This window comes from Dendrobates tinctorius, unplaced genomic scaffold, assembly GCF_039654945.1.
Source record: "Dendrobates tinctorius isolate UK_male_01 unplaced genomic scaffold, ASM3965494v1 ptg000224l, whole genome shotgun sequence".
In the NCBI taxonomy this organism is placed as follows: Eukaryota; Metazoa; Chordata; class Amphibia; order Anura; family Dendrobatidae; genus Dendrobates; species Dendrobates tinctorius.
This window is the reverse complement of record NW_027361891.1, coordinates 8,943,144-9,065,039: the sequence shown is the minus strand read 5'-3', so window position 1 is coordinate 9,065,039 and position 121,896 is coordinate 8,943,144. Positions and strand designations below refer to the sequence as shown.

General features: G+C 42.5%; 1 protein-coding gene across 2 annotated transcripts; it reads right to left on the bottom strand.

Annotated features, from left to right (window-relative positions):
- Positions 1-338: 338 nt before the first annotated feature.
- FRS2 (fibroblast growth factor receptor substrate 2) lies at positions 339-78,372 on the bottom strand. 2 transcript variants are annotated; one of them, XM_073555507.1, is made up of 8 exons: positions 78,155-78,372; positions 71,280-71,353; positions 14,071-14,171; positions 13,035-13,126; positions 12,395-12,581; positions 9,057-9,212; positions 4,383-4,546; positions 339-2,738 (listed from the first exon to the last, which is right to left on the bottom strand). In XM_073555507.1, exons 4-8 carry the CDS (start codon positions 13,098-13,100, stop codon positions 1,782-1,784), a joined length of 1,530 nt encoding a protein of 509 aa, XP_073411608.1. In that variant the 5' UTR covers positions 13,101-13,126; positions 14,071-14,171; positions 71,280-71,353; positions 78,155-78,372; the 3' UTR covers positions 339-1,781. The 2 variants fall into 2 exon arrangements, with proteins under 2 accessions (XP_073411608.1, XP_073411607.1); XM_073555506.1 differs by lacking the exon at positions 71,280-71,353.
- Between the last annotated feature and the right edge of the window lie 43,524 nt (positions 78,373-121,896).

Sequence of the window (121,896 nt, the reverse complement as noted above, 5' to 3'; positions counted from 1 at the left end):
GTGGAAGTGATGATAAGTATGGTTTTATCATATATATGAGGAAACTGACCATTTGTTGATTGTAGATCCTTCTATGTGTTCAAGGCCATCACCATGGAAAGCCCCAAACCACTTGAAGATAATTCTCTGGGCACCACTGAACATAAAAGACATCAATGGACAGTTTTTGATAAGCATGGACATTTTAATAAATCACCTAGTATAAAAAAAAGCAATGCCAGCATGTCTAAACTGTGCTGGTATACCAAAGTTGTATGTACGCGAATACATTATTATAAACCTTTTCTTTAAAATGTGAACATTTTCGGTTTTCCAATGAATGAAAGTGACAGGCAAGCTGTGTGTAATCAGTATTTTATTGCCATGCTACAAAATGATGTTGGAACCAATGAAGTGACAATGCTGTCAATATCAAAAAAATATATATTTTAATGAACGTCTGATAAGCAATATCAGTACTTGACACAGTACCTGGTGCACACCAAAATGTAAATTAAAAACTAGAGTTGAGAATGGAGCACAGTTTTACTTAGAAATGATGTTTTCTGCATAGTATCACTTTGCTTGAACCCTTCAGTGCAATAAAAATAAAGAAGAGAACAGCAGCATGTGGCTTTGCACTGTGTTATGCCAGAGGGAGGCCAACCTTCCAGCGAGGAGATGGCTTAGTGTCATGGGACAGGTGCACGTCAGTAAGAGAAGCTGGAACACAGGCTGGCCATTACCATGCTACACACTTCCAAGCATTAGAAGGGGTCACAGTTCAAGACAGTTTCATGGAATGTTTAGTGCAGATATATATCTAAGGTATCATGTAAAAAAAAAAAAACTGCATGAAAAGTTTGGCAATGCACATCTACTTAAATTTTTTATAAAAAAAAAACAAAAACGAAAACAGTCTATACTACCTTTATACAAAGTTACTATTTATATACTTTTAAGTATGAAAAATTGAATTTATAATGCAAATTAGGAACATACAATAATCTTACAATATCATACAATGTGATAAAAAGGGAAATAGTTTTTGGCCTTTATACAAATGTATATATATATATATATATATTTATATATATGTCTGCATTAAATAAATGCAACCCTGACATATTGTAACTTAAAACACCAAACCCCACGCACAGGACTATCTTCCATTTACAACCGATCACCTGCAGTGGAAAGTAAAATGCAGGGGGCTGTTATGGGAAAAATATAGCCTGAATAGTGCTTAATGTGCAAAATGCAACATGCCAGTGTGGGTGTAAGCATGTTGTAAGGCTGTAATCCAGCACACTTTTAACACAGTCATAACTGTCGTACCAAAAGTCTTTAATTTCAAAATGCTGGTGCGACAAAAAATTTGGCAAATATTGGAATCATAAAAAGTTAGTATAAAAATACATACTCGTATATAACTTCACACATTCGTACTGTAAATATCATCCCAAAAATAAAACTCTCTAGCTTCAAATGGCAACAGTCTAGATGCAAAAATGTCAGCAAATATGTAGTATGTCCATAAAAGTAAAACTGGCATGTCACTGCAAACCAATTAAATAAGAGGTAATACAGCTCCGCTACTATACAGTACCTACAACTACTGTAGAGTGATCATTATTTGAGGAGTACCTGCTCTACATCATTTCCCTTTACACAAAAGCACATGGAAAAAAAAAACATTAAAAAGTGTTAGTGTTTAAGATGTGATAACTTGCTTTCTGCATTTTTCTTGTTTTTTTTTTTTAACAGAAATATGCAAAACAAAGGTGCAAATGACTTGAGGCTCACATGGGTAGATCAGTACTGTTGTGCCTAGTCTTTCTAGACGTACCATCGTCGCGTGGCAGTGCTTTCTGCAGGTTAGACATAGCAGCAGTCCTTTCAATGTCTATGACAGCGTACAGCTCTGTGCGTCTGGTAGGAGTTTGAGGGAGTGGAGTGGTTGGGGTCTTAGGTGTCTGAGCATTGTCAGAATCACTACCACCTTCTAAATCAACCTGTATATAATTAAGCTGCCTGTGTTCTAAACTTGGGCGTCTTATATCAAAATTAAAAACAGTTGGTGTGCAGTCCCGACGCCTCGAAAACTCAACTTTGTGAGCACTTAGGGGAACAGTCACATTCTCGGTGTTCACATAGTTATGCATTGGGTCTAGAGTATTATGAAAACCATTAAGAGATGGGGTCTTTGGTCCTAAGGGGTCATCCTCCTCCTTACTGGGCTTTCGGGCTTCCCAAACAGGAGGGAGAGATGGTAAATTTTCATAGTTTATTAATGCTGTCCTCCTCTGGGCAGAGTTGTTGATGTTTTGTACGTCTGTGGAGATAGGTGGTGGAACGCGTCCTCTTCTTGACCCAGATGGAGGAATTGACAAACCATTAACATTTTCATATACCATTTTATTGCTGGAAGGTGTATCTCGGCGTTCATCACTGTCATAACCAGTGTCCCACTCTGTGCTATTAGGACAGCTACTGCTGACACCCTTTTCATCACTTTGTTGCTCCTCAAGTTTCTCCAATTTCTTTTTTTCCATCAACTGTCTTTGAACAGGAGTTGGTCCTAAGACAAACTTCACACCTTCTGGCTCTATGACAACATGCGAGTCTCCGTCAGGAATGGAAATGGTATCGGCTCGGACTGCGCTTGCTTCTGCAGTGGAAAGCTGTTGCTCAAGTGGTGCTGGAGCGCTGGGCCTTGGTTCCTCCTGTACACCAGTTGTGTTGACATATGTGTGCACCTAAAATATTGAAAAGATAGGTATTTAAAGAATAAAAGAAAGTGCTCACATCACAATGCAGTACAGATTTGGCACAGCCGCCATTTGTCACAGATTTCTTGCGCAATAGTGGATTTTATTTCTTATGTGGATTAAATCTGCAACAAAACTTGCATTTCAATACAAGTAGATTTTTTTGTAACCTGACATGAGAAATATTATAACTGTGATCTCAAAATTAGGAATGGATTTGTCTGCGCTGGAGGTGACCAAACTGGACTCTGGGTACAGAATTACACGCCAATACAAACATCTGCTTCATAATTCAGAATGGTCTAGTGTGACTTTCAGTTGAGACTTAGAGAAGGATCCTGGAATATGTGATTGTACTTGAAGGATTTCAAGCTTAACCCCTTCACGACGCAGCCCTTTTTCGTTTTTGCATTTCTTTTTCGCTCCACTTCTTTCCAGAGTCATAACTTTTTTATTTTTCATCAATATGGCCATGTGAGGGCTTGTATTTTGTGGAACAAGTTGTACTTTTGAACGGCACCATTGGTTTTACCATGTCGTACTGGAAAATGGGAAAAAAAAAATTCCAAGTGAGGTGAAATTGTAAAAAAAATTGCAATTCCACAATGGTTTTAGATTTTTATTTTTTTTTTACCGTGTTCACCAAATGCTAAAACTGACCTGCCATTATGATTCTCCAGGTCATTAAAAGTTTGAAGATATCAAAACATGTATAGATTGTTATTTAAATGGGGAAAAAAAATCCAAAATTTATTGAAAAGAAAAATTGCGTAATATTCAGAGACCTGTAGTCTCTCCATTTTTTGTGATCTGGGGCTGGGTGACGGCTTATTTTTTGCAGGTCGAGCTGACGTTTTTAATGATACCACTTTGGTATACGATCTATTGATCTCCCATTATTGCATTTTAATGCAATGTTTCGGCGACCACAAAAACATAATTCTGGCGTTTTTACTTTTTTTCTACCTATGCCATTTACAGATTGGATTCTTTTTAGAGCTTGATAGATCGGACAATTCTGAATGCGGCAATACCAAATGTGTGTATATTTGTGTTTTTGTTTTTTTTTTTAATTGTTTTATTTTGATTGGGGGTTGATTCGAATTTTTATATATAATTTATATTTAAAAAAATTTTTTTTAACTTTTCACTTGCTTCAATAGTCTCCATGGGAGACCAGAATCTGCAATAACCTGATCGCCTCTGCTACACACAGGCGATGATCAGATCGCTGCCTGTGTGTTGCAGAAATGCTCACCGGGCGGCGCTCATAGCAATCTGGCTATGACAACCATAAAGGTCTGCTGGAGACCCCTAGTTGTCATGCCAACCCATCGGTGACCCATGATCACGTGACTGGGTCACTGATGGGGAGGATTAGTGACGGGTCTCCGGCGCGATCACATTAAATGTCAGAGATTAACAGCAGCATTTAACGGGTTAACAGCCACAGGTGGATCAAGATTCCACCAGCAGCTGTTAGGGGCACATGTCAGCTGTTCAAAACTGCTGACATGTGCCAAGAAAGATGTGGGCTCAGCGTCAGAGCCTACATCAAAAAGGAGGGACATGAAATGCGCATTACAATGATTCTGAAATATACAAATATAAGCATAGTGTGGATTCTCTTACGTGGTCTTCAGGAACAAGCAGAGGATGGGTAGACTCCTCTCCTACAGAAGGAAGGCGTGTGCTACCCACTGATGGGTGTCGACTAGAAGGATGGGAAGATGCATCACCAAAGGATGGGTACCGTGGATATCCATTGGGTACACTTGAAGCACTAAAGCCAGGGGCTGAAAGAGGGAGAAATACTATTAGAGGAAGAATCACAACACGCATCTGGGAAAATGGAAAACTGTATAAAGTTTAACAGATATGCATTGAATCTCAACAAAAACAAAATTATACTCTTAAAGAGAACATGTCATGTCAGATAATGCCATTACCCTATAGATATAGGGTTATTCTGTAGATTAATATTATGAAGATGCCCAGCCACTATACTGAAAGTTCGTCACCAGGGATCAGTCGGCTTTCAGTCATGCAGGCGTGCCTTCTTTCACCACTCGGTTTGCGGACGCTGTAAGCACGCCACAACATGGACAGCTCTGCAGTGATTGATGCACTGATGAGCCTGCTGTCGAAGTGCCGGGGCATGTCTACAGTCTTATATCTGCAGGTTAGTAGCGTTACCCAACCGGACAGTTTCTCTTTCAATCTATACACTGAGATATTGGAGAAAAGGTGCTTATTTTAAACAAAAGTTATTAGCAAATTGTTACTTGGCATCTATTGAAATCACTGGGAAACCAAGTAATATAAAATGGCATCAAGTATTTTTGTAGAGCTCATCTTTATAGTTAACCAATTATGCCATGATAGGGCAAAAGAATTGTGATAGCACTACCAAAATTTGAAAAAGGTTTTTTTTTTTTTTTTTTTTTTTTAAACCACTGAGAGATTTACTACTGTTTATGTTAAAGAGAAGCCCTCATCATAGAATGACCTTCTGCTTAACACCTTTACTCCCAAGGGTGGTTTGCATGTTCATGACCGGGCCAATTTTTACAATTCTGACCACTGTCCCTTTATGAGGAACGCTTCCATGGATCCCGGTGATTCTGACACTGTTTTCTCGTGACATATTGTACTTCATGTTAGAGGTAAAATTTCATTCATATAACTTGCGAAACCCCCCACAAGTGACCCCATTTTGGAAACTAGACACCCCAAGGAACTTATCTAGTTGTGTGGTGAGCACTTTAACTCCCAAGGGCTTCACAGAAGTTTATAACGTACAGCCGTACAATTAAAAAAATCTTTTTTTCCACAAAAATGATCTTTTCACCCCCAATTTTTATTTTCCCAAGAGTAACAGGACCCCAAAAGTTTTTGTGCAATTTGTCCTGAGTACGCTGATACCCCATATGTGGGGGTAAACCACTATTTGGGCGCATGGCAGAGCTCGGAAGGGAAGCAGCGCCATTTGACTTTTTTGGCTGGAATTGAGATCAAACGCCATGTCGCGTTTGGAGAGCCCCTGATGTGCCAAAACAGTGGAAACCCCCCAATTCTAACTCCAACCCTAACCCCAACACACCTCTAGCCCTAACCCTAATCCTAGCCCTAAGCCTAATGGGAAAATGGAAATAAATACATTTTTTTAATTTTATTATTCTTCCATAACTAAGGGGGTGATAAAGGGGGGTTTGATTTACTATTTATAGCGGGTTTTTATGATTGGCAGCTGTCACACGCTAAAAGACACTTTCTATTGTAAAAATAGTTTATGCATCACCACATTTTGAGAGCTATAATTTTTCCATATTTTGACCCACCGAGTCATGTGAGGTCTTATTTTTTGCGGGACGAGTTGACGTTTTTATTGGTACCATTTTCGGGCACGTGATATTTTTTTTTTATCGCTTTTTATTCCGATTTTTGCGACGCAGAATGAACAAAAACCAGCGTTTCATGAATTTCTTTTGGGGGGTGCGTTTACACCGTTCCTCGTGTGGTAAAATTGATAAAGCGCTTTTATTCTTCGGGTCAGTACGATTACAACGATACCTCATTTATGTCGTTTTTTTATGTTTTGGCGCTTTTATGCAATGAAAACAATTTTATCTAAAAAAATTATTTTTGAATCGCTTCTGCGAGCTATAACTTTTATATTACTTTGCTGATGACGCTGTGTGGCGGCTCTTTTTTTGTGGGACAAGATGACATTTTCAGCGGTACCATGGATATTTATATCAATCTTTTTGATCGCGTGCTATTGCACTTTTTGTTCGGCGGTATGATAAAGCTTTATTTTTTGCTTCGTTTTTTATTTTTATTTTTTAAGAGGTTCAATAAAGGGGTTAACTAGTGGGACAGTTTTATAGGGCGGGTCGTTAAAGACAGCGATACCAAATATGTCTAATTTTATTGTTTTTTTTATTTTCAAAAGATGAATTTATTAGGGAATATTTTTTTTAAAATTTATTTAGCGATTTTTTTCTAAATTATTTTTACACTTTTTTTTTTTTTTTTTTTACTTTATTACATGGTCCTAGGGGGGACATCACTGTCATGTGACAGATCGCTGATCTGTCACAGGCAGTGCTGGAGGCTTCCTCATGCCGGCGCTTTGCAGGCATGAGGAAGCCGGCTCCCTGCAAGCCCCCGCCGCCATATTGGATCCGGGGACCTGTAGGGAAGGAGGCCCACGCAGCAGTGCCGCACATTGCGCTGCTGCGGGGGTCTCAGGGAAGCACGGAGGGAGCCCCCTCCCTGCCGATGCTTCCCTAATCCCCCGGTACACTGCGATCGTGTTTGATCGTAGTGTGCCAGGGGTTAACGTGTTGGGGCGGTCCGTGACTGCCCCTGACACAGTGTCGGGTGTCAGGCTGTCAGCTGTGATAATCAGCTGACACCCGGCCACGATCAGCTGCGCTCCCCCCTCCGTGAGCGCAGCTGATCGCGCTAGACGTACTATTCCGTCCTTGGGACTTAAGGTACTGTCACACTTAGCGATGCACCAGCGATCCCGACAACGATACGACCCGGTCAGAATCGCTGGTGCATCGCTAAGGGGTTGCTAGTGAGCTGCCAAACAGGCAGATCTCACCAGACGAGGCGATGAAGACGTCCGCCCGCGCCCACGCGTCGCTCGTCGCCACAGCAGGAAGCTGACGACGAGAAACGGCCCAGGCCGTTCTAACGCGATCAGCGATAACCAGCGGGGGAGCCGGTCGGAGGTAAGTATCACACACAGCGATATCGCTAGCAATATCGCTGCTACGTCACAAAACCAGTGACGTTATAGCTATATTGCTAGCGATATCGCTTAGTGTGACGGGCCCTTTAGGTCCCAGGTCACATGGACGGAATAGTACGTCTAATGTAGGAAAGGGGTTAAATCATACTTTTGTGCTACATTTTTTAACCAGATCACAAACTGTATTTAAGAAAAAATAAAAATTGAAATTTTGCAATCTTCACACTGGCCAAAGGGCTTTTTTTAGACTCATACTTTGTGTTTCAGGAAATCTTCATGTACATTAGCCACAACTGTCAGACCTTGACCTCTATCTACTGATCCTGTATAAAGGACATTGTGGAGGGAGGTGGAGTAGAATCTGTTGTGATATCTCCTATTGTGATTGGTGGATGCTGTGTTATCAGCTGCGTACAGAGGTGTCATCATTCATTGTAATCTTGCCTGTGATAATATGAAGTCTTGCAGAAGTCTAAAACAAAACAAACCCTAGTGGCCAGTGTAAAAATTACAAGATCATGATTCGAAGGAGAAAAAAAGTGGCAAAATATTTATAAAAAATATATGTAACACAAAAACCTGATTTAAAAAAGGGTTTTTATTTTTCACATTACAATCTGTTAACAAAAAAGTTGAAATCTTGCAATTTTCATACTGGCAATTTGGGCTATTCTAGACTCAATCTTCTTGTTATTCCAGAAAATGCACATGTACATAAGCAGATATAGACTAACTTTTCTATTGAAGTGTCTAATGAGCATGTGCAATGGTCATTGTGAAGGGAGAAGGTGCAGGAGAGTTGTGACATAATTTACGGTGAATGATGGATTCTGTGGCACGACCTGTGTATAGAGGTGTTAACGGCCACTGCAACGTTCTGCATGAAGATTAGACTAAAGTTGGCCGGACCTGCCAATAACAGTAGGATAAGCCAACGGACTAATATGTATAGGGACCTCCCAAATCTTTCCCCAACATATGATGTTGGTGGAGAGAAGGCTTTCCAATAACCAATCCTCCTGTTCTCCCCCCCGCTACATAAGCAACTGCTCTCTCACAGAGAACAGAGGAGTGCTCAGCCAAGCATGGCGTCACCTCTGGGTGATGTCAGGAAAATTGCTATCAGAATGATCGTTCGGCTGACCGCTATCTAATACGTATGTAAGCAATCCTGTCTGTGAATATATTGAGAATCCTGAGGAGTCTCGTAGAAAGAATAGACCCAGAGGCCAGTGTCATAATAGAAAGGTTTCTAATTTTCGCCTTAACCTTCAGTTAGTTGCACTTGTAGTCAATACTGTATCTCGCTGAGGCGAGTGGGGCGCCCGATCTAGCAAGCTCCCGAATCGGATGGTTACCTACCTTCCATAATTGTGGAAATATGACTAAAAACTCGCTTGGTATCTAATGGTCGCTACTGCACTATTTAAAGGTTAAAAAAACCTGATTTAAACAAGTGGTCATTTTCTGATGACACATTCCATTTAAGGAAAAATGCCCAGGATTGCGTTCAATCAAAACACTGAAGGAAGAAAACCTACTTGTTGGAGTGCGTGGGGTTCTTGGCACGTCCAGATCTGTTTGAGGATTTCTTTCAACCACTGGTTCCTCCACCACACTTATACTATTATTTTGCATGATTTCTTGCAACATATTGAACAGTTCTTCAGCCCGAGCACATTTAAAAGCAAAAATTCCTTTAAAATAAAACAACTCAATCATTAAACACAAAATTCATAAAGTGTTGTGGATTATTCACAACTACTGTTCGTCTTATGTCACAAGAGGAAAAACAAAACCACTAATCCGCATCAGGAAGGCACTAACACAAGGTACAGATTGTCCAATACATGAGGATACAAAAACTACTTGGAGAATTGGGGTCATATGAAGACTGAAGAGCAGTAGCAATTTAGTTATGGCAGTCAAATCAGCATAAAAATAAATACATATTGTATATACACTACTGTGCAAAAGTTTTAGGCACAAGTGGGAAAAAATGCTGCAAAGTGAGAATGTTATAAAAAATAGAAAGTTAATAGTTTTTTTTATCCACTAAAATGCAAAGTGAATGAACAAAAGAGAACCCTATATCCTATCAGTATTTGGTGCGACCACTCTCTGCTTTCAAAACAGCATCAATTCTCCTAGGTACACTTACACAAAGTCAGGGATTTTGTAGGATTATAATCAAGTGTATGAGTAATCCATTATACCAAATAGGTGATAATAATCATCATATTCATATTTAGCTTGAAACAGTCATTGACAAACAGCTGCGTAGGAGGCTTAAACTGGGTGAGGAACAGCCACATTCTGCTACAGAGGTGAGGTTATGGAAGACAGTTTCATGCCACAAGTCAGACACCATGGCAAGACTGAGCACATCAACAAGATACAAGGTAGTTATACTGCAATGTCACTCTCAGGTAAAGATAAAAAAGCAGACTGGGGTTTCTAGATGTGCTGTTCAACTTCTTTTAAATAAGCACCAAGAAATGGACAACATTGTGGACCATACATGCTGTGGTCGGCCAAAGAAACTGTGAAGTATTGAAAGACACATCATGCTTACTTTACTTTAAAATTGGAAACTATGCAGCAGTGCCATCAGCTCAGAAGTGGCAGTAACCACGGGGGGCCCAGCTACCTTTATCTATAATTCGGAGATGTCTGGCCAGAAGTGATTATGGAAAACTTGCAGGCCAAAAAGTCATACCTTGAACATGAAAATGAGACCAGGCAAGAAACTGGGGTGCAGAAAAATGTCAACAGGTGCTCTGGACTGAAGAGCCAAAATGTGAAATATCTGGCTGTAAAGGCAGTATGGCAAAGGGCTGAAGAGTGGTATAATACTGAATATATGCAGGCAACAGTGAAGCTTGGTGGAGGTTCCTTGCAAGTTTGAAAAGAAAGAACACCGTGAGCACAACTCAAGATGGTGCTAAGGTTAGGTTCCCAAACCGTTAAAGCCACAAATATGAACCTAGCACTCAACTTAAAGGTATTTGTAAGGCGGTTTATTGTAGTACACGAAAAAAGACGTTTCGGTCAATGTGACCTTCTTCAGTTACGTGTGGTATATAGTGTAGAGCTTATAGGCATCTATCAGAAAGGACGATGCGGTGGACACCGCATCTGGAGGCATGGTTGCCCCTCTCCTATATACTGACAAGCTCATTACCTTAGAGAGATCATTCTCCTCAATGCCTAAAGCACCATCGTCCTTTCTGATAGATGCCTATAAGCTCTACACAATCTATATACCACACGTAACTGAAGAAGGTCACATTGACCGAAACGTCTTTTTTCGTGTACTACAATAAACCGCCTTACAAATACCTTTAAGTTGAGTGCTAGGTTCATATTTGTTCCTTGCAAGTTTGAGGCTGCATTTCAGCATGTGAAGTTGGGGATTTGGTCATGATTAATTGTGTCCTTAATGCTGAGAAATACAGGTAGATCCCTTATGCAATACACCATCATGGAGGTTGGCTGTATGGGGTTATTGTCCTGCTGCATAATAAATTTGGAGCCAATGTCACTAAGAACTATCTTGAAGATCAAGGAGTCCTCGAACCATTGCTATAGCCCCCACAGGACATTTATCTAAACATCACATTTGTCTGGGATTACATGGACAAAATGATTTGCATAACCCTACATCCACAGAAGATGAGTGGTTCACGTTGAAGTTTGGAACAACCTTCATGTCGAATTCCTTTAAACATTATGTGAAAGGGTACTTAGAAGACTTGATATTTTAATGCTGTTTTGAAGGCAAAGGGTTGTCACACCAAATATTGATGTGATTTGGATTCATCTTTTTGCTCATTCACTTTACATTTTGTTAAGTGATAAAAATAAACTATCAACATTTATATTATTGAAAGCATGCTTACTTTGTAGCATTTTTTCTACACCTGCTTAAAACTTTTGCACAGTATATATATATATATATATATATATATATATATATATATATATATATATATATATATATACACACATTTTCTTTTTTGAATCTTCCAACAGAGGGTAAAAAAAGCAACTGCCCCCTTTGTACAGGCCTCTAGGAATGATGGCAGAGGAAAAGACAGAAGGTACAAAGGAGGCATTGATATTGATGTAGATTCCCTCTTTGGACAGCAGAGGGAGTCCAACTTACCAGTACCAGCAGAGAAAACCATATGAGGTCCCAGCAATGGATTGCTCTTCCTTTCGCAAGCATTAAGTCAAAATTAACATTCATGTTACCAATCATGTTTTGTGGGATAGCAGTGACCTTGACTTTAATGCAGAGCATTAATTAAACCTCAGTACTTTTCTTCATATTCCATATGTTGCAGTATTTCACATGTCATATAATGAGAGAAATCCTAGAAGGGAACTGCGGTGTAGACTAGTTGGACAGGCGGATTCTTGGCGGCATCTCCCCTGACAACTGCCCTGGAGTCACAGGGTCTCTGCCTACATGCACGTATTACCTGAGACCTGTCAGTCACTGGCAGCGGGCGGGGAGAAGCCGTCGGGGACCCACCTGTCTGACTAGTTCACAGAGCGGTCTCCAGCAGCTTTTAAAGTATGCTTGTCACACATACCTGGCTGAGATCATACAGCCAGCATCCGATACATACTGTCTGCAGATTGGGCAGCATGAATAAGCCATTAGGTTCCCTTTAAACAGTGCACATCCGTATGAATGTACGGGATGAAGAATAGATATTTTAATTTACAAAACAAAAAGAGCAGTCTTATTTGTTTACACCTTAACCTAGACAGTCCTGAAATACACCGCATTGTAAAAGAACTGACATAATTAAGGATTTAAAGCAGAAAGTTCATAAAGATTGGAAAAATAACTGAGCCTTTTACAAACCTTGTCCAGTCTGACATCTTCGGCCACTTTCAAAAGAGAAAAGATTGGAATCGTATCCATATCGGCGCAGGCAGAGGTATGGCCATTTAACAGAATCTCGCTTCCGTGTATACAAGATGAGCTCATTTTCTGTTAGCTCCATTACTCCAGTGCCCAGCTCATTACCATCATCATCCACATTAATAACCTGTGGGAACCAAGAAGCAACAAGGAAGCATGAGCCCTGCCTTCATTCACTACATGTCAAACACTGCCTAGGGCCATCTGGCATGGCCAAGCATGCATTGTACCACTTAGGCATTCACCAAGGTAGTGTCCTTAACGTGCCTGGTCAATGTTCCCCTGCTGAATAACCGCTCCGCGACCAATACAGCCTCAAGGCTTCTTTCACAAGCAACATTTTTCTAAAAAGCGCCCTGTTATTCATGGTATTTAGTGGCTGCAGTTTTACTCCAGACTCCACATTAAATAAGCACACGACATACAGTGCACCATGGTTTGTGGCTTTTTTACATTGTCAGTTTCATTCCTTTGGTAAAAGTAATGGTGATAACATCAATTTTGTGTGTTTCTGACATGTCAGAAGTTTACCACCTCCCTCCAAGTGATGTACAATCATTGGGTCGTAGAAAACACTTACCTTAAACCTGTTTTGGTGGTTATCTGGGAAAGTTTCTTTATCTGGACAGCTACAACAGCTACCCATTGCTTCTTTAGAAGACCATGAGATCGCTAGAAAGAAGGTAGTAAGAAATTATTACAGATCATGCATTTATTTTACACTCGTGTGATAAGATAACACAGAAAAATTTGACAGTGGCAGAGATTAAACCAGATGTATATTCTAGCTTTACACTGATATTATAAACAGCTCGAAAACACTGTAGCAGCCGATGTGCTCTATCAAACAGCGGGACATATATAAATACAATATTAAGAAATTGAACAATGGAAGGCCAATAGCAGCGACTAAACTAGGCTGGGGTCACATAGCGGTTTTTCCTGTATTCAGTGAGCGGACTTACAGTATGTCCAAACCCTCCCGCCGGGAAAGGTCAGAGAGGTCCCGATGCCTGCGCACTGCAGTACTCTGCTCTGCCCTCAACAGGGCAGAGAAAGTACGACTGTGCACGAGCCGAGGGAGAAGCAAGGAGGAGGACATCATCGTATGAAGATGGGAGGCGCCCGACGGGACGGCGACACCCATCGGACTGGACTGAACGTCGGGGTGAGTTTACTCTAACTCTTCTTTTATCTTTCAGGTTTCATCGGGGGCTTATCTACAGCATTACAGAATGCTGTAGATAAGCCCCTGATGGCAGTGCCGGCAGCTGATAAGGCTAAAATGGGGTGACAGATCCCGACTAAGGGTCATAGAGCGATTCCCGTGACTACGGCCGGTATACGCTGCTGCAGTGAGTTGTGTGTCACGTTATAGAGAGAAGTCACCGCCCTTGCTAGATTTCTTGGCAACTCTTTGTACGAGGCCAAAGCCCTTAATATGCCCCGGCAAGTGCGTTACGAGAAAATATCTGCTAAGCACTGTACAAATCCAATTACAATCTCATAAATATATGCAAATTAAGACATAGTTAGTTTATAAGAAAAATTTTCTAAATTGCTTCCAAAAAAAACAAGATTAGCAAGCAATTATTTACTAATCACAAGCAACTTACATAGCTCTGGCCATTAATCTCCCTAGCCTCAGATGCAGCATTAGGACGTCAATCTCGTACCATGATAGCATACCGTAGGAACTTCTTAAGCAGCTTTTAACCTTAAAAAAAAAGAGAAAACATAAGTAATTCAGTGCTTTGCAGACCTCGCACTGGCAACATGCTTCACATTAAACCTGATCCAAGGAAGCATTCTAGCATTTGGCATGTTCCAAATATCTCCTGCATGTCACTTCCCCGCCATCTCCCTGCCAACCCACACACAAATTCCCAGGCTCTTCAAGTTCTCACAAACCCTATGTGCAGCCCAGGCCTCCAGAAGAATCATTTCACAGATTTTTGTTTTCTAGTAGCAGCATCTCTTACAGGTGGAAGATATTTGGTTTAGATAAAGAAATAAATGTCATCGTCACAAAAATGGGCCTTTATGACGAAGAGGGAAAAATGTAACAGGAAAAAAAAAAAAGGGAAAAAAAAGTATGGATTAACAAATAAATTAAATCAAAATGAAACCTGGTAGTCCTATGCATGAAATCACTCAGCAAGAAAATATTCATCCACCTACACATGAGTAAACATTCCCTGGGACACAGCCTAGAGACACACACTGGTTTGTCTGTTCACTCGGCTTACAGAGATATTGCACAACACTTGCAGATCAGACAGTGAACGTGGGCAAGTATGGCGACATCCACATATATACAAGCAGACGCTAACCTAGCTGTAACAATCAGGTTGCAATGAAAATCTGCTTTTCAGTCCATTTACTACCAAGATACAGAATATCATATAACATATACTTTGGTGACATATCACATGCAGTGACATAAAATTAGATTTGTAGAGATTTTTTATATACTGTACATACGACTACCACTAACCCAGTGCCAGCATGTCAGAAGAAATAAAAAAAAACAAAAAAACAACAAGATAACCCTCATTCACAGGATAAAATAATGACATACAATGCACAATTTGTTTTTACTATATTTGTTCTATATTATGAAGAGCTGTCCATTTTTTTATTGACATTTGCTTCATTTTTAATAAATATTTTTTTTTTACAATGTTGCAGAAATACAGATAAAAAAAAGCCTGAAAATAGAACCCATTCTAAAATTATGCAAAGGAAGACTTCTATGGGCTATAAACCATACCCATATGGATCCACTGGAATATGCTTTGTACTGAAACTGAAGCGGTTTTTCAATTTAAAAAAAGAAAAGAAAACAACCAGAATATGCCTTTCTAATATGCAGTTTTTGTGCGACGGACATAAATAACTTTTTTAGCCCATAACTGAGCCGTAGAGATTCACTGATCAATAATACACATTGATGTTAAAATCAGATCTGTCTCGGGTCCGCGAGCCTCAGCACACGTCCTATTATCATCTGTTTCGCAGATCAGACTCGCCATTAAAGTCTATGGGATTGCATAGAAAACTGATGAAACGTAGAAGACATTGCTTTGTACTTCAGAATTATATCCAAGTGGCATCCCTTGATCCATAACGGTAGATAAAAGTTCAGACAGTCTACCTTTTCAGTTTGTAAAAGTGGATGAGAAAAAAAACAAAAAAAAAAACAAACAAGCCGGATGTGTTACAGAAGCAATACAGATGACACTGGAGAGAAAAACGTTTTGCATTGCATAGATGCGAAGAACATAAGACAGATATGCCAGCCCAGCACGGTGGCTCAGTGGTTAGCACGGTAACCTTGAAGTGCCAGGGTCCGGGATTAAAATACCACCAACGATACAAACTTCTTGCATAGGTTAGGTCCTCTCCATGTTTGCAGGGTTTCAGTGCACACTTTAAAGACATACTGAATTAATACTGTGAGCCCCGAGGACTGCAATGAAGAGGTCTGTATTCTCTGTGGAAATCAATAGTGCTATATGAGTTAAATAAATCTGTTAATGTAGCTTTAAAAGGGAGTCCGCCAACACAAAAGTGATCAAACCAAGCACAGGAGCTCGGTGCACCCTCGGTGTGACCAAACAGTTTGGAGCTCCTTGCCTTACATTTACCTCTGACTTCCTTTCACTCCTGAAAAACCATAGGTGTCAATCAAGAAAGCGGGACAGAGTAGGAGCTGTCAATCAAGTAGGTGGGAAGAAGCGCTGAACCATCTGACCATAACAAGGCTGCACCTTGCACCGATGCAGATAACCTCCCTTTGAACATTTATGGTGCGCTCGCACGGTGTTTAAACATAATGTACAATTAATAGGTCAGTAAATGTTTCCAGACAACTGTACCTAGATTTGTATCCTGACACAAGCCAAATATCTCACAGTACACAGATTTTTGGAAGACTGCTTATGTACAAAAGTTAACGGGCGCATGGACTGACTTATGGACATCTTCTTTCCATACACACGCATGCTCCAAAGACTCATCTAATGTGTGTGGGCTCCTTTAAGTTTAGTGTAAATACAGGGAATCTGTCACCAGGTTTTTGCCACCTAATCGGAGAAGAATAATGTAGAAACAGAGACCACCCTGATTCTAGCGATGGCACTTACTGGGCTGCTTGCTGCAGTTTTCATAAAATCGCTGCAATATAAGCAGTAGATCATTAGGGGACTAACTAGTAAATCTGCTGCCAGTTAGTCAAGCATATTAATTAGCTCTCTATAACCCCGCTCCCACCAGGGATTGGCAGCTAACTGCGTACACTAAGGGCAGGAACTGCCAATCAGTGATCTGGGAGGCGGGGTTATACTGAGCTCAACATTCAGATAACAGCTAGATCTGCAGCATATGAAACAGTAATTTTATCAAAATAACAGCAAGCAGGTCAGTAAAGTCATACATCCCTGGAATCAGTTTCTCTGCCCCTACATTATGCTGCTATCACATGGGATAGCTAAAATCTGGTGACAGATTCTCTTTAAGACCATCACTGATGACCATATAGACTAATGTGTTGGGCTTGCTAGATCGTCAGGATATCAAACAAGTAGCTAGAAAGAACGAGTCCACTACATATGCCATGAGTGCATTCTTCTGAGCTGGGTAATGCAAAATAATACTTTCCAGAAGAATTAAATAAAGCAAAAAATATGATGCCCGCGACGTGTGTCAAGATATTAAATGTTGTAATACACAGCCCATCAATGAACGGATTACACATCTTCTGTACCTTATATTCCAAGAGCCCACCCGACATTTCCCCCCAACAGCTCAAGTAACCCTGGCAACGCATAGCTTTTTATATGGACAGAATCTGTTTAAGAGGTTCCCTGGCAACGGAAATTTCTCCCTCTCTTTTTAAAGTGGGAAAGGTCTTTCTCTTTAACTCCCACACTACTTATGTCAAACCTCAAGCAACATTTGTGCAGGGTGGAGTGAGAGGGACAGAAGGTTCACATCAAAGACAGATCGCACTTCTCCAAAGAATGAAGGAGCCAGCCTTGCCCTGCAAGAAGAATGAAGGAGCCAGCCTTGTCCTACAAGAGAAAGGAGAGGGGACAGCGACATTCGTAATAAGCCCACTAGCCTGAGACAAGAGAAATGCGGAGAGTGAAGCCAATGCTACGCTGATAACTGAACAAGAGAACAAATGCTTAAGATTTTACTCACTTTTCTATGCAAAACCCCTAACGGAAGGGTGGGACAAAAAAAATTGTGATTTTAGCTCAGATGCTCAACATTTTCAGGACAGAATCTTTCCTTAAAAATAAAAACAATTTGTGTAAAATAGGTATTTAGGATCAATGTGAGAAAGCCATCTGATACTGCAGCCAGTGTCGTGTAGCTTGGGGACCATATTGTTGCAGAGAATCCACTACAAGGTTTGACCCTGTACTCTTCATTAAAGCTGTACCTAGCATTACACAATTACAGGGGTTGTCACGAGAAAAAAAGCTATTGCCTATCCACACGATGATCGGAGGGTGTCGCCGAGTGGTAAATTGAGAACAAGACAGGGAACTGTTACACCGGTTACAAAATGGCAAGGCAAGCTGGACGCCTGACTGCTGTTCCGCCCATTCCCTAAAGGGCTGCCTAAAAAGGACAAATGAAGACCCATAGGGAAGGAATGGAACAGGAGGTCACAAGTGTGTATTGCCACTCCATTCTAATGAGGATAAAACCTCCCCCTATCATATCCAGCAGATAGGTAATAACTTCCTTGTACCTGGCAACCCCTTTAAATCAAAGTAAAACCACTATTCAGACAATATGCTATCTGGGCATGTACACATAATAAAAACTGCATTAAAAATAGATATTTATACATGTATTTATTTTTACTTAAGAGATATATGTACAGGAATTAAAAAAAAATTGTCCTGGAGGATAAGTAATCAATATCAGATCGGCGGGTATTCAACACCCAGCAGTCAGACCGATTAGTGGCCTGACGTACACCGTATTGGGCCATGTTTTCTCCAGCTTTGTACCCTGTAGTGGCTGTTTAAAGGTACTGCTGCTCTGCGCCAATGGGATTTTGATGACCTAGCCTCAGGAAAAGAAATGCCATCCATGTAGAAGTCCTTGATTTTGGTCTGCTTTATACAGCATGGAAACATGGGATATCATACCACAAGACTAACTGCCAAAACAACCCTATAATCAGAGCCAGTCTAAGTTTCAACCTTTGTCTTTTATAAATAAAAACTTGCCAGACGTTCTATGCAAATGGTGGTTAGACATAAAGCATTAGGAAGTGTAATCCTTGATTAGTTATAAACCATAATTCTGACCATTTTCATTATATAATAGTGATAACAAGACTAATTCTGATAAGAGAAAAACAGTTTTGTGCCAAAGAAAACTGCAACCATTTCCTAGAGCTCGGCTGCAGAAAAGTGTATGCCCTTTTGTCATTATCACACCTAAATGTCCCGAGCTGCACATTACATTCACTCAGCGCACACTCCCACAATGATTGGGCCAATTCATGCGTTTACAAGCCGTGTTTTCTGACCACCCACCGCACAAAGACGACCACACAGCTCTTGTGCATGAGGGAAAAGAACTGCTCCTGCAAGCACAAGAAAAGAACTGTCAGGCCTCATTCAGCGCAGCAAGGCCGTACCAACCCCTCTCTGTTCAGTGTCTTCAGAGCCGCCAAGACACTGCACAGAGGTCTGAAATCACAGCGCGGAGCAAGCGCACTTCACCATTTATTCACAGTTCCTAAACAGCACAAGGCTCTAGAGAACAGCTATTTTTATGGTTACAGTATTACCGATGTACGCCAGTCCTTGAGATTTCTTCCTCAATCAAGTAGTTAAAAAAAAAAATCAGTCATTTCCTAGTCATATCTGCTGTGCCTGGGGTAACAATGCTACCTCTACAGCACATGATATGGGGGGGGAGCACATACACAGATCTTTAGTGGTCCTTTATTCTGGAGGTACATGGGCTGGCGCTTGAATATGCACATGAATATGACCCATTTTTCTTTTGGATACTACAGAAAAAAAATATTCTTATGTAGCAGACAGTGTGCACAGCCCATGCTGCCTGTCGCACAGCCCTGGATACAGCGCAGGTATATTTTCCTTACTACTGCACCTTCTGACACTAATAAAAGCTTTCACACACCCACACCAGATATAATTGTTTTCTCTGTGCCAATGTCAGGTTCCTGCCAAGAAGCCTTTACCACACAGCATAGGTACTTAAAGGAGAAGGGAGGGAATGGTGGCAGAGACTAACAAACTCTCATGATGACGTCCAGGTTACAATATAGACATCTATAGAAAGATGAAGTACTAGACAGAAGACACACAGGCTCCTCAGGAAGAGGATCTCAGTATTAGTTTATCAGACCACATTCTCACCTCATGGCAAAGTGACGTTTTAGCTAGGGGTTCATCATTCTCACCAGTTGAGAGGTTTGAAAATTTTACTGTGGTAAAGGATCTTGAATTATTTGCCCATAAATTGAGTTTTAAGAACCACTAAGGCCAAAATGTGGGCTCTCAGCGATAACTGGCTGGAAAACATGAAGAGATCAATATTTCAACAAGCCCTATCCCCTCTTCAGCCTGTACATCTGTATTGGCGTTCACAGGTTTTTCCTCCCTTGTCCGCCTGTCCTCAAGTTGAAATATTTGTTGTTGGTTAAGTATGAGCTCGCCCATATTACAGGCAGGATCGCTTATGAGGCTGTGCGCCCACGTAGCGTTTCTGAAGCAGAATATTCCTGGGCAGAAACGCACACTCTCTTCCCGGGAAAATGCATGTGTTTTATGAAGCGCTTTTGACGCTTTTGTTAAGCGTTTTAGCATGCGTTTTCACAATACAATTGTATGTAAGCGGAAACGCACGCGTTTCCGCAAAATTAATGAGCATGCTGCGTTTTTTTTCTGCTAAGCGTTTCCGCTGCGGAAAAATCACAACATTAGCACAATATGTGCGGATTCCACTATGATTAAATTGGATACTTTTCTTAAGCTTTACCATGGCAGAAACGCACGTCTAAAAGCGCCGTGGAAAAACGCTTAAAAAACGCAACGTGGGCACACAGCCTAATAACCTAACATGCCGACAACGATAGACCATTCAAGAATTATAAAATCTAAAAGATATTGTCATCAAACAGGCAGACAAAGGAGGTAACATTGTACTTTGGCTAACATAGATGTACAAAACGGGCATTTAGACATTTGGGTGTCCCTCAATGCTATAAAAGACGACCTACTAATCCCGTACAGAACTTAAATATGGAACTCATTAATAAATTGGATGAAGGGATTGACAAATCAGTTATCTCCATTAAAATGAGTGAAGCTCTTGTTCCAAAACACCCAGTTGTTCCCATTTTCTATCTTTTACTGCAAGTTCACAAGGACCCCCTTACCCCACCTGGTAGGCCCATCATCTAGGGCAGGAGTCTCAAACTCGGCAGAGTGAATGGGCCACACATAAAAAAAAAAAAAAAAAATTGAGCAGGCGGGCCGCATTCCTTTCAAACTTAATACACCTCGTACACACGCGGCTCCGCTCTGTACACACACGGCTCCTCTCCGTACACCTCGTACACACACGGCTCCTCTCCGTACACCTCGTACACACACGGCTCCGCTCACCTCGTACACCTCGTACACACACGGCTCCTCTCCGTACACCTCGTACACACACGGCTCCTCTCCGTACACCTCGTACACACACGGCTCCTCTCCGTACACCTCGTACACACACGGCTCCGCTCCGTACACACGCGGCTCCTCTCCGTACACCTCGTACACACGCGGCTCCTCTCCGTACACCTCGTACACACACGGCTCCGCTCTGTACACACACGGCTCCTCTCCGTACACCTCGTACACACACGGCTCCTCTCCGTACACCTCGTACACACACGGCTCCTCTCCGTACACACACGGCTCCTCTCCGTACACCTCGTACACACACGGCTCCTCTCCGTACACCTCGTACACACACGGCTCCTCTCCGTACACCTCGTACACACACGGCTCCGCTCCGTACACACGCGGCTCCTCTCCGTACACCTCGTACACACGCGGCTCCTCTCCGTACACCTCGTACACACGCGGCTCCTCTCCGTACACCTCGTACACACGCGGCTCCTCTCCGTACACCTCGTACACACGCGGCTCCTCTCCGTACACCTCGTACACACGCGGCTCCTCTCCGTACACCTCGTACACACGCGGCTCCTCTCCGTACACCTCGTACACACGCGGCTCCTCTCCGTACACCTCGTACACACGCGGCTCCTCTCCGTACACCTCGTACACACGCGGCTCCGTACACACACGGCTCCGTACACACACGGCTCCGTACACACACGGCTCCGTACACACACGGCTCCGTACACACACGGCTCCGCTCCGTACACACACGGCTCCGCTCCGTACACACACGGCTCCGCTCCGTACACCCCGTACACACACGGCTCTGCTACATCCACCCTGTAAAGCCCTCCTGACCCCACACATAACCTTACCTTCATCCAGCACCATAACCAGCACAGACAGCAGCGTCCTGCATACACTGAGGCCCCTGATCATGTGACCCCTGACTTCTCCCTCTCCTGTGACCTCATCCCAGGTCCTGTGCAGTGTGCGCACACAGAACAGCCATCGCCCTTCCACCTGCCTCAGGGAGTGAGACGTGGTGCACCGCAGGCCGCAGATGCGGGGGCCGCATGCGGCCCTCGTGTTTGAGACCTCTGATCTAGGGTATTGGGGGTCTTTATGAACCCATCTGTACAAGCAGCAAAATATTTCTTGAAAAATCTTGTCCCTGTTGCAAAAAAGTTATGTGTAAGCACAAAATGTGTTTGCTTATCGCCCTTTCCTACAGCTCCGGGGCACAGTTATGGGGAGACTTATGGGTCCTCGTGTGCTAATTTATTCCTGGGGCTATGAGAGAGAGAGGGTCTCCTTAGCACACCGGGTCACAACGCCGTAATATTGTAATATTGTGGTCTTGTTATTTACATGAGGTACTTTTCATCTGGCAGGGTTGCACAAAGCTGCTGGACGATTTTCTTAATCATCCTAATGTCAATGATCACAACATAAAATTACTTAGAAATATAGTCAATCACATATAGACTTTCCTGATGTGATGATTACGAAATCAATTTGTACAGATCTTTTCCTTAAGGCTAGAGCGACAAACGCCTTACTACATGCTACCTTCTCACATCTCCCAAAAGTGAAGCGTTCATTTCTATTAGCCAATTTCTGAGAGCTAGAAGGATCTCTTCCAACAACCATACCTTTCTTCAGCAAGCAAATGATCGTACCCTTAGATTTGAAAATAGAAGATATAAATCAGAGGAACATTAGAAAATGATTTATGAGAGCACTACATTCGGACAGACATTTAGACAGGCATTACTTCTGGCAGGTCAACGTAATTCCAAGCAATGTCTGATTTGAAACCCCGATTTATCACTACTAACAATATTAACTGGGTTCCTATGAAAAATCTATCTAAACACTGGTCTGTCCTCCTCACTGATATGAATCTTAAACATCATCTTGATCACACTGTTCTCTCCTGGCTCTCCTCCTATCTCTCTGACAGCTCCTTCACCATCTTTTGCTGGCTCCTCCTCCTCATCTTCCCCTTACTGTTGGTGTTCCTCAAGGATCGGTTCTAGGCCCCCTCCTCTTCTCTTTGTATACTGCCCCATCAATCAAGCATTCAGTAGATTTGAGTTCCAGTACCATCTCTATGCTGATGACACCCAATAATACACTTCTCCTGATATCACGCCTGACTTTTTGGAAAACACAAGTGATTGTCTTAACGCTGTCTCCAACATCATGTCCGCCCTCTACTAACCTACCTTTGCCCGACAATGCCATTTCTGTGTGTGGTTCCACCATTACTTCCCAGCAACATGCCCACTGTCTTGGGGTCATACTTGATTCCGAGCTTACATTCATCCCCCCACATCCAATTACTTGCTCGCTCTTGTTATCTGCACCCCAAAAACATTTCTAGAATTCGACCTTTTCTTAAGGCCCCGTCACACATAGCGATAACGCTAGCGAGATCGCTGCTGAGTCACAATTCTTGTGACACAACAACGATCTCACCAGCGAGATCGCTGTGTGTGACACTGACCAGCAACCGCCCCCCTGCCGGTATCGCTGATTGCTGCAGGAAAGGCCAGGACTTTTTTTGGTTGCTGGTCTCCCGCTGGCCACCACGCATCGCTGCATGTGACAGGCGGGAGACCAGCGATCTGCTGGTAACTAATGTCTAATGTACACATTGGGTATCCAAGGGACGTGCGTCCCTTAGATACCCGATGTGTATGTTAGTTACCAGCGCGCTGATGCAGGGAGCTGATAACTAACGCACATCGGGTATCTAGGGACGCACGTCCCTTGGATACCCAATGTGTACATTAGTTACCAGCAGATCGCTTCCAGCATCAGCGCGCTGGTTACTAACGTGCACAGCGACGCCGGGCACTGTCTGCTTGACAGCTCACCAGCGATCACATAGCGATTCACCAGCGATCCTGACACATTGATATCGTTGTCAGGATCGCTGGTGAGTCATTGTGTGTGACTCCAGCCTTACTTTCGACTCTGCAATAACTTACTGTTTCTCTTATTATTCATTCTCGCTTGGACTATTGTAACTCTCTACAAATCGATCTCCCTCTTACCAAACTCTCTCCTCTCCAATCTGTCTTGAATGCTGTAGCCAGAATCATATTCCTCTACCTTGTGCCAGTCCTTACACTGGTTACCCATCCACTTCAGAATTCAGTGTAAAACTTATTACCCTCACCCACAAAGCACTCCATGACTCAGCAGCACCCTACATCTCCTCCCACGTATCAGCCTACCACCCTACCCGTGCCCTCCTCTCTGCTAATGACCTGAGGTTAACATCCTCAATCAGAACCTCCCACTCCCATCTCCAAAACTTTTTTGTGCTGCGCCAATTCTTTGGAATGCACTACCCAGGTGAATACGATTAATCCCCACAGTTTTAAGTGTGCCCTAAAAAAGCATTTGTTCAGACTGGCCTACCGCCTCAATTAATTAACCTAAATATCCCTGTGTGGCCCATTCAAAATTTTTATGATAACCAGGTTCCTCACATCATGTTCTCACATGCTTTATGCAATTAATAGCCCACTGTGTCTGTACTGTTACCTATTTAGATTGTTAACTGGTTCATGCAGCATCACAGGAACACCCGATTCTTACACTATGGCTGGTCTGAACAATAAAAGCAATTGTTACCATCCACCTTTCGTGTCTCCCCTTTTTCCTTATAGATTGTAAGCTTACGAGCAGGGCCCTCATTCCTCTTGGTATCTGTTTTGATCTATGTGTCTATTGGTATGCTGTAATGTCTATTGTCTGTACAAGTCCCCTCTATAATGTAAAGTGCTGCGGAATATGCTGGCACTATAGAAATAAAATTATTATTATTAGTCTATGCATGCAGTCTATAACATGATATGACAAGGTTTTATTTGAAATTCATTCAATTGTATTCTTCCTATAGTGGATTTATCTGTAGGTGTTGATTATAATCACATGCTTTCTGTTCAGCAATGGAGTCTTAAGCGGCGAGTGTGCATACAGGACATGGAGGTTGAGTGCATTACTTATTGTTTTCTTTTAAACAATAGTACCTGCTGATTCCAGGTCTTTCTGCAGCTCTCCACAGATAGTCCTTGACAACTCTCCTGATACTTATTTCACTCCTCTGTCTAAAATCTTGTGGGGAGCACGTGGTCATGGACAGTTTATGGTGAAATGATGTTCTTTCCACTTCCAGAACATGTTCACTGAAACCTTCAGTAACTTAGAAATTATTCTGTAACCAGTGCCATCAGGATGTTTTACAACAATAAGGTTGTGAAGGTCTTGAGACGGCTCACTGGTTTTACCCATCATGGGATGGGATTGTGTACCACTTTTGTAATGAGTCACCTTTTTATAGGCCATCAGTTGAACCAGCTGATATTTTTCACTAAATGGCAGGATTGCTTTCTAATTACTGATTTCAGCTGGAAAAATATTCAGGATTGAGAGTCCTCAGTAGTTGATACCTTTTAATGGCTAACTGAAAAGATGGTAACACATTGCAAGCTTTCGAGACTACTCAGGTCTCTTCATCAGGCTAGACCAATACAAAATCTGAAGAGTCACATATTTATGCACAATACAGCCTAGAAAAAATGCAATAGATAAGACAAGTGACGTGAAGCAGAACTATCAATATGGGAGAGGGAGAAACAAATATAAACATTGGACCAGTTCATAGATAAGGATAAGGATTATCTATGAACTGGTCCAATGTTTATATTTATGTTTCTCCCTCTCCCATATTGATAGTTCTGCTTCACGTCACTTGTCTTATCTATTGCATTTTTTCTAGGCTGTATTGTGCATAAATATGTGACTTCAGATTTTGTATTAGTCTAGCCTGATGAAGAGACCTGAGTAGTCTCGAAAGCTTGCAATGTGTTACCATCTTTTCAGTTAGCCATTAAAAGGTATCAACTACTGAGGACTCTCAATCCTGAATATTTTTCTATCTACTGGCTAACACGGTACAAAGATATACATCTTCCCTGATTTCAGCTGGTGTCATGACTTTCCATGGCTTTTTGCACCTCCCTTCATATGTGCATTACTTTTTCCGTGTGTCATTTCTCATTATTACATAATTTATGGATATCTATGGTTTTTTTCTCTGCTTGTGTGGATTGGATGGGTTGCTATCGACATCTGGTGAGAATTTCATATCAATAACACCTTTATAAATATATTTACTTAAAAAATTTGTGACATGTTCAATACATCTTTCACCTGCTGTATGTAATGTTTTGATTACTATTCAATACATTTTATATTACTGTGTCATAATATTGGTTATTATCTATTTAATTTCTATTTAGTTTTTGTCATTTTTCTACTAGATAAATTTTACTTTGTTTTGTACTTCGATATTTGCCACAGTAGCTGATGATTTCACCACAAGTAAATGTAAAGAAATACATTGGATTACTGCTACCGTAGAATGACAGACAACTTTGCTATGTGCTTCACTATAAAGCTGGTCATTCACAGGTTAATGTTGCCTTTACACATTGGCTCTCTGATATACATACGCCAAATCATTTTGGGAAGGCACTGCCCCCACCTCACATAGGTATTTGGTAGTAGTTTACTCTTAAACATTCAGAACACAAACATTCAAGTTTGGGGGTATTATTTTAAACCCTTAATGACAGCCGATACGCCTTATAAAGGCGGCAGTTAACTGTACTTAAGCCACAGCGCCGCTTTTTTACGGAGCTGAGGAATAAGGGTATAGCAACCCCTAGAGTCGGAATTTCTCCAGGATCTCGGCTACCGGTGGTAGCCCAGACCCCAGAGAACATGATTTGGGTTGCTTTTTCCCAACCCCGATGTCGCGATTGCCGTTATTAACGGTGACTGCAAAAAAAAGTCTGATTTCCCATTAAATTTCTCTCTCCTCTGATGTGATCGCACATCAGAGAAGAGAGAAATAGGGTTCCCCCAATCACCACCCCAGTAACTCTGTTGTCCCTGCAACCCCCCGACGTTCCCCAGGCCGCCGGTCCCTTCTTCCGGGAGAAAATGGCGGGCGCATGCGCAATACGCGTCCGCCGAGATCTGCCAGCCGGCGCCCATCAACAATAGGAAATTTTTCCTATTGGTTCATTTTGATCACTGTATTAGACCCTATCACAGTGATCAAAATTAAAAAAAAAAGTAAGTCAAACCCCCCCTTTATCACCCCTTAGTTAGCTAAAAATAATACAATTAAAAAAAGTATTTATTTCCATTTTTCATAAGGGTTAGGGTTATGATTGAAATTACAGGTACAGTTGGGATTAGGGTTAGATGAGTTAGGGTTAGGTTTGTGATTAGGGTTAGGGGTATATTGAGGTTAGGGATATGGTTAGGGTTGGGATTAAGGTTGGAGTTAGAATTGGGGGATTTCCAGTGTTTAGGTACATCAGGGGGTCTCCAAAAGCGACTTGGCGCCACCATTGATTCCAGCCAATTTTGCGTTCAAGAAGTCAAACCGTGCTCCCTCCCTTCTGAGCCCTGCCATGCACCCAAACATTGGCTTTTCACCACATATGGGTTATTGGTGTACTCAGGAGAAATTGCACAACAAATTTTGTGGTCCATTTTCACTTGATATCTTAGTGAAAATAAAAAATTGGTTCCAAAGTAAATTGTTTGTTAAAAAAAAAAAAAAAAAAGTAAAATGTTCATTTTTTCCTTCCACATTGCTTTAGTTCTCGTGAAGCATATAAAGGTTTAATAAACATCTTTGTGGCTTTGCGCACTTTGAGGGGTGCAGGTTTTAGAATGGTGTCACTTTTGAGTATGTTATGTTATATTGGCCACCCAAACTCACTTCAAATGTGAGGTGGTCGCTAAAAAAAATGGTTTTGTATATTTTGTTGGAAAAATAAGAAATCACTGGTCAAATTTTAGCCTTTATACTGCCCTAACAAAAAAAAAAAAAAATTATGTTACCAAAACTTTGTTGATGTAAAGTAAACATGTGAGAAATGTTATTTATTAAAGCGAATCTGTCACCACTTTTTTTTGCAGATCATGTAAAAATATCATTCAATTCAGAGTCAACTATGCATTCTAACAGCACTTTTGATACCCCTTGACGCCTCACCTTTGATTAATACAGTTTATATTTCTCCCGTGATGTATGTAAATCTGCTCAGTCCGGTCCGATGGGCGGGTCTTATTCTCTGTCTCTCCTCCCGTCCTGTCTTGCTTTACGCATTTCTTTCTTGTAATTCCTGCATTTGCGTACTATTTGCGTTACCATGTGGGCAATCAAATGGCCTTTCGCGTGTGTGCACAGTATGCTTTGCCCAACAGTGGGCAAAGCATAAAATCAGTATTGCGCATGCGTAGGCATACGCCATTACGTTCTATGGCCCGGAAGTATGGCAATGCAAATTGTGTGTTCCCTCACGCATCACAATACTTCCGGGCCATAGAACATAATGGCGTATACTCGCGCATGCGCAATACTGATTTTATGCTTTGCCTACTGTTGGGCAAAGCATACTGCGAACGCGCGAAAGGCCATTTGATTGCGCATGTGCGGTAACAGTACGCAAACACGGGAATTACAAGAAAGAAATGCGTAAAGCAAGACACGAGGGGTGAGCGAGACTGAGAATAAGCTCTGCCCATCAGACCAAGCAGATTTACATAAACCGCAGGAGGAATATAAATGGTATTTATTGATCAAAGGTGGGGAGTCAAGGGATATCAAAAGTACTGTTATAATGCATAGTTAACACTCAATTGAATGGTATTTTTACATGATATGCAAAAAAAGTGGTGACAGATTCCCTTTAACTATTTTGTGTGACACCAGTCTCTGATTTAAGCGTATAAAAACAAAGTTTGAAAATTGCAAAATTTTCAAAATTTTTGCCAAATTTCCGGGTTTTTTCCATAAATAAACTCAAGTTATATCGAAGAAATGTTACCACTAACATGAAGTACAATATGTCACGAAAAAAACAATCTCACAATCAGTGGGATCTGTTGAAGAGTTCCAGAGCTATAACCTCAAACGGAGAGTGGTCAGAATCGTAAAAATTGGCTTAGTCATCAAGTACCAAATTGACTCTGTCACTAAGGAGTTAAAGGAAACCTATCATATTTCCATTGGTATCTGATCTGCTGCAGATTAAGGCTATGTGCCCACATTGCGTTTCTGAAGCAGAAAATGCCTGAGCGGAAACGCACACTCTCTTCCCATGAAAACGCATGCGTTTTATGAAGCGCTTTTGACGCTTTTGTTAAGCGCTTTAGCATGCGTTTTCCTATGCGTTTTTGCAATACAATTGTATGTATGCGGAAACGCACGCGTGAATGAACATGAATGAACATGCTGCGTTTTTTTCCGCTAAGCGTTTTTAGCAGAACATGAGTGGATTCCACTTTGATTACATTGGATGCTTTTCATAAGCGTCTCCGCGGCAGAAACGCATGTCAAAAAGTGCCGCGGAAACGTTTAAAAAACGCAACGTGGGCACACAGCCTAATATACGTTTTTGTGGGAAAAGTTTCAGTACACCTAGCATTGTCACCAGGTTTTCGCCATCTAATCGGATTGTAGCACAATGTAGGGGCAGAGACCACGATACTAGTGATGTGTCACTTACTGGTTATTGTAGCTTTAGTAAAGTCCTATGCACAGCATACACAGAAAGCTGCCTATACAGAGCTCATTCAGAGAGCAGGAAGATAAAAGTGTTTTTCGCAAAACTGAAGCAAGCAGCCTAGTAAGTGATACGTCGCTGAAGTCAGGGTCTCTGTCCCTACATCATTATACTCTCATAGGACATAGCAAAAACCTGAGACAAGCCCCTTTATAACTGTTCATGAAGCGGTAGCTGTCAATCACTAGTTGGTACGACAACGCACTGGACTCATGTGCAAACGCCAGGGATTTTAATGAAAAAAATACAAGTTACACTGAATATTTTCCAGCAAACCTTTATATCATTCAGCTTAGCGTCTTCTTTATATCACGCTATCCACGGATCAGACTGCATGTACGGCGTGAAAGGTTTCTTTAAAAGATATAAACACCTAAGATTAGCCATCCCGCTCCTGCGCCAAGGCACAGAGTTGCAGGACTTTGTGAAGCACTGGGTAGTGCCAACAGACTAACCATAATAGGGCAGCCTAAATAGGGGATCCTATTGTACCTCCGTACGCCACCAGGTTCAAGAATGAACCACTGCATTCGATTCTGTTTTCTTACGCCGTCTATGTAAAATTCTCCAGTCCCTAAGAAAATCTACAGTATTTAGTCCTATCCTGGAGTATCATGAACTCAGAGTCATTGTAGACTAAGCAAACTACAAGTTAGTTTTAAGTATTAACCAAGAAAAATGAATGCTGTAAATAAGCTTTAGACAAGACGACCCGGGCTAGCAGCCCATCAGTACAGTTAATTACTACTTCACCCCAAGGCTTCTTTAACTCACGTTTATGTTTATTCCTAGAACTCACACCAAAAAGGTCAAGAGAGCCAGCGGCTTCTGGCAGTCACAATCCGTGAATTGTTCCAGCTCCGCGGCACTTGAGAAACACACTTGGCACCGAGCGAGTCTAAGGGCAGAGTGTTTAAATAAGCCCAGAAAATACAGAGTCTCACTTATCCCCCGGCCGTTGGAAGGTTTCACATCACATGCCATATGAAAAGCTCGCATTCTTCGCCGCTCCTGGGATATATCCAAACCCTGACATTTTGAAGGAGTTCTGCGTGTTACAGATGGAAGGGGCAGGTAGGAGGCCCATTTTCACCTATCAGCCCCCCAGATAAACGCTGACCCGCGTGGCTGTGCGCTACATAAATATACAGCTGACAGAACTGAAAGCCTATGAGGTAATGTGAAGACATAGACGCTTGACAAAACGTCACTTTCCTCGGTTTTCGCTTCGTACTTTCTGCCGACATCTAAGATAGCGTGCAAATAAGAGTTTGTGAAATGGCTCCGCTTTATTTTCCTGCAAGGAAAAGAAATGGTGACATTGGTTGGTATTAATGTGAACCGTAAGAACGCACCGGGGGCACACAGCGTTGGTTTCAATTACAAAAAAATATTTTACTTGGAAAAAGATGGAAAGAAACGGGATTTGACAGGGAAATCTAAAAGCAATTCAAGCTGAAGTTATGACTAGCATCCCTCACAAAGAGCTCTGATCCTGGCTCACCATCTGCTAGAATTACAAGAACTGCCGAAGACCACGCCGACTCGCCAAAGAACAATATGTTCACACTGGAATTTTACCTCAGGAAGCATTCACACAGGGCAGATTTTCTGCAACCGGCTTATTCTTCTGAATGAGGCATGCAGAAATCCTGGTACCTGAAGCAGAAATGTCCCCATGCAGATACACAAAACGGATTGAGTCACAGAAATTCGAAGGTACGAATTCTCCATAAGGCCAATTCGCAGCACTGTTTTTCTCCTTCACAAAAAAAAAGAACTTATTTTCTTCAGTGTCCTGGATCTGTGTGCCTTTGTCAATCAGACTTTCATTTTTCTCATATGCAAAAAAAAGAAAACCTCTCAGGTTGCAGCCATATGCTTACAAGTTTTTCTCACTGACTAACCCCATACATCTGAATAGACAACTTTAAAGGGTTTAAGGACCCAAACACATTAACTGCAAGCTGTCTGAACCTACCTATCATCTCATGGGTGCGGGGCAGAGAAGAATCGGGCAGTTGGAAATTCAGTGCCCAATTATTTTGTATTTGGGGCAGATGCAAGCCTCAGCCACAGAAGTCTGGCAGCAGCTTTCTCCTCTCTACCTGTTGAAAACATATGGGTTGTCTGCCAAACCAAGCGCTTATGTATTAGGAGGTGTAGAATCTTTCGGCAGGTATAACATAGTTTGAAATTCTATAATACACTTCAGAACAGTTAGAGGAAGTAGGTGTCTGTAGGTTATTGCTATGTAATCTGAGGACAGCATTATGTAGAAGCTGAAACACTTATTTCAGCGATGTGTCATTTGTTAGGCCGTGTGCTGTTTTCTTACAACGAAAGTTGTATTACTAGGACGTTATCATTGCCTGAAGCACAGTGCAGGTGACCCCCTGGCCTGACCATTCCCCCTTTTCTGATAAGTAGCTAACTGTCAATAGACACAGTTGTGCTGTGGGTGGGCTTAGCTTTTTCTGCAACATGTTAAACCTAAAACCTGTGTTTGTGTCACAACTGCTGCACCCAGTAAACTAAGGGCTTATTCAGATGTCAGTATTTTGCATCAGTGTATACAAAAAACAAGATGGGAACTTATAGAGGAACTCTATATTTGCAAGACAGACATCTTTTCTGTGTTTTGGAGACACTCCTGGTTTTGGCACACAATACTGATTAAATATAACAATGTGTGAATAAAGCATAAGTGATACATCATCGTAAACAGGGTCGCTGCCCCTTCATTATACTGCTCTCAGATGAGGTAGCAAAAACCTGGTGACAGATTCCCTTCACAGGTGGCATGATAAGAAATAAGTACTTAGTCCACCTTGAGAATCAGAAGCTGCAAAATAGTCCTATTCAAGAGTACAAGGAACGTCTTCAACCCCTTCACTACATACACATACAGTGACATATAAAAGTTTGGGCACCTCTTATTGTGAACAACTCTGAAAATTAAAATGGTGGAGGTGCATAAAGCAGAAGGTTATAAGGAGATAGCAAAGCGTTATGAAATTGCCCTTTCCTCAATTCAAAATGTAATTAAAAAATTGCAGTTAACAGGAACAGTGAAGGTCAAGATAAGGTCTGGAAGACCAAGCTAAATTTCAATGAGATCAGCTTGTAGGATTGCTAGAGAGGCAAATCAAAACCCCCGCATGACTGCAAAAGACTTTCAGAAAGATTTAGCAGACTCTGGAGTTGGAACATTGTTCTACTGTTCAGACATCTTCACAAATATGGCCTTTATGGAAGAGTCATCAGAAGAAAACCTATCCTGCATCCTCACCATAAAATTTAGCATCAGAAGTATGCAAAATAACATCTAAACAAGCCTGATGCATTCTGGTAAGTCCTGTGGACCAATGAGGTTAAAATAGCACTCTTTGACCACAATGATCAAAAGGTATGCGTGGAGAAAAAAAGGAATCAAGCCTGCCATGCCAAGGTGAGCAGACTTAAGCCTTGCAATGCTCCTATCGGAAATTAAAAATGCAAATAGTCTCTTCAGAGAGGAAGAAGACTAGAACTCTAGTGCCACCTATTGGAAACAGCATTCCTAAAAGTCAAGGCATCTGACCGGGATCCAAGGGGTAACGTTTCTCCTTACGGAAAGTGACGAGAGTCACTTTTAGCATGGCTACTTCCAATAGGTGGCACTTGAGTTCTAGTTCTTTTTCTCTCTGAAGAGACAATTTAGAGAAAAAAAGGGCACATAATTTCAGGAAAAGAACATCTCACCAACCATTAAGCATGGGGGTGGATCAATCATGCTTTGGGGTTGTGCTGCCAATGGCACAAGGAATATTTCACGGATACAGGGAAGAATGGATTCAATGAAATTTTAACAAATTGTGAATGCAAACATAACACCAAAAGCTGATTATGAAAAGAGGATGACTACTACAAATGGATAATGATCCTAAACAGTTCCCTCATCTGCCCATCACTGAAAATCTGTGGCTAGACCTCAAAATAGCAGTGCATACAAGATGACCCAGGAATCTAACAGAACTCTAAGAATTTTCCAAGGAAGAATGAATGAAAATCTCTCAAACAAGAATTGAACGACTTTTGGCTTTCTACAAAAAGCATTTACAAGCTGTAATACTTGCAAAAGGGGTGCTACTAGGTACTCACCGTGCCCAAACGTTTGCAGTGGCCCATTTTCCTTTTTGTTATTTTTAAAGTGTAAAAAATTACTATATAAAACTTCCTTCTCAAGCCCCAATGGGGGTGATCTTGTTTGTCCTTTCTCATTCTCGGGTCCTCTACCAGATGCCTCGGAGTTTGAGGGTTCTGCGCAGGATCTTAGTTGTTCCCAACATTTGATGAATTTTCAGCCATTCTTCCTTGGAAATTTCTTCAAGTTCTGTGAGATTCCTGGGTCATCTTGCATGCACGGCTATGTTGAGGTCTAGCCACAGATTTTTAGTGATGATCAGATTGGGGAACTGTAAGGGCCATTGTAAAACCTTCAGTCTGCATGTTTTGAGGTAGTCTATTGTGGATTTTGGCTTATGTTTAACCCCTTAATGACCAGGTGTATTTTTTAATTATGCATTTTCATTTTTTGCTCCACTTATTCCCAGAGCCATAACTTTTTTATTTTTTGGCCAAAGTGGCCATGTGAGGGCTTTCTTTTTTTTGCGGGACAAGTTGTACTTTTGAACGACATCATTGGTATCACCATGTCGTGTAATATAAAAAGGGAAAAAAAATTCCAAGTGCGGTGAGATTGCAAAAAAAAAAAAAAAATCAAAACAATCCCACACTTGCTGTTTGTTTGGCTTTTTTACTAGGTTCACTAAATGCTAAAACTGACTTGCCATTATGATTCTCCAGGTGATTACGAATTCATAGACACCAGACATGTCTAGGTTCTTTTTTTATTTAAGTCGTGAAAAAAAGTTCCAAAGTTTGGAAAAAAAAAAAGTAAAAAAAAGTTGCCATTTTCCCAAGACCCGTAGGGACTGGATGAGGGCTTATTTTTCGCATGCCGATTTGATGTTTGTATTGATACCATCTTGGTGCAGATACGCTCTTTTGATCACCCGTTATGGCATTTTATTGCAATGTTGCAGCGACCAAAAAAAAACCTTAATTTTGGCGTTTCGATTTTTTTATCGCTACACCATTTACCGATTAGATTAATCCTTTCTATATATTGACAGATCGGCGATTCTGAACACGGCGATGCCAAATGTGTGTATATTTGATTTTTTTTTTCTTTTATTTTGAATGGGGTGAAAGGGGGGCGATTTCAACTTAGATTTTTTTTTTTTTAATATTTTAAAAAACTTTTTTTTACTTGCTTCAATAGTCTCCATGGGAGACTTGAAGCTGCAGTTGTCCGACCGCCTCCACTACATACAGCAGGGCTGCAGCCCTGCCCTATGTAGCAGATATGCTCACTTGCTATGAGTGCCGACCATCTGGAGGTGCTCTTAGCGGTCCAGCAATGACAACCACAGGGGTCTTCTGCTGACCCCAGGTTCTCATGCCAACCCATCGGCGACCCGCAGTCATGTAACACGGACGTCAATGGGAGGAGGTAATGACGCGCTTCCTGTGTGTGCAATGTTAAATGCCACAGTCGCAATTCCACCCGCAGCTGTTCCGGGCACATCAGCTGTACAGATCAGCTGTCATGTATCGGAAAAGGTGCGGATTCATCGCCGGAGCCCGCACCAAACAGGGGGAGGCGTCCAATGACAGACTCTTAAGATCATTATCCATTTGAAGAAGCCATCTTCTTTTCAACATCAGCTTTTTTTACAGATGCTGGGAGCAACCAAGGTCCTGTGCAGAAGTCTCAAACTCCCAGACCTCTGGTAGAGGACCCGAGAATGAGAAAGGATAAAAAAGATCACCCACATTGGGAGGGGGGGGGGTTGTGAGAAGGAAGTTTAACCCCTTCCTGACATCCGACGTACTATCCCGTCCACGGTACCCGGGCCCGTATGACCGTGGACGGGATAGTACGTCTACCGCGATCAGCGGCACCCACGTGGTGAGCGCCGCTGATCGCGGCCGGGTGTCAGCTGATTATCACAGCTGACACCCGGCACAATGTGTCAGGGGCGGTCACGGACCGCCCCCGACACGTTAACCCCTTGCACACCGTGATCAAACACGATCGCGGTGTACCGGGGGTTAAAGGGAAGCATCGGCAGGGAGGGGGCTCCCTCCGTGCTTCCCTGAGCCCCCCACGGCAGCGCAATGTGCAGCGCTGCTGCGGGGGGGCTCCTTTCCTCCAGGCCCCCGAATCCAAGATGGCGACGGGGGCCTTCGGGGGCCTGAGGAAGCTGGCTTCCTCAGTGCCTGCAAAGCGCAGGCATGAGGAAGCCTACTGCAGTGCCTGTGCCAGATCGCTGATCTGTCACAGTGATCTGTGATGTGACAGATCAGCGATCTGTCACAGGACAGGGATGTCCCACCTGGGACTATTTAATAAAGTAAAAAAAAAAATAAAAAAAAGTAAAAATAATTTAAAAAAAATCGCCAAATATATTAGAAAAAAAAAAAATATTCCCCCAATAAATCCATTTTTTGTAAATAATAAAAAAAAAAAAAAACAATAAAAGTACACATATTAGGTATCGCCGCGTCCGTAACGACCCGCCCTATAAAACTGTCCCATTAATTAACCCCTTTAGCGAACCCCTTAAAAAATAAAAATAAAAAACGAAGCAAAAAATAATGATTTATTATCATACCGCCAAACAAAAAGTGTAATAACGCGCGATCAAAAAGACGCATATAAATATCCATGGTACCGCTGAAAACGTCATCTTGTCCCGCAAAAAACGAGCCGCCACACAGCATCATCAGCGAAAAAATAAAAAAGTTATAGCTCGCTGAATAAAGCGATGCAAAAATAATTATTTTTTCTATAAAATAGTTTTCATTGCATAAAACCGACAAAAACATAAAAAAACGACCTAAATGAGGTATCACTGTAACCGTACTGACGTGAAGAATAAAACCTCTATCAATTTTACCGCACGCGGAACGGTGTAAACGCACCCCCCCCAAAAGAAATTCATGAAACGCTGGTTTTTGTTCATTCTGCGTCCCAAAAATCGGAATAAAAAGCGATCAAAAAATGTCACGTGCCCGAAAATGGTACCAATAAAAACGTCAACTCGTCCCGCAAAAAATAAGCCCTCACATGACTTGGTGGGTCAAAATACGGAAAAATTATAGCTCTCAATATGTGGTGATGCAAAAACTATTTTTACAATAAAAGCGTCTTTTAGCGTGCGACAGCCGCCAAACATAAAAACCGCCATAAATAGTAAATCAAACCCCCCGTTATCACCCCCTTAGTTAGGGAAAAATAATAAAATAAAAAAAATGTATTTATTTCCATTTTTCCATTAGGGCTAGGGTTAGGGCTAGGGTTAGGGCTAGGGTTAGGGGCGTGTTGGGGTTCGGGTTGGAGTTAGAATTGGGGGTTTCCACTGTTTGGGCACATCAGGGGCTCTCCAAATGCAACATGGCGTCTGATCTCAATTCCAGCCAATTCTGAGTTGAAAAAGTCAAATGGTGCTCCTTCCCTTCCAAGCTCTGCTATGCGCCCAAACAGAGTTTTACCCCCACATGTAGGGTATTAGCCTACTCAGGACAAATTGCAAAACAATTTTTGGGGTCCAATTTCTCCTGTTACCCTTAGGAAAATAAAAAATTGGGGGCAAAAATATCATTTTTGTGGAAAAAAATGATTTTTTTATTTTCACGTCCGAGTGTTATAAACTTCTGTGAAGCACTTGGGGGTTCAAAGTGCTCACCACACATCTAGATAAGTTCCGTGGGGGGTCTAGTGTCCAAAATGGGGTCACTTGTGGGGAGTTTCAATAGTTTAGGTACATCAGGGGCTCTCCAAACGCACACAACACCCGCAGACCATTCCATCAAAGTCTGCATTCCAAAACGTCACTGCTTCCCTTCCGAGCCCCGACGTGTGTCCATACAGTAGTTTTCTCCCACATATGGGGTGTCAGCGTACTCAGGACAAATTGGACAACAACTTTTGGGGGTCCAATTTCTCCTGTTACCCTTGGGAAATGAAAAAATTGGGGACTAATTGATCATGTTTGTGGAAAAAAATACGATTTTTTTATTTTCATGCCCGGGCATTATAAACTTCTGTGAAGCCCTTGGGGGTTCAAAGCGCTCACCACACATCTAGATAAGTTCCTTAGGGGGGTCTCGTTTCCAAAATGGGGTCACTTGTGGGGGTTTCCACTGTTTAGGTACATTAGGGGCTCTCCAAAGGCAACATGACACCCGCAGACCATTCCATCAAAGTCTGCATTCCAAAACGTCACTACTTCCCTTCCGAGCCCTGACGTGTGTCCATACAGTAGTTTTATCCCACATATGGGGTGTCAGCGTACTCAGGACAAATGGGACAACAACTTTTGGGGTTCAATTTCTCCTGTTACCCTTGGGAAAATAAAAAAAATTGGGGACTAATTGATCATGTTTGTGGAAAAAATATGATTTTTTTATTTTCATGCCCTGGCATTATAAACTTCTGTGAAGCCCTTGGGGGTTCAAAGTGCTCACCACACATCTAGATAAGTTCCTTGGGGGGTCTAGTTTACAAAATGGTGTCATTTGTGGGGGGTTTCCACTGTTTAGGTACATTAGGGGCTCTCCAAAGGCAACATGACACCCGCAGACCATTCCATCAAAGTCTGCATTCCAAAACGTCACTACTTCCCTTCCGAGCCCCGACGTGTGCCCATACAGTAGTTTTCTCACACGTATGGGGTATCAGCATACTCAGGACAAATTGGACAACAACTTTTGGGGTCCAATTTCTCCTGGTACCCTTGGGAAAATAAAAAAATGGTGACTAAAAGATCATGTTTGTGGAAAAAATACAAATTATTTATTTTCACGCCCGGGCGTTGTAAACTTCTGTGAAGAACTGGGGGGGTCAAAGTGCTCACCACACATCTAGATAAGTTCCTTAGGGGGTCTAGTTTTCAAAATGGTGTCATTTGTGGGGGGGGTTCCACTGTTTTGGTACATCAGGAGTTTTCCAAACGCGACATGGTGTCCGATCTCAATTCCAGCCAAAAACGTCAAATGGCGCTGCTTCCCTTCCGAGCTCTGCCATGCGCCCAAATAGTGGTTTACCCCCACATGTGGGGTATCAGCGTACTCAGGACAAATTGCACAATAACTTTTAGGGTCCTGTTACCCTTGGAAAAATAAGAATTGAGGGTGAAAAGATCATTTTTGTGGAAAAAATATGATTTTTTAATTGTATTGCTTTATGTTATAAACTTCTGTGAAGCCCATGGGGGTTCAAAGTTCTCTCCACACATCTAGATAAGTTCCTTAGGGGGTCTAGTTTCCAAAATGGTGTCATTTGTGGGGGGTTTCCACTGTTTTGGTACATCAGGAGTTTTCCAAACGCGACATGGTGTCCGATCTCAATTCCAGCCAAAAACGTCAAATGGCGCTGCTTCCCTTCCGAGCTCTGCCATGCGCCCAAATAGTGGTTTACCCCCACATGTGGGGTATCAGCGTACTCAGGACAAATTGCACAATAACTTTTAGGGTCCTGTTACCCTTGGGAAAATAAAAATTGGGGTGAAAAGATCATTTTTGTGGAAAAAATGATTTTTTAATTGTACCGCTGTACGTTATAAACTTCTGTAAAGCCCTTGTGGGTTCAAAGTTCTCACCACATATCTAGATAAGTTCCTTGGGGGGTCTAGTTTCCAAAATGGGGTCACTTGTAGGGGGTTTCCACTGTTTAGGTACATCAGGGACTCTCCAAACGTGACATGGCGTCCAATCTGAATTCCAGCCAATTTTGCATTGAAAAAGTCAAACGGCGCTCCTTCCATTCTGAGCTCTGCCATGCGCCGAAACAGTCGTTCCCCTCACATATCAGGTATCTGCGTACTCAGGACAAATTGCACAATAACTTTTGCAGTTCAATTTCTCCTGTTACCCTTGGTAAAATAAAAAAATTGAACCTGAAGTATTTTTTTTATGAAAAAAAGTTAGATGTTCATTTTTTTTTTAAATATTCAAAAAAATTCCTGTGACGCACCTAAAGGGTTAATAAACTTCTTGAATGTGGTTTTGAGCACCTTAAGGGGTGCAGTTTTTAGAATGGTGTCACTTTTGGGTATTTTCTATCATATAGACCCCTCAAAGTGGCTTCAAATGTGATGTGGTCCTAAAAATAAAATGGTGTTGTAAAAATGAGAAATCGCTGGTCAACTTTTAACCCTTATAACTTCCTAACAAAAAAAAATTTTGGTTCCAAAATTGTGCTGATGTAAAGTAAACATGTGGGAAATGTTAGTTATCAAGTTTTTTGTGTGCCATATCTCTGTGATTTAAAGGCAAAAAAATTCAAAGTTGGAAAATTGCGAAATTTTCAAAATTTTCGCCAAATTTCCGTTTTTCTCACAAATAAACGCAAGTTATTTGAATGAAATTTTACCACTAACATGAAGTACAATATGTCACGAGAAAACAATGTCAGAATCACCGGGATCCATGGAAGCGTTCCAGAGTTATGACCTCATAAAGGTACAGTGGTCAGAATTGTAAAAATTGGCCCGGTCATGAACGTGCAAACCACCCTTGGGGGTGAAGGGGTTAATATATACATATATACATACACACACACACACAAACACACACATATATACACACACACACAATGCCGTTCAAAAGTTTAAGGTCACTTAGAAATTTTCTTATTTTTGAAAGAAAAGCAGTTTTTTCCAATGAAGCTAACATTAAATGATTCAGATATACACTCTATACATTGTCAATATGGTAAATGACTATTCTAGCTGCAAACGCCTGGTTTGTAATGCAATATCTTCATAGGTGTACAGAGGCCCATTTCCAACCACCATCACTCCAGTGTTCTTATGGTACTTTGGGTTTGCTAACTGTGTAAGAAGGCTAATGGATGGTTAGAATACCCTTGAAAACCCTTGTGCAAGTATGTTAGCACAGCTGAAAACAGTTTGGCTGATTAGAGAAGCTATAAACCTGACCTTCCTTTGAGCTATTTGAGAATCTGGCGCATTACATTTGTTGGTTCCATTAAACTCTCAAAATGGCCAGAAAAAAAAGAACTTTCATGTGAAACTTGACAGTCTATTTTTTTTTTTTTTTTAATTAGAAATGAAGGCTATTCCATGCGAGAAATTGCCAAGAAACTAAAGATTTCCTACAACGGTGTGTACTACTCCCTTCAGATGAGAGCACAAACAGGCTCTAACCAGAGTAGAAAGAGAAGTGGGAGGCCCCGCTGCACAACTGAGCAACAAGACAAGTAAGTACATTAGAGTCTGTAGTATGAGAAATCGACGCCTCACAGGTCCTCAACTGGCAGCTACATTAAATAGTACAGGCAAAACGCCAGTGTCACGGTCTACAGTGAAGAGGCGACTCCGGGATGCTGGCCTTCAGGGCAGAGTGGCAAAGAAAAAGCCATATCTGAGACTGGCTAATAAAAGGAAAAAAATTAATATGGGCAAAAGAACACAGACATTGGACAGAGGAAGATAGAAAAAAAGTGTTATGGACAGAGTAATCCAAGTTTGAGGTGTTTGGATCACACAGAAGAACATTTGTGAGACACTGAAAAACTAAAAAGATGCTGGAAGAGTGCCTGATGGACTCTACAACCCACACAAGTGGTTCAGGTAGTACAGCTCATCCAGGATGGCACATCAATGTGAGCTGTGGCCAGAAGGTTTTTCTGTGTCTGTCAGCGTAGTGTCCAGAGGCTGGAGGCGCTTCCAGGAGACAGGCCAGTACACCATGAGACATGGAGGGGGCCGTAGGAGGGCAACAACCCAGCAGCAGGACCGCTATCTCCGCCTTTGTGCAAGGAGGAACAGGAGGAGCACTGCCAGAGCCCTGCAAAATGACCTCAAGCAGGTCACAAATGAGCATGTGTCTGCACAAACTGTTAGAAACAATATTACATGAGGATGGTCTGAGGGCCCGACATCCACAGATGGGGGTTGTAGCTCACAGCCCAACACCGTGCAGGACGCTAGGCATTTGCCACAGAACACCAGGATTTGCAAATTCGCCACTGGCGCCCTGTGCTCTTCACAGATGAAACCAGGTTCACACTGAGCACATGTGACAGACGTGACAGAGTCTGGAGACGCCGTGGAGAGCGATCTGCTGCCTGCAACATCCTTCAGCATGACCGGTTTGGCAGTGGGTCAGTAATGGTGTGGGGTAGCATTTCTTTGGAGAGCCGCACAGCCCTCCATGTGCTCGCCAGAGGTAGCCTGACTGCCATTAGGTACCGAGATGAGATCCTCAGACCCCTTGTGAGACCATATGCTGGAGCGGTTGGCCCTGGGTTCCTCCTAATGCAGGACAATGCCAGACCTAATGCGGCTGGAGTGTGTGTCAGCAGTTCCTGTAAGATGAAGGCATTGAAGCTATGGACTGGCCCGCCCTTTCCCCAGACCTGAATCCGATTGAGCACATTATGTCTCGCTCCATCCACCAATGTCACGTTGCACCAAAGACTGTACAGGAGTTGGCGGATGCTTTAGTCCAGGTCTGGGAGGAGATCCCTCAGGAGACCATCTGCTGCCTCATCAGGAGCATGCCCAGGCACGTAGAGGCCACACACTACTGAAAATCTTTTCCTTGTCATGAGACATTTCCACTGGATCACAGGATCAGTCTGTAATTTGATTTTCCACTTTGATTTTGAGTATTATTCCAAATCCAGACCTCCAAGGAATATTCATTTTGATTTACATTGATAATTATGTTTTACTGTTCTGAACACATTCCACTATGCAATGAATAAAAATTTTCAATTGGAATATTTCAGAGATATCTAGGATGTGGTATTTTAGTGTTCCCTTTATTTTTTTGAGCAGTGTACATATAATTGTCATGCTAACCTTTAGGTTTAATTTGCAGTTCAATATGTCAAAAACAATGAAAATGACTAAAATAACTGCAGCTACAACAGTCTCATCAGTGTCCTATAAACTTATGACAACAATTGCCACATTCAAATAATAACACTTTTTTTTATCCATCAATATTAAAAATTAACAGCCTGATGGAAACTCTATATCATTCGTTCACTTTCTTCCTTTACAGACGTGGACAAACTGATGATAGCCCCAGAAATATTGGAAGTAATTTGACAATAGGGACATGTCACTTAGCATCATAGGTATCTAAAAACTTGTAATCAGCGAGTCTGCATAGTTGAACATGGAAAAGTAGTCACTGTGCTATTTGGTATCATTGACGACACCACACTGAAAAAGGACCAAAGAAAGCTATGGTGAGTGTCTCACGAGATTAGAAAGAAAATTATACATAAACATGTTAACAAGTATAGGGTATAAGACCATATTCAAACCTCTTGATGTTCCTGTTTCTACAGTTGCATATTATTCAGCAGTTTAAAAAGTCTATAGGACTGTAGCCAAGCTCCGTGGACGCGACCGCAAGAAGAAAACGGATGATGAACTGAAGAGACGGAAAATACATATCAAAAGTGGCCAGAACAACTTCCAAAGAAATTAGAGGTGAACTCCAAGGTCATGATACATCAGTGTCAGATTACACTATTCATTGCCATCTTTACCAAAGTGGACTTCATCTAAAACGAACAAGGAGGAAACCACTGTTGAAAGCAAATCATAAAAAAAAAAAAAAAATACTAGAATTTGCCACAATGCATATCGACGAGCCACAAAGCTTCTGGGAGAATGTCCTTTGGACAGATGACACAGAACTGGAGGTTTATGGCAAATCACAACAGCTCTATATTCCCAGATGCAAAAATGAAACATACAAAGAAAAGAACATTGTACCTACTGAGAAACATTGAAGGTCAGTTATGCATTTGGCGCTGGTTAGCGAAATCTGTCGCAAGGTGTCTTGAATCTGTGTAGGGTTCAATGAAATCTCAAGACTATCAAGGCATTCTGGAGCAAAATGTGCTGCTCAGTGTCAGAAAGCAGACTCGCAGGTCGTAGGCCTCCAACAGAATTACCCAGAACACACAGCTGAAACCATCCAAGAATGACTGAGAGCAAAGCATTGGACTATTCTGAAGTGGCCTTGTATGAAATCTGATCTATGGTATTTTTCAGATTACAAGATGCACTTTTTTCCCCAAAAACTTGAAATGGGGGGTCTTAATATCCAAATGTAGCTTACCGGGATAGGGGTTGGCGGCTGTGGTACGGTGGAGTCACAGGAGGAGAGGTCGCTGCTGCAGAAAGCTGGTGGCAGGATGATTGGGGCGATGCTATAAGCCTTAGGCTGGGAGGAGGGGGTGTGATGAGTGTGAGGCTGCGGTGGACCCCAAGCTTTTAGAAAATTTGGCGGTGTCCCAGCACTTCCCATTGTTTTTTTCTACAGTGGATTTCAGGAAAATAGCCGCTCAAGGAGACACATGCGCAGATTGAGATCTTGGCTCGAGAACTCAAACTGCGCATGCACCGCCTCTGGCGGCCATTTTCCCCAAAGTCCACCGTAGTGAAAACCAGGGCTGTGGAGTCGGTAAGCCGGAGTTGGAGCCTGATAAAATCCAGGAGTCTGACTCCTGGATTTTATCAGGCTCCAACTCCGGCTCCGACTCCTTCATAAATGGCCAATTCATAACAACAAATTTACTGTTGTAAAATATTAAACATCGTGCTTATTCAGTTTCTCACCATCATATAAGTAATCAGACCACTTAGAGCAAAAGCTACATTTATTAGAATACAATTAGAATATAGCAAATAACTTTTATAAACTTTTCTAAACTGTAAGTAAATATGCAATAAACACTTTTGCAGTTAATAAGAAGAAATCTATAAATTTGTCCTCAGAAAAAGTATTGCCTCTGTCAGATCCTCCTTCATGGATGCTCTCAAATCTGATCTAATTATTTTGAGAGCAGAGAACAACCTCTCTACACTAACTTGTGTTGGTGGCAAAGCAGTAACCACTCGGGCAACATATCTGACAATGTCAGGATACAGAGGAATCGCTTGTTGCACTGTTATTTTTGATGAACGGTCAAATTTCTCAATTTCTTTTAGTGCACATGAAAAATTCTGCTGAAGTGTACTGGCTGTGTTCCTTGATGGGGATGACTCTTCTTCTATGCGGGAACGCTTTGCACGGTCCTTGTGATCCAAATATTTTTCGAAATTAAATTCTTCATCAGTTGATGATGAGGGTGAAGATGTGGCAGGACGACCAAATTCTTCTTGTTCCTCCTGACTGTTCTGCAACCCTTTCATCCTTACTGCTATTTCAAACAGAGCTTCTTTTCCTTTACTTAGCTGTTGATCATCTAGAAGAATCCGATGCATTGGGTCTACATAAACAGCTGCCAAAAGAATGTTATTTTGTAATAGTAGCTCCTCTCTCCGTTTCATTGATGTAGCAATGCCACTTGCAATTAACCCTCCTCTTTGGCACAGGCGAAACATCAGGTTCTTCCACTCCTTTAAGAAAATACCTGGAGTTAAGTCCTCTGCTTGTAATTTTTTAGTCACTGTAAATGGGTGCTCTAGCAATTTTTCCAGCTCAGTCACCTGATTCCACTGACTTTCATTTAGCGTCAGTTGAGGGTTAGCCATGTCTACAAGAAAGGTTTTCAGTTCAACCAAGTGCTGAATCATTAAGTAAGTACTGCCCCATCGTGTGGCTTGATCAATAATTGCCCCTTTTCCAGCACGTCTCTTCAAAATTGAGTCAACTTTAGGGGTTCTGGCAACAGTAGCCAATTTTCTCACCTTGCCAATCAGTGCAGCAGCATGTCCTTCTTGCAGACTGTCTCTTATAGCCAGCTGTAGCGTATGCACAGCACAGCGCATGTGATGAATGAAAGAACATATTGACACAGTTTCAACAAGATCATCTAAACTATCATGTTGCTGTTCATCTGAAGCAACTTCAGTTTGCTCCTCAGTTACAATACTGTGTTCCTCTATTTCAAACATTTCTGTGTCTGTGGACCCAGAATGTTCTTCTAGCTGCTGGTCACCATCATTACTCTCATTCATTAGCTTAATAGTACTTATCATATTTGAAGCATTGTCAGTTACGACAGAAAGAACTTGCTCTTTTTTAAGTTCATAGTCTTGCAGAACCTTTTCCACCAAGACCTGGAGAAACTCACTGGTGTGATGAGCTTTGGTGTCTTTTACTGCCAATGTCTTGGTAACTATTTCATTTTTGTCACAAACAAATCGGACATTGATGGCAAAATAGTTCACTCTGTGACGTGTGCAGGCATCCATTTTAAGAAACAGAAAGCGTCCCTTGAGAGTTTTTTTAAGTTCTTCCTTTTGTTTAAAAGCTTCTTCGATTACTAATTTTCTAATACTCTCTCTCTCTCCAGAGAAACACCAAGCTTGCGGGCCATTTCCCCATTCAGACACATAAAAGCTGGTCGTGAAAATAATGAAATAGGCACACTATCCTTTACAACAAGCTCTATGATCTGTTTTTTAAATGTATCTACTGTCATTGTCACAGTAACTTTGTCACTGACAAAATATCTTGCAACTGATGGCTGCAAAGTTCTCTGCTCCTTTGTTTGGCTGGAAGAGCTGGGCACTGGATCATTGAGTAACATTTATAAAATTCATATGAAAGTTCAATTATGAAATATTAATACATTTTTTTTTTAAAGCTGGAGTCGGAACATTTCTACCGACTCCAACCAAAACTAACTCCGACTCCGACTCCACAGCCCTGGTGAAAACAATGGGAAGTGTGGGGATTCCGCCAACACTTTCTGAAAGCAAGGAGCCTGCCGCAGCCTCACACCCCCCTCCCCCCAGCCTGGGGCAACATCAACTCACTCCCGCCGCAGCCGCCAGCTTCCTGCAGCAGCGACCCTGCCTCTTGTTTTCCCTATTTTACTTCCCAATAATTAAGGCACCCTGGCAGAAGAGGAGTAGGCCAAAATTGCCCTGCACAAGTGGAGAAGTCTCAAAGAGTTACAGAAATTGTTTGCATTGCAGCGACTGCTTAAAGAGGTTGGGAGAATCATTTATTTGATGTGAATACATCTTTAAAGGGGTTGTCTGGTCAAAACCAATAAATCTGCACACTGTGTGCTGTGGGGATTCGTCAGTTTCCGTCCCAGAAAAGAAGGTTATGTATGAGTTACTGCACACTTATTGATTTTAACTGGACAACCCCTTCAGTGTTTAAGCTGGCTTGACCAGCTATTTGTCAAGAACTGTGAAAGGTACCACCCCGTTTTTGGATCAATTGGGTCCCGGAGCTCAGATAATCACTAATCATACTATTATATGGTATACAGGTTATACATCACACTCCTTGCTGTTGTTATGGATTACAGAAGCGGTCTAATAAGCACCAGGTGATTAAATAATTTAATAAATAAATCATTGTGAATGTAGAGGCAGGTCCAGGCAATACATGTTTGTGTAAAACCCAAAATTATATTTACATTGCTAATGTGATATAATAGCAGAGGCATGTTAAATATGTGCTAGCCATTACTCTAAAACACATTAAACATTCCAGGAGATAGAATCCGAATGGTGCAATACCGCTCTAACCACAATGTTTAATATGAGTAAACTGAGTAGTAATATGTGACTATACAAGTCAAAATATCAAGGGACAACGACAAGTATCGTCTTTACAAATGCTCAGCTTTCTGTAATTCCCTTAAAGGTCATATCCAGGACTTAACAAAAACAAAAAAAAAAGTATCTAAGCACCGTTGTGCCCGACACCGTTCTCCCCCAGGCACAGATCGGTCACAGACCGCTCCTGCTGGGGATTTAGAAGCCTCTGCTGACGTCACGTCTACAGAGCGGAGGATTCTTTTCCAGTCCGCTGTCGACGGGGTGGGGCTTCCAAGGTTATTTTGATTGATAGCCGGATTCCTGCTGCCTAAATGGGGGAGGTGGCTGTCAATCAGAATGACCTCGGAAGTCACACCCCGTTGCATCAGCAGAGGCATCAATCCCCAGCAGGAGCAGTCTGTGACCATTCTGTGCTGGGGAAGAACGGCGTTGTGCACAACAGGCAGGCAAGTTAGTTATCCGCTTGTTAGTTTTATTTTCATTTTTTGTAACGCACCGTATACCTTTAAGGTTTAAAGGACAGTCAGCACATAAACTGGTCCATACTGTGGTTGTGCAGAGAATTGGGGTTTTCCATTCTCGAGATCACAATTAATCCAACATATATCACCCTATAGTGGATAGATGTAAATGTCCAGCCAATACAGATAAAATCAAAATGGCACGAATGGGACAAATAATGCCAGTATACTGCGTGTTTTTCACAGATCCATAGAAGAACTGGCACAAGTCATCCGTGCTGCCAGTAAAAAACATGTCTCCCTGAGTTCTGCACCAACACAGTTCATGACATAACATGGACATAAGAAACGAATTATAGACTATAAGGGGTATGTGAAATACACGGATAGAACACGGAGGTCTGAATAAGACCTTAGATACTGCCCAGCCTGTACCTTCTTTCTTTAAAGCAATAGTCCATGTACAAACATAAATTTTCATCACACTTGGGAGATTGGCTCTTTTAAAGGCCCCGTCTCACATAGCGAGATCGCTAATGCGTGACCGATTTTGTGACACAACAGCGATCTCGCCTGCGATCTCACTACATGTGACACGCAGCAGCGACCGGCCCCCCCCTGCTAGATATCGCTGATCGTGCAGGAATGTCCTGGGCCATTTTTTCGTCGTCGGCGTCCCGCTGGCCAGCATGCATCGCTGTGTTTGATTGCTGCTGCGTCGCTGAAGAGATCCACCTGTTTGGCTTCATACTAGCAACGCACCAGCGATCCCTACAAGGTCGTATCGTTGTCGGGATGGCTGGTGTGTCGCCAAGTGAGACGGAACCTTAAGACTAATGGGACATGGGACACATTCCACAAGATAAATATCAGAAAAGAACTTTCCCCTCTTCCTTAAGGTACTGTCACACTTAGCGATGCACCAGCGATCCCGACCAGCGATATGATGCGGTCAGGATCGCTGGTGCATCGCTAAGTGGTAGCTAGTGAGCTGCCACACAGGCAGATCTCACCAGCGACATAGCAGCGGTCGGGGGTCATTACTTACCTGTCAGACGCGGCGATCCTGACGTCCTCCCACCCGTGTCCACGAGTCACTCGTCGGCGCCACAGGAAGCCCAGCAGGAAGCTGACGACGAGAAACGGTTCATGACTTTCTCGCGCAATCAGCGATAACCAGTGGGGGAGCGTTCGGAGGTAAGTGTCAGACATAGCGATATCGCTAGCAATATCGCTGCTACGTCACAAAAACCAGTGAGGTTATAGCGATATTGCTAGCGATATCGCTTAGTGTGACAGGCCCTTTACACTACATTCCATCCCTACTAATCTAAAAGACAGACAAAGGAAATCCCAAATAAGATGTAAACCTAATCATACATGGACAGTCATTCATTTTAATATACGCATCATAACATTCTTCATTGCCTCTTGGGACAATATACTGAGCTAAGTCTGTATGTATCGTCCTCACGTAATTGCCAGACTACAATCCCAAGACATAAATTCTGACCGGTTTTCATGAGTGTGCTAGATCCAATTTCCATCCATTTTTGGTATGGCAGTTTTCACCATTTGTGTGGCATTCGGTTTTCTTGTACGCAAAACAAGAGAAGACAAAAATCTAAGGGTACGTGCCCAAGATCATGTACTGCTGCGGATTTGACACTGCATAGATTTATGCAGCGTCAAACCCGCAGAGGCCAGCTGTGACAGCATAGTGAGTGGGATATCTAGAAATCTCATGTCCACTATGCGTGAGAAATTAAATCAATACAAAGTATTGGATGCTGTGAATCCGCATCGTACAGTGTGCATTTACCTGTGTTCCACAGAACGCAGGGTTTTGGACGCAGCCAACATGCGCTGCTACTTACTGATCGTGGGAATGTACCCTAAGCGTCTCCAAAACATTAAGGGTGTCTGCACACAAGCGTTTTTCTCACGTTTAAGCGTTTTTACCGGCAAAACCGCTTAAAAAATTCTTACAAGAAGCATCCCATTCATTTTAATGAATTCTGCACTTTTTGTGCATATTGATGCGTTTTTTTCTGAAAAAAACGCATCGCGGTAAAAAACGCAGCATGCTCATTAATTTCGCGGAAAAATCCGCATTTCTAACTATTTTCTATGAGACTGGGGACGATCCAGAAAAAAACGCATAAAAAAACGCACGTTTTTTGTGTGGAAAAAAAAGCGCGTTTTCTGGGAAGGAGTCCGGTTTTCAGTCAGGAATTTTCTGCATACATGGGTACATAGCCTAAAAAAAAAAAAAAAAAACATACAGCACTTGGAAGACACACAGTAACCATAAAGGGAGTTGGCCTGCAATTATGACAGTATTTAGGTATTGATGCAAACAACTGAAATATCTATGTGCATGGCACGACCAATGACACCAAGATTTAATCCCCCTTATGTTGCAAAGCTAGTGTCCTAGGGGGCAGTCCCTTCATGTGCAATGTCGCTTTGCAACATCATCTTTACTATTGATTGACAGCCTCACAATTACATGCTACAGCTGTTACTAAAGGGGTAGCAGTTGGAAAGAGTTTGGCGCATAGAGCCCATGACACTGCACATGAAGGGACTGTCCGCTCTCTGGGCACTTGCAATACCAGCATAAGTTGGATTGAGACTTGAATTCCTTGCATTCCAACCAGCATGATCATATTGCTTTCCCCATCACCTATGTAGCCCCGTCAGCAGTTTTGAGGGGTTGAGACTCCCTTGAAGATCCATCACTGTGGACAGCCTATTTGCTCTAGGAACCTTAATACGCCAATTTATTTTTTTGTGTAGCATTGAGAAACAAGTGGGTTGTTCTGCTCTGCCGTGGAGACAAAATGAAGGATGCCAATCCAATTTCAGGTGGTTTTATTAGTCAACGCATTTCGAAGTGTACAACTTCAACAGGACAAACCATGAACCATTGATCATGGTTTGTCCTAATGAAAGTTACAGTATATACTCGTGTATAAGCCGACCCCCTTAATTTTGCCACAAAAAAAAACTGGGAAAACTTATTGACTCGCATATAAGCCTAGGGTGGAAAATGCAGCAGCTACTGGTAAATTTCAAAAATAAAAATAGATACCAATAAAAGTAAAATTAATTGAGACATCAGTAGGTTAAATGTTTTTGAATATCCATATTGAATCAGGAGCCCCATATAATGCTCCATACAGTTCATGATGGCCCCATAAGATGCTCCATACAAAATACGCCACATATAATGCTGCACAAAGGTTAATAATGGCCACATAAGAGGCTCCATAGAATAATATGCCCCATATAGGTTATGGCCCCATAAGATGTTTCATAGATTATGCCCCATTTGCTGCCCCATAAGATGCTCCATTGTCTACAAATATCTAAAGGGCTGTCACATTGTAGAAGGATCAACTTTATTCTCATTTGCACAAGGAAAGACTAGAAGCAATGGGATGAAACTGAATGGGAGGAGACACAGATTAGATATTAGAAAACACTTTTTGACAGTTAGAGTGATCAATGAGTGGAACAAGCTGTCACGAGAAGTGGTGAGTTCTCCTTCAATGGAAGTCTTCAAACAGAGGCTGGACAGACATCTGACTGGGATGATTTAGCGAATCCTGCTTTGAGCAGGGGGTTGGACCAGATGGCCCAGGAGGTCCCTTCCAACTCTTCGATTCTATGATTCTAAAATATGCCCCCATAAGATGCTCCACAGAATATGCCCCCATAAGATGCTCCATATAATATGCCCCCATATGCTGCCCCCATATGATGCTCCATTGAATATGCCCCCATAAGATGCTCCATTGAATATACCCCCATATGCTGCCCCCATAAAATGCCCCATAGATTATGCCCCCATATATTGCTGCTGCCGCTACTGCTGGTATAAAAAAAAAAAAAAGGCATACTCACCTCTTGTCCCTGGGGGCCAGGTGCCGGTGTTCAGAGCAGGCGGAGACACTGGTGCGCTATGGGGGACAGGTGTCGCCGCTCGCTCAGGACCCGGCACCTGAGATATTCACCTGTTCCGGGTTCCAACGCTGCTCGCCGCTGTCTGCCCGCAGGGTCCCTCTGTCAGTGACGTCAGGCAGCAGAGGACGCGCACTAACCACGTCATTGCGCCTTCTGTTGCCTAAACATCAGTGACAAGAGCACCCTGCGGGCAGAGAGCATTGGAACCCGGGACAGGTGAACATAGCACATACTTACCTCCCCCTGGCGGGTCTCTGCAACCCCATTCTCCCACGGTCTCCCTTCCTTCAGCGGTCACGTGGTACCGCTCAAAAAAGTCATAAATAAGCGCATATTCATGACTTTAATGAGCGGTGCCATGTGACCGCTGTAGGAAGGAAAGGAGACCATTGGACAAGCAGGAGGGCTGCAGAGACCACGCCAAGAGGGGTCAGTATGATCTGACACCCCCACTCCCCCACCTACCCCCTGGTTATATGACTCGCGTATAAGCAGAGAGGGGGACTTTCAGCCCAAAAAAAAATGGGCTGAAAATCCCGGCTTATTCGCGAGTATATATGGTACTTCAAAAAACATTGACAAATAAAACCACCTGAAATTGGATTTGTATCCTTCATTTTGTATCCACATCAGAGCAGAACAACCCACTTGTTTCTCCAGTTTTATCCATTCATCTCCTTGTGGGTCTGCAGCAGCCTTATAAGTGGTTGTGCGAACACAACCCACCCAGGTGAGCACAATAGTGCATATCCTATATTGTTACCCAGATAAGATCCTATTTGCACTTTGTCTCCTCTCCAGTTTCCAGGGTGGATAAAAATCAATGTTTTTTTTTTTTAAAAAATCAAAAAAAAATCGGATTTTTTTGATTTAAATCGGATTTTTTTCAATAAACTGCTTTTTGAGGAAAATATTTTACCATCCAAAGTTTCTTCCATCATGAGATAAAGCAGAGTTGTTTAACTCAGTAGAATAAAGGCTGTATATGTGTAACATTCACAATGCCATGCTCTTCCAGAGGTTTCTGTAGGATTAGTGGGCAGTTTCTCTCCTATATTATCACAGACGCTCGCTTTACTTACGCAGTTCTCAAAACTGAATTTGACTCCGCAGAGGTCCCCAGCCTCTTCTTCACAGCAAAAATGTTACAACATGAACAGAGTTGAGAAAAAGACCTTAATCCTATTGTTCTACAAACCTATGAATACAGAATCAACCCCTTCAGTGCCAAGTCCAAGAAGTTAGACAATATGTTTCTGATTGTTTGGAGTGGAATAGATCTGCACAACACAAGAAGAATGTGAATCTAAGTGTGAGGAGGAGGAAGGGCAAGCAGACAAGAAAATGAAAGTGAAACTTTGAGCACAATACTGCAGCATAGCCACAGACAGACAAGTCTGGATCTGTTTGTGTGTACGATCTGAGGTTTATTACATTCTTTCCTTATAATGGCAGCAGGCCGTAAAAGAGACCCAGTTTGGGAATATTTTAATGAAGCTCCTTCGCCTATCGGTAAGGCAGGCATGCGTGCAAAATGCAAACGATGCAACAAAGAGATGCAAGGCCTGGTGGCGCGAATGAGGCAACATCATGAGAAGTGCGGTGATGAAGATGACCAAAGAAACACTTCTGAACAGGCAGGATCTTCAGGTTGGTAAACATTTTTATTGAATCCTATTTCTAAAGGCTGAACTGTCATGTGTGAGAAAAATTATATTTCTTATTATTACTGCATGTTACTGTCATTTGGTACAGTTATGAAGAAAAACAAATATTCCTTTTGGGGCAGGGGCAGTGATGTGTTGTGTACAATAAGCAGAAATTGTATAAACAATAAAATAACAGCATTGACTTTTTTTGTTTAGGGGAATTCATGGATTCTGGAAACTATCCACCTCCAAGATCACCATCATCCTGTTCTACAGTTTCAGAGTTATCCATCCAGGATAGTGCTTCATTAGCAGCAGCATCATCATCAGACACCCACAGCCACATATCACCATCACCCAAAAGGAAGAAAAAACCTTTACCTCCTGAAACCACCATAGATAGGTTTGTGATAAGAACTAGCAGATTAGAAAAAGAGTTGATTGATGAAAAAATTGCCCAGTTTGTTTATGCAACAAACTCTTCTTTCCGTCTGACTGAGAACCCACATTTCATTAATATGGTTCAGTCACTGAGACCAGGATACAGTCCACCCAGCAGAGCTGATGTTGCAGGGAAACTGCTGGATCAAGTGTATGACAGAGAAATGGAGCAATTTGCAACAGCTCTGGAGGGTAAAATTGTTAACCTAAGTATTGATGGGTGGAGTAATGTCCACAATGATCCTATTGTATGTGCTTGTATAACAACAGAAGAAGGTAAAGTCTTCCTTGCACAAACAACTGATACGTCAGGAAATGCACACACAGCAGAATACTTACAAGAAGTGGCAGTAAAAGCTATAACGACATGTGAACAAAAATTCAAATGTCTAGTACGCAGTTTGGTCACTGACAATGCTGCAAACGTATCCAAGATGAGAAGAGATTTAGAAGAGCAGGGAGGTAATACAAAGCTGCTAATAACATATGGTTGCAGTGCTCATTTGCTGCACCTCTTAGCCAAAGACTTAAGTGTTCCAGAAATAAAGGCTAATGTTGAAATTGCTAAATACTTCCATAATAATCATTTTGCTGCAGCAGCTCTGAAAAGGATGGGTGGAACCAAGCTAACGCTCCCACAAGATGTTAGATGGAACTCTGTGGTGGACTGTTTTGAGCAGTATATCAAAAACTGGCCTATTCTGATGACACTTTGTGAAGAAAATCGAGATAAAATAGATGGCACTGTCACGGCCAAAATCCTCAACATTGGGCTTAAGAGAAATGTTGAATATATGCTGAGCTTCCTGAAACCCATCTCTCAAGCTTTAAACAAAATACAGAAAAATAGCTGTTTTATTGCGGATGCTGTTGAAATTTGGAAGGAACTGAGTGAACACTTAAAAACAGAACTACACATGGACAGAATTAAATTACAAGCAGTAAACAAACAAATGGGACAAGCACTGACTCCAGCTCATTTTTTGGCAAATATTGTCAATATCCAATATCAGGGTCAAAACCAAAGTGCTGAGGAAGAGGAGTTAGCTATGACATGGGTATCCAGCAATCATCCATCTTTAATGCCAACTATAATAAACTTCAGCGCTAAGGGGGAACCATTCAAGAAATATATGTTTGCTGAAGATATTTTAAGGAAGGTCACACCAGTAAACTGGTGGAAGTCACTTAAGCGCTTGGATTTAGAGACTGTTCAAGTAATGATTTCACTTTTAACAGCAGTAGCTTCTTCTGCAGGCGTTGAAAGAATATTCTCTTCCTTTGGACTCATTCATTCTAAATTGAGAAATCGGTTGGGACCCAATAAAGCAGGAAAGCTTGCTTTACTTTTCCAGATTATGAATAGGAACAAAGAAGAAGATGATGATGAAGATGACGAGCTACAGAGGACAGCAGGGACAGTAGTATTTAAGTTTTTCATGTGTCGGCTGGGCTGACAGTCTAAGTTTCTTAAAATATATATATTTTGTTTTGCCAAATTAGTTAACAAACATGGATGTTTGTTTAAGCAAATAACTTATGCTGTAATGTTGTTATTGTTTCAGTTGAATAAATCTATTTAAATTGTTATTAAGGTCAGGATTATTTTTCTCCTTCCTAAGTACAACAAAACAGTGGTGTCCAAATATGAATGATTAACCCATTAAACTGGGGAGAAAAAAGTAATATAAAAAGTGATTCTAAAAATCTTCATCTACTTGCATGTTAAAGTAGCAAGAACTAGTTTAGGTAGAAACTTTGATTTAAATCACTGATTTAAATCAAGCCTAAAGGTACTGTCACACTTAGCGATGTACCAGCGATCCCGACCAGCGATATGACGCGGTCAGGATCGCTGGTACATCGCTAAGTGGTCGCTAGTGAGCTGCCACACAGGCAGATCTCACCAGCGACATCGCTGGGGACGGGGGTCGCTACTTAACTGTCAGACGTGGCGATCCTGCGTCCTCCCGCCCGGCTCCACGTGTCGCTCGTCGTCACAGCAGGAAGCGCCACAGGAAGCTGACGACGAGAAACAGTCCTGAACGTTCTCGCGCGATCAGCGATAACCAGCGGGGGAGCCGGTCGGAGGTAAGTATCAGACATAGCGATATCGCTAGCTATATCGCTATAACGTCACTAGTTATAGCGATATTGCTAGCGATATCTCTTAGTGTGACATGCCCTTTACTGACTAGTGATTTAAATCAGTTAGATTTAAATCAAATCCACCCTGCCAGTTTCTCTCTCGAATTTTTGTTACAATACACTTTCTAAAAAGTTTTGTTTTTGTTTTGTTTTTTTAGCTAGAAGCAATGCTTTCCATTTTACCGAACAACTTCTCCTTAACTAACGTGGGAGAATCAGGACTTCAAATACTTCCATCATTTGTAATTTTGATTGGAAAAAAAAAAAAAAAGATATATAGAACCTTTCAGGAAGAAAATACTTAAAAATGACATGCTGCCAGGTTGTGTATGGCTACAGTTCAATTTCAGGAATATGGGACAAAACTGCTGTGGGTTCGCCAGAATTGCCATTTGAAAAGAAGTAATTTTGCATTGAGATGTATTGGCAGTTAATGAGCTCCAGACGAATACATTATGTATGGCTGATTATTGGAGCTATTGATTAAATGCTGGGAAGACCTCTGCACTAGCTATGAAACACTGGGGCCGGACTCACTTTTGATAAACTCCTCTTGAAGCTCATGCTCATTGATGCATTTCACATCTTTACAGAAAAGCACTGTGGCACTCTGCAGGGGAGCCTATTGTCAGGGGGCCGCCTAGCCAGCTTCTATTCATCACATTATGAAAATTCAAAGTCAGTGTGGCCAACTACCATTAGTAGGCTACTAATAGAGAGATCTACACTCCTGTACTGAGCATCACTATGTAATCGCTCATGCTCTGCAGAAAAGAAAAATAATCGGGCACTACCAAAGAGTAGAAGACTTCCATGCTACCAAGATGTCACCATTGTGTCTAGATTTCTATATTTCCAATCTTAACTAGTACATGATAATACATATAATGAAAACATGAAATGTATTTTCAGTTGTAAAAAATGTGTCAGTCGTGTTTGAAATTTTCAGTTTAGACACGATTAACCATTCCACAAAATAAAGTTTTAGGTGAAACATTTTTTATCCCTCTAAATGAACTTTGTCTAGCCTCAAGGACCTTTTTTCAGACAATATGCCACGTGGAATAATCGTTGGTCTACAGATTGTATTGACAGCAGCAGTACAGAATAAAATTTAATTGTATAAATTTTTTTTTTTTTAGACTGTGCAATCCATTAGTTATTCTTTAGCCCCATGAACAAAAAAAAGGGAACAGAATTAACAAAATTTGTCAGGGCTTTAAGTATGGGGCTGTTAGCAGGGCTGTGGAGTTGGTAAGCCAAACCTCAGACTCCTCAATTTCCCCGAGACCCACAGCACTGGTCACTACTGAACATGTACATAAAGTACAGCACAGATACATCTCAATTTAAAGCCGAGAGCCTTAGAAAAGGAACAGGACATTTATATGACATTTCACAACTTTCCCAAATTCTTATGAAAACATTTACAGCACATCGAGCACTGAACTACTGTACCCAATATAATATATATTTTAGGAGTTGGTCCATTTTATACCGACTCCACCTCCACAGCCCTGGCTGTTAGATTGGGTTAGAAAACCGCAGTCCGTCTCGAAGGTAGCAGTCAGTGAAACACGGATGTCTGAACCCAGCATTACATAGGTATACGGTACAGACCAAAAGTTTGGACACACCTTCTCATTCAAAGAGTTTTCTTTATTTTCATGACTATGAAAATTGTAGATTCACTCTGAAGGCATCAAAACTACGAATTAACACATGTGGAATTATATAATTAACAAAAAAGTGTGAAACAACTGAAAATATGTCTTATATTCTAGGTTCTTCAAGGTAGCCACCTTTTGCTTTGATTACTGCTTTGCACACTCTTGGCATTCTCTTGATGAGCTTTAAGAGGTAGTCACCGGAAATGGTCTTCCAACAGTCTCGAAGGAGTTCCCAAAGATGCTTAGCACTTGTTGGCCCTTTTGCCTTCACTCTGCGGTCCAGCTCACCCCAAACCATCTCGATTGGGTTCAGGTCTGGTGACTGTGGAGGCCAGGTCATCTGGCGAAGCACCCCATCACTCTCCTTCTTGGTCAAGTAGCCCTTACACAGCCTGGAGGTGTTTTGGGGGTCATTGTCCTGTTTAAAAATAAATGATGGTCCAACTAAACGCAAACTGGATGGAATAGCATGCCACTGCAAGATGCTGTGGTAGCCATGCTGGTTCAGTATGCCTTCAATTTTGAATAAATCCCCAACAGTGTCACCAGCAAAGCACCCCCACACCATCACACCTCCTCCTCCATGCTTCACGGTGGGAACCAGGCATGTAGAGTCCATCCGTTCACCTTTTCTGCGTCGTACGAAGACACAGTGGTTGGAACCAAAGATCTCAAATTTGGACTCAACAGACCAAAGCACAGATTTCCACTGGTCTAATGTCCATTCCTTGTGTTCTTTGATGGCCACTCGTTTTTCTTTACTTAGCTGCTTTTTTCTTGCCATAATACAAATTCTAACAGTCTATTCAGTAGGACTATCAGCTGTGTATCCACCAGACTTCTGCACAACACAACTGATGGCCCCAACCCCATTTATAAGGCAAGAAATCCCACTTATTAAAGCTGACAGGGCACACCTGTGAAGTGAAAACCATTTTCGGTGACTACCTCTTGTAGCTCATCAAGAGAATGCCAAGAGTGTGCAAAGCAGTAATCAAAGCAAAAGGTGGCTACTTTGAAGAACCTAGAATATAAGACACATTTTCAGTTGTTTCACACTTTTTTGTTAATTATATAATTCCACATGTGTTAATTAATAGTTTTGATACCTTCAGAGTGAATCTACAATTTTCATAGTCATGAAAATAAAGAAAACTCTTTGAATGAGAAGGTGTGTCCAAACTTTTGGTCTATACTGTACGTTGGGGAAACTTTAATCAAATATTCATAATTCCATAAATATCAAATTGTCATAAAAACAAACATTCTGTACGAGTCCCAATCTACTGATTATATTTATGCTGTATACTCTCTTTAGAGCTGGAATGTAGTTAATCTAACAGATTAAGCATTTACAATAGATAGTATAATAATTATTATTTTTATATAGCGCTAACATACTCTCACTGGCCACTTTATTAGGTACACCATGCTAGTAAGGGGTTGGACCCCCTTTTGCCTTCAGAACTGCCTCAATTCTTCGTGGCAGAGATTCAACAAGATGCTGGAAGCCTTGCTCAGAGATTTTGGACCATATTGACATGATGGCATCACACAGTTGGCGCAGATTTGTCGGCTGCACATCCCTGATGCGAATCTCCCGTTCCACCACATCCCAAAGATGCTCTATTGGATTGAGATCTGGTGACTGAGGAGGCCATTTGAGTACAGTGAACTCATTGTCATGTTCAAGAAACCAATCTGAGATGATTCGAGCTTTATGACATGGCGCATTATCCTGCTGAAAGTAGCCATCAGATGTTGGGTACATTGTGGTCATAAAGGGATGGACATGGTCAGCAACAATACTCAGGTAGGCTGTGGCGTTGCAACGATGCTCAATTGGTACCAAGGGGCCCAAAGAGTGCCCAGAAAAAATTCCCCACACCATGACACCACCACCACCAGCCTGAACCGTTGATACAAGGCAGGATGGATCCATGCTTTCATGTTGTTTACGCCAAATTCTGACCCTACCATCCGAATGTCGCAGCAGAAATCGAGACTCATCAGACCAGGCAACGTTTTTCCAATCTTCTACTGTCCAATTTCGATGAGCTTGTGCAAATTGTAGCCTCAGTTTCCTGTTCTTAGCTGAGAGGAGTGGTACCCGGTGTGGTCTTCTGCTGCTGTAGCCCATCTGCCTCAAAGTTCGACGCACTGTGCGTTCAGAGATGCTCTTCTGCCTACCTTGGTTGTAACGGGTGGCAATTTGAGTCACTGTTGCCTTTCTATCAGCTCGAACCAGTCTGCCCATTCTCCTCTGACCTCTGGCATCAACATGGCATTTCCGGCCACAGAACTGCCGCTCACTGGATTTTTTTTCTTTTTCGGACCATTCTCTGTAAACCCTAGAGATGGTTGTGCGTGAAAATCCCAGTAGATCAGCAGTTTCTGAAATTCTCAGACCAGCCCTTCTGGCACCAACAATCATGCCACGTTCAAAGGCACTCAAATCACCTTTCTTCCCCATACTGATGCTCGGTTTGAACTGCAGGAGATTGTCTTGACCATGTCTACATGCCTAAATGCACTGAGTTGCCGCCATGTGATTGGCTGATTAGAAATTAAGTCTTAACACACAGTTGGACAGGTGTACCTAATAAAGTGGCCAGTGAGTGTATTCCGCAGTGCTTTACAGTTTGCACACATCATCATCACTGTCCCCGAAGGGGTTCACAATCTAAATATGTTTCAAAACTACTTTTGTAAATCAAGTGATTAATGCAAGCCCCCATTAAACCAAGATCAAGGGGCCCATGTAACAATGACATTCCGATAAGCACAAAAGGCTATGTATCCTACCATATTAAAGAGGTTATCCACTACGTTATCATTTATGACCTATCCTACTGAAATCAATAGGAGGTGGATGTGCAGTATCCAGCCGCAGCTACTATTAGCAAATGGAGCAGCTCCGCAATTGTGCATTTCCGACTGGCGGCTGCTGACACCGAGAACAGCTGATCAATGGGGGTACCGAGTGTCAGACTCAAACTGATCGGACCTATATGACCTATCCTAAGGTTAGGTCATCAATGATAAAGTAGTGGACAACCTGTCTAAGGAATCTCTAACAGCCTGAAAATACACTTCTGTTTGACATATAAAAAATACAATCCTCCAGCAGTACAAGTCACAGAAATGCATGTAATAGTGTTGTATTATGTAATTGTAAAATAGGCCATGTGACCAAACAATCCAAAGGGATTGATGCTCCAGTCACAAAATATAAGTGCAAAAGTAGCAAAGAAATAGCCCAGGAGAAAGTAGTAATATCAATGCTACATGGAATGCACTAGGCATAACAGTGTTTACATGGAGTGTCTCTTTAATAGTGGGAAAATATACTCTACTTATATTGAGCTGTACGAACATTGATAGTCACTAAGAAAATGAAGATGGATACAAGGACCCTTAGCTACCAGTATATTGTTACTTTTCTTTGTACATTCTGCATGTTCTTGTGTATATTAGTCAAATTATTAAACAAATTACGTCGTCCCTGACAACAACACTATATTCTAACCATAAGATCTATCTTATACCCACTATGGTAAAGCAGTGACAAACACTTGGATAATGGGTCTGCAATGCAGGGCTGTGGAGTAGTTAAGGAAAACCTCCAACTGACTTCACAGCTCAGACACCACAGCACTGGCCTTCTCACTGAGCGTGTACATACCCCGACCTCACAGCACTGCCTCACTACTAAGCATGTACATACCCCGACCCCACAGCACTGCCTCACTACTGAGCATGTACATACCCCAACCCCACAGCACTGCCTCACTACTGAGCGTGTACATACCCCGACCCCACAGCACGGCCTCACTACTGAGCGTGTACATACCCCAACCCCACAGCACGGCCTTACTACTGAGTGTGTACATACCCCGACCCCACAGCACGGCCTCACTACTGAGCGTGTACATACCCCGACCCCACAGCACGGCCTCACTACTGAGCGTGTACATACCCCGACCCCACAGCACGGCCTCACTACTGAGCATGTACATACCCCGACCCCACAGCACTGCCTCACTACTGAGCATGTACAAACCCCAACCCCACAGCACTGCCTCACTACTGAGCGTGTACATACCCCGACCCCACAGCACGGCCTCACTACTGAGCGTGTACATACCCGACCCCACAGCACTGCCTCACTACTGAGCGTGTACATACCCCAACCCCACAGCACTGCCTTACTACTGAGTGTGTACATACCCCGACCCCAGAGCACTGCCTCACTACTGAGTGTGTACATACCCCGACCCCACAGCACGGCCTCACTACTGAGCGTGTACATACCCCAACCCCACAGCACTGCCTTACTACTGAGTGTGTACATACCCCGACCCCAGAGCACTGCCTCACTACTGAGTGTGTACATACCCCGACCCCAGAGCACTGGCCTTCTCACTGAGCGTGTACATACCCTGACCCCACAGCACTGCCTCACTACTGAGTGTGTACATACCCCAACCCCACAGCACTGCCTCACTACTGAGTGTGTACATACCCCGACCCCACAGCACTGCCTCACTACTGAGCTTGTACATGCCCCGACCCCACAGCACTGCCTCACTACTGAGTGTGTACATACCCCGACCCCACAGCACGGCCTCACTACTGAGTGTGTACATACCCAGACCCCACAGCACGGCCTCACTACTGAGTGTGTACATACCCCGACCCCACAGCACGGCCTCACTACTGAGCGTGTACATACCCCGACCCCACAGCACGGCCTCACTACTGAGTGTGTACATACCCCGACCCCACAGCACGGCCTCACTACTGAGTGTGTACATACCCCGACCCCACAACACTGCCTCACTACTGAGCATGTACATACCCCGACCCCAGAGCACTGCCTCACTACTGAGTGTGTACATACCCCGACCCCAGAGCACTGGCCTTCTCACTGAGCGTGTACATACCCTGACCCCACAGCACTGCCTCACTACTGAGTGTGTACATACCCCAACCCCACAGCACTGCCTCACTACTGAGTGTGTACATACCCCGACCGCACAGCAATGCCTCACTACTGAGCGTGTACATACCCCGACCCCACAGCACTGCCTCACTACTGAGCGTGTGCATACCCCGACCGGTCGCCACAGCACTCCCTCACTACCGAGCGTGTGCATACCCCGACCCCACAGCACTGCCTCACTACTGAGCGTGTGCATACCCCGACCCCACAGCACTGCCTCACTACTGAGTGTGTACATACCCCTACCCCACAGCACTGCCTCACTACTGAGCGTGTACATACCCCGACCCCACAGCACTGCCTCACTACTGAGTGTGTACATACCAGGGCTGTGGAGTCGGTAAGCCAAACCTGCGACTCCGACTCCTCAATTTCCCTGACTCCGACTCCACGACTCCGACTCCCACACATATTGCTTATATTTAAGTGAAAAATTTATTGTAGTACAATGTGAACCTCAGACATTTAATCATTTTTATGATCAAATAATCAAGATATTTAGATAGAACAGAATATATATTGGTGTACTACCCGGTTTTCATTCTTTTTGGTACAGATACGATATGGATAGACAGATATGGATAAATGGATAGATAGAGCAGATTTCTAATCTGCTTTTGCTATTGAAAACATTATCTATGAGCTCAAAAACCTTTCAGGTGATGCAGTTTTTTAAAAAGATGATCTGCTTTTGCAGCTGAAAAACGTATCCTCAAAAAACACAGGAAAAACGCTGTGTGTGAATGTAGCCTTAGATCAGGAATAGAACAGCCATTTATAGGACATTTCAGAACTTTCCCAAACTCCTATGAAAAAATATTCAGCACATTCTGCATTGAACTACTGTACCCAATTTATTATATATTTTAGGAGTCGGAGTCGGTCCATTTTATACCGACTCCAACTCCACCAAAACGAGCACCGACTCAGACTCCACAGCCCTGGTACATACCCCGACCCCACAGCACGGCCTCACTACTGAGCGTGTACATACCCCGACCCCACAGCACTGCCTCACTACTGAGTGTGTACATACCCCGACCCCACAGCACGGCCTCACTACTGAGCGTGTACATACCCCAACCCCACACCACGGCCTCACTACTGAGCGTGTACATACCCCGACCCCACAGCACTGCCTCACTACTGAGTGTGTACATACCCCGACCCCACAGCACGGCCTCACTACTGAGCGTGTACATACCCCAACCCCACAGCACTGCCTCACTACTGAGTGCGTACATACCCCGACCCCACAGCACGGCCTCACTACTGAGCGTGTACATAACCCAACCCCACAGCACTGCCTCACTACTGAGTGTGTACATACCCCGACCCCACAGCACTGCCTCACTACTGAGTGTGTACATACCCCGACCCCACAGCACGGCCTCACTACTGAGCGTGTACATACCCCAACCCCACAGCACGGCCTCACTACTGAGTGTGTACATACCCCGACCCCACAGCACGGCCTCACTACTGAGCGTGTACATACCCCAACCCCACAGCACTGCCTCACTACTGAGCATGTACATACCCCGACCCCACAGCACTGCGTCACTCCTGAGCGTGTACATGAAGTGCAGCACAGATACCTCTCACCTAAAAGCCAATGATCCTTAGATCAGGAAGAGAACAGACATTTATAGGACATTTCACAATTTTCACAAATTCTTATGAAAAAATTTACATCACATGTTGCATTGTACTATTGAACCCAATTTATTATATATTTTTGGAGTTGGTTCATTTTATAACTACACCAAAATAGACACCGACTCCACAACCCAGCTGCTAGGACCAGAGATCATCATGTAAATTGTCCTTTAACCCCTTAAGCCCCAAGGGTGGTTTGCACGTTCATGACCGGGCCAATTTTTAGAATTCTGACCACTGTCCCTTTATGAGGTAATAACTCTGGAACTCTTCCATGGATCCCGGTGATTCTGACATTATTTTCTCGTGACATATTGTACTTCATGTTAGTGGTAAAATTTCATTCAAATAACTTGCATTTGTGAAAAAAAAAAGGAAATTTGGCGAACATTTCGCAATTTTCCAACTTTGAATTTGTATGCCCTTAAATCACAGAGATACGGCACACAAAAAACTTGATAAGTAACATTTCCCACATGTTTACTTTACATCAGCACAATTTTGGAACCAACATTTTTTTTTTGTTGGGAAGTTATAAGGGTTAAAAATTTACCAGCGATTTCTCATTTTTGCAACACCATTTTATTTTTAAGGACCACATCACATTTGAAGCCACTTTGAGGGGTTTATATGATAGAAAATACCCAAAAGGGACACCATTGTAAAAACTGCACCCCTTAAGGTGCTCAAAACCACATTCAAGAAGTTTATTAATCCTTTAGGTGCGTCACAGGAATTTTTTGAATATTTTTAAAAAAAACTAACATTTAACTTTTTTTCACAAAAAAAAAATAATGCAGGTTCAATTTTTTTATTTTAACAAGGGTAACAAGAGAAATTGGACTGCAAAATATATTGTGCAATTTGTCCTGAGTACGCTGATACCTGGTATGTTGGGGGGAACCACTGTTTCGGCGCATGGCTGAGCTCAGAAGGGAAGAAGCGCCGTTTGACTTTTTCAATGCAAAATTGGCTGGAATTCAGATCGGATGCCATGTCACATTTGGAGAGCCCCTGATGTACCTAAACAGTGGAAACCCCCCACAAGTAACTCCATTTTGGAAACTAGACCCCCCCCAAGGAACTTATCTAGATATGTGGTGAGAACTTTGAACCCACAAGGGCTTCACAGAAGTTTATAACGTACCGCGGTACAATTAAAAAATCATATTTTTTTCCACAAAAATGATCTTTCCACCCCCAATTTTTATTTTCCCAAGGGTAACAGGACCCTAAAAGATATTGTGCAATTTGTCCTGAGTACGCCGATACCCCACATGTGGGGATAAACCACTATTTGGGCACATGGCATAGCTCGGAAGGGAAGCAGCGCCATTTGACGTTTTTGGCTGGAATTGAGATCGGACACCATGTCGCGATTGGAAAACCCCTGATGTACCAAAACAGTGGAAACCCCCCCACAAATGACACCATTTTGGAAACTAGACCCCCCCAAGGAACTTATCTAGCTGTGTGGTGAGCACTTTGACCCCTCCAGTGCTTCACAGAAGTTTATAACGCCCGGGCGTGAAAATTAAAAGATCATGTTTGTGGAAAAAATACGATTTTTTTGTCACCAATTTTTTTTTTATTTCCAAGGGTACCAGGAAAAATTGGACCCCAAAAGTTGTTGTCCAATTTGTCCTGAGTACGCTGATACCCCATATGTGGGAGAAAACTACTGTATGGGCACACGTCGGGTCTCAGAAGGGAAGTAGTGACATTTTGGAATGCAGACTTTGATGGAATGGCCAGCGGGTGTCATGTTGCTTTTGGAGAGCCCCTGATGTACCTAAACAGTGGAAACCCCCCACAAGTGACCCCATTTTGGAAACTAGACCCCCTAAGGAACTTATCTAGTTGTGTGGTGAGCACTTTGAACCCCCCAGCGCTTCACAGAAGTTTATAACGCCCGGGCGTGAAAATTAAAAAATCGTATTTTTTCCACAAACACGATATTTTTGCCCCCAATTTTTTATTTTCCTAAGGGTAACAGGAGAAATTGGACCCCAAAAGTTGTTTTGCAATTTGTCCTGAGTAGGCTGATACCCCATATGTGGGGGTAAAACACTGTTTGGGCGCATGGCAGAGCTTGGAAGGGAAGGGCCACCATTTGACTTTTTCAACTCAGAATTGGCTGGACTTGAGATCAGACGCCATGTTGCATTTGGAGAGTACCTTATGTGCCCAAACAGTGGAAACCCCCAATTCTAACTCCAACCCTAACCCCAACACACCCCTAACCCTAGCCCTAATGGGAAAATGGAAATAAATACATTTTCTTTTAATTTTATTATTTTTCCCTAACTAAGGGGGTGATAACGGGAGGCTTGATTTACTATTTATGGCGGTTTTTATGTTTGGCAGCTGTCACACGCTAAAAGACGCTTTTTATTGTAAAAATAGTTTTTGCATCACCACATATTGAGAGCTATAATTTTTCCATATTTTGACCCACCGAGTCATGTGAGGTCTTATTTTTTGCGGGACGAGTTGACGTTTCTATTGGTACCATTTTTGGGCACGTGACATTTTTTGATCACTTTTTATTCCGATTTTTGGAACGCAGAATGAACAAAAACCAGCGTTTCATGAATTTCTTTTGGGGGGTTGCGTTTACACCGTTCCGCGTGCGATAAAATTGATAAAGCGGTTTTATTCTTCGGGTCAGTACGGTTACAGCGATACCTCATTTAGGTCTTTTTTTATGTTTTGTCGGTTTTATGCAATGAAAACTATTTTATATAAAAAATTATTTTTGCATCGCTTTATTCTGCGAGCTATAACTTTTTTATTTTTTCGCTGATGATGCTGTGTGTGGCGGCTCGTTTTTTGCGGGACAAGATGACGCTTTCAGTGGTACCAGGGATATTTATATGCGTCTTTTTGATCGCGCGTTATTGCACTTTTTGTTCGGCGGTATGATAAATCATTATTTTTTGCTTCGTTTTTTATATTTTAAGGGGTTCGCTAAAGGGGTTAACTAATGGGACAGTTTTATAAGGCAGGTCATTACGGACGCGGCGATACCAAATATGTGTACTTTTGTTTTTTTTTTATTTCCAAAAAATGAATTTATTGGGGGAATATTTTTTTTTTTTCTAATTTATTTGGCGATTTTTTTTTTTAATTAAACACTTTTTTTTTTTTTTTAACTTTATTACATTGTCCCAGGTGGGACATCACTGTCCTGTGACAGATCGCTGATCTGTCACATCACAGATCACTGTGACAGATCAGCGATCTGTCACAGGCAGTGCAGCAGGCTTCCTCGTGCCTGCGCTTTGCAGGCACTGAGGAAGCCGACTCCATGCAGGCCCCCGAAGGTCCCCGTCGCCATCTTGGATTCGGACAGCCTGCAGGGAAGGATCCCCCCGCAGCAGCGCTGCACATTGCGCTGCCATGGGGGGCTCAGGGAAGCACGGAGGGAGTCCCCTCCCTGCCGATGCTTCCCTTTAACCCCCGGTACACCGCGATCGTGTTTGATCGCGGTGTGCAAGGGGTTAACGTGTCGGGGCGGTCCGTGAGCGCCCCTGACACATTGTGTCGGGTGTCAGCTGTGATAATCAGCTGACACCTGGCCGCGATCAGCGGCGCTCACCACGTGGGCGCCGCTGATCGCTATGATGTACTATCCCGTCCCTGGGAATTAAGTCCCAGGGCACATGGACGGGATAGTACGTCATATGGGATTAAGGGGTTAAACAAATATTCTTTATACTAATACTACTATTAAAGGGATTGTCCACTACTTGGACAACCCCTTCTTAAATAATATATCATGCAGAATTAAAAATAACACCGATGCTGTTCCGGTGATGACGACACTGGGTCTTTCAGGGCTCACGGGCCATACCAATCAGCGCTCGCTAATGGATTGCGGTTCTCACACTTTATTTGGTCGTCCAAGGATTGCACAATATAAGTGTGAGCAAAGCAGCCCATTAGTAGCCACTGACTGGCTGCAATATTCACATGGCATGTCACACAAACCCCGAGGTCAGGTGTAGAGAACGCCCAGACACAAGACAGGGGCGTGATGGAGGGCTGGGAGGCAGCGCCCATACGCAAGACAGGGGCATGATGGACGGCTGGGAGGCGGCTGATACAGGGGGACACACCATACCTATGGGATGCAATACAGGTATGGGGACCTAGTTATAAAAGTCAATATTTTCGGCGTTACTAGGGGTCAGAAACAGAAGAGCCACCTTCACAGAATGCAGCCTTAGTGCTGCTGAAGGTGGCTCTTTTACTTAAAAACGCCCTGAGGGGGGTGACAGGTTCCATTTAAGAATTTGATGGTATAAATGAGAATTCATTGTTCCGTCCATACTTTGATAAATCCCTGTTCTTTAAATAAAACAGTTCACCACTCACACCCAAATGTTATCCTATTGATTTAAAACACCAAACCCTAAATTCACCTTTAGATTATCTTCAAATCTTAAAGCTAGAACTAAACGGCGATTTTGGTCATGACAGCCAAAGTTTACTTGGTGCAACTGCTACATCACAATTCTATAGAAGTGAAGGGGATCCAACTGCAACATCTACATTACTTCCAAAAGCAAGTTGCTAAAACTAATTTCGACTAGAGTTAGATTTTTTACAACTCCCTTGTCATGATAGTGTGGCACAGTGGGAGCCTATTCACTTCTATAGCGCTGCAATGTAACAGCATTTCTGAACTTTGTGTGACAGCTGTCGCAGCCAAAATTGTCATATAGCTCTAGCCTAAAGGTTCACACACTTTTGCCACTGAGATTTGTGATTATTGATTATTTTCAGAATTTCAAATATAAAAAAGTCTAATATTTTTTACATAGTCACTGGATTTATTAAGTTCTCTACTTTTAGAACTTTTGTGAAATTCTAATGTATTTGATGGTTTTTTTCTGTTTTTGCAGCTTAAGAATGGCTTGTTTCACCTGCATGAAGAGCTCCTTTGACCGCATGTTTCCTTCACAGCAAAACCTTCCAAATGCAACCACCACACCTCAAATCAACTCCAGGCCTTTTATCTGCTAAATTGAGAATGACATAACGAAGGGATTGCACACACCTGTCCATGAAATAGCCTTGGAGTCAATTGTCCAATTACTTTTGGTCCCTTTAAAAACAGGGTGGCACATGTTAAGGAGCTGAAACTCCTAAACCCTTCATCCAATTTTAATGTGAATACCCTCAAATGAAAGCTGAAAGTCTGAACTTCAACTGCATCTGAATTGTTTTGTTTAAAATTCATTGTGGTAATGTCTAGAACTAAAATTAGAAAAATGTTGTCTCTGTCCAAATATATATGGGCCTAACTGTAGATTAAAGTGCAAGCCCCCACAAGCTATTAACCATTTATTTTATGTAGTCACTTTTGACAGCAGCAACTAAGGGGTTAAACAGATATGGATGGTGCCAACACCGATCATTTGTGATATAGCAAGTTGTCAGATATAGTGGACAGCCGACAGCTGCTGGATTGTCACCTGTATGGGGATGATATTCCCTTATATCTCAGGTCAGTAAATATACGTATTGGATGTCACGAGGGGGTTAAAAACATGCAGGAAAGACGTATATATTTGTACCGTGTTAGCCAGTAGATGGAAAAAATATAAAGGCAGTTCTGCTTGACGTCACTTGTCTCATCTATTGCATTATTCTGTGCTGTGTATAAATATGTGATTCTTCCGATTTTGTATTAATCAATGCCTAATGAAGAGACCTGAGTATTCTCGAAAGCTTGCAATTTGTTATCAGCTTTTCAGTTAGCCAATAAAAGGTATCAACCACTGAGGTCTCTCAATTCTGAATATTTTTAAAAACATGCATAATGTGAGCATTTGCTTACCCGTACCTAATTTACAATAATGTTAGAATCTCTGAAATGATCAGACAGTAAGAGTATCCCTTATCTCAATAATTAAGGCTTCATTTCAGAGCAGCCTATAATTATCTAGGGTCCATCTGATTATAGACTGAGCTAGAAGATCAGATCCAACGTCTAGTGACGTCACAAACGTGGTGCAGTATAGTACTGGTATTGTATGTTCCATTTCAGGTGGGAGAGATGTGCACAGTACATTTCTGTGTGTGATTACTCCTTTAATAACCTCCCTTTATGAGCTGTCCAGAAAAGTTAACGTACACGTTTGACTGAATTTTGCAGCTCCTCTTGAACCTTTATTTTTACAGACATATTTTAAACTCCTTATAGGACTGGTCTCTGTGACCCTGCATGGAAAATGTAGCATTATAGGAAAGTCATTCACAAATGGCAAGTAGTACAAGAATGGCTGAAGTCCACCAGAATATGAACCACTTCTCCATAGATATATTGACGGAGTATATGACATTTTAAATGGGCTGTCCAGCCCAAGAAGAAAAGTCTGCAAACATTGCAGCGTGACTTCAGACTACTGAATTCTGACACTGTGCAACGCACACATACTGTCACGCATTCCCTGTTGTAAGACAGTGCTTACTGCATGTGTTGGGGGACACTCGTTTGGCAACGGGATGAAGGCATACAGGCACGTTGTTACGCCGGGAATGGCAAGTACCAAGATTGGACCCACTGGATCATGATACCGAAAACCCCCCGAGCGAGCGCACCACATTTGGCCAACCCCTATACAGGGATCGTTAGGGAGCAAGCTCAGGGACCTCTAGCACCACGGATGTCAGGACCAGGGGTCGACTCAGGGAAAAAACAAAAAACGGAGATGAGGCTGGGTGGTAGAGCCGGTATGAACTGAGCAGGAAAGGAACAGGTAAGGTAAGGAGGAGGTAAAACACGAGATGATGAGGTTACAGGGCAGAGGGGAGCGGAGGTGGAGACGGTACCTGACTGAGGAGAGTGGAGGTTGAGCTGGTAACCAGGCTGAGGAGAGCGGAGGTGGAGATGGTAGGAGCGGACTCTGGAAGAGAAGGAGGGTAAACAAAAGGTTAAAGGGAATCAGATTCCCTTTAAGATGCTGGCTGTGCAGGTGCGAAGCTGGCGGCACCAAGACGGCCTAACTATGGCTGCTGAACATGAAAATCAGGTGCCTCCACTAGGGGAAGGCGGCCTGAAATACCTGGTGCCTGTCCTCCATTGGGCAGGCAGTGCTGCCGGGTAAGGTCACACAGGGGCATAAGACTGGCGGGTGCACACGCAGTCGGGCCCTAAGGCGCATGTGTGGGCAGCTGGAGCGCCCACGCAGGTGCCCGGCGGGGAGCAGGACACGGGGACGGCCGAGGCAGCGTGGAAGCAGCTGCAGACCCGGGCCCAGCGGCGGTGAGATAAGAGAGCAAGGAAGTAACACACGTTTTCTCACTTAAACAGTCTTATTTGGTTTATTTAGACAACATAAACCGCACCGTAGGCCATGTTACACTTCATAGACCTAACACATAGTCCATTACTTTACATCCACGGAACACGACATTAAGTTGCAGTCTCTAAACACGCCAGACCATACTCCATCCAGTTACCGTGGGTGACCGTACAGTTCATTAACTGACCTTCATCAGTGCACACAGTCCCCCATACTCTGCGTTACTTTCCAGGAGCTCCTGCTCCACACGCTGACTCCTCGTCAGTCCTAGGTCCCCAAGGAAGCTGCCTAACTGGGGTCACTGTCTTGGAGCTCCACTCCACACGCTGACTTGTTCCACAGGCCAAACACAACAGTTCCAAACCCTCAGAAGGACGGTAGCTTCCCTAACACAGTAGCCGTAACAGGCTCTGCAGGTCCATGGCGTCAACATGTGCTCTCAGGAATCCAGTCCATACACACAGGATCTTTCACACCGAGACATTCAGAACCTTACATTCTCGAACATGTGACCATGGTTTGTGGTTAGCCAGTCCCGCCCAGCTCACTGACTAACCCTGTAAGCCCCCCTTAAAACTAAAACAAACACTTGTGGGACTACAGGTCCCAGAACAACATTTCGGGCTTACAGCGCAGAGGACATCCTCCATCTCTGCAACACATACCAGCCATTCACAATTACGCCAGTCACTGCCTCACCATCACAGTTACTCCTGCAACTGCCACGCACTCCCATGGCCTCAGTGCGCCTCTGTGCGTATCCTGAAGAGAACATACAGCGCCCCCTAGCTGTAACAGGGGTCACTGCCTCACACCGTATTTCCCATGTGGGTGTGCGGCTAGAATCTCCTCCGTTTGAACATTGAGAAGGCTAGTCGACATTGACGCAACTAAGTATGCAAATCTCAAATATGCAGTTACAGTAACAGTCACCTGAATGGAGAATACAGGGAAATCATGACAGTGCGCAGATCACACTGTGACTGCACACTTTTCTTCTTACCCTGAACACCCCCTATAAGTGTCAGCTTTGATGGTGGCCAAAAAGTGCTCCTTTGGCAATTTCACCTTTCTACGTTTCATATCCGATTTAGCATTTCTACAACAGAGAAATAAGTTCAAAAAACATAAAGACCACTACAAATCAAGTTACCAAACAGTGCAGTTTTTATCGAAAAGGTTACTATCTGGATTGCAAAGTTTCAGTCTGTAGCTGTACTTGTAGCATAAACTGACACCCTGCAAATTCAAACCTGAATTGATGGCCAATTTATGCTGTAGACTTTCCCCTCAGTAAATAAGAGTTTGAGACATTTCATTCACAATGCTGCCACGGAAATCCACAGCAGAAAATCTGTCCCTTGGGGGCGAACCCTTAAGAGCCGGTAGAATTTGCCCCATTCAGATGTATGAACATATACTTTAGGGTATGTACCCACGATCCGGAACATCAGCGTTTTGGACGAAGCACACCTGCACTGCACCCAAAATGCTGTGTTCTAGGTTACAAGCAGAGTGGATGAGATTCGTAGAAATCCCAAGTCCACCGTGCTTCTATTTGACACTGGGTAAGCTCACCGGCGGTGCGGGTTTAAGAGAAGCAGCATGTCAATTATCTGCAGCGGAGACGCTAGTTCCACCTATAGCCATTCTTTAAATGCGGCAAATCCGCATAGTTCACTGAACACATGCGGGTTTACTTGTGTCATTAGAACGCAGTGCTTTTGATGCAGCAAAAGTACACTGCAAACAAAATGCTGCCATTTCCTAATTGTGGACAAACAGCCTCAGATATTTGTGGCATGGGTGAGAACACTTTTAGGCCAGTGTAACAGAATGTAAAATAGCTAGAAAACCTGCATTCAGACAGCAGTAGTATGGCAGAATTTGGTCAGGATTTGGCATCAATATTTGCTACCAAAAGTAGGAAAAAAATAAAGGAAAAGAATAATGGTAACACATGCACGTCTGTGTCTTGGCTTACAAATAGTGACCAAAATACATCAATGTAAAGACTTGTTTAGACGAGCATATAATGGGTCCGCGTACTGTCCATATATTCCTCAGACCTCATGCAGCATAATTATAACGTCAATTTACATAGTTGATTTCCTACAAGGTACAACTTTTAGCGGAGCAGCCTGCCGATGAGCACACAGAGTTAATCCCCCGTTACACACTGCAATATCGCTAGCATGTGATACTTACCTCCGACTGGCTCTCCCGCTGATTATTGCTGATCGCTTGAGAAGGTCCTGGATCATTTCTCGTCGGGCGCTTCCTGTGGCGCCGACGAGCGACGCGTGGATGCGGCCGGGAGGACGTCAGGATCGCCGCGTCTGACAGGTAAGTAGCGACCCCCGACCCCAGCGATGTCGCTGGTGAGATCTGCCTGTGTGGCAGCTCACTAGCGACCACTTAGCGATGCACCAGCGATCCATATCGTTGTCGGGATCGTTGGTGCATTGTTAAGTGTAACGGTACCCTTAGTCACATTCAAAATCTGCAGACACGCTTAGTCTGATTTCCAATAATGAATCCAGCCTAATGCTTAGCCATAGTAAAGCAGGTTCTTGGTCACAGGTCTTTATGGACGTCACAAAGAAACTAACATGTGTAGCTCAATCAATGCATAAAAATCTAGTATAAGGCCGGGCTCAGCTTGATGCAGACACTACAATTCCTAAACTGCACATCACTAATGCGACATGTGAACTTTAGCGCTGCCACCCAACTTACTCCGTCTCAAAGTCACAGCGGATCCCAGAGCCCCATCATCTCCCAAAAGAGTAAAAAAGTATTTCCCACATTTCAGCTGCTTGTCTTCCACTTTACACATCACCTTATTGATGTACCTATACATCTATGAGCATTGTATAAAAATGACTGAGTATAATGCATTGTGCTTGCCCTGTACCATTATGCTGTTATTGAAGTAAGAGGTAGGGGCGCTACATGTGTGAAATCGCTGGAATAAAACTGAGAAATTGACTCAAGGAAGCCGCTCAACTTGGTAAGGTTGTGCAAATTGCAAGCGCAACACTGCATAGGGATGAGTAATGGTAGGATGTGGCTGCTGCTCCACCCGTCAAACATTATGAGGCAGTTAGAAAAAATACGAAAACGCGTTATCAATAAAATTCCCCTCTTTCCAATCCCCGGGTTACCCAGCTTCTCTAGACCCAGCAGTGTCCGCAAAACAGCATTTTCCATTTTTATTCCCTCTACTATGCTATTATAACCAGGGGTGTGGAGTCGGTGTCTGAGAAGGAGGCATTTTCACTTATGTAGACACAATAGTGAATTCACAAGTAAGAAGCAACACGATGAACTGGGGGCAGAACTTTAATTCTGGACAAGACTTTTAAGCCTGAATGGTTGTGACTACACGGACATCGAGAAATTAACTGTACATTATTAAATTCAGCACACGAAAATAAGTGCACAATGAAATAAAATGGTCACACAGTGCTAACGATGCCAGTACCGCAGGCAAAAGACAATTGAGGAGTATTTGGCATTCTCATCCATAGGAAATTGTTTAGGAGTGTGCAGCTTTTCTAACCTGCTGAACATGAGCTCAGCTGTGATCATACAAAGAAAACAGCAAAACCTCAGCTCTATGTACAAGCCTGAGACAGTTCTATTACTTACATAGCACCATCACACTGCCGCAAACTGTAGTAATATGGAACAATCAATATATCAGGAGATTCTCCTTTAATGCAGGCCCTGACAGTGTGAACAAAGCCTTAGATGTATTACTACTCATAGCACTTCAACGTACATCTCATCAGTAGAAACAGACCTAATAACTACAGGAAATATGGGTAGTATTTTATTTAATCAAAGGGGTCATCTGATATAGATTTTTTTCCAGGCATGTATGGGATTAAAATAAGAAATGGTGGCAAGCGTCCCCTATGGATCCAGTGCAGGCTGCTCCGGTAGAGATGTTTGGAAGTTAGAGGAGCGCAATATCCAATGGACCATTGAAGTCAGGCAACTAGAAGAGCATGTCACCAGATGTCTGTCTCTCTGATGATGTGCTCTTCTAGTCACCTAAACATTGCAGCCAATCACAGGCTGCAGCGGTCCTCTGACTTTCCAACCGAGCAGGCATCCAAAACCAATACAGCCCTCTGAGCGCTGGAAGACGAGTATGCAACTTTTATTTTAAACCCATCCTTGAGAAAGCGCCTCCTGAGCGCGAAACGTACGTCGGAGGTTTGTTCCACGGCTGGGAGTAACTGTGCACCACCTGGTAAGCTTTTTCCATATGACGGTCGCTGATATATGATGTAACTTAAGATGAATGTTATGGATTCTGCTTGCCGTCATTAGCCCTATTGCCTGATTACACATCGGCTGGTTGCCCTGAGGATATTTTGTCCAGCCTATATGGCGATTATTTGGCATTAGTAACAGCCCTTGTGTCGGCATATTTTACAAACTATCCTGGCTAATGTTGTATACAGGTGCAGTCATTTTTTTTTTTCCACCCCCACCTGCCTTCTTAATATTGGTGTCTATTTGTCATCTGCAACTTTGCTGGTTATTTATGTATATTGTCTGTGCCCGCATTTAATAAAGGATTTTGATATTTTTATACTACTTGGATTCGTTTGCTCCATTTTTTCTCCTGAATTTGTATGTTTATGGAGCGGAACATAATATTATTATGGCGGCTTATTTCCATGGATTGCCGCATTGTGTTTTGTTGAAAGTATTGGGCTCATGTTTATTTCTAACTTTTATTTTAAACCCATCCAAGCCTTCACACCATTTCCCTATATCAGGACAACCCCTAAAGTACTACACCAGCCAGACAGCACAGTAAAACATGAACTGTCAAGCCACATCATGTGTTGGCCCTACTTTGCTGTTTTAGGTCCCAAGGTCACCCATAAACACTACCCATGTTTGTATTGTGTGGCTTTACCCACCGGTATAAATCAGACAAATAAGACTAGGACATGAAAATGCAAGCAGGACGATGAATTATGAACTGAATGACCCTGCCTGAACCCAGCTTTATAGGTGATCAATGAAAAGTAAAGCAGGAGAACCATGCCAAAGACGACAACGCAAAGGGACAACATTGACCAGGTGTGTACCACAGGCGTGGAGCGAACTCTGCGGACTGCCAGAAACAGTGGGCGACAGGCAAGTCTCATTTAGAGGAACAATAAGAACTGTCCATGTAGATGTCAGCAGAAGTAAATCAAAAGAACAGGCACAGAGGGCTCCCGGGCACACAACACTTTTACTTCAGGTGAGCAACCAAATAGGGCAATGGAAGCCAATTGTGTCATGTTAGAAAACGTATAAAATAAAAAAGATAAAGGGAGTATTTAAATTTAAATAACAAATAAAGCTTATAGTTAAAATACCAGAAAGAGGGTGAAATTAGGAAACCGCACTTCATTGAGTCAGGACCATGATTTCTAGACGAGCCGAGGGTGTCCTGACTCAAATTTAACCACCTCATATATGTTACATTCAGATGAGGATTCCTGCAGCCAGTGTGAGATGCCGCAGAGTGTACTCGGACACCTAAGCAGCTGTTAAAGCCCAGTGCTGTCTCTACCCAACATTGTTTCCAGGGCTGCGGCAGTAATGTGCCATCTGCAACACATGACCGCTGCAGCCAATCACTGGACTAATCAGTGAGGAGGTAGGCAGCACAGTCCCCATTAGGCCCGTCTTTGAACTAAACTGAACAAACCCCTTTAACTACAAAGCTGACATGACTTCATAAAGTCTCCTGCCCACTGTGCCTTCCCCCTCCCATATAAAACTGCTGTGGAGGGCCCGAAAAATACACGGAATATGGCAACTGTATTTAGTGCAGTACTGCAGCATTTGTGCACAAAAACGGTCATAAAACCTATGGAATATCAGCACCTAAAATGTTAAAAATAAATCCTTAGTGAGCTAAACACATCAAAGTAGATCTCCTGTCATAATATTTAGTTTCAGGTAAACACTACAACTACTGCTCTAAACAAGTCAGTGTGCAGTGAAAATAAGCCACCAGTGGGCACAGCCCACCCAAAACTCTACACCTATCCCCCTGTGACAGTGATGACTGAGGGCACCCGCCGACCGCAGGCATGGGGGCACCCTCCTATACACTCCTGTAGTGTGAGTGCACACAGCTAGTGATCTTCCACTAACCGCACAGGAGACCCTCACTGCAAACACCAGTGACGCAACAGTAACAGATGACGTCACGCTGGACCATATAAGCCTGGATGCTGGCTGGCAGCAGAGTACGCCATTCCCCTGCCAGCACTGCTCCAGGCAGGAGTGCAGAGAGCAGCCATGTTCCCCTCCCCGCGGCTGCAGAACATGAGGAGTAATCCCGGCCGCCCGTTCCTTCCACCTCGCATTACTTACAGGCTCTCCATAGGGGACCGGGGAGGCTCCGCTCACAGCCAGGACTCGCTCCCCGGGCTCCAGGCCGCCAGCTGGACAGACGCTGCTCGCTGTGCGCAGATTCCGCACGCTACTGCTTCCGGGTCACACGAACACCGGCCGCGGGGACGCGCATGCTCCAGCTGAGAAGGACGCGGGAGCGCGCGTCTACATTGTGACGTCACCTGAAAGGGGGGTTGAGGAAAGGCGCGTCTACTGAGCGCCCGCTACAAGTAGCACACGGTGGTCGGGCACCGCGAGGAGTACGGGCTGCGCCATGTCCTCCGCCGCCACACCGGATACCGACGTGTTATAGCTCTACACGCTTCTCCGAACCTTTTTAGTTTTGTTCAGCTCCTTCAGCAAATTGATGACTACTGCCATATTGGGTGTCATTTACCCGCCATAGTCTTCTCTATGACAAGGCAGCCTTCACACGAATATGTAGCAGGGTTGCCAACCAACCAGTAATCCCAGGACAGTCTGTAAAAATAGGTGTTTGCAAAAAAAATGTAAGGCGTTTCTTGAGGCTGAAGATTCTTGTACAGATAATTTTGGCTGTAATTACCAGTGAGTGCAGGCGACGTCTCCTCAGAATTACCGGCTGCCGGTCACTGATAATCGGAGTGATGTATTATGGTTTTACAACGTGTCCGTAAAAAATATTGTCTGTCTGTGATTTTTTTGATGTGTGGTCCAGAAGACAAAAAACAGGTTGGCAACCCTGACAGGATGCCTATGTGCACGTCAGTCCCACTCTTTTGGGTCTGCTAGGCTAAAACCAGAATAAAAGTCTGTATAAAAATCCTCATGAAACGCGCACGGCAGATTTTGCATCATAATGAATGAAACCCACAGTGAAATTTTTATTTTATTTTTTTCCGGCAATAACTAGGGCAGCTTTGGCTTTGAAAATCCTCAGTATGCCTCAAATCCGCTGCAGATATTTTATGTCCGTAAACTGGTTGGTCACAACCCTTTGGCCGGGATCACACATGTGAGAAACTCGGACGAGTCTCGCATCTTAATACCCGGCGCTGCCGCCAGCACTCAGGAGCACAGTGTGCGGCTGCATTGAAATACATGCAGCTGCACGCTCTGCTCCCGAGTGCCGGCGGCAGCGCCGGGTATTAAGATGCGAGACTCGTCCGAGATTCTCACATGTGTGATCCCGGCCTTTTACTAACATTATACTATATTGGTGTGAATTCTGCAACAAATATGCAATTTGTGAATTCAGTCTCGGAGGTAAGAAGTGAGAGCGCCCGGCTGTTTCAGCAGAATCTACGAGGGCTGTTGATAAGTCTTTGGCTTTGTGATCTTTTATTGTTTCTGTGGTAATGAATATTACTTCACATAAAAGCCGTATGTGTGTAATATATGTTTTCAAAGTTTTGTGTTTTTAGCTTATGGCAACAGTGTTCTACACACGCGGGAAAACAAAATGGCGGAGGAAGCTATCTGTAAAGTGGGTCCCCAAAAGTTGGACAACAGATCAGAAAAGCATGCGAGTGAAAACTTCACGGTCCATTTGTCAGCATTTCCTGACTGATACAAACTTCCTGGATCAACTGGTCACTATGGATGAGACCTGGATTTATTTGTATGACCCTGAAACCAAGGAGCAGTCAAAAGACTGGAGGCACAGTGGTTCTCCTCATCTAAAGAAGCTCAGGGTGCAAAAATCAGCCACTAAGGTGATGGCGTCTGTGTTCTGGTATAATGAGGGTGTGCTGCTAGTGGACTACCTTCAAAAGGGTTCCACCATCAATGCAAGGTATTACATTGAACTTGTTTTGGACCAATTGAAGGCTGCTCTGAAGGCCAAAAGGCGCGGCAAGCTGTCCAAAGGAATCTTGTTCCTGCAACGCCTCCACTCACACTGCACAAGCGACCAAGGCAAAACTGGCAGAGCTGGGCTTCCAACTGGTTGACCACCCACCTTATTCACCAGATCTAACTCCCTCTGACTATCATCTGTTTCCAAACCTGAAGAAACACCTCAAGGGTACCAAATTTCACACCATTTCTGATGCCATGGCTGTTCCGGATGCCTGGTTTGAGTCGCAACTGAAATCCTTCTTTTTGCAAGGCTTATAGAACTTGGAATACTGATGTAAGAAGTGTGTTGACATCAGTGGAGAATATGTGGAATAAATGTAAAGTTTCATCTTCCTATCTCGCTTCTTTCTGGGTAAATCCAAAGACATATCAGCAGTCTCTCATATACCAGTTGGGAGCAGCCTGACACTTCTCATCATACCTGAAACATTAGGATATGTTACCACATTGCACGTTTCACCTGTATAAACCACCTTGTAAAACCACGTGCTGTATTAGTTTCTAATACATTAAATTATTAGTACATGTTAAAATACGTAAGCAACTTTGTAATATATCTTATCAGAGAAATATGCTTGTTTCTCCTGTACTGATCTTTCTAAATTTATGAATAAACTCTGTTCAGTGATGATAGATTGTCCCATTGCTGACATAGGAGATAACAGTTGATGCTTTTAAAATTGTAAAAAGGCGGTGCTCTCCATAAAACTCTATTCTCCATAGAATTTCATGAGCATCAAGTGTCATCTATCTCAGTAGTGGAAAAGTCTGTATTCACTGAAGACATGTGAACTGACAGTGAATAATCAGGAGGACAAAGAAACACATTTCTCCATCGGCTCATGCACACGAACGTAAAAATCGTATTAGTACTATCTGTTGTTTATGACTAGTTGAGCGAATTTGTTCGGGTTCCCTCTTCTTTGGCAAGCTATAACGCTTACCTAATAAGCTGCAGAGGGAACCCGGCTTCCTGGATCACATCGGCTGAACGGCACCGCCGCTGCAAGTGTCACAGTCAAGACACATGCATGGAGAGCCCAACAAACAGGCTCTCCATGCATGTGCTGTGACACAGCCGCGACATATGCAGCTGCGGTGCTGATCAGCCGGCGCAATCCAGGAAGTCATATGTTAAAGTTTGGGCACCTCTATTAATGTTAACCTTTTTTCTTTCTTTTTTTCTTTCGTGCTTCAGGAAGTCAGTAAAAAGTAGTTAGGGGTCTTCAAATCAAGAAAATGATAAGGGTGCCCATACTTTTGCACCGGTCAAATTTTGTTAAAATGCAGATTGCACATTTTCTGTTAGTACAATAAACCTCATTTGAATCCAGAAATATAATTGAGTCCATCAGTTATTAGATATATGAAACTGAAATCGCTGTTGCAAAAACCAAAATTGTTATAAAGAAAAAAGTTAACATTAATAGGGGTGCCCAAACTTTAACATATGACTGTAAGTGCTATAGCCTGTCGAAGAAGAGGGAACCCGCACAAATGTGCTCAACTCTAGTTATGACGATAGCGCTCTTTCCCATGTTATTCTATGGGGCTTTGTATACGTCCAATTTTTTTCTCGGTTTGAGTAAAAAGTCACAGCATGGATAATTTGCCTCCAACAATCAGATGGCCTCAACCATTCAACTTTATGGGTCAGTGGAAAACAATCTGACCACACTCGGATGACATCCGAATGTTCTGATTTTCATGGACTGATAGCATGGAGAGGGTGGATAAACTTTTTTTTTTCTCCACCTCTGAGAAAATCAGATCAAACTCTGATCAAAGTGTGATCAAAATAATCCAACCGATTTTCTTGGAAAAGAGAAAAGTGTCCATGTGACCCTAGCCTAAAGAGTATGAACTGGTAGAAATTTATTTGAATGCTACACTTCATCAAGACAGTGTGGCTGGAAGAGGGAGTACTACCACGCACCTGATGGCGTCCATAGCTCCTGCAAAGGCGTACTTCTCTGCCCTGATGAGGGCCGGCGGGAAAGGTCACAGAGACCCAGCGCATGTGCACTGCAGTACTTTACTCTTTCCTATTCAAGGCAGAGAAGTACACCTGCACAGGAGCGTGATGCTGGGACCCTGTGTGGATGACGTAGGGACATGTAATCCACACAAAGCAAAAGGGAGGACAGCATCACAAGAAGAAGGGAGGTGCCAGACCAAGACGAGATACACTCCTCGAACTGGACTGCCCCCGCAGGTCAGCTTAGGGGCAGATATACAGTTAGGTCCATATATATTTGGACAGAGACAACATTTTTCTAATTTTGGTTCTAGACATTACCACTATGAATTTTAACCAAAACAATTCAGATGCATTTGAAGTTCAGACTTTCAGCTTTCATTTGAGGGTATCCACATTAAAATTGGATGAAGGGTTTAGGAGTTTCAGCTCCTTAACATGTGCCACCCTGTTTTTAAAGGGACCAAAAGTAATTGGACAGATTAATTGTAAATAAAATGTTCATTTCTAGTACTTGGTTGAAAACCCTTTGTTGGTAATGACTGCCTGAAGTCTTGAACTCATGGACATCACCAGACGCTGTGTTTCCTCCTTTTTGATGCTCTGCCAGGCTTTCACTGCGGTGGTTTTCAGTTGCTGTTTGTTTGTTGGCCTTTCTGTCTGAAGTTTAGTCTTTAACAAGTGAAATGCATGCTCAATTGGGCTGAGATCAGGTGACTGACTTGGCCATTCAAGAATATTCCACTTCTTTGCTTTAATAAACTCCTGGGTTGCTATGGCTTTATGTTTTGGGTCATTGGTCATTGTCCATCTGCAGTATGAAACGATCAGTTTGGCTGCATTTGGCTGGATCTGAGCACACAGTATGGCTCTGAATACCTCAGAATTCACTCTGCTGCTTCTGTCCTGTGTCACATCATCAATAAACACCAGTGCCACTGGCAGCCATGCATGCCCAAGCCATCACACTGCATCCATCGTGTTTTATAGATGATGTGGTATGCTTTGGATCATGAGCTGTACCACGACTTCGCCATACTTTTCTCTTTCCATCATTCTGGTAGAGGTTGATCTTGGTTTCATCTGTCCAAAGAATGTTCTTCCAGAACTGTGCTGGCTTTTTTAGATGTTTTTTTAGCAAAGTCCAGTCTAGCCTTTTTATTCTTGATGCTTATGAGTGGCTTGCACCGTGCAGTGAACCCTCTGTATTTACTTTCATGCAGTCTTCTCTTTATGGTAGATTTGGATATTGATACGCCTACCTCCTGGAGAGTGTTGTTCACTTGGTTGGCTGTTGTGAAGGGGTTTCTCTTCACCATGGAGATTATTCTGCGGTCATCCACCACTGTTGTCTTCCGTGGGCGCCCAGGTCTTTTTGCATTGATGAGTTCACCAGTGCTTTCTTTCTCTCTCAGGATGTACCAAACTGTAGATTTTGCCACTCCTAATGTTGTAGCAATTTCTCGGATGGGTTTTTTATGTTTTTGCAGCTTAAGGATGGCTTGTTTCACCTGCATGGAGAGCTTTGTTTCCTTCACAGCAAAACCTTCCACATGCAAGCACCACACCTCAAATCAACTCCAGGCCTTTTATCTGCTTAATTGAGAATGACATAGCAAAGGGATTGCCTACACCTGTCCATGAAATAACCTTTGAGTCAATTGTCCAATTACATTTGGTCCCTTTAAAAAAAGGGTGGCTGAAACTCCTAAACCCTTCATGCAATTTTAATGTGGATACCCTCAAATGAAAGCTGAAAATCTGAACTTCAACTGCATCTGAATTGTTTTGTTTAAAATTCATTGTGGTAATGTCTAGAACCAAAATTAGAAAAATGTCTCTGTCAAAATATATATGGACCTAACTGTACAGCATTATAAAATGCTGTGTATCAGCCCTGAAATGTGGTGGTCTTATCTCCTGTCCGTCAAACCTGGTGACAGGTTTGCATCAAATGTTCACGAGAACAGTAATTTTCACCAAGGGTGTCTAAACTTTTACATGCCACTGTATGTACATGTAGGAGGCACAGAGTATGGAGACCCCCTGTGCAAAAAAAACAAACAGTATTTAACTAGAGATTAGTGAATTGATTCCTAGGACCCTGGTCAGGTGACATTGTTAGTATTATAACCACTAGATGGGAGTCCTGCGAACAGTTTCCTGCTGCCAGGCCTACTAATCAGAAGAAGTCCTACAAAAAGAATCAAATACCAAAAATAAGTTGGCAATAACCCTGAATACCAAACAAAATTGCATGAAAAAAAACAAAACAACATGTATTACAGAAAGGGACAATTCCACAAATATAGTGTCAATGCTTTACAAACAAGAAAATCACATAAAAATATACAAAATAATAAAAAAAATGACAAAGACATTATTTCTCATTTATTTTTTCGTATTTTTTCTTATATATTTTTAGATTTTTTTCCTTATTATTTTCTACCATTTTATATTTCCCATCACTCTCATATACTCACACAATTCTCTATTTACTTTACATGTAAACTTTGTTTAGTACTTTCATGTTTACACACATTTGCACATTTTTATCACCATTATCACACCTTTATCTGTTTCATTTACCTAATATCCAAACTTAGTTACAGTACATATAAATATAATGCCTAATGGATTTTGGTCATATATAGTATTCCATGCACTTTTATTGCACCATGCACTTTATTCATTCATTATTCTCATCCACATTACTTCATCCGTGATCAATCAAGTTTTCACTGCTGCCACAACATCCATATATCGGTCTCCGAATCTCGTTAGTAGGACAGATGTATGAGCTCTGTGTGCCATGGTGCACATGCACCCACCCCACGTCTGAAATGGCTGGGTTATGAGACGCATCATGAATGGCAACGCCCCTTCAGTGACATGTCTCTCGTCGGCCTCTCCGGATGCGCATGCGGGACGCATGCACAGTCGACGGCGCCCAGTAATATGGTGCTCCTTATTGTCATCATACACAGCTGCATTCCCACTATATACAGTCATATGTAAAAGTTTGGGCACCCCTATTAATGTTAACCTTTTTTCTTTATAACAATTTTGTTTTTTGCAACAGCTATTTCAGTTTCATATATCTAATAACTGATGGACTCAGTTATATTTCTGGATTCAAATGAGGTTTATTGTACTAACAGAAAATGTGCAATCTGCATTTAAACAAAATTTGACCGGTGCAAAAGTATGGGCACCTTTATCATTTTCTTGATTTGAACACTCCTAACTACTTTTTACTGACTTCCTGAAGCACTAAATTGGTTTTGTAACCTCATTGAGCTTTGAACTTCATAGCCAGATGTATCAAATCATGAGAAAAGGTATTTAAAGTGGCCCCTTGCAAGTAGTTCTCCTATTTGATTCTTCTATGAAGAGTGGCATCATGGGCTCCTCAAAACAACTCTCAAATGATCTGAAAACAAAGATTATTCAACATAGCTTTTCAGGGGAAGGATACAAAAAGTTGTCTCAGAGATTTAACAAAGTCAGTTTCCACTGTGAGGAACATAGTAAGGAAATGGAAGAACACAGGTACAGTTCTTGTTAAGCCCAGAAGTGGCAGGCCAAGAAAAATATCAGAAAAGCAGAGAAGAAGAATGGTGAGAACAGTCAAGGACAATCCACAGACCACCTCCAAAGACCTGCAGCATCATCTTGCTGCAGATGGTGTCACTGTGCATTGGTCAACAATACAGCGCATGCATAACGCTTTTTTGAATGACCAAACAACTCAATCTTTGTTTCATCAGTTCACAGGACCTTCTTCCAAAATGTAACTGGCTTGTCCAAATGTGCTTTTGCATACCTCAGGCAACTCTGTTTGTGGCGTGCTTGCAGAAACGGCTTCTTTCGCATCACTCTCCCATACAGCTTCTCCTTGTGCAAAGTGCGCTGTATTGTTGACCGATGCACAGTGACACCATCTGCAGCAAGATGATGCTGCAGGTCTTTGGAGGTGGTCTGTGGATTGTCCTTGGCTGTTCTCACCATTCTTCTTCTCTGCCTTTCTGATATGTTTCTTGGCCTGCCACTTCTGGGCTTAACAAGAACTGTACCTGTGTTCTTCCATTTCCTTACTATGTTCCTCATAGTGGAAACTGACTGGTTAAATCTCTGAGACAACTTTTTGTATCCTTCCCCTGAAAAGCTATGTTGAATAATCTTTGTTTTCAGATCATTTGAGAGTTGTTTTGAGGAGCCAATGATGCCACTCTTCATAGGAGAATCAAATAGGAGAACTACTTGCAAGTGGCCACTTTAAATACCTTTTCTCATGATTTGATACATCTGGCTATGAAGTTCAAAGCTCAATGAGGTTACAAAACCAATTTAGTGCTTCAGGAAGTCAGTAAAAAGTAGTTAGGAGTGTTCAAATCAAGAAAATGATAACGGTGCCCATACTTTTGCACCGGTCAAATTTTGTTTAAATGCAGATTGCACATTTTCTGTTAGTACAATAAACCTCATTTGAATCCAGAAATATAACTGAGTCCATCAGTTATTAGATATATGAAACTGAAATACCTGTTGCAAAAACCAAAATTGTTATAAAGAAAAAAGGTTAACATTAATAGGGGTGCCCAAACTTTTACATATGACTGTATGTGCCTCTGCTTCCCCCTCCACCACTATCTGTGATGAAGCAGGAGCAAAACTGCATTGTAGAGGTGTTTGGGTGTGTGCACACACTGCGGATTCACCTGCGGATTTTTCCGTGCGGATCCGCAGGTAAAGTGACCTGCGGATTGGCCAGCGGTTTTCCCCTACGGTTTGACACCTGGACAATGGAATAGGTGGCAAACCGCAGCGGAATCAGCAGGAAAGAATTCACATGCTGCGGATTTCAAACCGCAGCTTTTACGCACGGAAAAATCCACAGCATGTGCACTGCGGATTTGAAAACCCATAGGATAACATTATACTGTACACTACCTGCGGAACTGCTGCAGATCCGCAGCGTGTGCACATACCCTTAGGAGATGTAGATTGTAAGCTTGCGAGCAGGGACCTCACTCCTAATGTCATTGTTTGAATTGTCTTAACTTGTATTGAATTTATTGTCTGTACATGTCCCCGCTTAATTGTAAAGTGCTGCGGAATATGTTGGCGCTATATAAATAAAAATTATTATTATTATTATTATTAGGAGGATGTGTTATGTCCTCATTGCTATTATCTGTTAGGTATTCTCTTCACCTTACCATGTGTGCACTTTCTACAATGTGCTTCTAATGATAGTACTGTCAGCACAGTTTGATTTTTATCATGCATTATTTTGTGTAGTGAGCTATTCCTGCCATTTAGCGCATATGCAATGTTATCTATCTTCCTTGTGCATTACTGTGCATTCATTAGCAGTATTTTTGCACTTATGGGTTGGTTAATCATGTATTATAATCCTCTATAGAGAGCTAATTTAGCCACCTATTGTGCTTGCGCTGTCACTTTATTAACCCCTTAACGACAGCCAATACGCCTTTTAACGGCGGTAGTTAAGGGTACTTAAAAAAACACAGCGCTGGGAATCCACGGCACTGTGGAAAAAGTGTATAGCGCCCCCTAGAGTCGGAATTCCTCTAGGGTCTCGGCTGCCTGGGATAGGGAACGGGGAAGTGGAGACCTCCTGCACTCCCCTGAGTCAGTGTCTCTACACTCCTAGCGTTCCCTAGGCCGGTTCCGCACCGGGCGACGTTCAGGAACCTAAAAACCCTGACTCACCCTGCACTTAAACCCTCACTAGGGAAATGGTCGGTGCGGAAACTAATCCCACCAATGCACTAAACACACATAAGGAAAATTGACAATACAGGGGAACACCACTTAGCTTTGCTCTGTTGCTTACTCTCCCAGCAACAGAGACCACCACCTGCATGCATCTTTTCCTCCAACCAGATCCAACACCATAGTGCAGCCTTGGAGCAAATAGAGTCCACCACCTGCATGCAGCTGTCCAGAAATAGAGTCCCGCAATTGAGTTCAGCTTTCTGCCAAAAAGTCCAGCATGCTTGAGTCCAGCTCTCAGCAACAGCGTCCAGCATTTTGAGTGCAGCTCTACACCATAGCTGCCACTCCACCAATCCATGCACGAACTCCTTGCTGACATAATAGCTGCGACTCCACAACACCATGCCAGCCCTCCTTTCAGACACCATAGCTGCTACTCCAGGAATCTCACTGAGTTGCCCGTGACTTTAGCTCCATCCTTCACCCAGGCTTGCTTGCAAATGAAGACCTATCACCAACCGTGATTGACACACCTGACACTCTTTTATAGAGCAATCACACCTGCTACATAATCACGTGCACAAACTAAGGTAACCAGAGTGCAATGACCCTAATGGCCACCGGGGGGAAAACTACAACTGAAATCACCACAGTGCAATGACGCTAATGGCCACCGGGGGCAAAACCACCTTTTGCACACAGCCAAAGGAAAAAAAAAGGTTACTTTGTGCATTTAATCTGTCAGACCCAACCTGGATCATGACACCTCCCATGGCCGCCGGAGTCTTCTTCTGGTAAGAAAATGGTGGGCACAGTGCCCCCGCAGAGATCTGCTGGCCGGCACCCGGCAACAATAGGAAGATTTTTCCTGTTGGTTCATTTTAGTCACTGTGATAGACCCTATCACAGTGATAAAAAAGAGATAGTAAATAAACCCCCCCTTTATCACCCCCTTAGGGAAAAATAATGAAATAAAGAATATATTTATTTCCTCCCATTAGGGTTAATCCCCCATTACACACTGCGATATCGCTAGCAATATCGCTGTAAAGTCACCGATTTTGTGACGTAGCAGCGATATTGCTAGCGATATCGCTGCATGTGATACTTACCTCCGACCGGCTCCCCCCGCTGGTTATCGCTGATTGTGCGAGAAGCTCCTGGATCATTTCTCGTTGTCAGCTTCCTGCGGCGCTTCCTGCTGTGACGACGAGCGACGCGTGGACGCGGGCGGGAGGACGCAGGATCGCCTTGTCTGACAGGTAAGTAGCGATCCCCGTCCCCTGCGATGTCGCTGGTGAGATCTGCCTGTGTGGCAGCTCACTAGCGGCCACTTAGCGATGCACCAGCGATCCTGACCGCGTCATATCGCTGGTCGGGAGGATCGCTGGTTCATCGCTAGGTGTAACGGTACCCTTAGAGTTAGGCTAGGGATAGGGTTGGGATTAGTGTTAGGGTTGGAATTAGGGTTAGGGTTGGAATTAGGGTTGGGATTAGGGTTGGCGTTAGAATTGGGGATTTCCACTGTTTAGACACATCAGGGCGTCACCAAACGCGACATGGCGCCACCTTTGATTCCAGCCAATTTTGCGTTCAAAAAGTCAAACGGTGCGCCTTCCCTTCCGAGCTCTGCCATGCGCCCAAACAGTGGTCCCCCCCCCACATATGGGGTATCAGCGTACTCAGGACAAATTGCACAACTTTTGTGGTCCAATTTCTCCTGTTACCCTTGAGAAAGTAAAAATTTGGAGGCTAAAATATAATTTTTGAGGGAAAAAAATTATTTTTTATTTTCACGTCTGCGTTATAAATTTATGTGAAGCATTTGGGGGTTCAAAGTGCTCACCACACATCTAGATAAGCTCCTTGGGGGGTCTAGTTTGCAAAATGGGTTCACTTGCGGGGGTTTCTACTGTTTAGGCACATTAGGGGCTCTGCAAACGCAATATGACGCTCTCAGACCATTCCATCAAAGACTGCATTTCAAAACGTCACTACTTCCCTTCCGAGCCCCGATGTGTGTCCAAACATGGGTTCCCTCCCACATACAGGGCCTCAGCGTACTCAGGACAAACTGGACAACAAATTTTGGGGTCCAATTTCTCCTGTTACCCTTGTGAAAATAAAAAATTGTGGGCTAAAAAATCATTTTTGAGGAAAAATTGATTTTTTATTTTCACAGCGAAGCACTTGGGGGTTCAAAGTGCTCACCACACATCTAGATAAGGGGTCTAGTTTTCAAAATGGCATCACTTGTAGGGGGTTTCCACTGTTTAGGCACATCAGGGGCTCTGAAACGCGACATGGCGTCCGAACTCAATTCCAGCCAATTCTGCATTGAAAAAGTCAAATGGCCCTCCTTCACTTCCAAGCTCTGCTGTGCGCCCAAACAGTGATTTACCCCCACATATGGGGTATCGCCGTATTCAGGAGGAATTGCACAACAAATTATGTGGTTCATTTTCTCTTTTTACACTTGATAAAATAAAAAAAATTGGTTCTGAAGTAAAATGTTTGTAAAAAAAAAACTAAATGTTACTTTTTTCCTCCCACATTGCTTCAGTTCCTGTGACGCACGTAAACGGTTAATAAACTTCTTGAATGTGGTTTTGAGCATCTTGAGGGGTGCAGTTTTTAGAATGGTGTCACTTTGGGGTATTTTCTGTCATGTACACCCCTCAAACTGACTTCATATGTGATGTGGTCCCTAAAAAAATGGTTTTGTAAATTTTGTTGTAAAAACGAGAAATCGCTGGTCAACTTTTAACCCTTATAAGTTCCTAACAAAAAAAATTGTTTCCGAAATTGTGCTGATGTAAAGTAGACATGTGGGAAATGTTATTTGTTATGTTTTTTATATCACTCTCTGATTTAAAGGCATAAAAAATAAAAGTTTGAAAATTGCAAAATGTTAAAAATTTTCGACATATTTCCATTTTTTTCATAAATAAACACAAGACATATCAAAGAAATTTTACACTAATATGAAGTACAATATGTCACGAAAAAACAGTCCCAGAATCAGCGGGATTCGTTAAAGCATTCCAGGGTTAATATTGCATTATGTTATAATAGATTGACATCTAATAAGATCTTTTTGTACTAGTTTATATGAGAAATCATGTGTGTAATAGTATCTAAATAGTAAATTCAAAACAACAAAATTACATAGCCATATAAAATTAATATTAAACTAACACTACTATACAGGGTGGGCCATTTATATGGATACACCTAAATAAAATGGGAATGGTTGGTGATATCAACATCCTGTATGTGGCACATTATTATATGGGAGGGGGAAAACTTTTCAAGATGGGTGGTGACCATGGCGGCCATTTTGAAGTTGGCCATTTTGGATCCAACTTTATTTTTTCCAATTGGAAGAGGGTCATGTGACACATCAAACTTATTGAGAATTTCACAAGAAAAAAACAATGGTGTGCTTGGTTTTAATGTAACTTTATTATTTCATGAGTTATTTACAAGTTTATGACCACTTATAAAATGTGTTCAAAGTGCTGCCCATTGTGTTGGATTGTCAATGCAACCTTCTTCTCCCACTCTTGACACACTGATAGCAACACTGCCGAAGAAATGCTAGCACAGGCTTCCAGTATCCCTTGTTTCAGATGCTGCACATCTCGCATCTTCACAGCATAGACAGTTGCTTTCAGATGACCCCAAAGATAAAAGTCTAAGGGGGTCAGATCGGGAGACCTTGGTGGCCATTCAACTGACCCACGACGACCAATCCACTTTCCAGGAAACTGTTCATGTAGGAATGCTTGGACCTGACACCCATAGTTGATGGTATGGTGTGGTACATGGGGCACAAAGATAGTGGGGCTATTCTTCAACAATGGAAACCTCAATGCTGCTGGATATCTGAAATTGCTACATGATGATGTGTTGCCCTCTTTATGCACTGAAGATGGCACGCTCCCTGAGTTTTTCCAGCAAGATGGTGCACCATCTAATTATGGGTGTCAGGTTGGAGCATTCCTACAAGGAATCTGACCCCCTTAGACTAGCATTTCTTATGCGATGATGCTATCAGTGTGACAAGAGTGGGAGAAGCGGGTTGCATTTCACAATCCAACACAATGGGCAGCACTTTGAACCCATTTTATAAGTGGTCATAAACGTGTAAATAACTCATAAAATAATAAAGTTACATTAAAACCAAGCACACCATTGTTTTTCTTGTGAAATTCTCAATAAGTTTGATGTGTCACATGACCCTCTTCCAATTGGAAAAAATAAAGTTGGATCTAAAATGGCCAACTTAAAAATGGCCACCATGGTCACCACCCATCTTGAAAAGTTTCCTCCCTCCCATATACTAATGTGCCACAAACAGAAAGTTGATATCACCAATCATTCTCATTTTATTTAGGTGTATCCATATAAATGGCCCACCCTGTTTTTATATGCGCATGTAGCTCTTTCACAAACAAGTCCTATAATACCTTTCCATGGCCAATCTGTTCACTGTTACTGAGAAATCAGCATTTGAATTGATATGGAAGTGAGGATAAAGAGTTATGGTAAATGCGAAGCCTCTGTCACTGCAGCTCTATTCTCCGCCAACACTGCCACCTCCTATTTGACTGACAGCCTCTGTGTGACATGTTGCAAAGGAGCTGTCAGTCAAGCAGGAGGCGGCGCTGAGCGGCAAATAGAGCTGCAGTGACAGAAGCTTCAGATCTACAGCCTCATTTGCATAGAAATTCAAACCGATTTCTTAGTGACACAGGAACGAACTTGCCATGTAAAGGTATTGCTGGATTTGTCTTTAAAAGAGCTACATGTGCATATAAATAGTGTGCAGTGTGAAATCCTAGTGAATGATTTAATTTAAAGGTAATGTATCAGTAGGATCAACCCTCCTAAGCTGTCTCTACTGGCATGTAGGTCATAGGAGGCTGAATAAAATGATACAGTGAGTACGGAAAGTTTTCAGACCCCTTTAAAAATTTCACTCTTTGTTTCATTGCAGCCATTTGGTAAATTCAAAAAGGTTCTTTTTTCTCATTAATGTACAGTAGGCACCCTATCTTGACTGAAATAAACGGAAATGTAGAAATTTGGGCAATTTTACAAAAAAAAGAAAAACTGAAATATCACATGGTCATAATTATTCAGACCCTTTGCTCAGTATTGAGTAGAAGCACCCTTTTGAGCTAGTACAGCCATGAGTCTTCTTGGGAATTATGCAACAAATTTTTCACACTTGGATTTGGGTATCCTCTGCCATTCTTCTTTGCAGATCCTCTCCAGTTCCGTCAGGCTGGATGGTGAACGTTGGTGGACAGCCATTTTCAGGTATCTCCAAAGATGCTCAATTGGGTTTAGGTCAGGACTCTGGCTGGGCCAGTCAAGAATGGTCACAGAGTTGTTCTGAAGCCACTCATTTGTTATTGTAGCTGTGTGATTAGGGTCATTGTCTTGTTGGAAGGTGAACCTTCAGCCTAGTCTGAGGTCCAGAGCACTCTGGAAGAGGTTTTCATCCAGGATATCTCTGCACTTGGCCGCATTCATGTTTTCTTCAATTGCAACCAGGCGTCGTGTCCAAACTCTATGCAGGCTTTCATATGTCTTGCACTGAGGAGAGGCTTCCGTCGGGCCACTCTGCCATAAAGGCCCAACTGGTGTAGGGCTGCAGTGATAGTTGACTTTGTGGAACTTTCTCCCATCTCCCTACTGCATCTGTGAAGCTCAGCCACAGTGATCATGGGGTTCATCTTTACCTCTCTCACCAAGGCTCTTCTCCCATAATTGCTCAATTTGGCTGGACGGCAAGGTCTAGGAAGACTTCTGGGGGTCCCAAACTTCTTTCGTTTAAGGATTATAGAGGCCACTGTGCTCTTAGGAACCTTGAGTATTGCAGAAATTCTTTTGTATCCATGGCCAGATCTGTGCCTTGCCACAATTCTGTCTCTGAGCACCTTGGCCAGTTCCTTTGACCTCATGATTCTCATTTGGTCTGACATGCACTGTGAGCTGTGAGGTCTTATATAGACAGGTGTGTGCCTTTACAAATCAAGTCCTATCAGTTTGATTAAACACAGCTGGACTCCAATGAAGGAGTAGAACCATCTCAAGGAGGATTACAAGGAAATGGACAGCATGTGACTAAAGGCCCTTTTACATTTAGCGATGCACCAGCGATCCAACCAGCGATCCGACCCGGTCAGGATCGCTGGTGCATCGCTAAATGATCGCTAGTGAGCTTTCATACAGAAAGACCTCACAGCGATGCAGCAGCGACGCAGCGCACGATACTTACCATTCACACACAGCGATCCTGCGTCCTCCCGCCCACCTCCACGCGTCGCTGGACGTCACAGCAGGAAGTCTCAGCAGGAAGCGCCCGACGAGAAATGGAGCCGGACATTCTCGCGCGATCAGCGATGAGCAGCGGGGGAGCCGGTCGCTGGTAAGTATCACATATAGCGATATCGCTAGCAATATCGCTATAACGTCACAAAACCAGTGACGATTTAGCGATATTGCTAGCGATATTGCTTAGTGTAAAACCCCCTTTAAGGTACTGTCACACTTAGCGATGTACCAGCGATCCCGACCAGCGATATGACGCGGTCAGGATCGCTGGTACATCGCTAAGTGGTCGCTAGTGAGCTGCCACACAGGCAGATCTCACCAGCGACATCGCAGGGGTCGGGGGTCACTACTTACCTGTCAGACGAGGCGATCCTGACGTCCTCCCGCCCGCGTCCACGCGTCGCTCGTCGTCACGGCAGGAAGCTGACGACGAGAAATGGTCCAGGCCGTTCTCGCGCGATCAGCGATAACCAGCGGGGGAGCGGTCGGAGGTAAGTAACAGACATAGCGATATCGCTAGGAATATCGCTATAACATCACAAAAACCAGTGACGTTATAGCGATATTGCTAGCGATATCGCTTAGTGCGACAGGCCCTTTAAACATGAGTGTCTGACCAAAGGGTCTGAATACTTATGACCATGTGATATTATGGTTTTTCTTTTTTAATCAATTTGCAAAAATTTCTACATTGTAAAACAATGAGAAAAAATTAACTTTTTTGAATTTACCAAATGGCTGCAATGAAACAGAGTGAAAAATTTAAAGGGGTCTGAATACTTTCCGCACCCACTGTACCTTGATATCTGCGATCTGATGTCTTATTCCAGAGAAATTTAGGTTTTTGTTATATGTTCAGGGCTATGCGCTGGACACAGATCTGCATGAAAATCTGCCTCCAGAGATTGTTTTAAGTAGGTAGCCTTATATCTGCAGATTAATCCACTTTTCAGTTTATGAATTTCCACAAAAATTTAAAATAACCAATAAATTTAATTCAACTTCACAATTGTGTCCCACTTGTTGTTGATTCTTCACCAAAAATTTACATTTGGTATCTTTATGTTTGAAGCATGATATGTGGGAAAAGGTTGAAAAGTTCCAGGGGGCCGAATACTTTCACAAGGCACTGTATATGCTTCCCAATCAATACGATTTCTGAAATCTCATGCACATGCTGCTTATATTTTCCGTGCAGATTTGAACATTCAAAGCATTTTTTCTCATTTGCAGCATGTCAATACTTTCAGCGATTTTTACACATTTAAAGGAATGGGCAAAAACACAAGTATAAACAGATGCAAAAATGCATGTATTTTATGCATTTTTCCTGTCAACTCTCTGTTTATTGTAGCACAAAATTCTTCAAATACTAAATGTGTGCACATATCCTAAAGGCCCTTTGAGGCTGAGTTCACACGTGGCTTTTTTTCGCGTTTCCGCGGCGGTTTTAACTGCGCGATTTTGCCGCGAAAACGCGAAAAATAAGCATCCCATGCATTCCTATGGGATTCCGCAATGCTGTGCTAATGCTGCGGTTTTTACCGCGGCGGAATCGCTTCGCGGTAAAAACCGCAGCATGCTCATTAATTTGCGGAATCGTGGCGATCCCGCACCCATAGGAATGCATTGTTCCGCTTACTTTCCGCATGTGGCTGTGCACACCATGCGGAAAGTAAGCAGAACATTTGCGGATGGTACCCACGGTCCGGAGGAGAGGAGACTGTCCTCCAGGCTTTGGGTACCATATCCCTGTAAAAAATAGAATTTAAAAATAAAAAATATTGTTATTCTTACCCTCCGACGTCCCGCGCAGTCTTCCTGCTTCTCTTCACGCTCTCGTTCCCAGTAGTCCTTTGCGAAAATGCCCACGATGGCGTCCGTTCTCGCGGGATCGCGAAGTCTCGCGGTCATTCGCGCGATGTCATCGCGAATTACCGCGAGACGTCGCGATCCCATGAGAACTGACGTCATCGCGGGCATTTTCGCAAAGGATTACTGGGAACGGATGCACGGGACGTCGGAGGGTAAGAATAACAATATTTTTTATTTTTTTTTTTACATTCTATCTTTTACTATTGATGCCGCATAGGTGGCCTCAGTAGTAAAAAGTTGGTCACACTTGTCAAACACTATGTTTGACGAGTGTGACCAACCTGTCAATCAGTTCTCCAAGCGATACTACAGATCGCTTGGAGAACGCTAGCATTTTGCAAGCTAATTACGCTTGCAAAATGCTAGTTTTTCCGCGGGAAAATCGCGGGAATTTAAAATGCTATTTTCCCGCGGACTGGAATTCCGGAATTCTCGCGGTAATTTCCGCGAGAGTTCCGGTACGTGTGCACTTAGCTTTACATTTAGCGATGCCCCAGCGATCCGACCAGCGATCCGACCTGGTCAGGATAGCTGGTGCATCGCTAAATGATCGCTAGTGAGCTGCCAAACAGGCAGACCTCACAGCGATGCAGCAGCGACGCAGCGCACGATACTCACCTTTCACACACAGCGATCCTGACGTCCTCCCGCCTGCGTCCACGCGTCGCTCGTCTCACACAGCAGGAAGCCCAGCAGGAAGCAGACGACGAGAAATGGAGCCGCCCGATCTCGCGCGATCAGCAATGGACAGCGGGGGGAGCCGGTCGGAGGTAAGTATCACACATAGTGATATCGCTAGCAATATCGCTATAACGTCACAAAATCAGTGACGTTTTAGCGATATCGCTATGTGTAAAACCCCCTTAAGGTCACACAGTAAATGCTTGAAATGGCACATGATGTGAATGATGTCCTAAGAAAAAAAAAGAGCAGCTAGATAGGTTTTATATTTGTCTTTTTAAGACCATGTCAAATGGACAAAACAAGACAAATAACCTCAAAGTCAATAACATTATCTAATAAAAGGTCAGGTTGCTGTTACTATAGCTATTGTGTCCATCCCTGATAACAGGTGATAGCCCTTGAAGGACACAAATACTATGTACATTGTAATTAGTCTCCACAAATCAGTGTGGCCTAGTTTATTATTGTGTGTCAAGGACTGAATGACCACCAATATGCCTTTATACAGTTTTCATGAAGAGGCCTCAAAACTCAATGCCACCTTTTTACAGTGCTGAGGAATAAGTAAATAGCACCCCCCGACGGGCAAAGATGCACAGGTTGTTAGCTGTTTTGTCAACTATAGCTGAATCCCTGCTGCATCGACCAGGATCGGTATTAGCACCAAACGTGGCTGTTTCACCCACTATTTGTCACTGACAATAGCAACAGTGGCATCTAAATGATTAACAAAGGAAGGCGACTCTAAACACGATAAGCCTTTATGGTTGCCATGACAACTTGAGGCCTAGTAATACTAAGGGCCCCATCACACATAGCGACGCACCAGCGATCCCAACAACGATATTACCGTGTCAGGATCGCTGGTGTGTCGCTACATGATCGCTGGTGAGCTGCCAAATAGGCAGCTTCACCAGCGATAAGCACCAGCGACACGCGGGTAACAAGCGACGCAAGTCGCTTAGTTACCCACTGTGTACCTTAGCTACCAGCGCGCTGGTGCAGGGAGCTGGTAACCAAGGTACACATCGGGTTTCTAAGCTGCGCACGGCACTTAGAAACCCGATGTATTCCTTGGTTACCAGCTCCCTGCACCAGCGTGCTGGTAGCTAAGGTACCCATCGGGTTTCTAAGCACTGCGCGCCGCTTAGAAGCCCGATGTGTACCTTAGTTACCAGCGGCAGCTCGCTGATCGCTGGTCTCCCGGCTGTCACACGCAGCGATGCGTGCTGGCCAGCGGGAGACCAGCGATCAAAAAAATGTCCTGGTCATTCCAGGATGATCAGCGATACCTGGCAGGGGGGCCGGTCGCTGAGAAGTGTCACACACAGCGATCTCGTTGGTGAGATCGCTGTTGCGTCACAAAACTTGTGAATCAGCAGCGATCTCCTAAGCGAGATCGCTATGTGTGACGGGGGCTTTACTGGTACAGTGCCTGTTAGGCCTTTCCATAAGCATGATCCAACAGAGCAAGTATCAGAGTAAGGCTGGAGTCACACTAACCGACTCAAAATACGGTCAGTATTTTACATGCGTAATACGGATGACAGACCCCTAAATAGTGCTCCGTATGTCATCCGTAATCAAGGTGTGGTAGCATATTTTGCGCATGTCAGCATCCGTATGTAATCCGTATGGCATCTGTATGGCGAGATTTTCTCGCAGGCTTGAAAAATGGACATATAATGGATCCCTATGACATGGTTTATAACAGAAACCAAAGAATAGATATAGACACATAGAATGCATATATATATATATATATATACTAGCTGAAGAGCCCGACGCTGCCCGGGCATAGTAACTAACTGTGGTTAGTTATAGAAAATTATAATTATCCTCCATCCCATAGTCCCGTGCCCATATACCCATCATACATATCCACGATCCCATAGGCCCGTGCCCATATACCCATCATACATATCCTCCATCCCATAGTCGAGTGCCCATATACCCATCACACATCCTCTATCCCATAGTCCCATGCCCATATACCCATCATACATATTCTCCATCCCATAGTCCCATGCCCATATACCCATCATACATATCCGCCATCTCATAGTCCCATGCCCATATACCCATCATACATATCATAGGAAAGAAAAAAAAAAAGTTCCAGCGCCAGGAATGGAAAATTAAAAATCCATTTTATTGTGCCATTGCATATTAAAATTCCAGCAGGTACAGCATATTTGTCGGATGACTACAGAACAACGCGTTTCGACGCCTCAGGTCTTAATCATGTTCTGACATTAAATGCAACCAACTTCCTTTTGTTGGATTCTCCCACCTGAAAAAATCAGAAGCACATGTGTGGACTGCTCCAAAGCAGCTCCTGCTATGATAATTGTGGGAGTACCAAACAAAGTAGGAAAAAAAAAAAAAAAACAGTCAGTGTAGACAACACAACATAAACGACATACATATTTTAAAAGGGAGATATATATACTATATCCTATACATATTCTATAATTATACCACAATGGGGAAAGAGAAAAAAAAAAAAAAAAAAACACCTATTCCCCTTTTTTCCTCCTTTCTCTTCTTTTCTTCCTCTTTCCCTCTTTTCTTATCTCTTTTCCTCTACCAAGAATGGATCCCAAATTAAGAGGGCCCCAATCAAAAATAAAAAGCAATCAATATATATAATATTACCACCCCTAAATGGAAGAATGGAACGATAATGCAATATAAGATCTTGTCGACTATTCATTCCATCCGGATATCTTGTGCCCAGGGTGAAGATCCAGAAGGATTCCCTTGAAGGTTAGAATCAGGAGGCATCTCTCAGATGTGTCTAATCACAATGCTGTTGCGGTTTCTGCAGTATCAAAGCATTTTGCCACAGTTCACAAAGGGGATGTTAGCGGCTTTCATTTCATGGGAATAGAACAGGTGCACAGACCGATTCGGGGTGGAGACCACAGAAGGAAACTCTTGAATAGGGAATCCTTCTGGATCTTCACCCTGGGCACAAGATATCCGGATGGAATGAATAGTCGACAAGATCTTATATTGCATTATTGAATATGTTCGTTCCATTCTTCCATTTAGGGGTGGTAATATTATATATATTGATTGCTTTTTATTTTTGATTGGGGCCCTCTTAATTTGGGATCCATTCTTGGTAGAGGAAAAGAGATAAGAAAAGAGGGAAAGAGGAAGAAAAGAAGAGAAAGGAGGAAAAAAGGGGAATAGGTTTTTTTTTTTTTTTTTTTTTCCCCATTGTGGTATAATTATAGAATATTATGTATAGGATTTGAATATGTGATATGTATTTTGGAATATGTCATTGGAATTATTCTTTATATTCATCTTTGTTACCTTACATCAGGAGTATATATATCTCCCTTTTAAAATATGTATGTCGTTTATGTTGTGTTGTCTACACTGACTGTTTTTTTTTTTTTTTTTCCTACTTTGTTTGGTACTCCCACAATTATCATAGCAGGAGCTGCTTTGGAGCAGTCCACACATGTGCTTCTGATTTTTTCAGGTGGGAGAATCCAACAAAAGGAAGTTGGTTGCATTTAATGTCAGAACATGATTAAGACCTGAGGCGTCGAAACGCGTTGTTCTGTAGTCATCCGACAGATATGCTGTACCTGCTGGAATTTTAATATGCAATGGCACAATAAAATGGATTTTTAATTTTCCATTCCTGGCGCTGGAACTTTTTTTTTTCTTTCCTATTATTGATTGACTGCCTAGTCAAATCCGTGCGCAGGATCTGGATCCTACCAGCAAGGCAGTGCGGTGAGCTGGATTAATTTCTCTTTTTTCATCATACATATCCTCCATCCCATAGTCCCGTGCCCATATACCCATCATACATATTCTCCATCCCATAGTCCCATGCCCATATACCCATCATACATTCTCCATCCCATAGTTCCATGCCCATATACCCATCATACATATTCGCCATCCCATAGTCGAGTGCCCATATACCCATCACACATCCTTCACCTCATAGTCCCATGCCCATATACCCATCATACATATCCTCCATCCCATAGTCCCGTGTCCATATACCCGTCATACATATCCTCCATCCCATAGTCCCGTGCCCATATACCCATCATACACATCCGCCATCTCATAGTCCCGTGCCCATATACCGTCATACATATCCTCCATCCTATAGTCCAGTGCCCATATACCCATAACACATCCTCCATCCCATAGTCCCGTGCCCATATACATATCCGCCATCCCATAGTCCCGTGCCCATATACCCGTCATACATATCCTCCATCCCATAGTCCAGTGCCCATATACCCATCACACATCCTCCATCCCATAGTCAACCATTATGACATCATAATGAGCGGCGGCGGGGCTTGCGACCTTTGATGACATCAGCATCGCCATGGCAACCGTTGTGACATCATAATGAGGGGTGGGGCTTGATACACACACACTGCTTCCCCAGTATGCAAATAGGGGCATTATGACATCATAATGAGGGGCGGGGCTTGACGTGCACACACTTTTTCCCCAATATGTAGATAGGGGCAAAATTGTTTGGTGAATTGGAACGCACGGGGTTAAAAATTTCGCCTCACAACATAGCTTAGGACGCTCTCGGGGTCCAGACGTGTGACTGTGCCAAATTTTGTGGCTGTAGCTGCAACGTTGCGGATGCCTATCCCGGACATACACACATACACACACACACACACATACATACACATACATACATACACACATACATACACACTTTGAGCTTTATATATTAGATATATATATATATATATATATGTATTCTATGTGTATATATCTATTCTTTCGTTTCTTTATTAAACCTGTCAGTGTGAGTTTACTGTATCGTGCACTGAATTGCCGACTTTGCTAAAAGACACCGGGTGCGTATTTCTCGCAAGTCACATGTGTGGTCCGTGTGTAATGCGTATTTTTTGCGCACCCATAGACTTGCATTGGCGTACTACGGCCGTAGTACGCTGACAATCGTAGCATGCTGCGATTGGCACGGACCGTAGAATACGGATGAGAAATATACGGCTGGTGCGAGTGACCCCATAGAGAATCATTGGTCCGTGTCTAATGCGTGCTTTTAGCGCCTCTCACTCGGCCGTATTCCTCGCCAGTGTGACCCCGGCCTAAGGGTATGTTCACACTGGGCGTTTTTTATGCTAATTTTCAGCTTTTTACAGTACCAGCAAATCCTATGAGATTTCAGAAACCTCATGCACACACATTGTTTTTTTGTATCATTAGGATTGTGTGCTTTGCTGCTTTTTTTGGACATAGAGCATGTCACTTCTTTCAGCGTTTTTCACCCATTGGCTTGAATGGGTGTTGAAAAAACGCTGCAAAAATGCAGCAAAAACGCAGGTATCATTATTTGCAGCATTTTTTTCTGCAGAAAAGTCATGGACATTAACATGGACAAAGAGACCCCAAAAAAAGCGCCAAAACCTCACCAAATCCGCACCTAAACCTGCGTTTTTGCCGCAGCTTCTTTCCTGCCAGGAAATCAAGTTTTGCTGCAGAAAAAAAGCGGAAAAACACCCAGTGTGAACTTACCCTAAAACTTAACAGTTCTGATGCACTATAGTGCAGACGTATTGCGGTTTATCAGACCAGAGCTCAAAGTGTAAAATATTCAACTATGGGACTCAGTAAAAAAACAAACAATTCTATAAAATTTATAAAAAGAAAAACTCACAAAAAAATTGTGAAAACTGCTTCAACATTACAAACACAGCATTTATGGATGTAACCATTCACTGTAAGGCTGTGTTCACACACAGCGTTTTTTTAGCGTTTTTTACCGCGGTTTTCACTATAAAACCGCTATAAAACCGCTAAAAATAAGCTGCACAGTCATTTCTATGCATTTTGCACTTTTTGTGCACATTGATGCGTTTTTTACCGCGAAAAAAACGCATCGCGGTAAAAAACGCAGCATGCTCATTAATTTTGCGGATTTTTCCGCGGTTTTGGCTTCTCCCATGCGTTTAGAAACCGCTGCGGTAAAAAACGCATCAAAACCGCACAAAAAACGCGCAAAAAACGCCGCGGAAAAATAGGTGCGGTTTCTGGGAAGGGATTCAGGTTTTTGTGCAGAAATTTTCTGCAACGTGTGCACTTAGCCTAATGAAGCAGATGGAGACATTTTGGACTGCATACAGCTTCTTTTCTGTCAGCCACAAATAGGGGGTTTACATATTACTGGTTGCTCAAAGGGTTTAAAAAAGCCACATGGCTCCCGCACAAATAAAATCCAGTGAAATCTGTGTTCCCAGATCCAAATGGTCCCCCTCCATTCTAATTCCCAAAGTGTGCCTAAACCACAGAAAGCATCCACATATGTGGCAAAGGAGTACCTGGAAGGATACACTTAATTTATGGGGTGCATGAGTATGATGGGTGTAGCTGGTGGTCTGCTCCCTGACAATACTTTTCAACTCCTTTGGCATGGTTAAAAGTTATTTTTTCATTCCTATTACTTTTGGGATATTACTAGCACTTGCTTTGCCATCCAGCATGTCCTATTGCAAGAGGATTGTGAACACCACTGCAGGTTTTTTATACTCTCTTTCGTTACATAAGATTTGGTTCAGGTGATCACCTAATCAGAAGCACATTAAGGGTATGTGCACACACTGCGGATTCCGCTGCGTTTCCGCAGCGGTTTTGGCCGCTGCAGACCCGCAGCAGTTTTAGCTGCGGTGTACAGTACCATTCAAATGAATGGTAAAAAAAAAACGCTGTGTAGACGTTGCGGAAAAATCCGCGCGGATTTGCTACGGTTTTGAAACCGCAGAAAGAAGTGACATGTCAATTCTTTCTGCGGAATCCGCAGCGGGTTCCTATCTCCACCATTGTGGAGATGGTGAATCCGCAGGACTAAACCGCAGGCAAAACCGCAGATAATCCGCAGGTCTTTTGACCTGCGTTTTATCTGCGGTTTTTGCAAAATCCGTGCGAATTAATCCGCAGCGGATTCCGCAGCGTCTGCACACACCCTAAGCAGAATGAGGTGTACTCTGGTTGGAATTCAACTGACACTGGAATGGGATGGCTGTCAGACATGTAGAGAAGCTGAATTTTATAAAACTGCAGTGGTCTCTTAATTTTTGCCAGAGCTGTATATGTGCCTGATTAATGAACTGTTTATTTGCTGTTATACCTTTATGCCCAGTTGAGGCTGTTTTGGTTATGAATCCCTTGAAGTTTTCTGAAAGAAAAGTGCACATTTGGGCAAAAATGCATTGCCTCTATGAATGCTACTGTCACACTGGGTGAGGGAGAAGCAACGTCCACAACAATGGGGAGAGGGAGGGTAAGGCCAAACACTAGGGAAGCACGGAGTGGAGACCCCTAGGCAGATTTAACAACACCCTGTCACGCCTGACGTGCCTAAATAGATTCCACACCTATCGCCAAGCAGGAACCTAATCCCTGCCTGACCCTAGCGATAGGCCCTGGATAGGGAGAGGACAGGGTCCGCTCTAGACAGCCCCCACTACAACTAAAGACAGAGAGGGTGGACAAATGAGGGGATACACTTAGCTTGAGAAGACCACCGAGATATCACAACAGCAATCCTCCAAGAGTACTCCAAGAAGACACTAGCCGACTGCTAGTACTTCCAACCAGACAGAGGGAAATTGAGCTAACACCAGCACCTTGCTGAAAGACTGAAGGAATTTAAACCTTCAGCAAGGGTGTGTTAGTTAGCAGCAAAAGATGGAGGTAACTGTTGGCTCCTAGAGGGAGAAGGATAACACTCTATAGCAGAGATGCAAAAATCAAGAAGGTACTAGTAGAACTAATCGCAATGACCTCCAGGATGACTGTCACACCTGACACACCTGTGACAGCTACCTACTGCTGAGAGTCAATCCCTACAGGGTGTACTCATTTATGCTGAGCACTGTACATTTGGGTCATACTTAAAGAAACGTACTGTCAAAGTAAAACCCTGCATACACTCAAGCAAATTATTTGGTTCGCTTCACAACTGTGCCATCTTGTCTTACAGAACAGATACAATGGCTCATGCTACGTGATGACTGAAAGGACGTGCAAAGATCAGTCATAGATGAATGAAGCCTAAACAGCATATCTTTACCCACAGAAAGCCTGGACTATTATATGTTTACATTTCAGGAATATCATGTCTCTAAGTAGAGTAATTGTAGGCGGTAGTACAATAGATTCCATACTCTCCCTGCAGTTAACAGGAATATTCTCACAGCTGTGAGTATGGTTATTGAGGAGGGGTGTTCACATGCTGCAGACAATCTGTATGGTATAATTAATTTACAAAATGCTGCTGTCTGTGTCTGGAACTGCTGGAGTGATTCTGGTGCAATAGGATGCGCCATTTATGGTCTGATCTTGTGGGGAATATGTGTGTCTTGGCAGTTTTTACCACTCTGCCGTCTGTTTACACTTGTGGGCAAATAGTTTTTGCTAAGTAGCCTACAGGCATGAAATGATGAAATGCACGGCATGATTGATCATTCCACTGTACAGTATATCTGATACAAAATAATTGTTCCACTGAATAAATAATGTATATGGCAGTTCCACTAAACCATTGTGATAAAATACTGGTTCGTTTTAGACGCACAAAAGAACTGGTAATACAGGTTGGTAAGCAAAGTTTCTGTAATCCCATTGCCCCGAGTTACACTACTGTGAACAGATTTTCATCTGATTCCCAGGTGTGCCATGAAAGTTCAAGTAGTCACCTGGTACGGTGTGGGCATTTGTGGTTAATAATTCATGACTGTATGAGCCGGGTTGTGCCTTAAATAGTAGAATTTCTTTAATGCGGCATCCAATAGCGGACAATGTGCAGTGTAACAAGAGCAAAGCATATGTTTTTAGTTTATTTTAGGCTTTTTGACAGTTTTTCTTTCTTATTACATTGATCCTGTGCACTTCACCAACAATGACCACATAAATCTTTACCGTTATACTGGACATATATATTAGATAGCTGACAGCTGAATCATAGCATGGTGCCTATTTTCCTAGACTCCTTTGTCTTTATGAGAGACACAGCCAGAATGACCTGAAAGTGGCTTATCTGTCTGACAAACAAGAACCGTGCAATCGAATTCCAAACGCCTAATTTTTATGCCCCGTTATCTGTTGGAGAACAGTCGGGAGGTCCCCATACACATCCTTTCACGCTCGTAGATGTCACACATGGTTAGTGGACCCACTGTACCACAAAGCCGGGTTTGTCTAGGAGAGGCATAGCTAGGCAGCTACTTGGTTTTCACGAGCTCCTGATGGCTGACTCAGGATTGAGCTGCAGGAAGCTGCAGGTACCACTCTCAGGCAGTCCCCGGTAACCCAGCTGCTGACTCCAGGGGTCTTATTTGCTGGGCAATGACATGTTGGCGGAGCCACTGACAGTCAGGATACGGTGACTGATAGACAGTCCAGACAACGTGAGATTCGGGAACAGGTTCTCATTCAGACACATAGGTCTCAGGAAATCTAAGGGAATAACTATAATAGACTGTCAGGACGGAAGGGACCTAGCTAGCCACAAACATTTGCACACAGAAACTATAGGCATTGCTCAGGCACCTCCCTATTGGGGAAGGTGCCTTTTATACAAGATGCCTTATCACTGAAAGAAAACCCTAGAGCCTCGTAGCCGAGAGTTGAATGCTCCGATGCTACTGTATTATGCACATGTCTTTTAAAAAATAGAACAAAGCCTCCTGATGTGCCCATAAATATTGTAAAGGGTGAAACATATCGAGGTGACAGCGCAGACGCTAGAGACTGTAGTATCACAGCCCAGCGCTTTTGATACATCTTATAATGATTTATTCCCCTAAGCAAGGGCCAAAGTGTGCTTGTTAAGTCATGGGTGAATAATTATATCAGACGGGAGGTTGATAGGAATTTAACTCGCCCCCCTTTTTCCCCCTGCTTACTTTCATCCATGGGAGCTTGATATGAGCAGTCTTAAAAATTAATGACACCAGTAATGTTAAGAGGAGTGGTACAATTTAACGTAAAATTATGTGTAACCCTTTCATTTATCCACAAAATTGAATATGCACTTTAGGAGACTGTATAATCTTTAGTGGTTGGAGGTCATATATTGATGCTCTCACTGAGACCAATAATGTGTGGTCTACCTTTATATATTTAAGGGCAAAGTGCAATTGTTGTTGAGTATCTTGTTGAGGATACAATCCTGGAATATATTTGGTCCTTGAGAAGGGCATAGAAATATACACTAACAAATATATTTCACATGTTTGTGGGCTAAGTGCAATTAGCATATATGCACTTTTGACCCCTGGGATTCAGCTCTGATGTTATGGTTGAACACACAGGTAAGAATAAATTATTGGGTTCCCATTCCTGACACTTTGGTGTTCGTTATATGTTAGACTTTATTAGTGCCCATTACCTTAACATTTTATGGTGATGGTGAGACTGCTATAAATTACGATGAATTTATACAAGATGCCTCCTAGCTATTGGCTGCAGGCATCTTTGCAGGTGTGCACTGCCCCTTTAAGAGCAGGGGAGCGTGCTCACTAGGTATGCCGCAGGGAGGACTCAGAGCAGGAAGCAGAGAATGAATCATCATCCCTACATGGAGGGAAAGGGGAACTGTGAAGGGGCGCCAACATGGGTGTAACAGATTGCTCTGAAATGTGTATGGGAGTCTTTACTCTATAACTGATCTATAACTGATACATTTGGAATATAAATAATTTGATGATAACCGTAAATCAAATACACCTAAAGATGTAATACCATCTATATTGCATATCATTAGATTATGCCTTAATATTAAGATGAGAAGATCTGATGTTTGGGACCTCTGTGGTTTCTGAGAGACAAAGAACCAAGTTGACTTTGGGGTGGGCCGAAGGTCCCTAACAAGGGGTGATGGGGATTCCATGTGTAAAGGGGTTAAGTAATCATGTGCATTGTTGTATTTATTACTTTTTGCTAACTGGTACTGCTACATGTTTACATGTATTACTGAACGTATGAAATGGTACTGCTACCCCTTCTGGGTATTACCATTATTTTGTCTTTATGTTTTATTGTAATATTGCTTTTACTTGCGCATAGTTGTGATAATGTTTATTGCTTTTCATGTATATCATTTATAGTATAGGGAAGCATGGTGCTCTTGTTTGGACACTAGAGGGGGCATTCTAGTATACAGAACAGTTAGTAGAGATAGGGTTAAGAGTAGGAGGGGCTGTCGGGAGTTAAGGTTTGAGTAGAAGAGAAGTTAGTTCAGACGAGCCAGGGTGCCCGCTATAGGCCCAGGACGGCTCGGCAGCCATGCAACGTTAAGCAGCGACAGCCCACGTTATCCACGGCCACTGGACATCAATACAGTGGGCCATTACAGTAGAGAAAAGATGTGGCGACTCATAGCCTAGGGGGACGCCTTTAGGGTGGGAGTTGGACTGAGTGAGGAACAGAAAGATGCTGAAGCTTCGCAGGGAGCGGTACAGACGGGTTGGATGCTTTTCCAGAGGCAACCAAAAAGGGTGGCGGATGATTTCATGTCTGGGGCGAAACAGGCAGAAGGAATTGTCATTATGGCAAGGTTAGGCCAGGAAGAAGTCTGGGAAGCAGTCTAAGACGGTCCAGTCCAGACGTGTGCCGTATATATGCGTCAGCAAAGTAGGGAGAGCTGAGGAAGCAAGTAAAGACGAATGTGTATCCTATGATGTGCCAACTGTGAATATATTGTGTGAAGTTATCAGTAAAGAACTTGTTCAAGTTACTATGGACTGTGTCTCAATCACTGGGAGTCACCTTGGAGAGGGGCCATAGCCGCTTGTGAAGTGCCCAGGGGGACCCAAACCTGGAAACCCAGGTACACCGATCAGTGGATGGCAGTTTTCTGTGAGGGAAGGCCGGAACACTGATGCTTTAAGGTACTGTCACACTTAGCGATGCACCAGCGATCCCGACCAGCGATATGACGCGGTCAGGATCGCTGGTGCATCGCTAAGTGGTCGCTAGTGAGCTGCCACACAGGCAGATCTCACTAGCGACATCGCTGGGGACGGGGGTCGCTACTTACCTGTCACACCAGGCGATCCTGCGTCCTCCCGCCCGGCTCCACGCATCGCTCGTCGTCACAGCAGGAAGAGCCGCAGGAAGCTGACGACGAGAAACAGTCCAGCCTGTTCTCGCGCGATCAGCGCTAAGCAGCGGGGGAGCCGGTCGTAGGTAAGTATCACACACAGCGATATCGCTAGCAATATCGCTATAACGTCACAAGTTATAGCGATATTGCTAGCGATATCTCTTAGTGTGACAGGCCCTTTAGTGTCTCTGGCCATGACTATAGTCCTGGTATCACCTTACACATGCATGGTAAAACGTTGACTGCTTTGCTCAACTAGCCTAGACAAAATAAAAAGCCCTTTCAAAGGTGGTACAATAAAATGTGGACCCAAACTGTACCATTGATCATCCATATATCTGCTGCAGGAATTCTCTGAAATCCTTAAGATGACCTGTTACAGTGGAAGCTCAGTGAGCCATCATCTCCATCTGAGGTTTCAGAATCAGTAACATAATCACTAATGCTCAGAGATTTGTTTTTTTTTTGTTTTGTTTTTTATAATAAGGAGGCAATGTTCTCCCACCCTCTCCTGCAGCTCCACTGTACCATATAACATCTACAGGGATTTCTACTGGGATGTAACTTTCAGGTGGGTGGGAAAAACTGCTAAGTGTTTGGATTCTCCTTTTCTTGGTATCACTGCCAGTTTCTTTCCCACCTACACTTTTCTGCAATCTAGGGAACGGCTAGCACTTAATCTTTGCCTGAGGTGGTGCAGAAGATTACAGTCACCGCCTCTGCATACATTTTCTCTGTATGTGTAAAGATGTTGGCATCAAAGAGCTCGCAGTAAGAAAACTGGACTCACAGGAGTTTCTCTGGAAACTGATGACTAATTAGTAAGGTCAGCAGTCCAATTGTCAACCCACTGCTTGTTAAGGGAAGGTGCCACCATTTATAATTATGTATTAATACTTATTGATTCTATAATATAAGCCACTGGTGGCTCAGTGGTTAGCATTGCAGCACTGGTGTCCTGGGTTCAAATTCCACCAAGGACAACCATATGCAAGGACTTTGTATGTTCTCCCCGTGTCTGCGTGGGTTTCCTCCAGGTTCTCGGGTTTCCTCCCACAATCCAAATACACAATGTTAGGGAATTTAGATTGTGAGCCCCATTGGGGACAGTGATGATAATGTGTGCAAACTGTAAAGCGCTGTGGAATACGTTGGCGCTATATAAAAATAAAGATTATTATTATTAGGGCTCATACCCATTTGCGAGAAAAAAAGGCCCGATTTCCAGGCCGAAAAAACGGACGGGTGCTATGCGTGTGTAATGCGATTTCCGTGCGATTTTTCCATGAAACATCCATATGACATGCGCATGCAATGCGATTTTAACATAATCTTTTACATACAGCAGTTCTTTCTATGTAAAAACTCATGCTAAAATAGCATTGTAAAAAACAAACAAACTGTACACATTGTTTAAAAACCAAATAATCCTCTCTCTCTCTATATATATATAAATAGATAGCTTGATAGATAATAGAAAAAAAAAAGGAGCACCAAAATAGTAGTGGTGTGAACTGTTTAATAGCCTAGTGGCATGGCAATGTTTCGGATATGGCAATCCTTTCTCCTTGAGAAAGGATTGCCATATCCGAAACGTTACCACGCCACTAGCCTATTAAACAGTTCACACCACTACTATTTTGGTGCTGCTTTTTTTTTTCCCTATTATCTAAGGACATTAAGGTGTCTGGAGAAGCGTGCACTGCTCTAAGGTATTTTGTGCTGTTCCTATTTTTTACACATAGCTAGATAGATAGCTTAAAAGCCGGCAGATGCCGGGTACAGTATGGAATAGAATAGGCTAAAATATAATAGGTAGAATAAATATATACACTGTAGGTGTATATATATATATATATATATATATATATATATGTCATTGACACACACACACATATATATATATTTTTATTTCATACAGAGGTAGATAGCAGAATAGCCGATAATTCAATTGTCGGCTTCTGTAAAATCATTACACAAGCCGACAATTGCGGCACTTAAGGTACTGTCACACTTAGCGATGCATCAGCGATCCCGACAACGATATGACCCGATCAGGATCGCTGGTGCATCGCTAAGTGGTCGCTAGTGAGCTGCCACACAGGCAGATCTCACCAGCGACATAGCAGCGGTCGGGGGTCGTTACTTACCTGTCAGACGAGGCGATGAAGACGTCCTCCCGCCCGCGTCCACGCATCGCTCATCTCCACAGCAGGAAGCCCATCAGGAAGCAGGCGACGAGAAACGGCCCAGGCCGTTCTTGCGCGATCAGCGATAACCAGCGGGGGAGCCGGTCAGAGGTAAGTATCACACATAGCGATATCGCTATCAATATCGCTGCTACGTCACAAAACCAGTGACGTTATAGCTATATTGCTAGCGATATCGCTTAGTGTGACGGGCCCTTTACCCTTTCTCTTCTCATTGCCCTGTAGCAAGTGGCATATGGGGTAATAAGGGGTTAATGAAACCTTGCTATTGTAAGGTGACATTAAGCCTGGTTAATAATGGAGAGGTGTCATTAAGACACCTATACATTATTAATCCACTTGTCTGAAAGGGTTAAAACAAACACACACACACACTAAGAATAAAGACTTTTAATGAAATAAATAAACACATTTTTCCATCTTTATTACACTCCCAATCCAATCGAAGCCATCGTTCTCCTGTAAAAAATCCAAAATAAAAAAGCAACAATATCCCATACCTGTCCGCCGTACAGTCAAGTCCCACGCTGCAATCCATTTGAATGGGTTAAATAGTTTACAACCGGGAGAGTGGTGCTAATGCTACCGCCCTGGCTGTAAACCATGGAGGAATGAAGGAAAAGCTGTCTGCGCAGCCTCCCTGCCTGACAGGAGATGAACTCATTAGCGTCGGAAAGTTTCTGAACATTTTCCCACGCTGTCAGTTCACTGTGGGTCAGGTGGGGAGTCAGCACAGCCTAAGTGATGTCAGTGGTAGTCACCGTGAGTAGCACGAACAGAAATAGTGCTGCTGTTCGTCCTCGGTGAAAGTCTACTTGTTGGAATCACTTTGTAGCCACCAACATGGCTCCTCAACGTGATCCTAAACTTCATCCTCTCTTATCCTTTAACAAGCACCCATAAGGGGAGGAGAAGAGTGACATCACACACATGTGAGACCCCGCCCACATTTACTGCAGTCGTAATGTGAGCTAGTTGTACTCTTGGTTTTCATGGCAAATTTCAGCAGCTGCTCCCCCTAGTGTTTAAAAATGGAAATACCAAACCTTTTAAATTATTTTTCATACTTCAATAAAACCAAATGATATAAAAAAAAGATAAAACAGTAATACTTTAAATTTTTTCAATTGATGAAAATGGCACCTTCCGTTTCAAGCTCAGAGGTTAGTTGTCTTTGCAAAAAATAAAAAATGATCTTATTTCTATGAACACAATAAAGCACATTTATCAAGTGGTTTGCACCACTTTTGTGGAATAATAAATGTGGTAAAATTTGTTGTGCCCCATTGATGCGACTTCTCACTTCTGACATTTTTAAAAAGTGTTAAGAAAAGTGTTAGAAGTGAATCAATTGGGGACAAAGCCACTATCAGGCCGAAAGTTTTACAAATCATAATTATAAAAGTTTGGTGTAAAATTTAGCACAAATCTATTTCATTTTCTGCCTTTGTGCCAGCTCAAGATGCAGCAAATTTATTAAAAGATGTCAATTTTGCTCCAACGAAGTATAAAGTGAGTATAAAATTCAAGTCTTAATAAATCTGCATACTTTCACATAGAGATGAAAAGCCTATATCCTATATGATAATAATACATTTTATTTCTATAGCATTGACATATTCCGCAGCACTTTATGGGTCGCCCTCCCAGGGCTGTGGGGTACTCGGTATCGGGCTGGTGTCAGGGGAATGTGTCACAGCAGCGGCGACCCCGTCCGTGGCCCTTGGCGCCCAAGTAATGGTGGTTTGTAGTTAATGGTAGAATAGTTCGTGACACCACCCGTGGTGTTTGGCAAGTGAGATGTTAAGCCAACGCTGCGTGCAGATCCACTGGGACTGATGGTGTGGTGCAGCAAAGATGGTGTAGCTCCCCACAGGTGGAGCTGTAGTCCCAGGGCAGTGTAGGTGTGTAAAATAATGCTTATCCTGTAAAATACTCAGGACTAGTTACCAGATAAAAATATAGTGGTTTATTTGGATTCTTCCATCAAAGAAAGGTTATTACAGAAAAACAGGTGAATAAAAATAAGTGAAAGAGATATTGTCCATTGTTCATAGCAAAGCAGCATGTATTCTTCTTTCTCTCCGGGATCTCACATGGCAAATGGCGTCTGTCTCTCAGTTCGGCTTCTTCGTACTAAAGTAACATACCAGCTGTTGAGTTATGTCATCTTGCGTCTGTGTCTCATGATGGTGAGGGAAGAAGACAGCACCCTCTACAGTTAGCCATGAATTATATACGTCTCTTGAAACACGTGATCTCGGTATATATGGAGTTTGACATTTACCTCAAGGCTAAACTTAAATATGTAGTGAGCTGACATTTCTACCATGAGCCAAGCTTAAAAATAGCCTATGTCATGTAAGCTAAAGCATTCTACAGAACTGGGTGTAATAAGAAATATTTAACGAATTATTAATATTTAACAATTCCCCCTTTTGAGGGAGACAGACATTAATTGGAACCCTCAAATATAACAAGATCTTTTTTTTTTTTTTTTTCTTTTCTTCTTCTTTGACAAAATAATTTAATATCAATAATAATAATAATAATATCAGATTACCGTTATAAGTACTCAATAACATAATTGAATTCATGTTATGGTAAGCCGTGAACAATATTCATATAAAATATGTATAATTATACTTCCCTAAGTCTAAATTGAAGCATCTCAGGTCCAGTCATCATCATCTGATGTCATCTGGTCTTCATTTTGATGTCTTCTGTCTTCTTCTTGGTTCTTTTAAAAACACAGTTTTTCTCTAGCATATAGATGTTGTAGAAATCGTGTTGTGTATAAAATCAAAGTTCATAAATTCAAATGTTAATACGAAAACAAAGTCTATGCAGCTTTAATATCTGTGCAGTGTCACATTTTAAAAACCTGGGCTTACATTGGCTCACCTTGGATATTCTGGAATCCTCCATCGGTACTGGTCTTTGAACAGGTGTGACGTCTTTGGTCAGCAAAGCAAGGGTTAAAATGACTCTTCCTTGCTAAACATAGCACCATAACCAGTCCTTGTCCTAATGCACAGGACATATGTCAGGGTTGTAGCTTCCTGACAATTACCTTATTGTTCACCAGCTTTACATCGAAGCTTTACAGGTGATTGAAAACTTCTGGAACTTGATAAGAACGAGATAACACAGTTCACATCAGCATCGTAGGATCATCGTCCTCTGGTTGTCAGGTTAGACACTTTAATTGTGACTGTCAGTGGTGGATACTGCACTTGTAATTAACACAGTCTTACTGAGAAGTCATAGCTTTGTTACCTTCTGGGACTTCTGGATCGCGGCATTCTTCTTCTTGCAACTGATAAGAATCAATTTTAATATGAAAAGTCTTTATTAACGTAATTTCAGTATCTTGCTTGAAGTCTTCATTCCCTAGTCTATACCAAATCTGGTAATTTTCCTATCCTATAATATCACAGCGTACCATAGCAATCAGTAATATCCATATAATTATTATCAGAATTTGTACTGTATATGGATTTCAATGTTTGAAATAATAAACCAATAATAAGTGATAATACATTATTATCCATATTCTTCATGTGATAGAACATTTTTTTATGTCTTAGGTGTAATTACCTTTTTCAACCCATAGGTGTCACTGTGTTTTATGTAACCAGTGTTTTCATCTTTATTTATAAGGAATATATTTATTATACTAATAATATGTAGGAATGTAAAGCCATGAACCAAAATAAGAATATATGAGTGAGCGAATGAATGAATAAAAGAATTGTTGCATATAACTCAGAAGTGAAACATTTTCCTTAGTAATAGAACCATATAATTGCTATATTTAATGAAGCAATATTCTCAGTAGATATTACTTTACTAAATATTGGTGAAAGAATTAAAAATAATGAAAAATAAGAATAAAAATAAAAATAAGAATAAGGCCTTTATGTTGATGCAGAGTAGTTATGTCTTCAGTAACATATACCCTTAATATTTCCATGATCTGGATTATTTCATAATTGTCATAAACTTGTGTTATCAAAATATTCAAATCATGCAACTTTGCATGTAATTCCTCTTAGTGTAAAGAAATGACTCTTTATAATACTTGTTATTATACCCAATACTTATACCATTGTACCTTATTAATATTTTTTCCTATTAAAATGTGTGAAGAAGAGGTATTTATCAAATGTGATGATGTAGTCAGGATCAAAAACATATTTTCCCCCTTAATACCAAAAAATATTGTTTCATGAAATAATTCATATATCAAAACCAAAATTAAAAATAATTAATGTATAAATTATGTGAATTTATACTTGCTTATACCATTATTTGTCTGAAGATGTGTAACCATCAAAATTAATTTGAATATCATAAAATTATCCTTTGGAAAAATTAATTTAAATGTAGTTTAAGATTAACACACTTGGACAGAGAAGGAAGGTCCACTATTCCCAGATGCAGCTGGTGAATACCAGGCTCTGTGCTGGTGCCTGTTTAAAAGAGCTAAAGCTGATAAGGAAAGAATAGATTTTCTTCCTAAACTATTTTCTATTTTGTTGTGCGATTGCACTTATCCACAATTAACTAAATCAAGAAATAATTACTATAGAAATACAGAAATATATGTTGTGTAGATAATATTTCATTATGTATCTTAATATTCTAATAATTTATCTGATCTGCATATTTCTCCTAAAGATAAAAGCTTTGGGTTTTTTTTTTTTTTCTCATGCATTCAGGATCCTGAGGCCTCACAAACGTATCACATTACTCGCTCAGCAGCTGCTCATACACTCAGTCACTGTCACTCAGACTGTGTCACATATTTAAGTTTAAACCAAATACCTCACATACGAAGGTGTGATGAATACACGTGTTTTAACCCAAATTATCCTAATCATCAATGCATTGTAAACTATTTCAATTTAGTCTCTTAATATTTCTTTGAATATTCCTCCACATGACATAAATATATGTTGTATGTATAGCTATACTTGACATTTAGGCCTAGAAAAAAATTCCATTGGTTTGCAAAAGTTGAGACCCCCTTAAAAATTCTTTCCCTAAGGAACAGGGACATAGTATACTGGTATACTTGTATTATTAGAACAAGGTTCAAATTTCCCTGCTGTGGTTGTCATTCGAACCATGCAGAAAAGCACACACCCAGAACACATTTTGAAATGCAATTAGTTATTTCCTTTTAAGGGTTAGATATATAAAATCATGCAATTATTGCAACTTCCTGTGTAAATAAAGGCATAAATCCTTGGAAGAGAATTTTTCCCGATTAAGTCCTGCTTTGAAATGAAAATTCTAAGGAAACATAAAAAATAAGGTTAATATCATATTCATATTCTAAATATTATTACTGATGTAGATTTTAATTTTCATTAAAAAATACAGTTCTACTATTTCCACTTCTACAAACACTCTATATATACTGTATGACTATGTATGTATCCACAAACCATAAAACTACAGGATTATACTCTATAAAATAATTACATATAACTCACTAATTGTATAACACTGTTACACAATATATATTACTTTTTTCCTAGCCAATTCCTACACCCATACTTATTTCTCTGCAAAAAATATCCTGAAAGGTTCTTGCCATTTTAAAGCTGATAGATTCTTGGAGCAGAGTATTCAGTTTACAGGCCATGATGTCACTCACCACCTGTTTCTGTCTGTCAAATTCGGCCATCTTTGTTACAGGAAGAAGATCAAAACTCATCATTTTTCTTAATTCAATTTGTGTCTTTTCGGTGTTCCTTTGCATCATTCCATATGGCTTATAACAAACATGTGATCTCCTTTGTTCTTCATATATTTGGTTTTGGGGAAAACTCATTTTAGAAGGTTTTGCTAATACCTGCTTCTGATAAGATTTTACTCTGCCTGTCTTCACAAAATTAGCACAATTTACTTTCCTTTCACGATTCTCGTGTTTTCTGGCAAAATCAAGGGATTGCGCACATTCAAACAAAGAATCTTTTTGTGACGCAATAACACGAGATGCAGGATTTAGAAACCAAAATTTGCTTACAAAACTCCTTATGAGGGACGGTGTTTTGACATTCTCACTCAGCATTCTATACAAACGTTCATAAATGGACATGAACGTAAAAATACATTCCTTCCGACCAATCCTTAATTTTTGAAGAATATCAATATCTGGATGATTTTCATTTGATGAACAAAAAATGAGAATTTTTAATCTGTCCTTATCAGTTAAATTCTCATGTGTTTCACCAGATAACTTTAAAGTCAATCTCCTAGCAAAGTTTACAGGGATCCACATTTTGAACAACTGATTCTTCTCCTCGTTCGATAAATCAAATTTGTTAACACAACTTTCAAAAACCTCAGAGTTTCTACAAACATCTATTTTGCTGTCATATGCAGGAATTATTTGGCATATTTTTATCAAATTCTTCCTCACGCTACTTCGGATTTGGGCCTGTGAGTCTTCTATTTTTAGTGGTACGTCTTTCCCTTGTACGTCCTCTACGTCAGTTCTGAAGTCTCCTCCTACTTCTCCATCTTGTTCCACGTCTGCAAGGTCACCTTCAATGGCTGTTACAGACACTTGATTACAGTCAATCTCCCTAACTTTACAGCCAATCTCGAGAACATCACAACAATCATTTTTGGATTTCTCTGACACAGATCTATGAAATATATCTACCATCTGTAGAATATTTTTTAATCTCTCTCTTTCTCTATTGAAAAACTTAGAATCTAACCTTTGATTCTCGAGTTCACACTCGGCATATAAACTTAACCATAAAACTTCTGAATTAGAATTGTCTACAGACTTAAATTTCAATTTACTCTGCTTAGCAAGACAATTAATGACATCCATTTTATCTTACCTTGAAATGTCTCAGCTTGTTCCTTTGATGGACAACGCTGGGTTCCTGTCTTGGTTTCAGCACGTCTGGCACTTTGGCACTTGTAGTACTTCTCAATCTATCTGGCAATTCTTACTTCTAGGTTCTGTGTGATTCTTGTAAGTAGTGGAATTCCCGATAACTTGCACATATGATTTGACGTTAGCAAAGTCCAATCCCCCGTGTGGGCAAGTTGAGGGAAATCCGCAAAAAAGTACAAAAATTCAGATCTGGCTGGCTCTCCAATGTAAAATAATGCTTATCCTGTAAAATACTCAGGACTAGTTACCAGATAAAAATATAGTGGTTTATTTGGATTCTTCCATCAAAGAAAGGTTATTACAGAAAAACAGGTGAATAAAAATAAGTGAAAGAGATATTGTCCATTGTTCATAGCAAAGCAACATGTATTCTTCTTTCTCTCCGGGATCTCACATGACAAATGGCGTCTGTCTCTCAGTTCGGCTTCTTCGTACTAAAGTAACATACCAGCTGTTGAGTTATGTCATCTTGCGTCTGTGTCTCATGATGGTGAGGGAAGAAGACAGCACCCTCTACAGTTAGCCATGAATTATATACATCTCTTGAAACACGTGATCTCGGTATATATGGAGTTTGACATTTACCTCAAGGCTAAACTTAAATATGTAGTGAGCTGACATTTCTACCATGAGCCAAGCTTAAAAATAGCCTATGTCATGTAAGCTAAAGCATTCTACAGAACTGGGTGTAATAAGAAATATTTAACGAATTATTAATATTTAACAAGGTGCAATGGATGAGGAGAGGCGCAGAATGGTATAGATGTTGTTACCCAGATGTAGCGGTGCTGGAATAACTGGAGGACACCAGAGTATGCGGTTCCAAAGCTTTACTCACTGTTTGCAGTTCACACAACTGCCTGCCTCCGCACTGTGTTCTTCAGGTCAGGGCCCCAGCCAACCTCCAGGCAGGATAGGATTCTCCCCTCCACACTCCGCCAATATGTACCTTACTGAACGACTCCTCCAATACGCCTTTAGGTGTGAAGCACTCCAGTACTTAGTTACCCTGGAATGCCTCTCTCTAGGTGTTCCTAGTTTCTACTTGTATGACAGACAGCTGTAGCCTGCTTCGGGGACTCCTCTCTGCGTCCCGGCTCACTATCCAGTTGCTTTGTGTCCCAAGTCTATGATGGGAGTAAGGCGTTAGTGGCTCACTACTCCTCCGGTGTCTGTTGCCGGACATAAAGATCCAATCAACCTCGGGGACAGGGCCCCGGCCTTTGCGCTCTGGACTGGAAGGGTTCTCTCTCTTTCTCAACCTGCTTCCCACCGTCCTTCTTTTCTCCTTCGTTCCGATCTGTTCTATCTCCTTTATGGACTCTGTAGTCTCCAGTCTACGTCTCCTTCCTTCTGTTCCTTTCCCGTGCCAGCTGGCTCAGGTCACTGAGGCAGCTGCAGCACTCCTTCCTCCATCCCTTCTTCCAGGGATCTCCACTCCTCACCGAGTGGCTTCCTCTCTCAGACTCCCCGTCTGACTGACATGAAATCCTACACCTTCCCTCTCTTTTATAGCTAACTCCACCCGCCTCCCCAGCACCTCCCGTGTTACGAAGCCAGGGGCCACAAAAGGCATCCCATGCCCTTTCCAGCATAAAGCATGGATGGGTCCCTGCTGAACTATCCTGTGTGTGGGGTGCAGGTGTTGGAATGTGAAAGGGAGTTCCCAGCCTACCTGGATGGTGGGGTACCACACCTTAGGAGAAGGTGCAGTACCTCTGTGGCGACTGAAGCCTCAGGGGCGCCACATTTACATTTCAGAGGGGACTTGTACAGACGATAGACATTACAGCATAACAATAATCACATAGATCCTAACAGATACCAAGAGGAATGAGGGCCCTGCTCGCAAGCTTACAATCTATGAGGAAAAAAGGGAGACACGAAAGGTGGGTGGTAACAGTTGCCCTGATTGTATGGACCAGCCATAATGTTAAGTGTGTAACAGTACAGACACAGAGGGCTAATGGATGCATAAAGCATGTGGGAACATGATGCGGGGATCCTGGTTACGGTAAAACTTTTGGCTGTGCCACACAGGGATAAATTAGGTTAATGTGTTGAGGCGGTAGGCCAATCTGAATAAATGCCTAAAATTGTAGGGATTGGGGACTAATCGTATTGACCTGGGAAGTGCATTTCAAAGAACTGGCGCAGCACGTGTAAAGTCTTGGAGACGGGAGTGGGAGGTTCTGATTATTGAGGATGCTAACCTCAGGTCTTTGATTGCCTTATGTAACTATAGACAAGGCTATGGTCACATATTCAGGACTCTGGATTCTGCAACTAAACCCAGATAGAATCTTTTGACATCCTGCATTAGGTAATTTATATCTAATTTGCATGCAGGTGAAATAAATTGCCCAGAAAAAAACCAGCATGTTAATTATTTCTAAGGATTAAAAAAAATCTGCTGGTGCATCCACATTAGTAATCTGAGTTTCAGGTTTGGATTTTTGCTGCATATTTTTTTTTAAACCTCATGTCAGAATTTGTCTGTAATCAATTTTCCAAAGGGGCCACATGAGACCATTGTAGAATGCTGAACCAACCAGTTGAACTTAATTATTATTATTATTATTATTATTCCTACTATATTAATGTATATCACTTAATATTGAGAAAAATTAACTACCATATGTTGACTAGCTGCTACTGCTAATACATGTTACGATAGGGCTTATTGTAACAAATATTGTTACCTGTAGCAGCTGACCAAGCCCAAGAATTTACTGCTTTTTTAATGCAGTTTATATAAAGCAATACATCTTTCGCACCTATAATGTAGCCCCAATATCTCCCAAACGCAGTATGATGCCCTGACACACAGTATGATGACCCGGTTTTCTCATACACAGGATGATGGACCACTATGTCCCCCTCACATTGCAAGATCTTTCCACTGCTCGAGCACACACTTAGTATGATGGGCTTTACTGCCCTCACATACACATGGAATAATGGACTCACAGCTCTCCACACAGCATTATGGACTCAACAGCCCTCCCAATAAGCAAAATGGAACCCACAGCCCCCCACAAACAGAGTAATGGACATCACAGCTCCCATGGGTCACACCTTGCCCACAACTGCTATAACAAATTCTACACCTATGAAAATGGTCCAATTGTAAACTTTCTCTATATGCATCATAAATAATTCATTATTCAAAATTATCCATTGGACTCCGATCTCATATGATGACTCAAAGATGATATACTTACAAACCTAAGGGCATGCTGAACATAACCATGTAAGTACATATACCAGGGCTGGACTGGCAATCTGACAGTTCTGGCAAATAACCGAAGGGCCTGTCTGGTCATGGTCTGCCTTGTCTGCTATCTTGTTATCAGAATCTGCATCCTCAAGGTGCCAATACTGTTAACAGTTGTGACGGAGCACAAAGTTGCTGGCTCCGTCATTTGCCCCAGCAGGCCACGGGTGTCCTTTCTGGCTGCGACTTGCCGGAGGTCAGCACCAACAGGTGACGTCGGCATTGCAATAATGTCACTGCATCGCGCCGCCAGCATCCACTGCGAGAATGGATAGGAGTCAGACGCTGCCGAGGATGAGATGTCTGAATTAGGTGATTATAGGGATTTTTTTTAATCTTTGGGTGGTTGTGGGGGACCATCACACTATATAGGTCACTGTGAGTTGGACCATCATAGTATATAAGGGGCTGTGAGGTGGACCACCATAGTAAATGGGGGGACTGTGAGGTGGACCATTATATTATATAGGGGGCTATGAGGTGAACCATCATATTACATAGAAGCTGTAATTAGTATCATCATAATATACTGTATAAGAAGCTGTGTGTTGTACTATCATACTACATAGGGGGCTGTTGGAGGGACCATCATACTATATGGGAGGCTTTGAGGTGGACCATCATACTATATAGGGGGCTGTGAGGTGGGCCATCATACTATATAGGGGGCTATGAGGTGAAACATCATAATATAT

Bases quoted from the DNA above. Each gene is read 5' to 3' on its own strand.
- FRS2 (XM_073555507.1), bottom strand. From the start codon at position 13,100: ATGGGTAGCTGTTGTAGCTGTCCAGATAAAGAAACTTTCCCAGATAAC. The intron at 12,582-13,034 runs GTAAGTGTTTTC...TGGTTCCCACAG, and splicing joins ACCACCAAAACAGGTTTAAG to GTTATTAATGTGGATGATGA. The intron at 4,547-9,056 runs GTAGGTTTTCTT...TCCCTCTTTCAG, and splicing joins AACCCCACGCACTCCAACAA to CCCCTGGCTTTAGTGCTTCA.